Below are 127,270 nucleotides of genomic sequence, written 5' to 3' on the forward strand. Positions count from 1 at the left end.
GGCAGAGGCAGCTCCTCTGCTCCTGGCGGCGCTGGCTCCCTCCGCTGTGGCGGCTGGGCTGGTGCGCGCCGTGCTGCCTTCAGCAGCATGAATAGAGGCTGCTGGGGGACACCAGCCTCCTGCCCCTCTCCCCCCCAAAAATTTCCAGGGGGTTGGGCCTGTAACTCCTCCCCTTCCGGCCCTTGGGGCTGAACCAGCAGGCATTTTCCCTCTGCTGGTGGCTTGGGTCCCAGGGCTGTGGAAGCCCCGACTTGCCTCCCTTTGGGCTGTGGACGCACCGACTCCTCCCTTTTGGGCTGTGGACGCACCGACTCCTCCCTTTTGGGCTGTGGACGCACCGACTCCCCCCTCTTGGGCTGTGGACGTTCGGGCTCCCCCCACTCAGGCGTAGGACGTTCGGGCTCCTCCCACTCAGGCGTAGGACGTTCGGGCTCCTCCCACTCAGGCGTAGGACGTTCGGGCTCCTCCCACTCAGGCGTAGGACGTTCGGGCTCCTCCCACTCAGGCGTAGGACGTTCAGGCTCCTCCCATTTGGGCTGTGGACGCTCAGGCTCCTCCCGCTTGGTCTGTGGACGCTCAGGCTCCTCCCCATAGCTGCGGAAGGGACAGTGGGCGAACAGGTGATCCTGGTCGCAGAGGAGGCACCCCGGCGATGGCTTGTTACATCGCCGTGGATGCCTGGCCCTTAGGCGGCACTCCTCCTCCCTGTCCTTCACCTCTTTATCCGGTTCCTCCTCCTCCTCACCTTGGAAGGGGCAGATCGCCACCGTGTGTCCGTAGACTCCACAGGCCATGCACCAGCCTTGGTCCTCGAGGCCCCCGAGGAGGTCCTCCAGGTCCCGGCAGCCGTCTCTCCAGCCTTCCATTTTCACTTTTTTTTTTTTTGAAACCAGTCCTGTGGTTTTTTTTTTTTTTATTTTTTTTTTTTTTTTTAAACACAAAACCCCCTCTCCTGGTCTGACGCTTGGAGGCGCTGTTACCCCACGATGACACCACGTGTCACAAAGACGGCCAGAGTGGGTTGCGTCAGACCAGAAAGGATTTCAAACACAGACACGGTGGTTGTGATGAGCTGAGTGCAATGGCTGCACTCAGCGTTTAATAACAAAATAAAAGGTTTAAACAACAGAATACAAAACAGGACACGGCACTTGACGCCAAAATAAACAGACAGACAAAACGGACTAACACTTAACAAACGGTGCACGGAGACACAAACAAACACGGTGAGTACAAACACTTTACGTTTACGATTTTACACTATTTAGTTCTCCTCTCTCTCTCACCCGTTCTCCTCTTCCGAACACCCAACCACCACTGAGTGAAAATGTGCATCTATATATACTGTTGTGCTGGGATTCAATTACTAATTAATTATTCACTTGAATCCCAGCACGTGAATTAATTCTGTGCAACCCCGTGCTCACATATTACATTTAACCAGCACGTGAAGTGATTTGTGCTCTCCTCGTGCCTAAATACAAATCTACACTTTAAATATACGTGAAACACAGACCCGTTTATATCCCGTGTACCAATCTATACACCAACATTAACACACACACGCACGCAACATACAACACAGATCACACAAATGCACACAGGGGCGGGGCACTTTGCCACACACACGTATCATGGAGGTCCTGTAACACAAGTATGGAGGTCCTGTAACACACACTTATCATGGAGGTCCTGTAACACACACTTATCATGGAGGTCCTGTAACACAAGTATCATGGAGGTCCTGTAACACACACGTATCATGGAGGTCCTGTAACACACGTATCATGGAGGTCCTGTAACACAAGTATGGAGGTCCTGTAACACACACTTATCATGGAGGTCTTGTAACACAAGTATCATGGAGGTTCTGTAACACACACGTATCATAGAGGTCCTGTAACACACAAGTATCATGGAGGTCCTGTAACACACAAGTATCATGGAGGTCCTATAACACAGTTACACGTATCATGGAGGTCCTGTAACACACACGTATCATGGAGGTTCTGTAACACAAAAGTATCATGGAGGTCCTGTAACACACACGTATCATGGAGGTCCTGTAACACACAGTATCATGGAGGTCCTGTAACACACACGTATCATGGAGGTCCTGTAACACACACGTATCATGGAGGTCCTGTAACACACACGTATCATGGAGGTCCTGTAACACACAAGTATCATGGAGGTCCTATAACACAGTTACACGTATCATGGAGATCCTGTAACACACACGTATCATGGAGGTCCTGTAACACACACATATCATGGAGGTCCTATAACACACAAGTATCATGGAGGTCCTATAACACACACGTATCATGGAGGTCCTGTAACACACATGTATCATGGAGGTCCTATAACACACAAGTATCATGGAGGTCCTGTAACACACGTATCATGGAGGTCCTGTAACACACACGTATCATGGAGGTCCTGTAACACACATGTATCATGGAGGTCCTATAACACACAAGTATCATGAAGGTCCTGTAACACACAAGTATCATGGAGGTCCTGTGACACACATGTATCATGGAGGTCCTGTGACACACAAGTATCATGGAGGTCCTGTAACACACACGTATCATGGAGGTCCTGTAACACACACGTATCATGGAGGTCCTATAACACAGTTACAAGTATCATGGAGATCCTGTAACACACACGTATCATGGAGGTCCTGTAACACACACATATCATGGAGGTCCTATAACACACAAGTATCATGGAGGTCCTATAACACACACGTATCATGGAGGTCCTGTAACACACATGTATCATGGAGGTCCTATAACACACAAGTATCATGGAGGTCCTGTAACACACGTATCATGGAGGTCCTGTAACACACACGTATCATGGAGGTCCTGTAACACACACGTATCATGGAGGTCCTGTAACACACAAGTATCATGGAGGTCCTATAACACAAGTATCATGGAGGTCCTGTAACACACACGTATCATGGAGGTCCTGTAACACACACGTATCATGGAGGTCCTATAACACACATGTATCATGGAGGTCCTGTAACACACAAGTATCATGGAGGTCCTATAACAGTTACACGTATCATGGAGATCCTGTAACACGCGTATCATGGAGGTCCTGTAACACACATGTATCATGGAGGTCCTATAACACACAAGTATCATGGAGGTCCTGTAACACACACTTATCATGGAGGTCCTATAACACACAAGTATCATGGAGGTCCTTTAACACACACGTATCATGGAGGTCCTATAACACAGTTACATGTATCATGGAGGTCCTGTAACACACACGTATCATGGAGGTCCTGTAACACACATGTATCATGGAGGTCCTGTAACACACAAGTATCATGGAGGTCCTGTAACACACATGTATCATGGAGGTCCTGTAACACACAGTATCATGGAGGTCCTATAACACACACGTATCATGGAGGTCCTGTAACACACAAGTATCATGGAGGTCCTATAACACACAAGTATCATGGAGGTCTGTGTCAGGGCAGAAGAGCCCTGCGTATGATTAGTAGGGTAGGGCAACGCCCTGCTGAGAAATATTGTGGGATGTATTGTGTGGGGTTGAAAACACGGGTGATTTGTATTGTAAAATAAATGTATGGTGGTTTATTGACGTATTGTTGTAGTTGCAAAGCCTGCACCGCACAGGGCTACAAAGGCTGCATCGCCCGTGGAGGCCAGTTCACCATCGCCTGAGGTTCGCCGGCGCCGCCACTGCCCGGGGATGCCTGCACATCACCGCCCGGGGATTTGTGGTGTCCACCAGCAGCAGTTTCGCTGCCAGAAATTCTGTGGCTGGAGCTCAAGAAGAGGGAGTGGCCGGCTACAGGAGACCACCTCCACCACAGCCCCGACCAACACCTCTGTGCCACAGCCTGGCGCCTGGGCATGTCTGGACCTATGGTCACTGGGCCTGACTCCCAGGTAGCCCCGACTGGTCGCCTGCCTATGCTCCCAATGCCTCATCCACTGCACCCGGTTCCGTCGCTGGGTCTCGGTACCACCATAAAGGCACTGGAATGTGGACAAACCCTCCCTCAAGGATAGGAGGACAATAAGGGACTTGAGGGTGGGTGGTTGTGATTTAGAGGTGGCCGTTTGGGCCATGTGTGCTGTGCACCAGGGGGGGATATGTAGAAGGGCAGAAGAGCCCTGTGTGTGATTAGTAGGGTAGGGCAAAGCGCTGCTGAGAAATATTGTGGGATGTATTGTGTGGGGTTGAAAACACGGGTAATTTGTATTGTAAAATAAATGTATGGTGGTTTATTGACACATTGTTGTAGTGGTATGATTTGAAAAGAAATGTGTTGTTTTGTTATTGTTTAGCAGCGTGGATGGGGTCAAAGCCCCAACCCTGTAAACGTGTGCAGAATGTGGCTGTCTCCGGATTGATTCATTTAGTGCTAATTCGGAGATTGTCACGTGTATATAAGCGTATATTTTTCTGTGTTCAGGGTGGGTGTTTGAGAGGAGGTACGAGAGCAAGGTAAAACGAAAGTAAAAAGAAAACTAAAACAATTGCTACACGTGTAGAAGCATGGCGCTTGTTTTTGTATGCACTTTTATTTTGATCTATGAGCGTTGTTTTGTTAAATTATTTTATTTTAAATAAAAACGCACCGCAGCGCATCAACCTGCATGTCTGTCAGCTTCTTGGTCTGGGTACGTCACTACAAAGCTGTCCTGTCACAAGATACACCAAGGTCACGATACAATATGTATCACAATACACACGGCACGATACGATTCATATTGCGATACACAAGCCACGATACAATTCGTATCACGATACACAAGTCACGATACGATACGTATCACGATACACAAGCCACGATACGATATGTATCACGATACACAAGCCACAATACGATATGTATCACGATACACAAGCCACGATAAGATATGTATCATGATACACAAGCCACGATACGATATGTATCACGATACACAAGCCACAATACGATATGTATCACGATACACAAGCCATGATACGATACGTATCACGATACACAAGCCATGATACGATACGTATCACGATACACAAGCCACAATACGATATGTATCACGATACACAAGCCATGATACGATTCGTATCATGATACACAAGCCATGATACGATTCGTATCACGATACACAAGCCATGATACGATATGTATCATGATACACAAGCCACAATACGATATGTATCACGATACACAAGCCATGATACGATTCGTATCACGATACACAAGCCATGATACGATTCGTATCACGATACACAAGCCACGATACGATATGTATCATGATACACAAGCCATGATACGATATGTATCACGATACACAAGCCGTGATATGATTCGTATCACGATACACAAGCCACGATACGATATGTATCACGATACACAAGTCACGATACGATTCGTATCACAATACATAAGCCATGATACGATATGTATCACGATACACAAGCCATGATACGATATGTATCACGATACACAAGCCATGATACGATATGTATCACGATACACAAGCCACAATACGATATGTATCATGATACACAAGCCATGATACGATATGTATCATGATACAAGCCACGATACGATATGTATCATGATACACAAGCCATGATACGATATGTATCACGACACACAAGCCATGATATGATTCGTATCACAATACTTATGAAAAACTCATCTCTGCTTGATGAACTTGAAACTATTTCAGATCTATATACAGATTCAGTTGAAAAACAACATGTATTTAACACTAATTAGTATAACACTTGCTTGAGTTTAGAGACAAAGCACTATGTCAGCTAGAGTTCCTGGGATATCAGATTTAACTTAATTAACCAAATCTCCTTACCACATTTCTGAGAAAGGAAAAAAGTACTAAGCAATGTGTTTGATAACTATTAAAGTACAAACTTTGTTCATGAGTTTCTTTAGAAAAATCTAAATCAATAGATTATTATTATTATTATTATTATTATTATTATTATTATTATTATTATTATTATTATTATACCATACATTTTATCAGTATTTGTATTTTTCAAGTTAATGTTGAGTATATCATTTTATTTTGTATTATATTCTATACTGTGTTGTTTTTAAATGTGGTTAGAAATAATTTAAAATTATTAGATTTAAATGAATGATAAAATGTGTTTTATATAAGTAATTTTCATCAGGATTAAAACATTTCTTTAAAGAAAGTAACATATTCAACCAAATCAATGTTTAAGGATCATTCAACCAAATAAAAACATTATTAGGTCGCACTGAAAGGTGAACAAATATAAAACTTGTAAGAAATGTAAAAATGCGATGTTTTGTCATCTATATTAAATAGCTTTACAGGAAAAACACGTTCCTTCTGCAAAAGAAAAAGTTGAGTCAGATACACTTCAAAATTCTTATAGCCTATCCTCCCTCACAAATGAGACTGCTCGTATATAAAAATATATATAAAAGAATCATTAACACCAGATTATAAGGAAACATTAAAAGGAGAGCAATACATTAAAACTGGCAAAAACGAAAAAGAAAAAAACATACATCTATTTACATGAAATAAATATATAGCATTTGAATAGAAAAACTAGTAACATTAGTAACATTAGGCTTGCTAGCAATGGAATACAGAAAAAAAAACACATTGTTTCCTCTACTCCCGCTTCAATTCCAGAAGCGTCTGGCCGGCACATTGAACAATGGGGTATGTCTAGGATCAAGTGGAGTTTACGTTCAAACAACCAAGACCTTTTCTTTCATGATTTACAGTTTAATAAATGTGGCATATTAGCTAGTATTGTAGTATCGCGATGCATCGATACACAATGAATCGTCCCAGCCCTACCGTTAAAAGTATCGCGGAGGTCCTATAACATAGTTAAAAACAAAGCAGTGATGTGTGACAGTGGTTTTTGACTTGTGGTGTAAAGGCTGCAAACATGTTTTTTATTTTTAAAAATGTAAATAATAAAAATGGAATAACATTTTTTCACAGGGAAGTACCCACAGCAATATTCTAGAAATTCAATTGAATTTATTTTAATATATTTTATTTATTACAGGAGTGTATATCATTGCTCAAACACTCATGGGACACTAATATCAGGTGCCTCCTTCATATACTACAACACTTATCATTATAAAATCAGAGCTAGAGCTACATGGTAACAATGTGGGAAACACAAGCAAAGTGCAGGAAGTTACAAGGGGAAGCAACAGAGAAACACACCCACACAACACATAGCAGTCTTTCATAGTCAAAGGCATTTATATTATCATAAACGACACTTCAACATGCAAGGGAAAAACTGCAGACAGGACTCTTCCAAAGGGCAATGAAGAATAACGGTGGGTGCTGCTGCCCTTACGCTGTGATCCTGCTGACCAGGAAAAGCAGAGCTGCTGAAGCCCCCAGAAGCAGCACATTGAGCCTGGCAGTGGTGGAGCCGTTCACGTTGCACAGATCCATACTGCAGCACGTCACTTTACTTCCTCCGAGCGCCCCGACACTAACATTAGCGGCTACAGCAGCGTTGCAGGCACTGTTTGTGGCACACTCTTTTGTGATGGTATTAATTCCAACTGCAAACAGAGAGAGATACAAAAAAACAGGCTGTAGCGCAGGAGTGCATAAATACAAACAAGTTAACTTTTAGTTGGTTTATTGATTCGGAACACGCAGGGATGTGACGTACACATCCCTGCGTGTTCCGAATAGAACTCTAAATACAGACACATACAAGGAAATAACTAGTTTGATTTTCTTAATGGCAGATTCGCCACACAACAAGTAACTAAAACAAGTACCGTACTTACAGGTAACGTTAGCTCACAATACTGTATAATAATATTATTATATAGTATTGACACCCAGATTGACAGGTGAAGGCTGTCTGGGAGCAAGAAAGAGGGGCAGTACAATTCTCTTTGGCTCCAGTCTTTCTTGTATTGTCTCCCAAACGTATACTATTGCTGCAACCATTTTGATGCCCACTTAGTATACTTTTCAGTAGTCAGTATTAGCATTACAGAAATGGGGATTTTTAACGGGATTATTATTCCAAATGATACTGCTATGTGGAGAAAAGTTATGTTTGAAAGCAATCTTCCATGAGTTGAGAGCTTGTTTATGGAAATTACCACATTCTTTAAAAATGTGATTAGGAATCCAGAACCAAGGAGATTTATTCATAGATACATATTTTTAATCCAGTTAACCTTAAAGATAGTATCAATTGTCTGGAAGTCCAGTGCATTCAAACCACCCTCTGAAAAACATCTGCTTCTAGTATTTTGTTTCATATCCGTTTTATTTTTCCAGATGAATTTAAACAAGAAAGAGTCAATGGATTTACATGTTTTTGTGTCAATGTACAGAGAAAGAGCAGAGTAAACTAACCTAGAAATACCTTCAGCTTTGGAAAGTAGAACCCTACCATAAAGGGTTAAGTCTCTTATTGACGTGATTGAACTAGCTATTGGAGGGGGCCGGGCTGAGGGTACTTTAGGGGGACGTGACGCCGTAATCGGTTCCTTTGTTGTGGTTGATGGGAGGGAACGAGGACTGTTTGGAGCGAGAGTTAAGTGTTTCTGTTTGTTTTGCACTGCTGCTGTACCCTTGATCAAGGTACTTTACCTGGATTGCTCCAATAAAAAAATAAATAAAACTGTATAAATGGGTAATTGTATGTACAAATAATGTGGTATCTTGTAAGTCGCCCTGGATAAGGGTGTCTGCTAAGAAATAAATAATAATAATAACTACCGACTATAATAAGTGTTTTGTGTTTTAAGCAAAGTATGGGTGGAAAACCCAGAACACGTTATATTTTACCAGACAAGTTAAGTAAGTAAACAACTATTAATTCAACCATTTTCCCCACTAAAGCATCATGCAAAAAAAAAAATATTAATTGTAAATAATCCTAAAATGCATCAATTTGAAGGATAAAAGTAAGATCTAAATTAGCTGTCGATGTATGTAGTTGCCAATTTACAAAATGATAATAATAATATGAATGAAATAATGTAAGAGTTTACTTTTAGTTTCGCTCTAGAAACCTTAAACTTTTCTCATATAAGCTTTTTATTAATAAAAATGTTCCCTTCCTTAATTTTATCAATAAGAAAATAAGAAAATTTACAAATGAGAGGAGGCCATTCGGCCCATCTTGCTCGTTTGGTTGTTAGTAGCTTATTTAAATCAAGGGAAGTAATGTTAAAACTTTACAATGCATTAGTAAGACCTCACCTAGAATATTGTGTTCAGTTCTGGTCACCTCGTTACAAAAAGGATATTGCTGCTCTAGAAAGAGTGCAAAGAAGAGCAACCAGAATTATCCCGGGTTTAAAAGGCATGTCGTATGCAGACAGGCCAAAAGAATCTATTCAGTCTTGAACAAAGAAGACTACGTGGTGAGGCATAGACAATGTCGACCCAGGGGGCTTTTTTGACCTAAAAAAAGAAACAAGGACCAGGGGTCACAAATGGAGATTAGATAAAGGGGCATTCAGAACAGAAAATAGGAGGCACTTTTTTATACAGAGAATTGTGAGGGTCTGGAACCAACTCCCCATTAATGTTGTTGAAGCTGACACCCTGGGATCCTTCAAGAAGCTGCTTGATGAGATTCTGGGATCAATAAGCTACTAACAACCTTTCTTATGTTCTTATTAATGATCAACAAAATGAGAATATGTTTAAAAAAAAAAAAAAAGAGTAAACCTGGTACATTCGTATCTCAGAGAAACAGATAACGACATAGAACGTCTGTACAGCACTGAACCACTACGTTACAAAAACGAACTGTACTGCTGAACCTTGTCGTCTTTAATTTTAGCATCACAAGGGTATCCATGTATTATAAAAAATAATAGATGGGCCTCTTCAGTGAGTTACAGGAAAACAATTCCATCTCGGGTTTCTGTGACCGTTTATAAATTATCTTGTAACGAAAAACATCACTCTTAAAATATAATTAGCTCCAATGACTCAGATTTTGAGCTGTGATAGCAACATCCATGACAATTTACAATGGAAACTATATGGCCTGGGGTAAACTGGCATACTGTACAACAGAAACAGAATTATAGGGGATAGGCAAAAAAAATAAAAATACAGTGCTAACCTTTGTTATTTGTTTTAAAAGAGTGTTGTGACTTGGGGGGGGGGGCCCACATGTCAAAAGACAGAGAGGTAAGCGCATGCTTGCTGTTGTCTTTACTCACGCACGGTGATGACGGTGGTCATGCAGGTGTCTTCAGTAGTGCAGTTCTGGGTATTCGTGTTGCAGGCATCATTGGAGAGAGAAGCCGTACATTTGTAACACGACAGCGCTTCGGCTGCAAATGAAAAACAATCCATTTGAAAAACATCATTTTTTAAGAGTTTGCTTTTACTCAAGATTAAGGTCACCAGAGTTGTCCTGGGAAAAGTGGGATTGTCCCAGTTTTCCGCCTTAATTTTGTTTTGTTAAATCATCCCAGTTTTGCTATTTTGTATTCTTCACATCTTTTATAAGTACAAACCTGTAGCAGTGTGCTCAGCAAGTTGACAGCACAGTCATTTATTGTACAACAATAAAATAAAGAAACTTATGGATTACATATCGGAAGTGCCACCAGCCAAGTTAGCCTTTTAAGTTTGACCCTGTTGTGCTTTGATCAACACTGCCACACAATTTTTGACATTTACATACAGAACCCTTAGACTGGTAAAACTTATATCAAGTAGACAAATTACATGACCAATAAGAAAACAGCCTAGCAGGGTAAATCATGGGTAAGTATTCTCTCAGTGAGTGCTGTATATTTTCACTGAAACGACAGCTGCATTGTAAATGTACACAAGAAAGTTTTGTATTTAAAACAGGCCGGTTTCTGGTAATAAATGCATGTACATTTTAAATGCAGTTAAATGTGGATTATGTCAGTGTAATGTTTAAATATATTTGACATATCTTTTAATGGTATTGCATAATGTTTAATACAGGGGTTTCAAACTGTTGAACAGTATTCCCTTCTTCCTGGATGCCATACTGTTCTCTCCTCCCATTGGACAATCAGTGATCAAACAATCAGTTATTAAAACATCACTTTAGAGCCCTTTAATTCCATCACTAGTGTCTGGCTGAAATCAAGGCTGAAATAAAATGAAGTAAGCACAGGTAAGCAGGTGAAGCATGGTAAAGAGGAAATGTGCATAATAATAAAGCTGAAACAGTATACAAACATAATGTAGTGCTGTAGAAATGATCTTATTAAATTAAACCTACCTGCACGGCTACTAATGAAAGCAAGAAGTAACAACGCCAGAGAGGTCTTCATGATGGGTCTGTAGGAGTGTCCGTCAGTCTTGGTTTGTCTTGCCAAGGAAGGGCTTCCTCTTAAATACTATTAGGGGTCCTTGTTTTCTGATGCCAAATAATTGATGTCAGAAATTCAAAGGACCTTATTTGTAATTAATAGTGTTCTTTTTTTTAGTTCTTCTGTTTGCTTGGCTGTTATCTTGGCCACACCTCAAATGGTGACTTGGTTCCCTCTTGATGTGATTCAAACACACAAGAGAAAAGACCATTGTTGACATTCTGGAAGCAAATTAACAATACAAAAAAACTTCCATTTGGTTTCCATCACGTGGTGAAAAGTGATGTTGAAGTAAAAGGAATCAACACATTAGCTGCTGTGGTTGTACAACAGTGCTCTAACAAGAGAGCAAGAATATAAATAGAACTGGCCCTTTCAGTTGCTAACTGCATAGTCATCTGCATCATTATATTTACTGTGTTTACACATAAAACATATCGTATGACCTTTTTACCTAATAGTTATATAACAGAGGTCATGGCCAAACCAACAAGTCCTATTTTTATTCAGGCTTTTGCATGTTATAGTTCAGTTACCATTAATTAAGCAAGAATGAGAGAAGAAAGTTGAGTGGAAAAGGAGTTTTGAAAGTCCTTGAAACCTCTTAGTCTGCATTTTCTTTTAGGTCCGATTGCCTGTTAGTTTTAAGATTTCTGAACTTTCTATACTCGGTTATTCGGTTATACGATTATTCGGTTGCAAAACCCAACATTTTTTTAATATATTTCTGTTTTGTCTATTCTTATTGAGATATTTCAAATATATATAATTTTTGGATGACCATATTAATAATAATAATAATAATAATAATAATAATAATAATAATAATAATAATAATAATAATAATAATAATAAAGAACAATAAAGAATATTTCTGAAATAACAATACATCCGATTTCTAAGCCTGACAAAACTTTGTACAGTGACCAAGACAGGAAAACATGAAATAAAATAAGAAATCTTCAATTTTCTTTATAAAGATTACTATAAATACCCCCCCCCCCCTTTTTTTTTCCAGTTTCCAATATTTAAGAACATCCCCCTTACTAATAACTTAATATTTACAGAGCTTAGATCTAGACCTAGTAAAATGCACTCTATTGGTAACTGTACAGTATATTGAATACGTCTTAAAATTAATTAATTTCCATTCATTCTGAGGCATTACCAGGAACATATGTGCTGCATTTTAATTTAAATTGAATATCTTACTGACCAAAATAAAATGTGACTATAATCCACATTTTTTGGTTTCTGATTCGGCCCGAATACCTACTTTTTGAGCAGGGTTCGGATTCGGCTGAATACTTAGGATTTGGTGAACCGAATCCGAATCCTATATCCGCACATCCACTTTAATACATCCCTCCAATGTGTCTGGTTCTTTAAATAAAAGACACGAATCCGGTATCGAACGTAACGTTTGTATTTAATAACAAGAACCCGTTTGAAGAACTCTGTCGCAGCTCTCGACTCCGTAAATTGCTGGTGGCGCACGCGCCAAGACGTTGTTGAACAATATGCTTTAGTAAATTTAATTTTACATTATTGTAATGTGCCAATACAAGTTGAACCATTTGGGAACTGCTGTGTTTCATTAAAATCATTTTTAAACTATTTCGTAGCCTATTTGATAGGTGTTACACACACAGTGCATTTAAATCAACGTGGGTTTTATTTTGCAGGGAGATTCAGGTCACTCATCATGGTCATTTTTCCTCATAGCTCTCAGATCAGGTGACACAGGTTGAAACGTCATTAAAGAAAATCACAACACGTTTATTTGAGAGTATTGTACGTACTAGTAGTAGTGTTAGATGTTTACATTCATGTATTCTACATCATATACAAAGTAGTAGTACGTGCAGAAAAAAATATTAAAGACAACCGCAGGACAAATAATACATAAAAAAAACCCTACTATACATGTTTTGTTATAGTTTTGCATTTAAATGGTTTAAAACACAAACACATTAAAGGCATTCAGAGGAGTCTAGAAGGAAGTCTGCACGCCCAGAGGTTCCGAGGCTCCGCCCCGGCACAAATTAAGCACTGTCATTCGGTAATAAAACAATACTGTGAACTAAAAGGCTCAAAACTATAGATTGTGCGCGCCTATTATTAGTAGCTGCCAGTCTGTTTTTCATTCAACAGTTTCCTTCAGTTTTCTTGACAGTTTTTGTAGGATTTGGTATGCGGATGAATCTTTTGAGATGGATTCGGTATTTGGTGCATCCCTAATTTTATGTTCAGTGGGGTCTGTAAGGGATATAATTGTGAATATATGTAAATAAAAATTAGAAAGGCTGTCACAAATCTTACATAAAACTTCCTTGGTGATAAAGCTTGTTTATATACAGCACAAAGTTCTGAAAAATGTAAAATACCGACACATTTTCAACTAAAATCCGCTCTCAATGTCTGTGTTTATTTGTATAGCTTATTTGCACTATTCCATGGTTAAAAGTTCTGTGTGTTGTGCTATTCATTACCTTTATACCTTTTCTTTGCTCAGGCATGGTTGTTAAGAACTATGTTATGTCAATAAAGGAGTGTTTCCATAGGTGTGTTTGGGGTAAGTAATAGTTCAACTATAAAACAGAGTTTAAAAGTGACATCTACGGATTTGTGGATTTAACTTTCCCAGCCATCAGAAGTAGTCAGTACCTGGACGTCCTATAACATAGTTACAAGTATCATAGAGGTCCTGTAACACACACGTATCATGGAGATCCTGTAACACACACGTATCATGGAGGTCCTGTAACACACAAGTATCACAGAGGTCCTATAACACAGTTACAAGTATCACGGAGGTCCTGTAACACACAAATATCACGGAGGTCCTGTAACACACACGTATCATAGAGGTCCTGTAACACACACGTATCATGGAGGTCTGTGAAAGGATGGCTCGAGCGGTGACGTCACGGGCCAGGAAGGGACACACAGACAAGCTGCTGCGGTGTAAACCGAGACGCGACTGCGCTCGGTTCTTTATTAAATCATAATAAAATAAACAGTTTAAACAAAACACACAAACAAAAAGGCACAAGGGCCAAACAAACCAGACAGACAAACAAGTAAGTGTCGTGCTGGCTAATCCAGCATGTTTTTAGCAATTGTTATTTTTAGCGTCTGTCTCCTCTCTATCTCCTCGTACCTCCTCTCCATCTCCCCGTACCTTCTCTCCGTACACCCAACCCAGAGTGAGTGAAAACTGCTCCTTTTATGCAGTTGTACCAAGATTCAATTTGGAATCTCGGTACAACTGCATGTGAACTAATCTGTGCATTCTACCCGTGATCACATATTACCTGCACGTGAAGTGATGTGCAATCCTCGTGCCTAAATAGAAATCTATATTACTAACACTCGTGAAACACAGACCCGTTTATATCCTGTGTACCAATGTCTATATACCAACAAAACACCAGAAAAACTGTGGAAATGGTTCATCTATTCACATTGACTTTACCCTTTTCATATTTAAAAAAATAAAACCTACTACAAAAATAATAATAAATACATTTCCCAGTGCTGCTGGGCAATGTCCCGCCTTCCTGACTTGTATCTATCATTGATTTGTTCTGAATACTTTAAACCCGCCCCCAACTACTGAGTGACAGCACATTCCGCTTGCGAGATTTAAAACGAGATTACAATCAGGATGGAGGCTTGTTAGCGGGATTTAAAACTGTATTACAGTTAAGATACATGGGATTTAAAACAGAATTGTGGCGAAATGTACAAAAATGCGTAGACACAAAAACCCCAGAAGAATGTGCCTGTGACCATAGGGATTTCGTTGTGGAAGACAGCAAAGGAAAGAAGGTACAACTTAAGTGTGCAAGTACTGTCGAGTTATTATACATATTTTGACACACACCAAAAAAAAAAAAACGTTCAAGCATTTTGGAAAGTAACCAAAAACACATTTCATACAGTATATCAAAAATGAAAGCCCCGAAAAAAAACGAAGGGGAGCCAGAAGGGGAGGAGCCCCTGCCGCCTTCGCAGCCAGAAGGGGAGGAGCCCCTGCCGCCTTCGCCGCCAGAAGGGGAGGAGCCCCTGCCGCCTTCACAGCCAGAAGGGGAGGAGGCACTGCCGCCTTCACAGCCAGAAGGGGAGGAGCCCCTGCCGCCTTTGCAGCCAGAAGGGGAGGAGCCCCTGCCACCTTTGCAGCCAGAAGGGGAGGAGCCCCTCTGCCTCCATCATTCCCACCTCTCCTTTCACCACTGGAGGGGCCAGGTCAGGATGCTGGCGGTCCTCAGCAGCTCCTGCATATGCTGCTGAGCGGAGCATGGGGGAAAACCGCCCGGCCGCAGCGGCCTTTTTTATAGCTTCCTGTAACAGAGATCGAATGATTCTTGGTGTTAGATCTCCCTGTCGACCTGTGAGGGCACGGTGTAAGAGGAACAGAGTACCCTTAATTAAATGGCACGACAATTTATTCCATAGGGTAGGTGGAAGTCGGTCATTTAGAAGAGGGACGGAGCTACGGTATCCAAACTCAATGACCCAGACGGTAAACGGCATGGCATCCGAGGATTGGAGGAGCGGATGCGCTCCTTAACTTAGGGGTCATGAGTGAGGATATAAATAGGGACATAGCGTACGTGATCTGTTCCTTGGTAAATGGTTAGAGACAACCTACAAGGAGCCAGTGTTACCGTCCTGTAAACCGTGAGTTTGTTTTGTCTGTTTGAAACTAGACTGCCTATAACACTATCCGGAGCTGTAGCAGAAGCCAGCATAAACCTGGACATCACTTTCACCCCTGCATTTCACAGAGAACTGTAATACACCACTTGCATTTATTCACTATCACTAGGAACTGTGTTTGTGTTTTGTGTTTAGTGTTGGTGTGTAAAACTGGACTGAGTTACTCATAACTACACAATATATCCTGTAGGTTAAATATACACCAGTACATATATATTTTCTTGCCCATGCTTGATATAATACATGTGCAAACCATGTCTTTGAACTTATCGTTCGTACACTCAGTCATTTCCACTGGACATCTTTACATAGTTCACTGAGCAGAAAATTCAAACTAATTATTCTCCACTCAGAGCAGTATAAAACTCTCTCACTCCAGTTACTGGTCCACTTGGTATACTTGATCATCCCATTCCTCTACACAAATCACGGTGCCATAGTTTTGCTTGAGTGGTCTATACCACTCCGCAGTGGTCCGGATCACTGTGACGCCACACCACTGAGGGGTCTAGACCGCAGCCCACAGAGTGCTGAAAGGGGTAGTTCTGTGCTTTTTCGGTTTTAAGACATTTCTCCGTATTGTCTGTGCAGTTGTGTCTTGGTCTGGTACCATATTAATTGATAAGAAAATATGAAAAATCATATGGCTATGGAAAAGGAGTAATTGTGTGGTGTACGTTTTAAGACTTTTCTTAATGTTTTAATGCCCTGTCCGGGTAGTTTTGTCTGTTCAGGTTTTTAACCTATACAGCAGCATTTACTAATGACTAAAAAGAAAAAAAAAAGATTTTTAGGTGAAAGCCTCTTCTGCACCTGTATTTTTATATTTAATTATGTACGTATTTATTTTGTGTATTGTACTGATTCCATAAATAGTCTTTTGTAAGCTACATTTCAATTTGGCCAGAAATAAAACTTGACAGTTTCCCTGGAATGCTACGCATTGTACCGGAGTAACTGTAACTAAGCACAAATAGTATGGCTATGACGACAAGGGCCTTTGTACCTATGCTGTTTGTTTTCAAACACATGCTTCTCTTGGAGACAGCCATACTGAAACATTGGACAGCTGTCTCTTTTCAGCAAAAATATTATTATTATTAGTATTATTAGACAGCCTAAGTTTATGAGATTGATTTTAGGGAGACAGTCTCAGGGACCCAACAATACCAAGCCTAAGATTAATTTTCTTTCCAGTGACGATGAAATACATCTGAATATTTTCTCCGCATTTGCTGAATTACAGCTAGGCATACAAAGCCTACACTGACTTGATCTTTCTCTTCATCAAAGTACCTTGCAAGGGTAGCACACTCTTTTTCACACAGTGTCATTACTATCATCTATCATTAGACTACATGGCCTTTTCTCTGACAGAATATGCTGAAACAGGTTTCGGGAATACTGGTTCAAGTGCATTAGTTACAATGGCAGATGTTTTTGTGTAAAGACACGCATAATGCTTTGCTGTCTCACTGTCTGGAAACATCTTGTTAAACAAACTACCTGCATGTTGAGCCACTTAAAATGGCAGGTTGTGATCAACTAAAAATCCTAAAAAGAAACTACTATTGTACCTTTGTTTTGTTATTGCAAAATATTTTTGGTTTTTAATGCTCATAACTGTCTAGCTAACCGTGGCAGATCAAACTCAGTGGTTCTTGCATGCCCTTACAGGTAAAAGCAGTGGTGTGCAGCATTTGTAAATTTTAGAGCCTTGCTAGCAATAGAAATAATGACACAATGGACTACAATCCGAGGGACACAGTCGCGCGAGTTAGAACTGATCTGGAAAACCATCTCTGATCAGTTTTTGAAGTTGTGAAAGTGTTGATCGCACACGTGTGCCTAAAACAAAATGAATGGTCGCATCGTAGAGCCCAGGCAGATATCTATGCTTTGGGGTAAGAAGTGTCCCACAGTCATTCTGCATTGGTAGTACACTGGTAATATTTGGAATAACAGTGCACCTGTGGGACGGATTCACGCCTCTTGAATGTGGAGAGGATTATTATTATTATTATTATTATTTATTTCTTAGCAGACGCCCTTATCCAGGACGAATTACAATCGTAAGCAAATACATTTCAAGTGTTACAATACAAGTAATACAATAAGAGCAAGAAATACAATAACTTTTGTTCAAGCAAAGTACAAGTGTGACAAACCACAATTCAATAATACAGCAGATAATAGTGATAGTTACATCAGGATATGATTAAATAGTGATAGTTACACCAGGATGTGATTAAATACAAAGTACTACAGGTTAAACACTTGGCAGATTACAGTATTCTGAAGTACAGGATTAAATGCAGTAAAATAGGGGGCAGATAAGAGCAAAATAAAGCACATTTACATGAAGGGTGATAGTGTCCCAGGATACAAACAGAGGAGTTCTACAGGTGCTGTTTGAAGAGGTGAGTCTTAAGGAGGCGCTGGAATGTGGTCAGGGACTGGGCAGTCCTGACATCTGTAGGAAGGTCATTCCACCACTGCGGAGCAACGGTGGAGAAGGAGCGGGCTCTGGAGGCAGGGGAGTGTAGCGGAGGTAGAGCTAGTCTTCCAGTGCAGGCGGAGCGGAGAGGTCGAGTGGGGGTGTAGGGAGAGATGAGGGTCTGGAGGTAGCTGGGTGCAGTCTGGTCAAGGCATCTGTAGGCTAGTACAAGAGTCTTGAACTGGATGCGAGCGGTGATCGGGAGCCAGTGGAGTGAGCGGAGTAGTGGAGTAGCATGGGCGAAGCGAGGCAGAGAGAACACCAAGCGGGCAGCAGAGTTCTGGATGAGCTGGAGCGGACGAGTGGCGGATGCAGGGAGGCCAGCCAGGAGGGAGTTGCAGTAGTCTAGGCGGGAGAGTACCAGGGCCTGGACCAGGAGCTGGGTAGCATAGTTGGTGAGGAAGGGTCGGATTCTTCGGATGTTGCTCAGGAAGAATCGGCAAGTGCGTGCCAGAGTGGAGATGTGCTGGGAATAAGAGAGGCAGGGGTCCAGGGTGACTCCAAGGTTCTTAGCTGAGGAAGAGGGAGAGAGTGTGGTAGATTCCAGAGGAACAGAGATAGAGAGATCAGAGGAGGGGGAGGAGGAGGGAAAGAAAAGGAGGTCAGATTTAGAGAGGTTGAGTTTGAGGTGATGCGAGTGCATCCAGGAGGAAATAGCAGACAGACAGGTAGAGATACGGGAGGAGATGGTGGAGTCAGAGGTGGGGAAGGAGAGGAAAATCTGAGCATCATCAGCATAGAAATGGTATGAGAAATCATAGGATGCGATGAGGGGGCCCAGGGAGCGGGTGTAGAGAGAGAACAGGAGAGGACCCAAGACTGACCCTTGGGGGACTCCAGTTAAGAGAGGGTGAGGTGTGGAGGTTGTTCCATGCCAGGTTACCTGGTAAGTGCGGTTGGAGAGGTAGGAGGAGAACCAGGCCAGAGCAGTGCCAGAGATCCCCAGGTCAGCAAGAGATGATAGTAGAATAGAGTGATCAACAGTGTCAAAGGCAGTAGAGAGGTCGAGGAGAATTAGGACAGAGGAGAGAGAGGCAGCTCGGGCACACTTAAGTGAGTTGGTGACAGACAGGAGGGCGGTTTCAGAGGAGTGGGCAGAGCGGAAGCCAGATTGGAGAGGGTCAAGCAGAGAGTGGTTGGACAGGAAAGCAGAGAGCTGGCGGTGTACAGTCCGCTCGAGGGTTTTGGAGAGGAAGGGTAGGAGGGAGACAGGACGGCAGCTCTGGAGGGAGGTGGGGTCGAGGGTAGGTTTTTTGAGGAGGGGAGTGATAGAGGCTTTTTTGAAGGCAGAGGGAAAGATACCAGAAAGTAGAGAGGTGTTGAGGAGGGAGGAGATGAAGGGGAGTAGAGCAGGAGCAGCAGCTTGAAAGAGGTGAGTGGGGAGGGGGTCCAAGGCACACGTGGTGGGTTTGTGACCCTGGAGCAGGGAGGAGAGGTCAGAGTCTGAGAGGGGCAAGAAGGTGGAGAAGGAGGGCGAGTTAGTAGGGGATGTAGTGGGTGTAGGGGTTGGAGCGGGAGGGGGTGCGGGGGAGGGAGAGGTGTTAAAGAGTTTGCGGATATCTGAGATTTTAGAAGAGAAGAAGGAGGCAAAGTCATCAGGGGAGATAGAGGAGGGAGGAGGAGGGGGGAGGTATTAGGAGGGAGGAGAAGGTAGAGAATAGTTTACGTGGGTTGTTAGTGGAGGCTTGGATTACAGATTGGAAATAAGCACATTTAGCAGAGGAGAGAGTAGAGGAGAAGGAGGAGAGGAGAGTGCGGTTAAGGTCTAGGGCAGCAGGGAGTTTGGTTCTCTTCCATTTCTTTTCAGCAGATCGCAGTGTGATTCTTGCCGAGCAGAGAGCAGAGGAGAGCCAGGGATGGGGAGGAGAGGGGCGAGCAGGTCGGGAGGTGAGGGGACAGAGGGAGTCGATGGAGGAGGTGAGTGAGGAGAAGAGGGTGGAGGTAGCAAAGTCTACGGAGAGTTGTGAAAAGGAGTCGATAGGAGGGAGGTGAGAGAGAGCAGTGGAGGCAAGGACAGAGGGGGAGAGAGAGCCGAGGTTATGGCGAGAGGTGATAGTGGGGGTAGGAGGAGCAGGGAGAGGGGGGAGAGACAGAGAAAAAGAGATGAAATAGTGATCAGAGAGGTCCAGGGGGGTGACAGAGAGGGTGGAGGGGCAGCAGGCCCTGGAGAAGGTGAGGTCCAATTGACGGCCAGCTTTGTGGGTAGGAGGGGACGGAGAGAGACAGAAGTCGAAGGAGTGAAGGAGAGGGAGGAATCCAGCAGAGTGGCTGGGGTTGGAGAGATGGATGTTGAAGTCACCCAACAGGACAGTCGGGGTAGACAGAGAGGGGAGGGAGGAGAGTAGATAGTCGAGTTCATCTAGAAAGTGAGTGAGAGGCCCAGGGGGGCGGTACAGAACAATGAGCAGGAGTTGACAGGGAGAGGTTAGTTGGACTGCATGAAATTCAAAGGTATTGACAGAGAGTGAGGTGAGATTGGAGGGGACAGAAAAGAGTAAGGAGGGAGAGAGGAGAAGACCCGTCCCATTATGGATATAGATGTTTTGTGGGAAAGGGGCCGGAATAGACCCTTGCATACAGCGCGTGTTTTTAAATTCTTCTATTGTTAAACATCCTTCCAAAAAAGATTCTGGCACACGACTTGAAGAGGAGGAGGAGGAGGGTGATGAAGATGACGGAGAGGGAAGTGATTAGGCTTCGATGGGATGGGATTATGAAACGTGTGGCGTAACAGTGTATATCGTTTTCTTGGTAGTAGACTCCGGGCTTCTCACAGAATCTGATGACCACAGAAGCAAACTCATTTATTTATGTTATGAAGCAGGCCACCAACATTCTTTTGAGGGCTTTAAAACCGTTTATTGTTTCCAAGGAAAGTGTGTTTGTTTGGGGTTTATTTCTGTATTTGTCTGCTAAGAGTCTGATGTTTCCTTCTGTTGCATAGCAGTTCACCTGTTCCAGGTTTTAATACAATTTTGATATGCCACACTGTATTGGTATGAAGCTCAGATATGTCTTATTAGTCTTGTAGTAAAACTGGGAATGGATGAAACTCTTTTGTGTGGTTGCTGACTTTGAGCATCTCTGGACAGTAGCGACACCTGCTGGTGGAGATTAGAATATGTAGGTTCTCTAGACTGCTGGATTACAAGGGGCTGCAGTGCAGGTTGTCTTAAACATCTGAGGGGTACCGCTAGCTTTAGTAGTATACATCCACATTGATTCATACAGCTGTCAAGTTATGTAAGCATAGTTAACTTAACCTCTTTCGATTACAGTATTAGTTTAGCATGGTTTTCATTTGAGATTGACAAGCAGGTAGGAAGGCATGCAAGCACATAAGTTATTTCCGCAGGTGTCTACTAGTGATGTTTTTCAGAGCACACTGTATTGCTGCAGTCATTTTACCAGTAACTTGTCAATTCTGCAGAGTGTGCAAAGACCCCTCCAGGCCAGCTAACTGCTTCTCCAGTAGACCTGCAAAACAGGTTCTGTCCAGTATGGAGTCCTTTGTCACACTGATCCGGTCCCTTAAGCTTGGGTGGGAGGACATGTTTAGTTTTAAAACAATATTGGTGTGTCACAAAACACAGTATTCCATGAGTGAGTCTTCAACAACAACAACAACTTTTGAAATGTGGTCTCTTGTTAAAACTTCCACTTTACAACTTTAAAACCAGCTGCACATGAGAGTCAGAACAACAGATGCGTTAAGTAAGTGAGCGACTCAGAGCGACAATGAAATCTGCTCTGCAGCACTCCGAGCTGCACAGAGGGAGCGGAACTGAGAATGCAGTTAGGAGGGTTCTTCCACTGCGCTGCTCACTTACTTTACACACCCAACATGTGAAGTGAATTAGCTGCTGGACAGATGTGGTTATTAATATTATATATTTACGCCGAGAAGTTTTGGGCACAAGCAAATCTGATGAGTTCAGACTTGACAGATCTGCATGACTATACCCTTTGAGAATGCACAGTGGTGTGTTAAAGGCTGTGGCAAAGTGGTTAATAGTGTGCAGGTGCAGATGATCACTGAACAGACAGACAATTATAATAATCCAGGTGCAAAGTTTGTTTAATGATATTTTTGTGTCCAGTGCCTGACTCAAAACAAACAGTAAATAATAAATGATGTTAAGTAACACAGCACCGTGTATTACTTAATTTGTAATCCCCCGGGTTCGTCCCGAAATAATAGTCCAATTTTTATTATACACCCACACAAAACACATACACCATTCCGTTAGTGCATGAATTAGTGCTAGTGGTGCAAATACAATTACTGGTGATACAAGCGCAGTGCTGTTCCGGGTTTGTGCTGGACTCTGCAGCGACAGCTCTGGAACGTGTTAGCTGTCTAGTGATAAGAACATAAGAACATAAGAAAGTTTACAAACGAGAGGAGGCCATTCAGACCATCTTGCTCGTTTGGTTGTTAGTAGCTTATTGATCCCAGAATCTCATCAAGCAGCTTCTTGAAGGATCCCAGGGTTTCAGCTTCAACAACATTACTGGGGAGTTGGTTCCAGACCCTCACAATTCTCTGTGTAAAAAAGTGCCTCCTATTTTCTGTTCTGAATGCCCCTTTATCTAATCTCCGTTTGTGACCCCTGGTCCTTGTTTCTTTTTTCAGGTCAAAAATGTCCCCTGGGTCGACATTGTCTATACCTTTTAGGATTTTGAATGTTTGAATCAGATCGCCGTGTAGTCGTCTTTGTTCAAGACTGAATAGATTTAATTCTTTTAGCCTGTCTGCATACGACATGCCTTTTAAACCCGGGATAATTCTGGTTGCTCTTCTTTGCACTCTTTCTTTCACTAGCAAACAACAAAGAGACAGAACAAAGAAACACTCACAATATGGATACACGAAACACAGGTCCTTCCAGGTCACTTTTCATAAACCAAAATGAAGGAACTGATAACATTGCTTCGACCCCTATTTATACCGTCACACATGACCCCTTGGTAAGCGATTGCAGCCACTTCTTCCCCTCCGGGTCAATGAGTTAGTGTACCAAAGCTCCGCCCCCTTTCTAAATGACCGACTTCCTTTTAACCCTTTGAGTAGTACAAACGTACCGGTACATTCTCTACTCTCTGGTCCCCAGGGAGTACGAACGTACCGGTAACGTTCTGCAACTTTAAACTTGAATTACTGAGCCTACAAAATCCCTGATCACATAACAGTCCAACACTAGGTTTTTGTAACACCTTTTATTGGTCTCTTGCGCCCTCTGCCAGATATTGACTGAATTACATATAATAAACCCATTCACAAAATGTCAACAGTATTTGTAACCCGGCGAAAATCGCTCAGTGAGAAAGAAGTATTAGTAATAATACTGAATTCAGATTCCGATTTAAATTCAAATACATACAATTCTTCCTCTGAATCTGATGTCAGCGAGTGTGTCTGTGAAGACATGAGCAAAGAATATTTACCATGAACATGCAGTGACAGCGCCAAGCTCTGTGCGTTGCTCCATGCGATACTCCATGAGTATCATATGCTGAAGCATTAGACACTCTCACTCCCTCCGCCCCCACAACCTGTTTACCCGGATATGATTTATTCATGTAGCTCTCTCTCTCTCTCTCTCTCTTTTTTTTTGTTAGGACGTGTTGTTATGGTTGCCATCGCATTGTTTATTGTTTATTGTGTACATGTTATTTTTTAGTCAAAACCTTTCCCTATAACTAAATAAAAAATATGTTTGTTTTATTTACTGTAAAAATGATTTGTCTGCATTTCATCAGTATTCATTACATATATACAAACAAACATACAGCTTTCAGCTTGTTTGTATGCTGTACTCCGGTGCATCCAAAAAAAAAAAAACAACTCACTCCCGTAGGCCCAGCAGTGCATTTTAGAATCACTACTCAAAGGGTTAACCCTGGGAATGAAGTGTCAGGCCAAACAGTCCAGGGTACTCTGTTCCCATTACTTAGCGCCCTCACTGGTCGAGAGGGAGATTTACCACCAAGAAGCATTGTCTTTCTGTCACAAAGACACATTAATATTTTTTCCCCCCTGACTGTTGTATGCAAGCTCTCTCCTAACCGTTCATTTTGCACTGTGTGTGCCAGCCTTTTGTAATAGAGTTCCACTTCTCTCCTGCTTGTAACCAAGCTGGCATGTTTCCAATTGCTCGACCCACACAGGGATCTTACCAGACTCTGATTTCTAATGTGTTTCAAAGATTCTGGACTGCTAATGGTGTTTGCAGTCTCCATGATATCCAGGTTCTGCACGAATGCCGTAAACATAATCTTTTGTTACCGCGCTATAGGACCTGTTCCCCTCTGCCATGCTGCCGAGACCTTCCTAAGATCCACGCGGTTCTGTAGCACCATGAGTCGGAACTTATCCAAGTCCTCTGGTCCAGCCACATTTTACCAGCAGACAGGCAAGGATAAAGGGAGCCAGAAACGCTGGGAGCAATTTGACAATCCTGCAGCAGGGAACGGATTATCAACAGGGAAGCTGTGGAGCAGCTCCACAAGCCCCACCCCCCAGCCTCTGTGTCGAGAGTGTGCAGGCATTCAGAAAGACAAAATGCCCAAACCAGGAACAGGACAGAGCAAATGCACTGAATACTCTCTGCGTGTTTCATGGTGAGTTGAAAGAAACGGCAGATTGCCGAGTTTAAAGAAAAACATAAGTTATTTTTTTTCAAAACTTTCTTTTTTGTGTGATATTATATTAAAGGGGTTACATTATATATTTATGAAAAATGTAATTGTCAGTTTGTGTTCATTTTGTGATGTGCGCTCTTGTTTTTTCTTTCGGAGCAGGGGAGGCGTAGTTTCTGATTGTGGGGCTCTCAGTGTTTTTTATTAGATAGCTGTCTCAGGTCCTTTCTGGCAGCCGCACATTGGTTAACAAACCAAATTTCCTTTTGTTTTGTTTTTTTGTTTGTACCTTTTATATTGAAAGTTTTTATTTCAGATTTTTTTACTGTAATTTCAAATATTTCATTTAGTTTTTTGATTACTACATTTAATCCAATTTTATTAGGTTCATATACTCTAGACTGAAAATTGTTTAACGTGTTTTCAGTCTCTGGGCTGCTCGTTTGTTGTTTAAATTGCTCTATACAGCTATTTTTTAATGCATTTAAAGTAAATGCCTCAACAATATGGAATGCAGCTCCAAATTAAATTGTGCTACAAAGCAATGTGTGTTTGGGGCTCTTTGCTCATTCAGCAGCATATCACTCTGTGATGATCACACATATTGTGAAATACACTCCGAAAGCACTGCCAAAGGGCATTTGTTTTTATTGCATCACTGTGTTCTTCGTGGCTGTTCCGTGCAAGTTTAAAAATAAATAAATAAATTAAAAAAACAACTATGGAAGCTAGATAAGCCACAGCCCAGTACCACAGAGCAGGGGGGGACCTGCAGGAATGAGCACAGAAACAAAATGAACAAGCAAGCTGAGTGTACAGTGGAATATTAGTTCAGGAAAGAATAGCTTGCCCTCAATGTTCTGTGTATTCAATATTTCTAATAAAGACGCTATAAAATGTAATGCTTGCACCGTACCTGTGCAGTGTGTGTGATGCCAGCTTGATGTGCACTCCTTACAGATTGATAAGATTGATGATACTATTCATATATATATATATATATATATATATATAGTTCCAGACCCTCACAATTCTCTGTGTAAAAAAGTGCCTCCTATTTTCTGTTCTGAATGTCCCTTTATCTAATCTCTATTTGTGACCCCTGGTCCTTGTTTCTTTTTTCAGGTAAAAAAAAATCCCCTCGGTTGACATTTTGTATACCTTTTAGGATTTTGAATGTTTGAATCAGATCGCCGCGTAGTCTTCTTTGTTCAAGACTGAATAGATTCAATCCTTTTAGCCTGTCTGCATACGACATGCATATATATATATATATATATATATATATATATATATATATATATATATATATATACACATATACACACATACACACAGACACAGACACAGACAGTGCCTTGCAAAAGTATTCAGACCCCTGACCAAATCTCTCATATTGCTGAATTACAAATGGTACATTGAAACTTCGTTCTGTTTGATATTTTATTTTAAAACACTGAAACTCAAAATCAATTATTGTAGGTGACATTGGTTTTATGTTGGGAAATATTTTTAAGAAAAATAAAAAACTGAAATATCTTGCTTGCATAAGTATTCAACCCCTGTGCTGTGGAAGCTCCCAGTTTACACCGATGAAAGAAATTGACCTAACGAGGAAACAATTACCTTACCAATGGCCTCCACCTGTGAAGCATTAAAGTTGCTGTCACATTTTCTGGATAAAAACCCCACTGTTGAAGGATCATTGGTCAGGCTGTGAATCTGAAGGGAAATGAAGACCAAAGAGCATTCTACAGAAGTTAAATCTAAAGTAATACAAATGCATAGATTAGGGAAAGGGTACAAAATAATATCCAAGTGTTTGGATATCCCAGTGAGCACAGTTGGATCAATAATCAGGAAGTGGAAGCTGCATCACACCACCCAGGCACTGCCAAGAAAAGGCCATCCCTCAAAACTCAGCGCTCAAACAAGAAGGAGACTTGTGAGAGAAGCCACAGAGAGGCCAACAGTCACTTTGAAGGAGCTACAGAGTTCAGTGGCTGGGAGTAGAGTAATGGTGCACCAGTCAACCATATCAAGAGCTCTGCATAACACTGGCCTGTATGGGAGGGTGGCAAGAAAGAAGCCATTACTCAAAAAGTACCATCTGAAAGCACGTCTGGAGTTTGCCAGAAAGCGTGAGAGTGACCCAGCTGCGATGTGGGAAAAGGTTTTGTGGTCAGATGAGACCAAGATAGAGCTTTTTGGCCAAAACTCAAAGCGCTATGTGTGGCGCAAACCTAACACTGCCCATGCCTCAAGACACACCATCCCTACAGTGAAGTATGGTGGTGGCAGCATCATGCTGTGGGGATGCTTCTCATCAGCAGGGACTGGGCATCTTGTTAAAATTGAAGGAAGAATGGATGGAGCAAAATACAGGGAAATACTGCAAGAGAATCTGCTTCAGTCTGCTAAAAAACTGAAGCTTGGGAGGAAATTCACCTTTCAGCAGGACAATGATCCCAAGCACAAGGCCAAAGCAACATTGGAGTGGCTCAAGAACAAAAAGGTGAATGTCCTGCAGTGGCCCAGTCAAAGTCCTGATCTCAATCCCATTGAGAATCAGTGGCACTATTTGAAAATTGCGGTCCACAAGCGTCGTCCAACCAGCCTGAACAACCTGGAGCAAATCTGCCAAGAATGTGTGCAAAGCTGGTACATACTTACCCCAAAAGACTTAAAACTGTTATTGCAGCGAAAGGTGACTCTACCAAATATTAATGTGTGGGGGTTGAATACTTATGCACGCAAGATATTTCAGTTTTTTATTTTTCTTAAAAATATTTCCCAACATAAAACCAATGTCACCTTATAATAATTGATTTTGAGTTTCAGTGTCTTAAAATATCAAACAGAACGAAATTTCAATGTACCATTTGTAATTCAGTAATATGAGATATATATATATATATATATATATATATATATATATATATATATATATATATATATATATATATATACACAGTGCCTTGCGAAAGTATTCGGCCCCCTTGAACTTTGCGACCTTTTGCCACATTTCAGGCTTCAAACATAAAGATATGAAACTGTAATTTTTTGTGAAGAATCAACAACAAGTGGGACACAATCATGAAGTGGAACGAAATTTATTGGATATTTCAAACTTTTTTAACAAATAAAAAACTGAAAAATTGGGCGTGCAAAATTATTCAGCCCCCTTAAGTTAATACTTTGTAGCGCCACCTTTTGCTGCGATTACAGCTGTAAGTCGCTTGGGGTATGTCTCTATCAGTTTTGCACATCGAGAGACTGACATTTTTGCCCATTCCTCCTTGCAAAACAGCTCGAGCTCAGTGAGGTTGGATGGAGAGCATTTGTGAACAGCCGTTTTCAGTTCTTTCCACAGATTCTCGATTGGATTCAGGTCTGGACTTTGACTTGGCCATTCTAACACCTGGATATGTTTATTTGTGAACCATTCCATTGTAGATTTTGCTTTATGTTTTGGATCATTGTCTTGTTGGAAGACAAATCTCCGTCCCAGTCTCAGGTCTTTTGCAGACTCCAGCCATTTGGCTCCATCCATCTTCCCATCAATTTTAACCATCTTCCCTGTCCCTGCTGAAGAAAAGCAGGCCCAAACCATGATGCTGCCACCACCATGTTTGACAGTGGGGATGGTGTGTTCAGGGTGATGAGCTGTGTTGCTTTTACGCCAAACATAACGTTTTGCATTGTTGCCAAAAAGTTCGATTTTGGTTTCATCTGACCAGAGCACCTTCTTCCACATGTTTGGTGTGTCTCCCAGGTGGCTTGTGGCAAACTGTAAACAACACTTTTTATGGATATCTTTAAGAAATGGCTTTCTTCTTGCCACTCTTCCATAAAGGCCAGCTTTGTGCAGTATACGACTGATTGTTGTCCTATGGACAGAGTCTCCCACCTCAGCTGTAGATCTCTGCAGTTCATCCAGAGTGATCATGGGCCTCTTGGCTGCATCTCTGATCAGTCTTCTCCTTGTATGAGCTGAAAGTTTAGAGGGACGGCCAGGTCTTGGTAGATTTGCAGTGGTCTGATACTCCTTCCATTTCAATATTATCGCTTGCACAGTGCTCCTTGGGATGTTTAAAGCTTGGGAAATCTTTTTGTATCCAAATCCGGCTTTAAACTTCTCCACAACAGTATCTCGGACCTGCCTGGTGTGTTCCTTGTTCTTCATAATGCTCTCTGCGCTTTAAACGGACCTCTGAGACACAGTGCAGGTGCATTTATACGGAGACTTGATTACACACAGGTGGATTCTATTTATCATCATTAGTCATTTAGGTCAACATTGGATCATTCAGAGATCCTCACTGAACTTCTGGAGAGAGTTTGCTGCACTGAAAGTAAAGGGGCTGAATAATTTTGCCCGCCCAATTTTTCAGTTTTTTATTTGTTAAAAAAGTTTGAAATCTCCAATAAATTTCGTTCCACTTCATGATTGTGTCCCACTTGTTGTTGATTCTTCACAAAAAATTACAGTTTCATATCTTTATGTTTGAAGCCTGAAATGTGGCAAAAGGTCGCAAAGTTCAAGGGGGCCGAATACTTTCGCAAGGCACTGTATACACACACACACACACACACTACCGGTCAAAAGTTTTAGAACACCCCCATTTTTCAAGTTTTTATTGAAATTTAAGAAGTCCAGTGAATAACCTGAAATGGTACAAAGGTAAGCGGTAAACTGCCAGAGGTTAAAAAAAAAAAAAGTTTAGGTTACCAAAAACTGAAAAATAATGTACATTTCAGAGTTATACAAAAAGGCCTTTTTCAGGGAACAAGTAATGGGTTAACAACTCACAGCTGTTCTGCAGCAATGGAAGTAAATTAAGCCTTGAAAGTTGATGCTAACAATTCCTACAGGTGTCCCAACTTTTGTTGATTACTTACAAACCCTCTGTCTGTATAAAAGCAGTGTTGGAACAGACTGTGTTACTACACCCTCTTAAGCATTATTTGGACAGTATTGTACTGCAGGAAGTAGTATATTGCTCTCATAATGGTGAGAAAAAGGCAATTAACAAAGGAAGAAACCATTATAACCCTTAAAAGTGTAGGTCTTTCCTTTAGAGAAATTGCAAAGAAAGCCAAGGTGTCAGTGAGTACAGTTTCCTACACCATCAAAAGGCACTTGGAAACTGGAGGAAACTCTGACAGGAAGAGGTCTGGCAGACCCAAAGCCACAACAGAATCAGAAGACAAGTTTCTGAGAGTCAACAGCTTGTGTGATAGGCGGCTCACAGGACAACAGCTTCAAGCACAGCTTTACACTGGTTGAAGCAAGTCTCAGTTTCAACTGTGAAGAGAAGACTTCGAGCTGCAGGTTTGACAGGTCGAGTGGCAGTAAGAAAGCCATTGCTAAGATGGCAAAATAAGAAAAAGAGGCTTGCCTGGGCCATGAAGCACTGCCAGTGGACTACTGAAGACTGGAAGAAGGTCTTATGGACCGATGAATCAAAATTTGAAATCTTCGGTTCATCACGCAGTCGAGTAGGCGAAAGGATGGTTCCTCGGTGTGTGACACCAACTGTCAAACATGGAGGAGGAAGCGTGATGGTCTGGGGCTCTTTTGCTGGATCCAGAGTCGGCGACTTGCACAGAGTGAGTGGCACCCTGAACCAAAACTGCTACCACAGCATTTTGCAGCGCCATGCAATACCCTCTGGTATACGCCTAGTTGGTCAGGGGTTCATCCTACGACAATATAATGACCCAAAACCTACCTCCAGGCTATGTCAGAACTACCTTAGAAGAAAAGAACAAGACGGTAGGCTTCAAATCATGGAATGGCCAGCAGTCTCCAGACTTAAACCCCATCGAGCTGGTTTGGGATGAACTGGACAGAAGGGTGAAAGCAAAGCAACCTACAAGTGCAACACATTTGTGGGAACTTCTGCAACAGTGTTGGGAAGAACTTTCCGAACAATATTTGATTTCCATTGTAGAAAGAATGCCACGAGTGTGTTCGGCTGTTATATCTGCAAAAGGTGGCTACTTTGATGAGTCAAAAATTTAGATTAAATTTTGTTAAACAAAACGATTCCATGATATCTTTTTTATCTCCAATTGTTTATTTGTTCTATGCTTTAATTTCAGAGTACATTGAGACATTAAACTGCGTAAATTTCAATAAAAACTTGAAAAATTTAGGTGTTCTAAAACTTTTGACCGGTAGTGTGTGTGTGTATATATATATATATATATATATATATATATATATATATATATATAAACACAATCAATCAATCATTATAAGCTTCACACATGCTAATAATCTGTGTTCAGTGGGTGCCAAAGAGAGAGAGGAAAAAAAAAAAGCCAGGTCAAAACCAAATGGAGTTGAAATTGAACTGCTGTGAATACCTTATTTAGCTATACAAGTCTCTATTTGTGACCCAGGTATTTAGTCAATAATGTGTACTGTAGATGCCTTGAGATATTTGACAACTTTTCAACATTTAGATTCTTTCTAGATTGTGAATTTAGTTGCTGTCTGGGGCTTAACTGGGGGAAAAAAATAAATAAATATAAAAATGAGACTAACATGAAAAGTTTATTTTAATTTTATTAAGAATGTAATATACAGGTCAGGCGGAAAAAGTGAACTATATTAAAACTCATAAAGTGATACATATTCACATCATGTTCTACCAGGGCTTACAGCATGTTGGAGTTGTTTTTTTAATTGTATTTAACAAAAGGAAAGTAAATCTATGCTCAGTCACATACACTATTTACAACAATGAGCTCAGCAGTGAAAATTAAGAAAAGAAAAGGAACATAAAAACTTCACCGCAACGGGAATGTTCGCTATTCATTTTGGCATGTGGTAAATAAAATATGGACAACAAAATATATATCAATGGAAGCAAAATCAATGATGTGCAGGTCAACTTTCAGAGAAGTGTGCAGTATGCCTTAATAGAACCAACGGTCACTCTGCTTATATCATGCATCTTTTAACCCATCCAGATCTCATACTCTGTGTTCATCACTGCTAATGCAACTCCTCAGTCCACCGTGCCATTGGCTTCAGAGTTTTTACATCTCAAGACACAATGAACCTCAAAACGGATACAACTCTGTAGTGCAGTAGACTACAACCAACATCGCTTCTACCTCACTTTTTTGAAAAAGGCTCCATGCACAGGATCTTGTGAATGTCAACCCTCACATAACAAAATAAAATAAAAAAATCCTTCTTTTTAAATATATTGGATATGGGGTACAGAAGAGTGCACAAAACTAAATCAGCAAATAAAACTAAATACAAAGAAAATCAATGCAGCATATATCAGGCTCATGAGGTACTTTTGTATATATTTTACAAAATTCTCCAAGTTCATTATTATTTTTGTATTTACTTTATTTAGCACACATCTTGTTTTATTTTTTTTATTTGCCCAGCTGATTAGGCAATTAACTGCTTAGAAAGTGCAAAACACAAATACTGATCATTTATGCAGCATATTCAAGGATGCATGATAATTTACCGAGAGAGAGAGACTTTTTGCAACAGCAGCAAGCAAAAGGTCCACACACTCATTACAGCTAAAACGACAGAAAAAAGCTTGTACAAAAAGGCACAAATAAAACGTAAGGGATGTTTTCAGCCAAGACTATGTGATGAACATAAACTACATTTTCTATTCAGTGTCCTCACAAAAAAGAAATACAAGAAATCATTCCCCTACAAACAGGCTTTTTGTACCTCCAATTTCAATATGGTTATGCTTTTAAAATGCAATTTTATTATATTATCAATATACTATTAGTACACTGTGTGTATTAAAAAATGTAATATATAGATTCCCTTTTACAAAAATCAGTACGCAAAACACTACACAGACATTACTCTGACATATAACCCTAAGCACAGGTCTATGGTGGAGGGGCCCAATTTGAACTAGTGTTAGTCTACCAATACCCACACCCCAATTTACCATATACTACATTTTCAAAGAGAAACAACTTCTTTCTTAGCAATAGATGAAACAAACCCCTCAATGTATTCCCAGTGAAAATATTGGTCCCCTGAACTCTCATGAGGCGCATACGTTTAAGAAAACATCCCTTAAGAGAGACCATCATTTAAAATGTACAGACAGAAAGAAATATAAAAGCACTACATCCTTTCACTCTGTGTACGGGCTGCTTGTTTGGTCACCATTTCATTTTTAATTGTTATGTATTTATTTCTTAAATTACGGATTATAATTTTTAGCACCCAACATTTAATTCTGAGGTAGATCCAGTTTGTAGGACAAAGAAAAACAAATTATATATAGATCTAGATATATATATATATATATATATATATATATATATATATAGAATTGTTTTTGGGGAGCAAGCAGATCTCTGGTTACTGAGGATGAAGTATAGTAATATACACAGAATATCTACCATCTGCCAGGGGTAACTGGATTCTACAGGAAATGTAGAATCAGTAGAACTTATGAAGCTTTATAAAATAACCCGTTCAGAGTGCAGATTGAGTAGCACTGTTAATCATCAATGCAGGGGGGTGCTGCTGGAAGCTACAAAAACCAAGTGACCACCAACCACATTTATAAAACACAGTAAAAGACATTTCAGACTGTTGAAAATGACCCCTTAGATTTTTCTCCTCCCACTTGAAAGGAACTCGATATTTACCCAAAAACAGTTTAACATTAGCATGCAGTCTTGATTATTATTATTTTGTATCTATGCCTGCTATGCAACTAAACCTCTTCTGTTCCACAGAAAGTTCAGATATTGCTAATATTGAAAAAGAAAGACTTCAGTGGAGATGAAACGGATTAAAAACGGGACCCCAAATCAGACCCCAACGAGGCAGTGCATACTACAAGAATAAACACTTCAAATATATATTGTTTTGTTACCTTACAATAAAGTACAGTATACTTGGTTCACAAAAACACAAATCACAAAAGACCTAAGCAACTGGGTAAACTTTTCCACCACTTATCAGACAGGAGAAGTGAACTGTTGCCTGTTCTCTGCACAGCATGCCTATGACTCTCAGTGGATGCATTACTGTCGTCAGTTCCAGAAGAGAAAAACAGTTTATACAACTCTGCAGAGGACACATAAATATATGTATGTTTAGAACATGTATTTTAAAGTTAAATATAGCTTAAATACAGATTAGGTAGACGAGAGGAATACATGACATACAAGAATGTTTCACACATTCACCTTGTGGTACATATGCCTGTCGTGGGTTTGTTTGTATTTTATTATTATTTTTTATTTTGCTTATTTATTATTAATTATTATTATTATTTTTTTTAAAGGCTGGTAAGTTACAAAATCTTTTTATCCATGGGATAAAGGCATTAACCGCTTGGAGACTTCTGGACATGTCCAGTGACATTGAGAAAAGAAAAACATACACAGTTGCTTTTAAAATGTTAATCTCTTATGTGAAAAACATAAACAATACACTATGTAGGTAACAAAAGTTTCTTATGCCATCATTTAAAAAAAAAAAAAAAAAAAAGGGTTTTTTGACCCACTGAAGTAAACAAACACATAAAAAATAGCATGCATACACACACATACATACATTACAAAATGACATGAAAGTTATTTATTTGTGCCATTTTGGTGCCAGTGTATTTTGTGATTATTTGTGGACTTGTCAGTTATATACATTAAAAACATATTAAAATGCTGGCTTTGCAAAGTACATTCTTTCTGCTTGTTGCATTTGTTCAGTTTAACATCTCTGATTTAAGGGGGATTAGAACAGAACTGTGTATTTCAAACATATTATTTTAACAGTACTGCATCAACTGCATCATAGACCTTCCATGTGTTACGAATGTCTGCTGATTATTTTATTATTCAAAAGCTGCAATAAATTAAAATGAGCTGGACACGTCCATACCAAACTATGCAGCCTCATGGGGCAGCAGTAGTGTCAGGAGGGGTATGTTTTAGTAGCCCTCGGAACCAAAGGGAATCACCATGAACGGAGTGCCAGCCCTTCCCTGCCAGTCAAAATTTGGATCCAATCAGCCCCCGCCCCTTAAACCAGAGTCGTTGTGGATAATACGGATATTACAGAAAGCTTCATTTTGTGATGCAGTATTAAAAAGCAAAACAGCAAGAACTGCACAATTCATTTGCAGTTTCAGTTCAGGTTTTTATCCAAAAGCACCTTTTGTTTGTTTCAGGTCTGTAGCAATTTTTTTCTGATTTGTCATGCAACCCCATTTACAGTTATAAAAAAAAAATTAAAAAATGAAATATACAATCCCACCCTCCATCCCCAGACACACACACACACTATTATTATTATTATTATTATTATTATTATTAAATCACAATGGCAGTCGGTATTTAAGCTCAGGATGCTGGAACAACTCTGCAACGCTACTTGGATACAAATATAAAAACAATGGAATGTTGGTTCACAAGTTGATTTCCAAGAAATCAAATTCTCTAGGAAGAAAAAGGCTACAAAATGTGCCATCATTCGGCTCTTGAATAGCCGAACGACCTTGGTTAGTTTATACTGTTGTGTTAGCATCGCTCTATGATATGCCTGAAGTCAGACTGTATAAATAAAGAGTGCACAGATATTCAGGACCGAGAACTGACAATTCTGAAGTGTCAGTATTAACTTATGATGGCTATATTGGACTTCACGTTACACCCCTTGCCCCATAAAATAGGCAATCTGCAGCTACCTAGCAAGATCAAGAAGAGAAGAGCAAGTCATAGGTAGAATCTACCAAGTTATAATCTGATCTTTATAAACAAACATACTGCATAGACTGAGAAGATATATGTATGTATTTACATTATACACCTTGAGGTTTTAACTTGATTTATATATTTTTGAAATATATAAAAAAAAAATAGGTCACCGGGAATTTGGGGGTAAAAGTAAAAACTTAAAAAAATAAATAAATAAAAAAAAAACACACACAACTCTGCATGACTTCCTAAAAAGGCTCTCTCCCCCCATATGTTTTACATTGCTGCTTTGGCTCAGAGATTGATCTTGGTGTCAAAATTAAATAAATAAATGAAAACAAACTACATGTCTGAAATAGCCCCTTTGTAAATGGGCAGGCCATGCTGTCTCAATACGCACAAAAACAGATGACCACATCAAAAAGCATACCTTATTTAAATATAATTTTTATTTTAAAAAAATAAATAAATTGCCTCAACTGAAAAATTAGCACACAGTCAAACATTTGAAATGTTTCGTTTTTTTTTTTTTTTTTTTTTTTTTTTTTAAGAAGCCAAATAAATGTATAAATGTATCTTTAGGCATATCATAGGCTTAAAAAAAAAAACAAAGGTTAATAAAGTTGTTCCACCTGCTGAGTCTTATTTATAGGGGGGGGGGGGGGGTCCCCACTTTGAAATCTGCAGTAAAAGAGAAAGCCTCCCAAACCCAGGGTCATGCTGTAGAAACCAGTTATTAAAATACAAGAACATTTACAGATACACAAGTGCCCGTCTTGCCATCTGGCACACTCTTCAAAAAAGGACCTCTAGTCTCTTCCTTAGGCAGGCCTTGTACCAGCTGTGCATATTCATGAAATCTTGGCTTACTGACCTCCTTTCTGCAATGACAATCCTATGAAGAGACTCCGCCAAACCAGCCTCTTGATGTCTAGGGCGTTTGCCTGTTGTTACAGCTCCCTACTATACAAGCCTAGGATTGCTTAATACCCATCCAAAAACACCACCGAAAAAAACAAGTAAGGAAGGAGTTCACTTTCATGATATGAAAAATTAACAGCCATTTAAATAAACACAAACCGCTTTCGCCATCATTGCCCAAACCCCATTACTTCAACCCTTTCCTGTTTAGGAAAGGGTTGAAGTAAACAAAAACTTAACAGGATTTCCTACAACATAAATGTTGACTTCTGGCTGCTTTTGACCTGAAAACAGGAAAAGGGTTAGAATCCCCCCCCCCCACCAGACAGATAGCAGGACAAAGAAGAAGAAAAAAAAAGCATTCAATTACAGTACACACATCCTTTCGCTTTTCAGTAAAATAATTCTCTCAAGTGCAAGTAAACATGTAATTTTCTTGCAAACTGTTGGCAATACATCTACACTGAACAGAGCTGGGCAGCTCAGAGACATGGAGCAGCTGACTTGGTCCAGAGCCTATGTCCTTACGGCTGGCAGGCATTGTTTGAGTTGAAATATACTTTACAACATGTTTACTGTTAAGAACCCCTATGGTATGTTAATATGAAGGAAAGTGGCCAAATTTATACTGCACATCAAGTCTAATGACTCATTTTCCCAGTTGTAATCCCACCCCCTCCTCTTTTGTGAAACAAACACTAAGCAAGACACAGCCGAGAGGAGTTCTCTCCATCAACATGCACACTGGCTCGCAGGCATGACCCTTACAGGATATCTGAAATTCCAGTCTGACTGCTTCAGTGAATATGGAGGCGCTGGGTAACAGAAATGTTGAATTCAGTGTTTGGATGATCTGACTGCTAACAGAAATGGACTTGAATTGTGCAAAATATGCAGTTTTTTTGTTTTATTTAAGAATACCAATTAAAAGCAATGTATGCAAACATATTGTTGTCTTACATCGAACTGGCTATCTAAGGATTTAACAGGAATTCCCCTGAAATAAACCAAGGCAAAGCAGTAGATACTCAAGACCAGGGGTCTCCAACCCTGGTCCTGGAGAGCTACTGTGGCTGCTGGTTTTCGTTTTACTTAATTCAATCAATTATTGGCTTAATTAGTCAAGATTAACAGGTGTTCCAGATCTTTAGTCACTGATGATGTAGACACCTAGAAAACCTGCTGGATAGGGGCTCTCCAGGACCAGGGTTGGAGACCCCTGCTCAAGACTATCAACAGTCATCATTTTAGTAGTATTTTAATTACTACGATTACAGCTTTGTTTATTTTTAAGATTCATAAACAACGCGTCTTTTGATAGAACTGAGTTTTAACATTGGGCTGAGACATGATCATTATTCCATTCCAATTAGCTGCAGTAGGACATTGTCAATAATGTTGGGAGCGTTCACAGATTCTGTTCTGTAATTCAGCATGTTCTGTTTACCACATAAATGCAGGATAGGATTGGGACCTGTGTTATCTGAAAGCTTCAAAATGAAATCTATAAATGAAATGTGGTGAGGATGGGGACTGACCAGATCACTGCACCTTACTACATCGCATCTACTTCATATTCAGGCAGTTACACTTGCCTACAGGGTCAGAACAGGACAGCCTGCCAGGGCGTATGCAAGTGATAACATGCGACTGCATTCTGTTATGGAGAGATACAGTCTGACTAAACAAGCAGTTGCATGATTGTGCAAAAGTATCTACAGTAGCTAGCAGCGGTCCAGATAAGCTGCATATCCGCTGTTTTCCATGTTAAAAATCTGAAATACGCACCAAATTAAAATTTAATGCCTAAAAATATGCATAGCAATTTTGCTGCACAGCTTGTCTGCCTCCCCTAAAACTTCCACTAACAACTACATCTCCCAGAATACAAGGTCTTCAGTTACTAGGATACTGTACACAAGAAAAAAACAACCTAACAAACATTATCCAATCTTTGGCTAGCCTGTTGTCTTTGCAGTCAAATTACAGTAAAAATAATAAAAATCCATAGCTACACAGTTTGAAGCATAAACACTCCAGTCCAGCTACAAATCCAACTGGAACCATCGTCAGAGGCAACCGCTTATTAAAAAAAAAAAAAAAAAGTGTCCATAATATTAAACAAACTATTTTAAAACTTAATGCATTTCCCTATTTCATTTATCTGTATGGCTTTATATTGAACAAGGTTGGCTATGTTTAAGATTTTTAATTTAAAAAAAAAATAAAGTTACTTAATTTAAAATCAGATATTTTCTTTTTTTTATTTAAATCGATTTTTTTTTAAACTAGGGAATTTTTTTTGCAGTACTGTAGTTGTAGCTCTACAGTACCTCCAAACTGTAAATATAAGGATGTTGGAAATGGTGGTTTGTGAATAAACAAAATTACCCAATCTTAAATGAATACATAAATAAAGAACATTATGTATCATTGTGGCATCCTCTAAATGTGAACTACAAGAATTTAGCGATGGAGTACACCAGAGAAAAACCCCCCTCACTCATCCCAGTCATTCTTTTCTTTTACTTTTCTTTCTTTGATTTCCTCTTTCTGTGTCAGTCCAAACACACGCAGTTGTTACTTAGGACTGCTTTGCTTTTTATAGTGTGTTCAATTGTTAAAGTTCCTGATTGCACCACTAAATAAACCTGGTTTCAGTGGGTCTTAACACAGAGCTCAATTGTCTATTTGGGACCTCATTGCACTGTCATCAGAATCGCTTCAGCGAATATGTTAATGATGGGGCAGGTGCTCTATAACGGGGCAAGACACGTCTTCAGAATACCATTTCAGTGCAGTATTTTTAATCGGGGGCAAGCGCCGTTCACACTTGCACTCACATTTGCGCTGTGATCAGAATACAGACCTAAGAGTTTTAGTTTATAGACAGCAAGAGTTTAAGATGTTTGTGTTAATAAAAGGTTTTTAAAACATACTTTTCATGTCTTTTCCTTGAGAAACTATATAAAATAGGTAGTAAATGAAAGAATGATTTAAATCAATGATTTGTTTTTAAAAAAAATCAAGTGATTTAAATCGACTTGATTTAAATCAGCCAACCCTGTTTAAGAATTTAATGTTAAAATATAAGTAATGTAATTTGCAGAGTCAATGTGATACCTCGAAAAAAATGTGCAGAGCCGACAAAGAACCTTGTAGAACATATGCATGGCTGTACAGTAGTTCAAAGTAACATTGTAGTTCAAATGGAAGGCTCTTTAATGCCTACCCCATTACCATTAAAGATTGTACAGTATTTAATCAAGATTATTTCTTCCGTCTGTCTTTTAAGCATTATTTTATAGCACTTTGGTCAAGCAAAAACACAATCACAATTATTAAATAGAAGAGCCGCTACTCCTTTGAACTTTATGATGCCAAGAACGCATTACAAAGATGGCAAATGTAAAAGTAACCCTGTTTACCTCACAATTAACCACCTAAAATGACCTAAGCACATCTATTATCAATTCCAACTTCCATTCTTTAATGCTAGATTAAACGTAACACTATCAAGCATTGCACACATTTACCCTACATGCTTCTGTAAGCTTTGCAATTCATAGTGTGCACTATATAAAACAACATGTAGCTTGTAGGGTATCTCCATTTGTATATTAAATAGAAATAAGTCATTTTTATAATAAAATAAAAGCAGAATTAGATTGCAGTAAAAAAAAAACAAAAAAAACCCAACAATGATTAAAAAAAGGCATGCACAGCCTTAGTTATTAGGAATTCCCTATTTAAAATACTTCTATTTTGGGTAAGCATTGTGGGTTTTGATACAAAAAAGAGACTTTGTGATCAAAATAGACGAAGCACAAGAGATACAGCAAGTCAAATCCACGGTTGTTAATGAATACAAACAATGCACAAATAACTAAAACAGTATAAAAACAACGAAGTGATTCTATAATCAACATCTCAAACTCAAAATATGGAACAGTGAAAAGATACGGATTACTTGTGTAATAAGCACACTGTTTTCTGAATTTCATTACATCCATTTTACAGTACCAACGCCAAAAATCATAAGAAAATACTCAAGCAACTCCCTCGTATGACGACACATATTTATGCGCATGTGTCTGTGTGATTAATATATATATATAGCTGCGTCAATTTAAAAGATGTTAGTTAGCACTTAAGCCCAGAAGTCTTGCGTCTAGTATTTATACTAAATGTGAAACACTTGCATCATGCATATGGTAAAAGCACTACAGTTAGAGAAGGTTTAATTGGAAAAAAAACACATTGGCTGACCTGACATTTTTCTATTAGTATAAAGCTATGGCCAAAAGTGTTGCATCACCATAGAATTTGAGATAACTTAAAAAAAAAAAAAAATAATAATAATAATAAATAATAATAATAATAATAATTTTACATTAACAATTTAGATATGATTTATCATGTAAATAAAAAGAAACTACAAAATTATATTGCAAAAAAGTCTACCAGAAGCCATAATAGTATTACTTAGTATTTGCAGTGCATTCCGTGTTTTAACACAGCCTTAATCCTCTCAAGCATGGACTCAATGAGGCGCTGAAGGGTCGAGTTGTCCTTTAGATTCCTCATTGCAGTCTTTACAATTGATTCCAGTTCGTTTTGGCTTCTTGGTTGACTTTTTCCTGATTTTCTGTCCTATCAGACCCAAAACATTCTCAATAGGATTGAGAACCGGTGAATTTACAGGTTGAAATTGGCGTGATACTGTCATCTTCTACCCATTTCTTCACTTGTTTGGCTTGATGGCAAGGGACTCCGTCATCTTAGAAGTAGAAATCACTGTTGCGAAAATGGTTCTGAGCCGTAGGGAGGAGGTGGTCTTGGAGTGTTTTCAGGTTTCATCCCCAGATACAGATACAGTTTCCGGATGCGCCATCATTGGGATGGTACACTCTGGCTTGTATCTTTCTCCTTCAAACTCTTAATCCACCTTGGTTTTCAAAACAGCTGAAGGGGGACTTGGAGAAAAGTACTTTGGCCCAGTCATCTATGGTCCAGTCTTTGTATGTGCAACAAAAGTTCTCCAAGAGATGCTTTCATTCCAACTTCTTTCCATTGCTGCAGTAAGTGGACACTAACATCCGTCCTATCTCTCAGACTTGAACGACACAGGTGGTGATCCTGGCAAGCAGTGCTGACTTTTGCGCATCCAGATCTGGGGGCAGCTTTACAGCCTCCAGTCTTCTTGTATTTCTGGATGATCCTAGATAATGTGCTTTGGCTGGCATAACCTCTGCTGGCCGACAACTGCTAAAACATTCCTTATGAAGTTCAAATGATGGCTGACCATGTTTCCAAGGAGGTATGGCTCTTCCCCTTGGCTTGCTCTGAAGTTACAAAATCTATATGCAAAAATCATGCTTATGGTTAAATCTACTCGTTACCACTTCTAATTGTCACATTTGATGTCTTTTCGGAAATCATGTGTTTTCATGTTAGATTTTTCAATTTGTCAGTTTTTTTGTTAAGTATATGGGAATCAGCAGATTTCATTCGACTATGAAGCAAAATTAGATCATTCTAGGGTGATGCAAAACATTTGGCTGCAGCTGTACTTTAAAATATGCACCAACTATGGACTTAATGTTCAAATTAACTTAAAATACAAGAAGTCTAAAAATGCACTATTATACATCCGTTTACATGGAAAACAAAATAAACAAAAAAAAAAAAGTGTATAAATCTTGATTTAAAACAAATACAAAAAAAAACCCAACCTGTGCTTAAAGGGGGAGGGCAGTATATCCTTGTAAAAGTATCTTTAACCACCAACAAAACATGAATGCAATGACCGGTGCTGAGAGACTGGCGCTATGCTAGGAACGTTTTTCTGCCACAAACCACTTTTTAGATTGAAAATGCTTTATACGAAAAGCCAACTAAACTGGTCTGTACTGTCTGCTTTCCTTGTTTCTTCAGGGCAGTCACTTATAAATATAACAACTATATATGTCAACTCTTCTCATTGCTGCTGTGAGCATACCAGCAAGCCCCAATGTGAGAAGGGACTCTTCAGATAATGGCCATTAAGATCCAACTCTCTTTGCAGACATTTCGTCTGTGAGGTGGCCCAAGCTGCACAGTACCATTGTGAAATCCTTTGTACATAGAGTTTAAAAAAGAAACTGTATCAAAGGCATCCAAAGCAGTATAACAAACAAAGAAAAAAAAAAAAAAAAAAACACACACACACACCACAACATATACTTTATGAAGACGCTCAACACCAGGCTGCAGAACAATACTACATAAAATTAATGTAGCATTGCATATCTCAATTCTAAACAGCAGAGGATGGAGGGCTTTCTATTGGGTCTTCCATGAAAATAGCTTTTTGTTTGTTTGTTATTTTTATTTCTCCTAGCTTCAGTCAAAAGCATTCTGTCCTCTAGAGATATTAAAATAAAATGTTCCCACTAGTTCACACTGGTTTGTTAAACATAAGTACATATATACATTTATATAAGCGCTGTCTATCTCATCGAGAGAGAAATGCCCCTCATATACAGTGCTCATGCGATTGCCATGTATTTATTGTTATAAGAATGGGGTGGGGGTTCCCCAAGTGCAGATGGTCTGATCTGAGCCCAGCTCTGTTCAGAAATGCCACTGTTCCACCCAGACCTAGCCTGTCCCTCCCGCTCCCCCTGGTCAAGCAAAGTACATGGTGCACAGAGTGTCCTGGTGAATCTGCACTGCCTTGGCCAGGGCCTGCTGGTCCCGCCCGTTGCTCTGTCCTGAGGTATGGCTTCCTTCAGCACTGAAGAGAAGAAAGGCAACATTCAATTCAATTAAACAGCAACACATTATACATAAATGTACATGTTCTGTACAAGTTTCTCAAAATAAAAGTAACAGAACTCTGAACCTCAACTCAAGCAAACTTTTCAGCCTTTGGGATGGCTTCCCTCTGCTGCCCTTTTTTCTCTCTACTTAAACATCAACCAACCACTGGCATGCAGTTAGGACAACTAAGCAGAGTGCTGAAAATACACCAGCATGAAAAATAAAAACGTTGTGAACGTAAAAATCACTGTGCTCATGCTGAGGTATCCGATTGTTTTCCAGCAAGTACGATACTCAGATATGAAATACCTGTCATGCTCCTTGTCCACTAGGTGATAGCGCGCTCGGAATGCGACCAGGTGGGCATAGTAAGCAGGGGCCGGGATGGAGACGGAGCGTGTGCAGCGCACGTAGGTGTGGCACAGCTGGTAGGTGAGGACCTGCAGCTCATCGGAAGTAAAATGGTTGTCATCCCACAACACGTGGTAGTGAGACGGTCGGCTCGTTCCCTAGCAAGGCAAAAAAAAGTTAGTGCTTACTGATCTTGTTGCTCATTTTTGTTTCTGCTTTAAGTGTAGACAATTATGCGATTTAACAAAAGTATAAAAAGGTATCATAATGTTGAGGTACACAACAAGAAATAGTCAGTCATATTTTGGTTAATTTTTTATTTTTTTTTGTTGCTTGTTGAGGTTGGCAAATGAACAACATTTGAAACCTATTACTCCCCTTCCATGACGGAAGCCAGCATCTGTAATTCTCTGGCTTGGGGTACATACCTGAATGCCAGCATGACTGCACAGGTAGAAATCAAACTCGGATGGGTGGGTGATTTTGGTGTCTACAGTGGTTCCTGCAGGGATGTTTCCACTCTTGCCAACCTGACAGAAAAACAAACCACACAAACGTGAATCTCGTATCATTCTTATGTAGCAATTACCATGCATCCCCACCTACTTACAGGTACATTTACATATACCCTATATCACATAAATAAGGTATAACCTTACATATTTCACTTCTAGGCTTAATTTAATGTAAATGTAGTGTAAAAACTAAAAAAAAAAAAATTTGATATAAAATTACTGTACAGTGGAAAAATGTAACTTTGTAGCAAACAGTATTACCCTCTCATTCCTGTCTGTACAGAACAGCCGTGTGTGGTGGCGTTTCTGGACCACGACGAAGGTGATCCCAGGCTGGTAATCCTTTTCTAGTTTAATACAGGCTTCACGAATCGCTAGCAGCTCATGGTGAAGCACCTGGGAAGAGAAGAGAGCATCATTAGCTAAGGTATTGCAAGTTCAGCATATGTAGAACAAGCGTGAGGCAGTGAAATATAGGGGCTATGCACTAAGTAAAATCATGCAGTGTTAAAATAAAATTAGCAATGCCATTTAAAAATAAATAAAATGAATCTGGAAGGAATGGTGTTGCATCCTAACATGAAACCCAGCTCCAGTTTACCTGATTGAACTGTCCCTCGGAGATGCCGTCGCGGTAGAAGATGATGCGAGTGGGCTTGAAGCGGGTCGATTTGTAGAACTGGATTAAGAGCTCTCTCACCATAGCAGCCAAATCCTGGATAATCTCCTGACGATGCTGCTGAACCCGCACCGTGGCACAGTAACGGCTGGGGTGAGCATCCATGCTGCCAACAACCTGAGTAGGAGGGCGGACAATGTTAATACCCTGGAGATATAGTGTGGGGTTCAAAGCTGGGATGTGCAACGACTGGACTTACTGCGGCAATAGAGGGCTTCTTCCCATCTCCGGCTGGGGGGTGTGTCACGTCTGCCCCAAGGAATATAACTGGCTGCTGAAACACTAAAGGTCTGGAAAAATGTAATATTTTTTCATTATTAAACTCAGGGATGGAAATAAGACCCCTTGCATGGCAGTTTGATCCATTCTTGGGTTTTACTATGAGCTTGGTACCTGTATACATTGTGGCTAATCAAGCTTGTAATAAAACCTGGAATGGGTGAAACTGCTATGCAATATGAGTTTTATTTTCATGCCTGTAACAGATTAGTTTATTTAACTGAATATTGACAGTAGGAACTTTTATTTTATATTGCTACACAGTACAAGCAATACCTACATATGCCCACATAAGCATTAACACAAATCACAATAGCAATGGAAAGCATTCAAATGGAGAACACCCATATAAACAAATCTGAAGTACTTGCCTGCCCTGGGGTAATAATATGTTGTTGACTCCTCCAAGCTTGACATTTATCTTGAGGCAGAGATTTGAGAGGGTCTGCGGAGTAGTTTTCTGCACATTCTTCACCTGAACACACTGTGTTGCCATTCCCAAGACTGTGTCCCCAACACGCTTCACCTCAGCTGCCATTATTCGAAGAGGGGGAGAGTTAATAACAGAAGAACAGCTTCCTTTTGTTTTATTGCTGAAGTACTTCAACTAAAGACAAACACATGGAGCAGAACTTTCAAATTTAAATGCAGAGGAATTTGCTTTATTATTTAATGTATTTACTAGTATTTATTTAAATTACATACAGCACACATACACACACACACACACTATACTACACACTCAACAACAGGTTCTCAACACTATACTACACACTGACAACAGGTTCTCAAGACGAAGTACAGCGGGGTGAAAGCTTGAGTAACAACTCGGTCAAAGTGGAAGGGGCACTCACCAACCTGCCTGGCCGGCGTGATGAGTTATGGCCAACCCCCCCCCCCCCCCCAATGATGAAAGCACAGACAAAAACATAGCCCTCATTCCACAGAGGCTGGATTGCCGCCGACCAAGGCAGCGGCCGGTTAGGCATGAAGGCAGAGGGTGCCAAGAATCACTGTGTTACGATTTTAGGCTGCCACAGAACACTGACCCTGGCCACGTACAACTGCAGATCTCTTTCAGGTGAAGCAAGACTTCTTGAGTTGGAAGAACCAAGTGGGACATCGTAGGACTAAGCAAAGTACGGCAAAAAAAGACAAAGGACTACTAGAACTCAAGAGTGGACATCATCTCTTCTACCGAGGCACTACAGATGAACAAACAGGACACGTTGGATTCATTGTCCACAAGAGAATCAAGAATAACGTAGTAGAGATTGACAGCACGTCAGAGGTCTGCAAGACTGATAGTGAAAGTTTCAAGGAAGTATGAACCTCAGGTCATCCAAGTATATGCACGAACAACAAGCTATTCGGATGAAGAAGTAGAAGATTTTTATGAAGTACAAGAACTACACGAAAATAGGAAAAGCCACTATAAGTTCATCATCAGTGACTTCAATGCCAAAATAGGAGCTCAGCAAGAAGACGAGAATTCAGTCGGCAAATTTGGACATGGCAACAGGAACGAGGGGCGACAGACTAGTCGAATTTGCAGAAAACAATAACTTATTCATCATGAACACCTTCTTCCAGAAGAAACCCTTCAGGAAATGGACATGGAGAGAACCCAACGGAGTGAAGAATGAAACTGACTACATACTCGCCAACAATTAGCACACCGTACAAGATGTCTCAGTACTAAACAATTTGAACACAGGAAGTGACCACAGACTTGTAAGATGCAAAATACACCTAAACACAGCACAGGAGAGAGCGAAACTCGTGATGACGAAATCCAACACAATCAACGTAGAAATGCTCCAGAAGCAAAGCCTGGTGTTTCAACTGGAACTGAAGAATAGATTAATTGCTCTTCAAGATCTGCAAAAAGATGAAGCAATTGAGGTAAACAAAATCTATGAGGAAGTGACGCTAAGCAGCGAAAGGGGAAGGGGAAGGCTTTGGACGAGCTGGCCTGACAGTTCTTTCCCTGGGCCGGTAAGTCGGTCAGTCTAGAAGGCGGTGAGAGACTGTTGCAGGAACGTATTGACCCGGAAGGTAAACGACGTAGCAGCTGCAGACAGTAGAGACAGCTGTACTCGTTTACCAAGGAGTCATGCGTGATAGTATAAAGAGGACGAAGGACCGTAAATCTTTTCCTTCGCTTGGTTCAGAGCAGCACGGAACTGGAAGGACCGGGAGAGTTCCCACTTGAATTGTATTTGTGAAAAGTGTTTGTGAGTGTTTTGTTTGTTTTTGTCGCTGTTAGGAATTGTCTTTTGTCTGTAAATTCACTAGACGGCTAACATGTCTCCGGAGCTGTTGCCTTGGGCCAGCACTACCCGGAACAACACTGCACCAGTCACTGTTAAATTGTTATCACCCACCACCAACACGGATAACAACGTGTACTATTATTTGGTCTGCAAAACTTTATCGTTTCCTTCCGAGCTTTACACGTTGTGTATTGCCGGAGGAGTATTGTTTGGTCGCCAGACCGGGACTTTTATAAATAAAAAGAAGCCCCTTTTCTATACCGGATTACAGTTGTGTGATTATTTCTGCACTGCATCACCTCTGTACCTGTTTCTAATCAGCAGCCACTTTGCCACACGCCCCAATAATTACTTCCATTGCCATGGTAAAAGCCAATGGAGAAATGGTGCATCCTGCCATTATTCCAATCTAGACATTGCCATGTAGTGCTGAATTCTGAAGTTGAAAAACAAAATTGCAACTCTCCGAAGCAGGTTTGTTATTTTTCTTGGTACACTGAAAAAATCAAATGCTGCCCAAAGAAGTTCATGTGGTATTGAACCGTATGCGTTGGCTAAATCCAGGAATGTCACATGGAGATCCTTCCTCTCCTTTTTAGCCGTTTGAATTTGCTGCCAGATCACACTGATGTGCTCTAAGCATCCTGGGAAACCTGTAATACCAGCTTTCTGTACTGAAGTGTCAATGAAACAGTTCTTCAATAGGTAAGCTGACAATCTCTGAGCAACAATGCTGAAGAAAATCTTGCCTTCCACATTTAAAAGGGAAATAGGGCAAAACTGACCGATACTCATAGAATCTTTCTTTGGGTATAAAGACCCCACCCGCTCGGCCCCATACTCTTAGTATAATTATATAGACATTAGATTATATATATATATATATATATATATATATATATATATATATATATACACACACATACATATACATACACACACACACACACATTATATATATATATAGTGTGTGTATATATATATATATATATATATATATATACACACACACACACACACACACATACCGTGCCTATAGTAAGTATTCACCCTCCTTGGACGTTTTCAGTTTGTTGTGTTGCAACCTGAAATCTTGATGTATTGAAATGGGATTTTTTTTCCTTTGATGTACACAACCTACTCAACACTTTGAAGAGGCAAGAGAATTTTTATTGTGAAACAACAGTGAATGAAAAATAAAAAACTGAGTCAATACTTGGTAGAACCACCTTTGGCAGCAATTACAGCTGTGAGTCTTTTGGGGTAAGTCTCTAGGGTTTGCACATCTGGATCGTGCAATATCTGCCCATTCTTGGCAAAATTGTTCAAGCTCTGTCAAGTTGGATGGGGATCGTTGGTGGACAGCAATTTTCAAGTCTTGCCACAGATTCTCAATCGGATTCAAGACCGGGCTTTGACAGGGCCACTCTAGGACATTCACTTTCTTGTTTTTATGCCACTCCAGTGTTGCTTTGGCTGTGTGCTTGGGGTCATTGTCCTGCTGAAAGGTGAATCTCCGTCCCAGTCTTAGGTCTTTTGCAGACTGAAGCAGGTTTTCCTCAAGGATTTGCCTGTATTTAGCTCCATCCATTTTGCCCTCTACCCTGACAAGCTTCCCAGTCCCTGCCGATGAAAAGCATCCCCATAGCATGACGCTGCCACCACCATGCTTCACAGTAGAGATGGTGTTACCTGGGTGCTGTGCTGTGTTGGGTTTGCACCAGACATAACGCTTTGCATTTAGGCCAAATAGTTCAATTTTTGTTTCATCGGACCACAGAATCTTTTGCCACATCTTTTTAGAGTCTCCCACATGCCTTTTTGCAAATTCCAAGCGGGATTTTACATGGGCTTTTTTCAGAAATGGCTTCCTTCTTGCCACTCTTCCATACAGGCCAGATCTGTGGAGTACCTGAGCTATTTGAAACAGACAGTTTCTTCCATCTCAGCCATGGAACGCTGAGAGATTTCAGAGTTGTCATTGGCATCTTGCTGGCTTCTCTGACCAATGCCCTTCTTACCCGGCTGCTCAGTTTGGGAGGACGGTCTGCTCTAAGCAGATTCTGGGTGGTGCCCTATACCTTCCATTTCTTAATGATCAACTTGACTGTGCTCCAAGGAATATTCAATGCCTTTGAAATCTTTTTACACTCCTCCCGATCTATGCCTTTCCACAACTTTATCCCGGAGTTGTTTTTAAAGCTCCTTGGTCTTCATGGTAGTATATTTGCTTTGAATGCACTACCCAACTGTGGGACCTTACAGAGACAGGTGTATTTAATCTGAAATCATGTGAACCACTTTTATTGCACATAGATGGACTCCATTTAACTTATTGTGTGAATTCTGAAGGCAATTGATTGCACCTGAGCTTATTTAGGAGTGTCATAGCAAAGGGGGTGAATACTTTTCAGGTTTTTATTTTTAATTGATTTGTTTTTTCACCTCCCCCCCCCCCCCCCCCACCCACCACCCACCACCCACCACCCATCCACCATTTTTTCACACATTGAAAGTGTTGAGTAGGTTGTATAAATCCCATTTAAATGCCTCAAGATTTCAAACTGTGAAAACGTCCAAGGGGGGTGAATACTTACTATAGGCACTATATGTGTGTGTTTGATATATAAGCCAAGTAATATGAGAGATTTGGGCAGGGGTCTGAATACTTTTGCAAGGCACTGTGTATATATATATATATATATATATATATATATATATATATATATATATATATATATATATATATATATATATATATATATATATATATATATATATATATATATATATATATATATATATATATATATATATAGACACACACACACACACACACACACACACAGATGCACAAAACAAACGCAACTCGGGTGTAATGGATTTAATCAAATATTTTAAACTTAGAATATCAAACAAAATGTCACAGAAAATGTGAACAAAAATACAGATCAAAGAATCATATGTTTTCAGTATGAAACATGACACACTGTCAAAATTAAAACATTACAAAGTTAGTATCGGGTATGCCCTCCCTGAGCATTAACACAATCCTGGCAGCGTTGACGCATAGACCTGATCAGCCTCTGGATAGACTGCTGTGAGATGTTCCGTCACTCTTCCTGTGCAGCTGCAGCCAGCTGGCGAAGGTTGGCTGGTCAAGGTTGACTCCTGTGGATGGCACTGGCGATTTGGTCCCACAGATGTTCTATTGGACTCGGGTCAGGAGAAAAAGCTGGCGACGGCAAGACCTCGACATTGTTTTCTTTAAGTCATGCAATTGTAATCCTAGCACTGTAACTTCTGGATTGGCTTGCAGGAATGGAAAAACTGTTGCCTGAAGGACTTCGTCAATGCATCGCTGAGCAGTAAGGTTGCCCTCAATCGGCACCAAAGGCGTTCTTGTGTTAAAGGAGATTCCTCCCCACCTCATCACACTTCCACCGCCCTACTGGTTGGCTTGAATAATGCAACAGTCAGCATAATGGTCTGCCGATCGTTGATTGTTGAACATCTCATTCTCTGGGCAACTTTTCTCATAGACAGGCCGCCTTCAATCATGCCGATAGCAACCAGGCGATCAACATTACTCAAGCGGGGCATGGTAGTATCTTATGCTGTCCTTTAAAATCATGTTTTTAGAATGGCTATTTATACAGATTCTTAATCAACGCATTTTGGCAATTTTAATTCAACTCAAACACTTAGCACCTGGCGTTTTGAGGTCAAATAATAGATGGGCTTCAGTGAGTTACAGGAAAACAATTCCATCTAGGGTTTATGTGATGTCATAAAACTACGAGACTGTTAAGTGAATTTAATGAATATAAATTAAGTCAATATTAAAGAATCTTAAATGTAAATTTTCTTTTTGATAATTCAGGAACGGTGAATTAAACTGGGTAGATAATGAACTGCAAAAAATAACTTATTTTCCAAGTTACTGTTTTGGTAATAGTAAACCCACAAAATTGGACAGGTGTTTCAGTATAAAATATATAGTATTTACTAACTGAGCATTTATTAAGTACAAACACAAAGTAGCACCAAATGGCAAAACCAGCTCCAGTGGCATATCTGCACAATTTTGTTGAGTACCTATAATTCCAACATGCAGGTTATTAAAGGGAAGTGCGAAACAAACAAACAAACAAACAAACAAACATGTACAAAATGTTATAACATGGCTTATTTATTGATAGATATATTGACGTATGTATGTCAACAGTTAAAATATTCCTTGCTCAGCTTTGTTTTAAATGTAGTGCTTGATTCTACAGTTTTTCACGGTTTTGCCATCAGACATTACTGAGCTCAATTATCACAGTGAAAACAGCTGCTACAAGACTTTTGGAAAGTAAAACGCTCCCTATAGTAAACGATCCCTATGTGGTGCTGATAGGTTGAATCCACCCTCACATGGCAATGCTTAGTGCGAATTGGTTGAAACACTAAATGCCAGCCCTCACACAGCAAAGCTAATTGGTTGAAACAGCGAATTCATGACATTACAGGCAGTGCAGATCAACCAATACACTGTTCATACGTTAACAAGAGTACAGTTGTGTGTTCTGCTGCACCAACAGCACTCCCGCATCCTTAGGCACCGAAATAAATAAAGAAAGAAAGAAATAAGTGAAAAAAATTAATGCGCCAAGTATGTAAAAATTTTCCTGCCCCAGACCTAAGAGATTTCAGTGTATCATCATGAGCTACATTGGTAAATACTGAGTCATCCTTTTTATCAATCCGCATTTATTTCTTTCATACTTTATTTATTTATTTATTTTTTTACAGTAATTCAGGTACATAATATACCTACATGTATATTAAACAAATGTGAGCTTAAAATTCTTAGTAAGTACACACGTTTTTTTATATGAAAGCTGAACATGAATCCCTTTTCAATATAACCAAGTTGCGTTCATTGAATCCCTGGCCTGATTTAAAAGAGAGATTGTCAGATCTGGTCTTGTGTCCAAAACCATTTGACAATACCTACTTTTACTTAACTACCTAAATCAGAATCCCTACCTCAGATTCTTCTCCTTCGTGCTGAGGCACCTGCTCTTCTTCCCTGCTACTGACTTGGGCTGCTTTTTAGGTACTTCAGCAGACTCATTTAGACAGAAATGAGTAACACTGGATTGCCTGCTACGCTGGTCTGCAAGCATTATAACTATCTGAAATGTGCTATTGTTATGTCTTTAAGCAGCAGACCTCCACTGATGCTAAGCCTTTTTTTCAGCCAATGTAAATAGCAGCAAACAAATAGCTTAAATATATACAGTACACAACATGAAAGTAGCATGACTCACGATAGCTCACTCCATGCTGCTTTTTGCACACTTTAAGAATGTGATTAATATTAACAAACATAGACAGCAGCGTTTTACCAGGCAAACTAAAACTCTGGTGCTTTCAGTTTGGTCTATTGCCAAGGCTGCTGTAGCCACTGACTGTGTACAAGGTTTCTTTGACAGCAGTAGAGAAGCTGGAAGCTTTAATCAGTTCATACGTCAGGAAATGGTTGGGAGTTCCACGCTGCCTCAGTAGAGTGGGACTTTATGGTAAAGGAATACTGCAGCTACCAGCATCCGCTCTAACCAAGGATTTTAAGTGCGACAAGGTCAGACTGGAGATGACATTAATAGTCACGCGACAAATGCGTAAGGAAGGCAGCACCTGTGTTAAACTGGACGAAAGTGGGCGGCAAAGAAAGCTGTGGAGGATGCAAAGGCTGCCCTTCGAATTGGTGATATCATGGGGCAAGTTCAGCATGGAAGAGGGGGTCTTGGTCTCAGTTCAGCTCCTCCTACATGGCACAAGGCTCAACAGAGGAAGCTGGTAGTCAACGAGGTGCAAAAGCAGGAGGAGAGGAAGAGGTGCATAAAGGCCATTTCCCAGGCCAAGCAGGGAGAATGGATGAGATTGGAGAGTGTGGAACAACGCAAGATTGGCTGGCAAGACCTATGGTGAATGGAACAGAGCAGGATCAGTTTCCACATCAGATCAACATATGATGTTCTCCCATCACCACAGAACCTAAACCTCTGGGTAGGAGAGGATCCCTCATGTCCTTTGTGTTCATCACTTGCAACATTAAGGCACATTGACAGGATGTAAGGTGGCTCTTGGCCAAGGACGGTTTACTTGGCGCCATGACCAGGTGCTGCGATGTTTGGCCTTAGCATTGGACGACAAGCGCAAAAGGACCAATAAATTGCCACCAGTTCCATCAAAACATTACACACAAAAGACAACATTCCTCCGCCAAGGTGAGCAACCACCAAGAAAAGGTGTTAAAACCAAGCCTCGCCCAGGACAACTGGAAGCTGCTAGAGACTGGAAAATGCAGGCAGATGTTGGTCAACAGCTTATTTTTCCACCCGAGCTTGCCACCTCTAACCTTCGACCAGATATTGTCTTGTGGTCTGGATCAGCACGCCTTGTTCACCTGGTAGTTAACAGTGCCATGGGAGGATGCTGTAGATGAGGCATATGAGAGGAAGAAACTGCGGTATGCTCAACTAGCTGCTGAAGCGGAACAGCAAGGATGGAGAGTCCGGGTTTACCCAGTGGAGGTGGGTTGTCAAGGATTTGTAGCACACTCTACAACCGGGTTTCTCAGAGATGTCGGATTCAGTGGCCAAGAGTTGTGTCGCACAGTGAAGAACTTATCTGAAACAGCAGAGAGGAGCAGCAACTGGCTGTGGTTGAGACGGAAAGATTCTGGTTGGGAATCTCAAGCACAATAGAAAGGAAGCAACGCTGATGTACGGGTAAGTAAGCTGGCCTGAGTTGAGTGGGGGACGGAGGGGGGTGATGATGGGACGCCAGAATCACCGTCGAGCCCTCTTGAGGTGTCGTTGGCTAGTCGACGAAACACCAAGGATGGAAGGTGCCCACTTGAAGACCCCAGAGATGTACCCTACTTAGCTCAATCCAGACGGTTGTCATGCTGATGCGCTGGGGAGACCGTACTGTGGTTGATCCCCGCAGCCAGCATCACAGCCGTTATGTGTGCTGATGCGCTAGGGAGGCAAAATAAGCTGATCCCTGGAGCCAGCATTACACTTCAGCCATCAACACCAGACAGAAGGATATCTACATCATCATATGGAGAAGGATATCTACATCATCATACGGAAGGAAACGCAAATGGATGGAGACACAGATGGATCACATTAGTTTACTGTAATGCTACGTCTTAGTTGATGTTTATCTTGGCGAGAGCCAAGTTCAAATCAGCGTGAAGTTTTAACATCTACTCTCGTGTAATGGAAATCATGGTGGTAGAGTGGTGAACAGAGTATTTTAGTCTCCATATGAAAAGGGCTATTCTCCAAGGTTAAGCACGGAGTTGGATTTACATGGTGTAATTTTGAGGATGAACCACTAGAGGTCATCAAGATAGTACAAAGTGAATATAGGCACTACTGGTTGGAGGGTAATACATTAATAAACTGCTAATTAATAATTAAACAGTACCAGTCAAACGACAGATGTAACACTGTTCAGGCTTGGGGAAGTGAAGGAGTTCATGGCGTTGTGTACGTGCATCAGAGTGAACAACTGGAAGTACTGGAAGAAAAATATTGAGTGTTTCTGTTCCGGTAAACAGCTGAGCTGTCCCATCTTAGTCAGGGCATTTTTGTGTTTAGTTAGTCCTCATCATCGAGGTAGGTTTTGTTTTGAAAGTTTTGTTAAGTAATCGGTTTAATACATGAAAGTGCACAGAAAGTACTAAACTATAAACAGTACCAGTCAAAAGTTTGAGTACACTTGCTGGAAACTAGGTTTTTTTCATAATTGACAATGTTTTACGTCGTATACGTTTCTGTAAATACTTGAAAACACATGTTACAATATACAAAACAAAACATAAGGAGTATCAAAGCAATGTTCAAGAAAATTGAAAATTGTCTCTAAATCTTGGATTCCTCAAAATAGCCGCCCTTTGCCTTAATAACAGCCTCACAAACACGAGGCATTCAGTTAACAAGTTTCAGCAGGAAATCACCCGACATGTCTTCCCAGCTCTTCTGCAGCAATTCCCAGAGATGTAGGGCTCTTGTGGGTAGCTTTGCTTTGACTCTTCTGTCCAGTTCGTCCCATACAAGTTCTATGGGATTGAGGTCTGGAGACTGGGCAGGCCAGGTCATTAGATTGAGTTGTCCTTCACTTTCCTTCTTCGCCAGATAGTTCTTGCACAACTTTGAGGTGTGTTTCGGGTCATTATCTTGCTGAAGAATGAAGGACTGCCCAACTAGCCGTAATCCTGATGGAATGGCATGCCTCTGAAGTATGCTATGATAGCCATGCTGGTTGAGCTTGCCATGGACTTGGTAAAGATCACCAACTCTGTCACCAGCAAAGCAACCCCAGACCACGACACTGCCTCCTCCATGCTTGACAGTGGGAACCACACATGCGGAAGTCATGCGCTCACCCTCTCTGCGTCTTACAAATACTCGGCTGTTGGACCCAAAAATATTTCAGATTCTGACTCATTGGTCCATAAGACCGACTTCCACTCCTCAAACATCCAGTTTCTGTGTTTTTTAGCCCAGGTAAGTCTCTTCCTCTTATTCTGCACTCTTAACAATGGTTTCTTTGCAGCAATTCTTCCAGTTAGGCCAGCTTCACGCAATCTCCTCTGAACAGTTGATGTTGAAACATCTGTACTTCCAGTAGCATTTAGCTGAGCTTGTATTTCAGGAGCAGTTAAATCGCCGGTTTCGCAGACTTGTGACTCGAATGAACTTGTTCTCTGATTCTGAGGTCACCCTTGGCCTGCCTGACCTTGTTCGGTCCTCATGAGTGCCAGTTTCTTCAAATCGTTTGATGGTCTTGGCCACAGCAGTTACAGACATTTGCAAAGTTCTTGCAATTTGTCTTATTATTATTATTATTTGTTTATTTAGCAGACGCCTTTATCCAAGGCGACTTAGAGACTAAAGACAATCTTAAAGATTGATCTTCATTTCTTATAGTAATTACAGGCTTTTTTCTTTGCTTAGCTGAGTGTATTTTGCCATTTTCTACTCCCTTACATTCAGGAATGACAAACTTGTGCCTATGCTACCTATATTTATATTAATCATGGACCCTCACCTGTTAACAATAATTGGTGACAAAAGGTTAATTAGGTAACATGCTAGTTAACTCGGAGAACATCTAACAAAGATACCTTTATACTTAGGCCAGTGTTCTAACACCGTGTTATACACATTTCAGATTTTTAACTGACTTGGGCTTCAGACTGAAATCCCCTTGCTTGGGGTGACCATTTCATTGAAATTGACAAGATTTACATTTTCATTTAAAAATAAAAATTTTGAATGCAATTCACTTATGATTATCAGCTTATATAAGTACATGTATCATATAATGAAATATTAAGTGTTTATAGACACACACACACACTTTTAAAACACGTGACTAAAAAGAACAGAAGACAGCTGGCTAGAATATGTTAAATAATAAACATAAAATCAGTATGGTGAAGATTGCTCTGTGTATCACCTACATCACTGAACAGTTCACAAAGGGGCCAAGTAGCAGAAGGACACAAAGACTGTTTATAAAAACTAAAAAAAAACACAACACAACAGTTCTACAGCAAGGTTCATCAGATCAGTGATAGCTCCTTTCTTGTAAAAGACGACAAAACAAAAACATATGCCTTACAGTAAATTCAACATGAATTTTCTACAAATGAATACTAACCATAGACAGGTGTTTTCCCAGGCAGGATCACCACCACCAACTGCAAGCCCTGGTAGGTGTATTTCAGATGCTTGAACATGGGCTCCACACTGTCCGCTCCTTGTGCGTATTTACAGAAACATGGCTGGCCCTGGATCGGCATGCCTGCGTCCCGCGAGATCTTGCGCAATTGGTCCGTAAATGCCCTGACGAAAACCAGAATTTACTGTTAATGCTTCAGGAGCTCAGTTTAAAAGCACATGAATAAAATATAATAATTACAGGGGGCTAGCTCAGCTTACTTGAGTAGGAGTTCAGTGCACTGCCGCTGGGGAGCAAAGCAGGCAATGGCCCAAACCTTGATTTCAATTCCAGTGTGAAACTGCTTGTTCCTCATATCCCAGACTCCCTGGATTGGAGTGGCGATCGCCTTATTCTGTAAGCAAACATGAAGCATTAGCAAAAACGGTCAAGACATCTAATGAAAAAGTATACAACAGCTGCTTTCAGAAAGTAAAACACGACAAACAACTTGGTGTTTTAAGATACAGGATGTTAGCATCACTCAAGGTCAGATTTAGCAGAAATCAGCTGCTCAGATGGCAGTGCAGCGAGACCTTAAATCCAGACAGGACTTTGTGAAAGATATTGCACACCACTGCTATGCTGCTGCCAGGTAATCAAGGACGTACGGTGCCACACTGAAGCCCAGAAGCCAGTAAGAGACCAAAGATTCTTCATTTAGAACAAAACCATCATCATCTTACCCGGCCCCCGTAAAGGATGGAAGGTGCTTGAAGGACACGCCCATTTACTTCTGTCATGTCGTCTCTGACCCTTACTCCAAATTCACGTACGTAAGGATCATTGTTAAAGTTGGCACTTCTCATCTACAGAAGTTATAAAAAAAATAAATAAATAAATAAATAAATAAATAAATAAAATAAAAATATTACAGTTGCTTATGGTCGTACCAGCTTTGTGGGCAAAATTGGAATTATGCTCTCTCAAGTTATGTAATCAACACAAATCAGCTATGCATGGTCTGAACCACTAATAGTTTGTGACTGGCATTTTTAGCTATAGGAGATCAGTACTTCTGTAAAGCAATACAATAGCAAAAAAATAAATAAAAGTAAATTAAATTAACAAATACAAATAAAACATTGTTGCACCTTAAATATGACCAGGGGGATTGTAGCATTGCTTTTATTTATGTATGTATTTTGCACTGTACAGCACTTGCTTGAATGCAGCGAGACATGCCACAATGAAACACTTACCAGCTTGCTGATCTCATCCTGTCTGTCCGGTGCTGAGCGGGCCGTGGCTCGAATCATAGTGGAAGTCTGATTGTCTGTTAGCTTCTTTATACACCTCTGTCCTGCCACTATGTTGCAAACCTGAGCAAGAACCAAAACACGTCTGATTAGTATACTGCAAAAATCAAAGGAAAGCAGATTATGTGCAGACATGTACTGTCAATTATTGTGCAAAAATGATTATTACTATTAACTGAGTAATTGTCAGAAAACTGGAATCATCATGCCCTAGCAGCCCACTACGCTGAACCAGGTGAAGCAGACAGGAAGATACAGAACAATACTGCAACGATTACAGGGAGACCCAAATTTACACGAACAAAGCAAAAAGCAATCCGCTGCATTATTATTTATTTGGCAGATGACTTTATCCAAGGTGACTTGCAGGTGTTACAGGGCAGTAACGGGTTACAATGCTACATTAATATTTAAATACAACACAGGTTGACAGTAAGGGCAAATGATACTACCAAAATACAATATGAACTAGGATTACAACAAGTTATATCTACAATGACATAGTAGTGCAATAGTGATATCAATGACTCACCTCAAGAGGCAGGTAGGTGTGCTTCTGCTCCTGTCCGACCTGTAAACATGGAAGATGAGGGTAGCGGAGCACAAGCTTGTACTTGTCCTTGAAGTACTGTGCTACAGTGCATTCGATCGTCTGTCCATTCTCCTGCTGAAGAGGGAATCTGCAGAAGAAACCACACATTACAGGACCCATTCTACAAAACTGTTATAACACCCTTCGTCAAGACATCCTTGAAACCCAACTCCCAGACCCCTACATTATAACAAAGGGAGAGTGTATAAAACCAGAGCAGCAGGCACAGTCTGTATTCTCATCACTAACATTTCCAGGAGGATCAACAGTGGACTGTCTCTATCAGATACTTTAATGTAAAGTATGTCACGTGTAGATTTTTCTCCCATTTCTTACGTTTGGTGGCTCGCTGGCCTCCTAGTTACATTGCATACTCTGTATTTTCTCTTCATTTGCCCACAGTGCGTTATCTCAACCTTCAGTCCTGCAAACAGGAAACAGAAAACAGCAGCCTTTAGAACCACAAGAACATTTAAAAACAGGAATACAGTTAAGTTTTTTCTTGAAAACACAGGGCCAAATTTAATAACAGTATGCTTATACAGTAGGACCATCGACCACCTTTGGTTTTTCTCTTTCTTTTTTTAACACTATTTGCAGGGGCTCAAACCCCGAGTCAAATTGTGACCTGTTCACGCTGCATAACCAAGATGCACCCCCTTGTTTACAGTGAGGTTTTACAACAGGGTCCCGTCAAGGCTCAGGGAGCGCGGGTGACTTGCTGACCCACAGTAACACAGCAAGTCAGTGTTTGAGTGGAGATCTGAACCCAGAATTATCTTGACTTCCAATGCTCTGCTCAAACCACTAAGAGGCACTACTGCACTCTACATTATCAGCACAACACAAAGCCTTGATTATTGCATTCTATTAAGAACTGATATACTGAATTGTGGATGAATCACATTTATGAATTTTCTTTTACATCCAGCCCTTCAACACTTTTACAGTCAGTTGATTTATTACTCAAATACAATGTTTGCCAGTTTGTACTGAAAAATGGGCATAATTGATAGAACATTATTTTTCCTGTTCTGCTGTACCATAGTAACATTACATAATTTAGAACTGTCCTAAGTTTGTACAGACAAAAGAACAGATACAGGAAGACAAGGACTGATAGGGCAAATGTTTATATTTTATAAGAATTTCCTGTCAGCAGGCAACAGCAATTTATCTTACAAAAGGACATCAATAGAAGAACAAAAACACAATACAAAAAGAATCATACTGAAAAAAAGGTACATACATTGTGAGAATTAAATCGTAAGAGCTTGCTTAAACTGACCAAAATCACTTTGTTTCCTCGGGTCTGCAGACAGACTATTCCAAGAAGAAGCAACTGAATAGGAAAATGAAGATTTACCTTTTTCAGAAAACATCTTTGGAAACTTGAAAGCCCTATTAATTTACACCTTGAAGACTGTGAATATTAAAATTTAGAGATGGAAACGTGAAAGCCCTATTAATTTACACCTTGAAGACTGTGAATAATAAATGTAGAGATCTGGAAAATGAGGGGCAGAATGAGCCTCTACAACTTTACAAATTCTTAGGCCAGTAACCAAAAATAAATAATTTCTGTAGCATAACACACTGTGCACTGAGCACACTACATCCATATTCAGAGTATTGTGTATGTATATATGCAGTACACTATATAAACATGTATACATACAAATACATTTATTAACATACATAAGATAATTCCCATGCCGCCACACATTAACACAATCGATAAAGATAGCAGTTCTTAAAAATTAACATCTTATTCAACATTAATTGTACTAACCTATTAAGGCCCATTAGTCCCATTTAAGAGTCACAAAAGCACTGTCCTGTTTTAATGGGACAATGGACTCCCTACATTACCCTGCACATTTATACAGGAAGTTATAGCATATTCAGGTTAATTTACTACACAAGAATTACAATGATAGACCCATAAAACCCATAAAAGACTTTTAGAAAACAGATAAACTAACCTGACCAAAAACTACACAGTACTTATAACACACATTGAAATGAATCATCCCATTCACAGAAGAGACATAATTGATAAGTAGTAGTACAATTACAATCACAGAATTAAAATAAAGTATTTACCTTTAATTTCCTTGGTAAACTTAACTCTCTGGGAGTCAGTGAGGGGCTTCTGCTGTTCCTCGATGCTTTTGAAATCCAGAACCTCACACATGAACTCGATCACTGGCTGGGCTTTATAAAATGCTGTGGCCGACACTGCAGACACAGTACAATATCCTCAAGTTACAACTGGTGCCCACTTCCTTATTACAAGGACTTTGTAACAAGCAAATTAAGTAAATACCATTTACAAAGTTTCAGGCTTCTGGGCTAGAAAATGATCACACAAAAACAGAAGAGAGATTAAACGTAATTTACCATCAATATTCAGCATCATTTTCCACAGGGAAGGCCTGACAGATTGGTGGAAACCAAACCAGACCTCCCTCCCGCCACCCAGGGGATTGGAACAGCCCTCTGAGGGGGTGAAGAACGAGCGCCCTACAGGGGTGTACCTGTCAAACGAGCACAAACAGCTGTATTAACAGCCTGAACAGATCTAAAAGGGCCACTCTCCATAGCAGCATGCCAATGCTAGCAGAGGATCACAAAGCTGCAGCCCCTATTAAGGTGTGAAGGACCCACCTCATAGATGGCAAGTGCCTCATCACAACATCCAGGGCCTGTATGGTTTCGAAGGGTATGTTGGGCAGCCGTCCAGCGAGCGCGTCATGGAGGGCTTGCAGGCTCACACAGGAAACCCACTTTATAGCCACCTTGAAGCTCCGGTCCTTCCCCTCCCCAGGGATTGTCACCTCAAGCTCCACCTGAAGAAAAAAAAATGTGCAGACAGGTTTGTAGATTTCACAAAATTAGAATTAGGTTAAAAATACATGAATACATTTGTGACTAATCAAAACTAAAAGTAACATTTATGGGATGTACTAGGAAATGCATAAATAATTAACATCCGAAAATGAAGCAGGTAATTGGAAAAGTAATTTTTTGGACCAGTCTGGAGACCTTATTCATGTTGGGGGAGAGTATGTTTTATATATATCAAAAAGAAAAAGGTAATGTAGGTACATAAATATGAATTGAAAAGAGGTTCCAAAAGTGCCTAATTTGAAAATTCATTTTATTTTTGCTTCCTGGCTGCATTGGTCCCATAGCAGTGATTGATACCACAAATTGTAAATGTCTTCTGCAGTGTGGTCGTTTGTGTTAATGTCTGGCAACAGGAGATGTAGAGGAGTTAATTCTTATACAGTGCCATGAAAAAGTATTTGCCCCCTGTCTGATTTTCAGCATTTTTGCATATTTTTAATACTGAATGTTACCAGATCTTCAACCAAAACCTAATTAGATAAAAGGGACCCTGAGTGAACAAATAACACAAAAATTTGATACATATTTCATTTATTTATTAAAGAAAGTTATGCAACACCCAATGCCCCCGTGTGAAAAAGTAAATCGCCCCCTTAGACTCAATAACTGGTTACACCACCTTTAGCAGCAATAACTGCAACCGAACGCTTCCTGTAGTTATTGATTAGGCCCACTCCTCCATGCAGAACTGCTTCAACTCCGTGACATTTGTGGGTTTTCGAGCACGAACTGCTTGTTTCAGGTCCTGCCACAACATCTCAATGGGGTTTAGGTCTGGACTTTGACTAGGCCATTCCAAAACTTTAAATTTCTTGTTCTTCAACCATTCTGATGTAGACTTGCTTATGTGTTTCAGGTCATTGTCTTGCTGCATGACCCAGCTGCGCTTCAGCTTCAGCTCACGGACGGATGGCCTGACATTCTCCTGTAGAATTCTCTGTTACAGAGCAGAATTCATGGTTCCGTCAATGATGGCAAGGCATCCAGGTCCTGATGCAGCAAAGCATCCCCAAACCATGACACTACCACCACCATGCTTGACCGTTGGTATGAGGTTCTTACTGTGGAATGCAGTGTTTGATTTTCGCCACACATAACGGGGCCCATGTCAGCCAAAATGTTCCACTTTTGACTCATCTGTCCATAGAACATTGTTCCAGAACTCTTGATGATCATCTAGCTGCTTTTTGGCAAATTTGATGAGCATTCATGTTCTTCTTATTTATTTCTTAGCAGACGCCCTTATCCAGGGCGACTTACAATTGTTACAAGATACCACATTAGTTTTACATACAATTACCCATTATACAGTTGGGTTTTTACTGGAACAATCTAGGTAAAAGTACCTTGCTCAAGGGTACAGCAGCAGTGTCCCCTACCAGGGATTGAACCCACGACCCTCCGGTCAAGAGTCTAGAGCCCTAATCACTACTCCACACTTCTTAGTGAGCAATGGTTTCCAGACTTGCTACTCTGCCATGAATCCCATTTTTGCCCAGTGTCTTTCTGATGGTGGAGTCATGAACATTGACCTTAGCCGAGGCGAGAGAGGCCTGCAGATCCCTGGATGTTGTTCTAGGGTTCTTTGTGACTTCCTGGACGATTTTACTCCTTGCTCTTGGAGAGATTTTGGCAGGACGGCCACTCCTGGGAAGATTCACTACTGTCCCAAACTTTCTCCATTTGGACAATATGGCTCTGACTGTGGTTCGGTGGAGCCCCAGATCCTTAGAAATGGCTTTGTAACCCTTTCCAGACTGATAGGCATCAACAACTTTTTTCTGGAGGTCTTCAGGAATTTCTTTTGTTCGTGGCATGATGTCCCTCTAGAACCTGTGTGCTGACAACTTCACCCAAATCAGGCCTGGTTGTTAACCAAAGTACTCAAACAGCTGACTCTAATTATCCCTTTAATTGGGTTGAGTTAACTGGGGGGAGGGGCAATAACTTTTTCACACCTGAAGATTGCATGTTTGATTACCTTGCACACCAAACAAATGAAAGAAGCACCAAATCAGACAGGGGGCAAATACTTTTCATGGCACTGTATATATATATATATATATATATATATATATACACACACACACACACACACACACACACACACTACCGGTCAAAAGTTTTAGAACACCCCCATTTTTCAAGTTTTTATTGAAATTTAAGCAGTTCAAGTCCAGTGAATAACCTGAAATGGTATAAAGGTAAGCGGTAAACCGCCAAAGGTTAAAAAAAAAAAAAAGTTTAGGTTACCAAAAACTGAAAAATAATGTACATTTCAAGGAACAAGTAATGGGTTAACAACTTACAGCTGTTCTGCAGCAATGGAAGTAAATTAAGCCTTGAAAGTTGATGCTAACAATTCCTACAGGTGTCCCAACTTTTGTTGATTACTTACAAACCCTCTGTCTGTATAAAAGCAGTGTTGGAACAGACTGTGTTACTACACCCTCTTAAGCATTATTTGGACAGCATTGTACTGCAGGAAGTAGTATATTGCTCTCATAATGGCGAGAAAAAGGCAATTAACAAAGGAAGACAGACAGACCATTATAACCCTTAAAAAGTGTAGGTCTTTCCTTTAGAGAAATTGCAAAGAAAGCCAAGGTGTCAGCGAGTACAGTTTCCTACACCATCAAAAGGAACTTGGAAACTGGAGGAAACTCTGACAGGAAGAGGTCTGGCAGACCCAAAGCCACAACAGAATCAGAAGACAAGTTTCTGAGAGTCAACAGCTTGCGTGATAGGCGGCTCACAGGACAACAGCTTCAAGCACAGCTTAACACTGGTCGAAGTAAGCAAGTCTCAGTTTCAACTGTGAAGAGAAGACTTCAAGCTGCAAGTTTGACAGGTCAAGTGGCAGTAAGAAAGCCATTGCTAAGATGGCAAAATAAGAAAAAGAGGCTTGCCTGGGCCATGAAGCACCGCCAGTGGACTACTGAAGACTGGAAGAAGGTCTTATGGACCGATGAATCAAAATTTGAAATCTTCGGTTCATCACGTAGGGTTTTTGTACGCCGTCAAGTAGGCGAAAGGATGGTTCCTCGGTGTGTGACACCAACTGTCAAACATGGAGGAGGAAGCGTGATGGTCTGGGGCTCTTTTGCTGGATCCAGAGTTGGCAACTTGCACAGAGTGAGTGGCACCCTGAACCAAAACTGCTACCACAGCATTTTGCAGCGCCATGCAATACCCTCTGGTATACGCCTAGTTGGTCAGGGGTTCATCCTACAGCAAGATAAATGACCCAAAACATACCTCCAGGCTATGTCAGAACTACCTTAGAAGAAAAGAAGAAAGAAGACTTAAACCCCATCGAGCTGGTTTGGGATGAACTGGACAGAAGGGTGAAGGCAAAGCAACCTACAAGTGCAACACATTTGTGGGAACTTCTGCAACAGTGTTGGGAAGACCTTTCCGAACAATATTTGATTTCCATTGTAGAAAGAATGCCACGAGTGTGTTCGGCTGTTATATCTGCAAAAGGTGGCTACTTTGATGAGTCAAAAATTTAGATTAAATTTTGTTAAACAAAATGATTCCATGATTTCTTTTTTATCTCTAATTGTTTATTTGTTCTATGCTTTAATTTCAGAGTACATTGAGACATTAAACTGCGTAAATTTCAATAAAAACTAGAAAAATGGAGGTGTTCTAAAACTTTTGACCGGTAGTGTGTGTATGTATGTGTATATATATATATATATATATATATATATATATATATATATATATATATATTATATATATATATATATATATATATATATATATATATATATATACACACATATATACACACACACACACACACACACACACACACACACAGTGCCTTGTAAAAGTATTCAGACCCCTAACCAATTCTCTCATATTACTGAATTACAAATGGTACATTGAAATTTCGTTCGGTTTGATATTTTATTTTAAAACACTGAAACTCAAAATCAATTATTGTAAGGTGACATTGGTTTTATGTTGGGAAATATTTAAGAAAAATAAAAAAATGAAATATCTTGCTTGCATAAGTATTCAACCCCTGTGCTGTGGAAGCTCCCAGTTTACACCGATGAAAGAAATTGCCCTAAAGAGGACACAATTACCTTACCATTGGCCTCCACCTGTGAACCATTAAAGTCGCCGTCACATTTTCTGGATAAAAACCCCACTGTTCAAGGATCATTGGTCAGGCTGTGAATCTGAAGGGAAATGAAGACCAAAGAGCATTCTACAGAAGTTTGAGATAAAGTAATACAAATGCATAGATTAGGGAAAGGGTACAAAATAATATCCAAGTGTTTGGATATCCCAGTGAGCACAGTTGGATCAATAATCAGGAAGTGGAAGCTGCATCACACCACCCAGGCACTGCCAAGAAAAGGCTGTCCCTCAAAACTCAGTGCTCAAACAAGGAGGAGACTTGTGAGAGAAGCCACAGAGAGGCCAACAGTCACTTTGAAGGAGCTACAGAGTTCAGTGGCTGGGAGTGGAGTAATGGTGCACCAGTCAACCATATCAAGAGCTCTGCATAACACTGGCCTGTATGGGAGGGTGGCAAGAAAGAAGCCGTTACTCAAAAAGTACCATCTGAAAGCACGTCTGGAGTTTGCCAGAAAGCGTGAGAGTGACCCAGCTGCGATGTGGGAAAAGGTTTTGTGGTCAGATGAGACCAAGATAGAGTTTTTTGGCCAAAACTCAAAGCGCTATGTGTGGCGCAAACCTAACACTGCCCATGCCTCAAGACACACCATTCCTACAGTGAAGTATGGTGGTGGCAGCATCATGCTGTGGGGATGCTTCTCATCAGCAGGGACTGGGCATCTTGTTAAAATTGAAGGAAGAATGGATGGAGCAAAATACAGGGAAATACTGCAAGAGAATCTGCTTCAGTCCGCTAAAAAACTGAAGCTTGGGAGGAAATTCACCTTTCAGCAAGACAATGATCCCAAGCACAAAGCCAAAGCAACATTGGAGTGGCTCAAGAACAAAAAGGTGAATGTCCTACAGTGGCCCAGTCAAAGTCTGGATCTCAATCCCATTGAGAATCAGTGGCACTATTTGAAAATTGCGGTCCACAAGCGTCGTCCAACCAACCTGAACAACCTGGAGCAAATCTGCCAAGAAGAATGGGCCAAAATCACTCCGACACTGTGTGCAAAGCTGGTACATACTTACCCCAAAAGACTTAAAGCTGTTATTGCAGCGAAAGGTGGCTCTACCAAATAATGTGTGGGGGTTGAATACTTATGCAAGCAAGATATTTCAATATTTTTCTTAAATATTTCCCAACATAAAACCAATGTCACCTTACAATAATTGATTGAGTTTCAGTGTTTTAAAATAAAATATCAAACAGAACGAAATTTCAATGTACCATTTGTAATTCAGTAATATGAGAGAACTGGTCAGGGGTCTGAATACTTTTGCAAGGCACTGTGTGTGTGTGTGTGTGTGTGTGTGTGTGTGTATGTATATATATATATATATATATATATATATATATATATATCTTTTTAATCTCTTTAAAATATCACACAAATATGTTTTTATTTTTTTACGTGAACGATTTTGAAAGCATTTAAAGGTGTTTTGTTTTTACCTCTGAGGATAATAATGGATACATTTGGCAGACAGGATCAATGAGGGCTGTGCTACAGATCAATCATGAAAATGCCGGATTTTAATTGGCTGATCTGTGTGCCAACAACACTGGCTTCTCCTGAGGCTGGTCCTTACTTTTAATCTACAGTAGGGCCTCAAAGGTAACTTTACTGTCCAATAAAGTTGCAGGTTTCCCTAGGAGGGTTTACACAGTCATGTAATATTCATGACACTGAACTTTACAGTTGAAAATAATGCTCAACAAGTTTCTTACGAATCCATTGTTTGTCATAACAGCTCCAGTTTTCAACACCCCTCAAGGCAACCAATCAGCAAGAAATAAGTCCTAATTTGTCCTCAGACTTTGGGATTCCTTTATAAAACCTGTGTGATAGTGTTGCACCAACTTCCTGGAACTCAGCATGTTTAAGACTTACAGAAACATTCCCAACATATGTGATCAGCTCCCCAGTGATCCATCAATAAAGAAGAAGAATGCAATACTGTTCCTTTTGTTAGTAATCCCCCCCCACGGCTTCTCAGCAGCTCTTGTGCTGCGTATCATTTTAATTATTAGGATGTGTAATTGTTCTGTAGGTGTTCATATTTTCAGAGTTATCGGTCCAACGACGACTTCTCTTTAAAAAAAATAAAAATAAAACTTTAATAATTTAATACCACTTTTTTGGTATTAAATTATTAAAGTTTTTTTTTAATTTTTTTTAAGCAGGGTCACATTTAAAAACATTGTTACACAAACATTTTTTTTGTTGTTGCCGATTTTGCTTTAGCGGATCCAGTACACTGTTTGTATACTTTTTTTTTTTTTTTTTTAAATATAAATTGCGTGACCAGTTTTTTTTTTTTTTTTTTTTCTCCTCAATTTGGAACATCCTCAGCAGCGGGTCCCCACACAGCACAGACAATCTCACAAGCCAAAAGCCAGAATCGCTTTTACGCTGAGCAATCCAGAGCAGGAGGTGGGCGGGCTACCAATACCAGAGAACAGAGATTAGCCCTGCTTTTATCCACTCTGAAAGTGCTTGGCATCTGGCCAGTAGGGTTCGCTGTTGCACGATGAGGAGAATGAGTCCCTGGCGGTTTCCTATCTCCCACCACGGGAGTGTCAGAGCCAATGTGACACCCCCTTCGGAGTCCCCAGCAAAGTTCGGCCTCTTTGCACAGCCCGGACGCGAACCGGCGCCGTCCAAGCTGCGTAACTCATCCTGCACTCCCAGAGGCAGTGCTTGAACTGGATGAGCCACTCGGGGACCCCCAACTGTATACATCTTTAATTCTTGTTTAGGGAGGTATCACGTGACATTGAACTAGGTGAAAAAGGATCTACAGTCATCGGTCAGCATAACCAATATTTAGGTTTGCAAAATAGGATTTGTAAATACTGTAAACCATACACCATGTAATAGTCAATAACCTAACCCACCCAGCTGCTTATCCCGTGATTTCCATGCGAGTCCAAATTTGTCACTCCCGTGAGAATAGCGTGTAGGCGCTTATATGTGCATCTGCAAAGTTTAACATGCTCTTTTTAATGTGCTCCAATGAAAGAATAGGAAAAATGTATTGTAAAAGTGTATGCAGGTTTGTTTTTTTTACTGTCATGGCAGCAGTCTGCAAGAAAGGTGCTTGACAGACCGGGTCATCTGTATATACACAGCGGAGAGTGAAAAAGGTTGTAAGGAAGCCTTGACAGGTTTGGTACTGGTCAAAACGACCTATTTATTTATTGTACCTACACTTCACAGATCATTCATATAACAGCGCTATACACACGTGCCAGAAACTGGGGAAAACACTGTCTATGACACGACTGAAAATGTTTCTGATATATGTGCTAGATAAAGACGTCAGCATTGATGCTTTGAAATCTATCACACAAAAAATAATTTCTAAAAAGTGATAGGGCAAAGGGGGCTCCCAAGTGGCGCATCCGGTAAAGGCACTCCGCGCTATAGTCTGGATGTCGCCGGTTCGAGCCCAGGCTATTCCACTGCCGACCGTGGACGGGAGCTCCCAGGCGCGCAGCCTGGGTGGGGGTAGGGCTTAGGTTGGCCAGGGTGTCCTTGGCTCACCTATATTGAAATACTGTATTTCCGTTTATCAATCACAATAAAAAAAAAGTGTGTATTTAAAATATATATAGTAAAAATAGATTTTGAAAACTGTTCGAATTGCTTATTTGCAGGCTAAAAATGAAAAATCTGCCCCCCCCCCCCCAAAAAAAAGAGCATTTAACATGGAAATTGCCAGAATAAATGGGCAGCTGGGTGGTTAAGTAAGAAATAATGGAGTATATTAAATCTCTTATATACCATAAGCTACTATAAACCATGCATGGAAGCAAATCTTTCTCCAACTTACTCTATCTCGGCCAATAGGGAGAGGCATTGCTGTGTAGAGATTCTTCCTCCCATCATATACTGGTTTACGATCCCCAAAGATTTGCGTTTTAAAGTGCTGGACCATGTGCTCAACTATCTCTCTGAAATACAAGTCAGTACATGGAGATGGGTGAAGCAGGGTTGTAACATACATATTGCCAGCAGCAGATATGGTGGCTTCTAATGGCAAGGACACTGGAAGTGGAAGGCATTTCTGTTGTGGCTCTGTCTAATATACTTGGTAATGTAACAATAGGCACTAACATTTTGTTATGAAAAGTTTTAAATGTTTGGTATGTTATACACACACAAAAAACATAAGTGTATCGAAGAATCTTAAAAAAAACATCTGCACGTCATGAAAAAACCCTGGTATTTGTGACATAGGTAGGTACAGTCATCATGTACCTTGAATTAAGAAACTCCTTTGTTATATATGTTTTCAATGTGTTATTGTACTGAAAAGGAATACAATGTTTTTAAAAAATGCTGTTGGTGTTGTGTTTTTTTCTTGCATGTTGGAGCTGCAGATTATCAAAATTCAAGTTTTGCACATTACATATGGAGTCAATAGTTACACTACAAAAAATTCCCAATTTGCTAAATGTAAATATCTGTACACTCAGAATGCAGTGCTTCTTTAAATTATATTATAGAATTGCATACAATATATTTATATCCAAAATAAGTACATTTCTATTAACTACTGTTCCCCGTGAGTTGTATAAATCCAGCACTATAGATATCATCTAAAGCAAAATAAACAATCAGAAATCAAAAATCAATAAATGGGTTGCAGGGATAACCAAAACACAAAAGCAGCGCACGTCTGTTGCGCTGGGTGGTAAAATTGCATTTTGCTTCTATTTACTATTAAAAGGTTGCCTTGGATAAAAGGCATATTTAAGTTAAGTGAAAGAAAATATGTTGCAATTGTTTATTTACAGGTACCACTGAATTTAACTGATAATAAGTTAGCAAGAATGCTAATAAAAAGAAAAGCAATGAAACATTGGACATGCAAGATATATGGAAGGAAATAAGACTCCCACTGCATAGCAGTTTGATCCATTCCTAGTTTACTAGGAGTTCCATAAAACACACCTGAGCTTGTTACCAAATTATGAAATGCCCAATTATTTTTAGGCTCAGCCCGCAGGCGCCCGGCCACACTACAGGTGTCGCTGGTGCGCGGTGAGCCGAGGACACCCTGGCCGACCTAACCCTCCCTCCCCCGGGCGACGCTCAGCCAATTGAGTGCCGCCCCCTGGAAGCTCCCGTCCACGGTCGGCTGTGGAATAGCCTGGATTCGAACTCGCGACATCCAGGCTATAGAGCGCATCCTGCACTCTAGCGAGTGCTTTTACTGGATGCGCCACTCAGGAGCCCCCCCTCTGAGAACTTTTCAGTTCCTGTGTCACTGCCTAATGGGTATAAATGTCTCCCAAAACACCACATTATTTCACTACAAATGTACCCGGGATAAATTACCTGTTTACTCTTCTGGGGCACTTTTCAGGCTTGATATCAATGTCGTAATGGTACACCTCAATTTTCGGGATCTCCATCTCAAAGAAATTGGCCTGGAGTTTGATCGTCCTGCCCATTGTGCCAAAGTCCGGCCGCGATGGAGGTTTGAAGACAAATTCTGGTACTGGCGGAGATGGGGGTGCTGTAAAATAATATTCCAACATCATTCTGGAAAACATGCTACTTTTATTACTAGGTATCTTTGGCATTTTTGATGTACAGTTATTGCACTGTTAAAGCAACAGCCAACTGTTCTTTAGCGTACAGGTCTAACAAGGTGAAAAAGGCTACATTTCTTCTTCCCTTAAAACCTAGCTAAAACCAAGATGAAAGACTCGCTGCAGCCTACCTCAGTGCACTAAAGATTTAATAACATGTCTGTGTTAAGACAGCTGCACAGATTAAACATTACATGACCTTCGAACACGAAGAAGGATGGAGGAGTAAAACAAGACTCAACAAATTAAATAAAATTATATTTTTCAATAGAAAAACATTACAGGATGTCTTGAAAAATGTAGGGTGGCAAAATTTGCTATGACAGAGGGAATTCTTTAGGAGTAATAAGGTGCTGGGTTTAACAAAGTACTCATTTTAAAAATAAAACCTGGACATAATTTGCTACTGCTAACAACAACAACAACTTGCTTGTTTTTAACCATTTTGAACGTTTCATTTCCAGCACACATTTTTCTTGGCGTGTTTTTGAAGGCGCTCGTTTTTTGGCATGCATTTAAAAAGATGCGTGCCTGTATAATGGAGCGCATAGCTGATACTGTACTGCCAGTCTGTCTGCTTTATTATTAATATTATAATGAATTGCATATGAGGCGAAGAGACAGGAAAGTTTCCTTATCTTACATTACTCCAATTGCATCATGAAATGGAGCTTAGGAAAGTGATCATTAGTATTGTCTTGGTCCGGAAGCAATCACAAGTTTTGTCTTGGTAGGGCTACTGATTTTCCACGATCGTGGAATCACGGATGGAATCGCGGAATTAGGCATTGGGAATGGAATTGGCATTTTGGGAATGGAATTCTGCTTTGCAACTCCACCTTTACTAAAAAAAACTTTAAAAAACTGTGCAAAACAGCCTTTTACCGCTGTTATTCTCCTATAAAAATAATGGATTGCTTTGAAAACTACACTACCCAGAAGCTCAGCAATGACACTTGTATAAAACATTTTTGTATGTTTATTTGGATCATTGGATAACGATAAAACAGGTGGTTTTGTGGACCTGATGGACTGTCTGTCTCTGTTGTGGCGCTGTCTGTGTGCGTCAAATTGTTTAAAAAAGCAACTAGCTGTTTTGTGAGAGCTCTATTCTGTGAAATAATTTTAAGTTGTATATACCAAAAAGTGAAAAGTACCTAAAACAAAAAAAAAGAAACAAAAAAAAGATTGTCAGCCACTCAACACAAGGAAACGACACGGTGGTTGAAGTGAAACCTTTAGTTTTATGACTTATTATTTCTAAATTTATCATTAACTCCTTAATAATACTACGTACTCAGAGTGATTTTTAGTTTTTTTTACTTGTGTTGCTATAACATCGCTCCTTCTACTCTAGCTAGTAAGAACAGGAAATGGTGAAAATTGCAGATTCAGCAGTGAGTAGACCAATATATATTTATTTTACCAACTGTACCGAACGCAAAGCCAATGTGTTTATTGTGCAATGATGACTGTGTCCGTAGTTAAGGAATACAATATGAAAAGGCATTTTGAAACCAAACAAGGAGCTTTTGGAAATACGTATCCAGAGGGCACAGTAGCTAGAAGCTCAAAAGTAGACGCGCTAATCTCTTCTTAACAGTTATACTATTAATATGTCACATACATTTTAAAATGTTTGTAATGATAATCTGTTAAATGTTCACACTGTTCTATTATTAAATTACTATTCATACGGTAAAATGTGTAAGTCTTGTTCAATATATGAACATCAAGTTATACAAAATTTATTATTGCTTAAAAATGTGAAGAGTAATATACTCTGGCCAGCCTACTCCTAACTTTTTCCCCCAATCTGGCCACATTAAATTTAAAAAACTAGTTGAAGAGCCCTGCTCTAACTAGGGCTGTCCAGGGTATACGAGAAACACATGCAAGCAGTTTTATAGCAAGTACAGCATAAACCAGTCTGCGTTGTTGCAGATGAAACTACAGATGGGAGAGATAAGTGTCCTGAACATTGTGGTTAGTTTGTAATTATGAATATTGTATATTTTTGCAATAATGCCCCTCATTTTCAACTAGTCTGTATATTGTAATGCCAGCAATAAGCTGTTTTTTCAACATTATTTACTGCATGTGGAGGACCAAGCTTAAGCAGGATAAAGTTAAACCTGGGTGAAATTGGGTAAAAAAAACAGTAAAAAACAGGAAACTAAGAACCCTATAGATACAGTACTGTCAGAGAAATATCAGACAGACATTCTCTCCCCCTACCCCCAGAAAAACAGCTGAATATCAAACAGTGGATGATAAACCAACTCGTTCAAATATATGATGGGCAGTAGTAATGAAGAATGTGCTACTGTAACGCTACAAGCACAGAATGTTTACCTGAACCGATCGACCCTGTAGATCGAGGTCCCTCACACATCTCAGCAGCTAGGGGGAAAGAAAACAAAGTTACAATTTGAAAACATGACCTGCAACCAGCAGACCAAAATAAGGAATCTTACAGACACTACAAAGGAGTGTACAAGGACAGTTTAATGTGACTCAATTATAGTTCATTATAATTTGTCTTCAATGAATATGCAACATATTTAGTTACCCTGAATATTCAACACCATTACTGGATATCTTTAACTGTCTCATTAGCTGTGAAGTACAAGATATGCAAAAAGTCCCAGACTCCCAGCTTGAACTAGAAAAGGCAATTGAGTGGTCTTATCACTGGTGCCTTAGCCTTTACAGCACATGCAGAAATCATCCAGCCACACCTCCAATACTGTCACACATCCAGCAGATAAGCACATTTATTAATTTGGAGAGGGGAGGGGAGGGGAGGGGGGGGGGGGTCTACCTTACTTCTCAGATAAACAAGCTGGAATAACAGTGTAGACATTGACAGTGTTTCTCAACTTTTTTCGTAACACCCCCTAAGTATCACCTGAGCTTAGTCATCGCTCCCTTGCCACAGAAAATAAAATTAAGAATTATTGCCAATTAACAATGCCGTTTAATTGACATCAATTATTAATTATTTAATTCCACTAGTTCAGAGAATTAGAGAATTTATAAAAAAAATTAAACCCCAGTCACTGGTATGTAGATACATACATAGAATGCTTACTATTATGGAATATTGCCAACATATCTTCTTTGCTTGCGCCATGCTGTGGATAGCAATAGAGATATGCAAACCGGTTCCTTTGAAATCAGGTATGAACTGGATACAAATATCAGGGATCCGGTCGCAGTGAGTTCTATTATGTTTTTAGTAAAACTGATTATTAAAACATGAATTTCTAACAAAAATACATTTGATAACTAGAACTGACACATTCACACTTAGAAAAAAAATATCTGCAAAATACTTATTACAGCAATAACATGGATTTTTATTTATTTATTTATTTATTTATTTTTTAATTATATGTATTTCCCTGGAGAATAATTCAGTCTCATTTTTAAATGAAGTGATAAACACTTTGGGTAACGTGAATCTTCTGCACCTCGATGGGATAATTCGCAAGACAACCCTAAGCCGAACACGACACGATTTCAGCTATCTAAAAAAGTAATTTAACCCCAAGCCAATGGGATCCTAACACCCACTAACTTGTTTGCACATACCATGTGGTTAAAGATTTTTTTTAATTGTAAGCTTTGTGAAATTTGCAATTAACAAGGTTCATATACAAGCACACAATGGCTTTCACTGCTGTAATAAAACTGTTACTGTGCAAATTGGAGATTATTGATTAGTTTGTTAACTTTAATTATATATTTCATAGATTGCACAATATTGTCGGAACTTCTGCTCACAAACTGACATTTTCTAAATAGTTCTGGAACCAGAATCGAAATACTGGTTCGGAACCGATTCCAAAGATCTCCTCAAATGCACATCACTAGATAACAATAAGAATAAACTGTGAAATTCAGACATGCAACGTAACATGGCAACAGGCATAATTGGAACGGCTGCTTCGTTCTGATTGGCCCATATTACATTTGCATGACAAACCGGACAGCACAAATGACACTGCTGCACACAAGTCAGGGAGTACATCACTGGCACATTGTGTGTAAGTAGTTAAACAGCATTTTGAAATAAGTTTCCTTAATTTTAAATAAGAAAACACATCAATTGTGTACAGCTGTAATATGGGAAGGAAACAGCATGCTGCAGCTCCCATGCTCAGTGAAGTCCTGATCTGACAGCATGCAACACAGACAGCACTTATGATTACATGTTACAGTTTATTTTTCAGTAAAAACAAGTTTAAATTGCAGTGTGTTCATTCTGTTATTAAATACACCACAGCAAGCACATTGCCATATATTTTTTATATTCATTTGCACAATCAGAGCTAAATTTAGTGATTTTTTTTTTTTTACTGCAGTACATTTATTTTCCCTAGATTTCCTAAATATTTATTTTTTTCTCATCAGTACACTTCCCAATTACAGACCCAAGTATTGCTATGCGTTCTGTTTTCACCTTTCTGGTCAGTTTGAATAATAAACTTTGTTTTTCCTGCAACAGCTGACCCTGCTTTAATACAAAACTCACACTACATTACTGTTTTTCATTATGGTAACGTCTTACGGTGACCGTGCTTGCTTCTTTGGCTGAAGAAATATCAGCTCATCATCTAACTGGGGAATCTGCTGTGCAATTAAATCACCCTTAAATTCCTGACGGTAAACAATGCTGCGGCTGCTAAAGAAGATGCAACACACTAAAAAAATCTGCTCGTGGGACTCTACTTTATTTAGGCACCCTACAATATGACTGGCAAAAGAGAACATTAGTTTATTGGATTTCACAAAGAATTTTTTTCAGCTTGGTATGGTAACCTTTTCACTTCCTTTCTTGTTTAATTCTTGATCTTTTTGCTGCATTACAGCCCTTCGTTAGCCTAATTATTTTCTTAAGTTTTCTCGGCATCTTGTTAACGATACATTGTAACACACAAACCTGAAGAGTATTTACATTTTTCGCTGTTCTTCCAAATTTGTTGAATGCAACTGTTCATTTTTAGGATTTTTTTTTTCTTTTTTTTTTATAAACAAAAGTACTCACACCATCACAACAATTGCATGCAACTGGGTTTACTATATTCTGCTGGTGTTAATACAGCACCTCTCTGCACTGAAGGATTGTATATAAGCTGACAAGGGCTCATCTGATATCCCATCATGCCCTTCTTAAAGGCTACAGCCTCTATACATGAACCCTCAACATCTCTGACAAGCACCTGGGTACATATGTTTACGATATCACAACAAAGGGAATATGCTTTTTTTTTGGTGCAAATGTATAGCTATTATGTACTATATATATATATAACGTTACAGTATGATAATACAACAAAAAATTGACAATAACACCTGAAAATAATCGTGATATATTTTAAGAAAAAGTAGCCGCCGCTAATATAATAAGAACATAAGAAAGTTTACAAACGAGAGGAGGCCATTTCAGCCCATCTTGCTCGTTTGGTTGTTAGTAGCTTATTGATCCCAGAATCTCATCAAGCAGCTTCTTTAAGGATCCCAGGGTGTCAGCTTCAACAACATTACTGGGGAGTTGGTTCCAGACCCTCACAATTCTCTGTGTAAAAAAAGTGCCTCCTATTTTCTGTTCTGACTGCCCCTTTATCTAACCCTTTGCGGTCCTATGTCAGACCTGGTCCAACATTGCAATTTTCCCTTTCCTGTCCGACATCATCAAAAAGACGTAAAGAACAGGTCTCTAGTCGTTTTTTCTCCGGAAAAAGCTGAGAAAACCATTCAATGGCCGAGTGAGACCGATAGGAGCCGAGAGAAATCGAGAGACAGAGAGAAAAAAATAAATAAATAAATAAAGGGGGGGTGGCGTATCTCATGAATACACATAGCCCCGACACCACTTAGATAACATGGACATAAACAAACAAGATAGCTGCTTCTGCATCCAGCGCTCAAAGAATATCACAGACATTTGCAGAGCTTTTTTTAGATGTTATAGTAATAAAATAATGACTTTGATCGCATTATTGAGGAGTTTGGTGATAAAACGAGTGATCAGGAGATGATTTATTGGTATGTACTAGGTATGTAAAAAATATAGCAAACAAGGGGTGGGGCGGTGCTGGAGATGCAGTACTGAGTGTCCTGTTGATATGCAGTGCCTTTTAAACCTGTTTTACTGTGAATAAAAACACTTTTAAACAGCGCGTCTAAAATAAACTGCACGTGTGAAAATAAATAGGACCTGATGCGCCTGAGACGTGCTGAATAAATGGACCGCAAAGGGTTAATCTCCATTTGTGACCCCTGGTCCTTGTTTCTTTTTTCAGGTCAAAAATGTCCCCTGGGTTGACATTGTCTATACCTTTTAGGATTTTGAATGTTTGAATCAGATCACCGTGTAGTCGTCTTTATTCAAGACTGAATAGATTCAATTCTTTTAGCCTGTCTGCATACGACATGCCTTTTAAACCCGGCATAATTCTGGTCGCTCTTCTTTGCACTCTTTCTAGAGCAGCAATATCCTTTTTGCAACGAGGTGACCAGAACTGAACACAATATTCTAGGTGAGGTCTTACAATGCATTGTAAAGTTTTAACATTACTTCCCTTGATTTCAATTCAACACTTCTCACAATATATCCGAGCATCTTGTTGGCCTTTTTTATAGCTTCCCCACATTGTCTCTATGAAGACATTTCTGAGTCAACATGCTTCGGTTGTTCAGATGTTTATGTAATGTACTCAATTAAAAAAATAAACTGAATTACATCTGACTGTTTCTCCTTTCGTTACACTATTTAGTGTTTTGAATACAGCCGTCAGAAAGACTGCTGCTGGGCTTCTAGGTATGAGTATATCTCTGGTGCTTCTAGTGTTAAAAAAAAAAAAAAAAAAATCACTGTTTGTGACAAACCAATGACATGTGAATTTTAAAGATAATTAGAACAATTCGAATATGAACACATGTGACGTTAGACAATATATTGTTTTGTGTACTTTTCTTTTTCCAGTATACAAACATTTGTAACAGTAACCTTTGTTTTAAACCATTCTTTTAAATTTTGTTGACAAAAGCCATACTGTAACTTTAAAACTACCGAATGGATTTTCACAATCTATACCAAAAGAAATTCTCTGCGATACGGACACCAAGTGTGCCAAACGGCGTCCCGATCGGTTTTGAAACTTCCAAGAAAACATACCCCTCAAAATCGGGTTTAAACAAGAAACTGTCAGTCACTCTTACTATAATATATACAGTCTATACAAAAATCACTACATAACATTTTCAGGAAGTTGGGATTTTTCGTTCGATTCCATTCCTCATTATATACATCGATATAAATACTGGATAATCGATTCAATAACTACATTTTTGAACATGCATAGTTAATAACATTATTTAATTTTATTAATAAAATGCACCTAACGCCTTGCTATTTACAGTATTTCTGCCAGACAAGCAGTGGGCGTGCTCTTCTTTTCCTGCTCATGTTAACTAGCATCTGATTTGCTGGTCCCATCCTACCAGCGAATCAGTTTTGAAAATGCTTTGTAAGTACGCCCCTCTGTGTATTCGATGTAAACAAAACAAAAAAGTGCAGAGCAGGACGACAGGCTTGTATTCCTGGCAAACAGCCTGTAAATAAATTGTGCACATTGAAGAAAACTGACTGTATATAGTTTGTGCTTCTTCTGAATTTCAAAATGAACGGTTATGAATATTTAACAATATTCAGTAACATTAAAACAATAAACAATCAGTGATGTTAACTTATACAATGGGTCTGCATGTTGGTGGTAAGTAGTAAATCAATTTATTATCATTATTATTATTATTATTATTATTATTATTATTATTGGCAGGCATTTCCGCATTGTGTGTTTCACAGATAGTGAAGTGTACTCAAAATAATAAGGCTCTCTAAATGCTCTGTATACATAAAATGCGTCTCGCTGCGGCAATTTTGTTAAAAAGTCAAGCGTTTGGCCAGTATTTCAATTTTTTTGTCAGCTTTCTGGGTCAGTTGGAAATGCAGTCCGCCGCCCTATTGGAACCTTTCTGGCGCCGCTGTTCCGTCATGTCGTTCACAGACATCCACACCAGTGAACGCCGGCTGGGTGAAGTATGTCAGAATGCAAAGCGTTGAGGTGCAAAAATAACAAAAGGAAAAACAGTAACAAAAATTATTTGTGTGTGCCAAGCCTTTAAACCAACAAAGGGCTGCCATAACAAAACAATGGCTACATAATATAGAAACGGGACATCTGCTCAATAGAATACTATGTGTGACTATAGAGAGAGAACGACAGGACGTCACACAAAGCAAGACGGAAGAGAGCCCCAATACATTCAATGTTTATTTGTTTTAATGGTTTTTATACAATACACTGCTCAAGGAGAAGCTGAAAATGTGTCAAAAGCTTTAGTTAACATGTTTTTTTTTTTTTTATTGAAATGGTTATATATTAATTTGCATTACAGTTCCCCTTTAAGTTTTTCCCAGTCCGACACAGTAAAAGTGTTTTATAAAACTGTATCAGCGTGCTCAGCAAGTTAATAGTAGAGTAATGTATTAAGTGTGTTAGCGCTACTCAAATAAAAAACAATTTTATGGATTATTATTCTTATTAAGTGCATACCATGTGTTTAAATGGTAATACTCTTTTTTAAAATCAGGCTTTTAGAATATTTAACATGTTTTGTCTAAACAATATAAATACAATAATGAGTTGTTATGATCAGTAACAAATTCAACCGAAGTTTAATTTTTAAACTATTATTGTGTTATTTTATATACTGTTATGTTTGTTAATGGCTTCAGCAAATTGCATTAAATTACAAAAAACATCCCCGATTTTCATTGTAGAAATCTGGTAAGCCTAAACTATATGGACAGTGCGAGAAACGGAACCAAAATCCCACCCGAACTGGACAAAAATCACAAAAACAGTCAAATATGTAATTTGAGAAAAATGTGTTCTCAGATTATCAGATTACCTTGTTTTAAATGGTGACATTAGGAGAACCATGCAGAATTGGGTAAACTGCATTCTCCTACTGTAGGCATTCAAGAAATGGATTCATTAAAATGATCTCCACCAGTGCTTTCTTCCAGCAATATGTAATAAACGTGCTATATTAAAAATGGAGCAATACATCAATATGCCCGAGTGCACTTGCAAACTCAAGTAGGCTGTGTGGTCCAGTGGTTAAAGAAAAGGGCTTGTAACCAGGAGGTCCCCGGTTCAAATCCCTCCTCAGCCACTGACTCATTGTGTGACCCTGAGCAAGTTACTTAACCTCCTTGTGCTCCGTCTTTCGGGCGAGACGTAATTGTAAGTGACTCTGCAGCTGATGCATAGTTCACACACCCTAGTCTCTGTAAGTCGCCTTGGATAAAGGCATCTGCTAAATAAACAAATAATAATAATAATAATTGCGAACACAAAACTGACTCGGTCCTGAAAAAAATTGGGAAAAAAAGAACTTCATCTCGCATCCAAACGAACTCAGTCCCTTTGCTCGCAGACAAGTGTGAACAGCAAGCACATTGATACATTCTTACACGTTTTGTTTTTCTGTTTCAGTCGCCAGCTAAGAAATTACATACAAGTACACTTAGGGCCCAAGTAAAACTCCAACTTCAAATAAGTAAAACCCCAAAAGACAAATGCGTGAATCAACCACAGGTGCAATTCTCAGATTCCCAGCACATTTAAGTAAATTGCATTGTATAAAAAGACAGGCGTTACATTCTTGGTTTTAGATTCACAAATTACTATAAAGAAAATAAAAAGGTTTTCATAAACTAGTGCTGACACTTTTCTAAATACTGTAGTTTCTCAGGCCATTCAGTCAAGTACTTCAATTCATTATATCTAGGCTTGCTACTTTGATATTAAATCGATAAAGCTTGTTAATGTCGAATTCCCAAAAAATATTAGTTTGATTGAAATAAATTTATATACGATAAACGTCTGTAAAACCACTCGCTATTTTTTATTTTCTTACCAAAAATAATCATTTACAAATCATGTCTAGATTTTATATTTGCGGTCTGTCTCGTCTCCGTTCCGCTCTGAAGGGCAGGGGGTCGCTGTCAGTCATCTCAGTGGTCTGTTAGTACTGTAGTTTCACCCTGTTCTGACAGATCTCGTTGACTGAAGCAGTGCTAGAATGCTCTCATTAGCCAGCTACAGTGCCTGTCATTCAAAAAGCCTACTTTTAAATTAGCGGGTTAAGGTGGATATAAGCTTTTGCTTTAGGTATACGGTGACAGTTACTAGTTTGATTTGAAAATGGGGCACAAGAGAAAAACACTTAATGAATATTGTGCACAATACCCTTGCCGACGGCTGAAGTCTCCGTGGCAGGACGAAGCGGACCGGTCTGCCTTAGGGGGAGCTCAGACTCCGAATAATAACTTAGTTCTGTTCAACTATCCAATGTTTTGTTCTGTGCATATATTTTTACTCATAAATTTATGCTATAAACATTTGTGTAAAACACTTTTATATGCTGCGTTTTTTACGGTTTATTTGAGACAATTTTATTATTATTATTATTATTATTATTAATTTCTTAGCAGACGCCCTTATCCAGGGCGACTTACAATTGTTACAAGATATCACATTATTTTTACATACAATTACCCATTTATACAGTTGGGTTTTTACTGGAGCAATGTAGGTAAAGTACCTTGCAAGGGTACAGCAGCAGTGTCCCCACCCACAACCCTCTGGTCAAGAGTCCAAAGCCCTAACCACTACTCCACACTGCTGCCCTATAGCTAAGCTATACATTTTTAAATGTATAGCTCAGCTATGACCAAATGTTATTTCAATTAGAATGTTGGTAACCATGGTTTTGTTGCATGTAGAATATGATAAAGGGGTTTCGCTAAATGAGCCGTTTTTCAGTGGCATAAAAGCCTGTTTTTTTTTTTTTGTTTGTTTTTAAAGCATCGAAGTCGATTTCACCCATTCTCTGCTGGAATTGACAAATAAAGATTGAAAAAAAGCGGTAAATACTTTCTAAAATAAACGTCTATTAATCGTCGTTTTGGCAAAAAAATAAAAATCGAATAGTAGAAAGCCTAGTTATAATGTTTCAAACTAGTTAAGTGCGTACATTCTCAGGCAACCAACCCGATATCTTGTTTCTGGTCTGCTGATAGTAGTGACTTATTTCAATCAAGAAAATAAACTGCTACAGTCCCCATGAAAATAACCGTTCATAATTATGAATTTAAGCCCCGGTATAAGGAATAGCAAGTATCCTTTTCGAGTTGTACCAGCTCAAAAAGAGAATACCATCTAGTGGTGGAGCGAGTTTAATTTTTCGTTCCACTCTTCGACTCAGTAACTTCTGAATTAATTACCATGGCACTGGCTATTATGAGGGCCGACGCCAGGTTTTTGTGGGCCCCGGGCAATGGACCTCCAGTGGCCCCCACCTTCACCACCAAATAAAATATTTTTATATCAAAAAGGTTTTCATTATAATTAGTCCCTCGCTAAACCGGACATATGAATTAATACCTGTAGCACACTTTACTTTAGCCTGTCGGTAACACACAATAAATCATGCTGCTGAATTTTACACATTACTGTACACTGTGAAAATAGTAGTGTATTTAGTATATTAACAGTTTATTTAGTGGTGCAATCAGGAACTTCAACAATTGAACAAACTATAAAAAGCAAAGCAGTCCTAAGTAACAACTGTGTGCGTTTGGACTGACACAGAAAGAGGAAATCAAAGAAAGAAAAGTAAAAGAAAAGAATGACTGGGATGAGTGAGGGGGATTTTTCTCTGGCGTACTCCATCGCTAAATTCTTGTAGTTCACATTTAGAGGATGCCACAATGAAAAATAATTTGCTTTATTTATGTATTCATTTAAGTAATTTAGTGTGTAATTATTCACAAACCACCATTTCCAACATCCTTAAATTCATAATTTAAAAACAAAAGAAAAAAAAAAATGATTTTTTTTTTTTTTTTTTAAATCAAAAATCGCTAACCCCGGAATGCAGCCTAAAACACTAAAGTGATACTAAAACAACATTTAAGGTCGCAGTCTGGAGCCCTGTCAGTTTCATCAACAAAGCTGGTCTTTTCGGTCCTGGTCTTTGTTCCAACCCTGTTCTAAATTGTTTAATTGAACCAATTAAATCTCCATCCAGACCATGAAGAAGTTCAGTATCTCATTTTGCCTGTTAAACCTGGGGAGGGGGTGGAATTCTGCACTTAGTTCAAGATTGCGTACCCGTTTATTTAAAATGTACTGACACCTCATTTACTGAGAAGCAAACTAATTAGCAAGAAAGACTTGAATAATCCAGTCTAGTCAAACTTTCAATCATCAAAAACACCGCACACAGTGACTCACACTGTGGTGCATCTTTCAGTAAACTCATCTCCCCACCAGCGCTTTAAACAAATGTACAGTATACATAAAATAAACACCTCAGAAAGACACAGGTGTGATATTTTATTGCAACCAAGAAAAAGAACCCGTGGAGAGAAAACAGAAAGATTATTTGTTTGTTTTAGACACCCCAGAATCCACCAATCAGGTGCCAGCAAGTAATGTGAAAAGGTTGACACCATGTAGGTGGAATGAGGTTAGGAATCTTTGTGACAGACAATATCATAGTATTTACAAAAAGTGATACAATAGCACAATGCAATCCAGCACACTATTTCAATACCGACTACAGACTGCTCATGACTTAAAACAAGCATGCCAGTGACATACATCTCTCTCCACGGCTGTAAATTCAAAATTATCAGTATGACCGGCCAGGCAGACCCCCTTCATACCCCGAAACTGATACTCAATAACTTAAACTACTTATTATTAATAACAGGTTTCATGACAACTGGGCAAGCGGTTTTCCATATATATGGAGAAATCTGTGCGCCGAGTTGAACAAAAATACAATCGACTGTCTACATTCCAGTATATCCTCTTTGCAGGAGATTTCATCAGCAGCGGGGAGAACTGGAGGTGCACAAATTCTCCAGCCCTGTCACACTCATGCTTCAGCAAGAGTTCCACATTGCACCAGGGGGAATGCCAATCAATGCAATCACACTTGCTCTCTGTCCACATTAATATACAATTTCCACTGTCTCTCATTAGATAGCAGTTGATTTTATTAAGATCTTAAATTAGCCACAGCATAGGAAACAGGGTTAAGTATCTAAAAAAAGCTCATGGTAAAACCTGAAATGGATCAAACCATTTTGCAGTCTCTTTGGCCTTTCGGGAGTGAGCTCTATACAGAAGATTTCAAAGATACTAGAAAGTAGTCTGGTACTGTTATAAATTGAGAATTATTGTAACTGTCTCTTTTGTTAATGTTTTAGAAAAAAGTATACCTTATATACGTCTCCAGTATCTTCCATGACAGCAGGTATTTTCTTTGATTTTGGTGGCGCAGTGATACGTGGTTAGCACAGGTGCAGTGATTTGCCTTTGTTTCTAAGTAGTTCCTAATCGTGACATTGTGCTGGATATTGTAACGGCTTGGAACACTGATGGATCAAATAGCATGCAGCATTTTAACAATCTGTGTATAGTACTAAAAAGAAAAGACATACTTTATGTCTGCAGTATTTGATGGAGCCTACTGTAAATATTGCATGCATTTTGGTAGAAAAACACACGTTCTTTATAAATCTGGGGTTCAGCAGTTACAAAACTAAGAACGTCAAGAAAATCAGGATTACACAAAGCAGCAGTAAGAGTTGGCAATTAATTTGTGTCTGTGATGCAACAAACTAAAACACCTCTACATCAGGAGTTGAATTCAGCTTACGAAGAAAGAGTGGAAAAAACAGGCAGAAGCTATTTTTATTATTGTTATTATTATTAGTTTATTTAGCAAATGCCTTTATCCAAGGCGACTTGCAGAGACTAGGGTGTGTGAACTATACATCAGCTGCAGAGTCACTTACAACTACGTCTCACCCAAAAGACGGAGCACAAGGAGGTTAAGTGTCTTGCTCAGGGACACAATGAGTCAGTAGCTGAGGTGGGATTTGAACCGGGGACCTTCTGGTTACAAGCCCTTTTCTTTAACTACTGGACCACACAGCCTCCTCTATATATTGCTTATTATAGTTGTACTCTTAGTATGTTACTTGAAATTTCCTAGCAAATGTGTTCCAAACTGCACTGAAAGGAACATTTCCTTAAAGTATGTTATACATTTGTTGAGGTGAGGTGGGGTCACAGGGAACCTTTTGTGTATCGAAGAATTTAGTGAACCAGTCCAGCTACAAGGCTAGACCACACCTGTTAATCACTAATTGATTGATTGTGTTCACTGTTAAATTAAACCAAAATCCTAAGAGTTATATTCTACTTTTTTTGTGTGTGCGTTTTGTGCGACGGGGAGTAATTAAGAAGGACAAGTAGATTGTTAAGAAGGACAAGTATATTTTTCTAGGATTTTGTCCCTTGGACAAAAAGTTTTTTTAGAAATTGGCCACCCCTGCAATGTAGCCAAGTACAGTCTCCCTTAGTCTGGCCTTCCCTGTACTTTAAGAAAGCACTGACCAATTTACAATTTATTTTCAAATCTCCCCTCCTCCATGTACAGTAGTTTTCAGTAAGTTTTATTCTCCTTTAAGCATTTTCATTGACACATTTAATACCACAGTATCTCTCTGATCAATTGTATTTGTTACCGAGTGTCCCTTGGGAAAGCTTCTATGTGTTTGGTTGAGGAGGAGTCTTAATGTACGCTGTAATTTGACTTGACTACATGCCAGTGAATTTTACCGAATATGGTCAATTGCAGATCACATTTATGATCCTGCATTTACGGCATTAATTTTGGATTAAAAAAAAAAACTAAACTAAAAACAACGCCTTTAATTGCTAGACAACTTAGTCAGGAATTTATTATTATTATTATTATTATTTATTTATTAGCAGACGCCCTTATCCAGGGCGACTTACAATTGTTACAAGATATCGCATTATTTTTACATACAATTACATTATTTTTTATACAATTGCCCATTTATACAGTTGGGTTTTTACTGGAGCAATCTAGGTAAAGTACCTTGCTCAAGGGTACAGCAGCAGTGTCCCCAACCGGGGATTGAACCCACGACCCTATGGTCAAGAGTCCAGAGCCCTAACCACTACTCCACACTGCTGCCCTAATTTAGAACAAAAGAAAAGTACCAAAGCAGCTTTATCACATGTGGACTTTCAGTCTGTCACCAACATTACCTGCAAAAGCAGAATTCCACTGCACTTTAGTACACAATAGCATGTTCACCACTGTGTTTTTCAAATTCAGTCACTAGCATTTCTCATCTTAGGACAGTGCAAAATGAGATTTTTTTTTTCAGAACATCATTTGGACATCTAGATCATGATCCCTCCAGCAACACTGCTGACACGCTGGTTAACATGAATGGCTACTGCGCAGAAAAACTTCAAAACTATGTTAAATATGTATTACCAGGATACGGAAAAGGCAATGTAATGTGTTTATTGTAAACTCTACAGAGTTAACTACATCGATTTAAGATAATGAACACCTGCAACAATTCTCACTGTTAAGAAACTCAATTGTGAATAAACCAGTATTGAAGTACATGCAGAGTTTATTAAAATACAGTGGCCACAGAATGTTCTTCATTTGACTGTTCTGTTGGTCATTGTGGGAAAGCACTCTGTGTGCATTTAATATAAAGTAATCTTATAGTCAAAAGGTAAAGGGGGATTTATGCGCAGAGCAAAGACACTGTAAAGTAAAAACAGTAAAACATGTTATACTTTACTAACTTTTACATCCCATGCAGTTAAAGCAAGAACGAATGTTTTGCATCCCTGTCACTCTTGCTTTGAAGCATATTTAGGCATGTATATTACAAACACAGTACTGTTAACTCAGACGATCACTGTGTTATACTCCACTGTGTTGTACAATGGTCACTGGTAACGTAAAAAATATAAAAGCTTGAAATTACTACATTTATTTTGTACCTATCCCCTTCTCACTGTTGTTGTGAATAAACCAGTTTCCTTAATTAAAACTGTATTTATACAGAAGCGAAGGTAAACACCTAGTGATTAGTGCCTCCACTGCCAAAACATTCCACGTCCTGCTGCCACGATAATACGCCGCCTGCAGGATTTGATTTAAGCTTTACTACAGCTCGGGGCTTCACGCTCAGGCCTAACAAAACAACACCATTAACACCACCAAGAATAACATTTAAAAATAAATAACCATTAACACTTAAACAATGACTAAAACGCACAAGCATAAATACAAAAAAACACCTTTACTTCTAAATAAAATATTCCCAAGACAAAAAACCCCCGCCTACTCACACACTTTCAGGCCTTTTTGTTGTATTCTTATTTAATGGACTCACTTAAACGTTTGTCGCTTAAAAATTACATACTCTACATTTCTGAATTTGTGAACGGAATTCGAATCAAACTGGCACTAACGTCCCAAACAGAATTGTCGGACCATTAGCACACCTTTAAGTAAACACCAACATAAATAAACCGTTACCCTTTTAAATTCGCTTAACATAATTTAAAAGACTACAAAAAAAACTATAAGAAGTAACTTACCACCAGCTGCTCCTCCGGGGTACATTTCGTAGATTGGTTCGTTACCTTCGCTTCCACGTTCAAACACAAATAATTTTCCGTAGTCACTTACGAGAGGGAGGGGGGTATTATATCAGTTTTACTTTAGTTGAGGTGAACGTTCAAAGAAACTCGCACATAGAGAAACAGAAACACAACACTGACTGCATTTGAGGCTTAGATGCTCTTTCTTTCTCTCCTCCTCCCCCAACAACAGGGAAACACACGGCGGTGAGGGGAAGGCGCTTCGGTGACGTCACTGGCTCCGGCTCCGACTTTGTGAGTGAATGAATTGGTAAAAGTCCAGTTTAGTTTCCCTCTCTGAATCTCTTACCGGCGGGAGTAGTGTCACAATCCAAACACGCGGTTTCAGAGTCGGCAGCGAGTGCCCAACAAAGCTAATCTACTCAAATTAAGCGCATAACACCAGGGAACGTTTGGCCAATTTATATGACGCGAATTTAGGTCTTGGTAGTGTTGCCATTTTAAGGCAACTTTGGCTAGTTTCTCTTCTAAAAGTTAACCACGGTAAATTTGAACGGTGCTTTTGCAGTTTGCATATCATGCTTTACCATAGCTCTCTATTACAATGATTACTTTTGCTTTACAATGCTTTCACTATGCGTTATAGCACCTTGCTATGTTTTCACTTTCTAGAAACCTTTTAAAACTTGTAAGCCAAAGCCACAATAGCTAAACAATCTTGATTTGAGCAACTTATTATTATTATTATTATTATTATTATTCATTTCTTAGCAGACGCCCTTATCCAGGGCGACTTACAATTGTTACACGATATCACATTATACATTATTTCACATTATACAGTTATCACATTATTTTTACATACAATTGCCCATTTATACAGTTGGGTTTTTACTGGAGCAATCTAGGTAAAGTACCTTGCTCAAGGGTACAACAGCAGTGTCCTCCACTGGGGATTGAACCCACAACCCACAACCCTCCGGTCAAGAGTCCAGTGCCCTAACCACTACTCCAACACTGCTGCCTCAGCAAAATGGCTTGAAAATGATCCATCTGTGGTGTTACATGGTATTATTATTATTATTATTATTTATTTCTTAGCAGACACCCTTATCCAGGGCGACTTACAGTCGTAAACAAAAATACATTTCAAGAATCACATTACAAGTAATAATACAATTAAGAGCAAGATAAATACAATGACTTTGGTTCTAGCAAGTACAAGTATGACAAAATACGATTCAATAACGGAGCAGATAACAGTGTCAGTGATAGTTACATCAGGATATAATTAAATACAAAATACTACAGATTAAATAACACTTGACAGATTACAGTACTCTAAAGTACAGGATTAAATGCAGTAAAACAGGGGGCAGATAAGAGCAAGTAAAGCGCATTTAAGGAAGAGTGTCCATATGGGAAAAAAAAGAGGAGTTCTACAGGTGCTGTCGGAAGAGGTGAGTCTTGAGGAGGTGCCGGAAGGTGGTCAGGGACTGGGCAGTCCTGACATCTGTAGGAAGGTCATTCCACAACTGCGGGGCGAGGGTGGAGAAGGAGTGGGCTCTGGAGGCAGGGGAGCGTAAAGGAGGTAGAGCCAGTCTTCTAGTGCAGGAGGAGCGGAGAGGTCGAGTGGGGGTGTAGGGAGAGATGAGGGTCTGGAGGTAGCTGGGTGCAGTCTGGTCAAGGCATCTGTAGGCTAGTACAAGAGTCTTGAACTGGATGCGAGCGGTGATCGGGAGCCAGTGGAGTGAGCAGAGCAGTGGAGTTGCGTGGGAGAAGCGAGGCAGAGAGAACACCAGGCGAGCAGCGGAGTTCTGGATGAGCTGAAGCGGACGGGTGGCGGACGCAGGGAGGCCAGCCAGGAGGGAGTTGCAGTAGTCTAGGCAGGAGAGTACCAGGGCCTGGACCAGGAGCTGGGTGGCGTAGTTGGTGAGGAAGGGTCGGATTCTTTGTATGTTGCTCAGGAAGAATCGGCAAGTGCGTACCAGAGTGGAGATGTGCTGGGAATAAGAGAGGCAGGGGTCCAGGGTGACTCAGAGGTTCTTAGCTGAGGAGGAGGGAGAGAGTGTGGTAGATTCCAGAGTATTGGAGCAAAAGTGAAATGTAGCTAAGAAATATAGTAATGCATGGTATAGAATTATATACCTCTGTTTAGTAACTAGTGGTCTTCATAATGCAAATATAACAAACAATATCCACAAACTTGGATATTGAAAAGTACAGTAAAATTAATGATCATAACATGTCAGAAACAAAATAAACAAATTGTATTCGTGCAGAACTAAGCTTTCACAAAACCACTGAAATTGAAGTAGATGAAATATCTGTGCATGACAAATGTATTGGCACCGTTTCATTTAAAATCTGTTTAAGTTAAGGTTTGCCTTAACTGAGCCAGTTTAAAACACTGTTCATCAATAGAAACCAGTACTTATCAATTTAGCGTGAGTCAACTGAAGAAAAACAGTGTGTGCACTTACTGTAGCACATCATGGTCAAACCAAAGGACATAGAGTGAATACCAAAATTCACTATCAGAGCAATAATCAAGAAGTATCAGAAGACTAATTCAAATGAAACGATGGAAAGAAGTGGACATCCCAGGAAAATTACAACTGTAGCACGTTGGAGAATTGCTTGAGAAGCTTGCACAAATAGTTAGGTTACTTCCGTAACCCTGGTTCCCTTTCAATTCGAAGACGACCACCAATGACATTACATATGGGATATGCCTGCCCATTGGGTAGGTATCGCTGAGCTCTCTATACCAGAGCTGCCGATAGGCCCCTTCCTGGGATAAAGCACTCGGTCCTGCCAACCGAGGGGAAAAACTGTCATACAGAAGAAGCCATTTCTCTTTTTCCTTCTCAAGACGGTATGAGCTGAGGGTGTTGATAGTCAATTGTATTTCCCTTGCATTCGTGCTGAAAGCTGGCTCACCGCTTTCCCAGAAGCTTGGCCTAGCGGACTTTAGTCCGCATCAAGTGGACTAAAAAGCGGTCTAGCAAATCCTGCAGCTCTGTACTTAGTTAGTCTTGATTGCAGTGTACCAAACAGTAAGTGGTTTAGCTAGCCTGAACAAGAGGAACAAGTTAGCCAGACAATGAGGACTAACCCATAATAAGCCTCTACAAGTGCGGATGGAAATTCAGAATTTAAGGTGTAAAGACAAACTCAGACATCTTGTACATCGTCATTACGAACATTTGATTAAAAACATTTGAAATATGAAAAAAGCAAATACAGTATTGATAAAAAAGTGTTTTTATTAGACTACATTAGGCGTGATTCGGGCAGACACATTTAAAATATATAGTCATAATCTATATCGATAGGCCTAATTGTACTTGGTTTTTGTGCACATTCCACACTAGCGGATCATACTTGCATTTTAACTCGCCGGTACCCTGTTGCTGCATGGACACTGAACGTTAAGTTCTAAATGTGTTGTTTATATAATACTAATTATACATGTGACGTTTCAGTCGGTTAAATTGAATACATCAAATGTGCATTTTTGTTATTACTATTATTTAAATATAGGAGTATCTTATTGTGTGGCACTTTATTACAGTTTTTGCAACATTTGTATGAATAAAACAAAACCAGTTTCTTCAGAATATTTTGTTCCTCAACCATAATAAATGAGAAAAAAAGAAAAAGGTGCTGCATATTTAAATTATAGGCTACATTCTCAGTCTACCTAGAAAATGTGTAATTGCTTAATATTGTGTATCAATGTGTGACTGAGTGGAAGCCGATGCAGGAGTGATGCAGTATGTGAATGAAACAGACAGAGATGATTGTAATCCAGTTTGAAAAGGATTTTATTAATGGTTTCCAGGTCTGGCGACCAAACAACAATCCCCCAGCAATATTATTATTATTATTGGTTTATTTAGCTGATGCCTTTATCCAAGGCAACTTACAGAGACTAGGGTGTGTGAACTATGCATCAGCTGCAGAGTCACTTACAATTACGTCTCACCCGAAAGACGGAGCACAAGGAGGTTAAGTGACTTGCTCAGGGTCACACAGTGAGTCAGTGGCTGAGGTGGGATTTAAACTGGGGACCTCCAGGTTACAAGCCTTTTTCAATGTGTACTGCACAGGGTAAATAACAATAGGATTGCAGTCCCAAATAATAAACAATAATATCCGCCCCACAGTAACACAAACACGGTCACCAGTCCTGGGTGCGTGCTGTAGTGCTCGTGGTGGGTGATACAGTTTATTTCGTGACAGTGGTGAAGTGTTGCCTTTCACTTGAGACACTGGGTTATGTGGGTCTACAGTACCTTGCACTGAGCAGGAAGCACTTCATGTGACTCAGCAATCGGCGACTGAACCTTACTGAACAAAAGTCTTCACTTTTCATTTTAATTTTCAGACGTCATTTCAGAGAATGATGGAGCTGTTTTAAAATGTGCTGTATAAACGTAGGACAAGCTAGCGTACTAAGTTAGTCTTATACTTCATAGTACTAAGTTAGTCCTCCTCTTTAGTCCAAGCAAGTGGGCTAAACCTGCTTAATCCACTAGTTAGACGCATCAAGTGGACTAACTTTGGTATGCTGTAATGCCCCCCCCCCCCCCGCCCCCTGAGTTTACTGTTGTATGCCTTGGTAAAGGACAATGAAAGCACAGTGACAGGAATGGGTAGCTATAGTAAACATGGTAAAAACACAGTAATAAACTGCAAGGTATACTTTTAGTAAGGGTTACACTGTAAAAGATAATTGGTTGAAATGTATTTTACTGTTTTAGTACTTGTTTATGTTAATACAGTATATATAGTAGACCTTAATACTGATGTAATTTCTTTGTATGGGTTTGTGGAAATGATGTCACTATAACGTTTATTTTTGTATTATTTACTACAATATATAGATTGTATAATACATAGTATATGCTGCAGTAAGATACCGGCTGAGTTTTACCCCCAGAAAGCCCACTCGGGGTAGATAACAGCATGTATGGTACACAACGTTATGCAATATTCTATTTATGACAGCCCAAATGTCAAGCATCCCAAGAGCACCAACCTTGCTTAGTTTGCAAGAACAGTCAAGAACAGATTGTGGTCCAGTGAACTGACACATCCCTGAATGAAGGAATAACTTACCTGCAGTACTCACTGTCACCAGCAGATGTCTCTAACCAATCCCTATGACCTCAGTCAGACTTTTCCAAATAGCCTTTTCTTGCTTGCCTGATTCAAATCTAAAATGTAGTAATACAGTAACTAAACACAATACTGTTAATGCACATTAATCACACAGTTGTAGTTCTGTGACTTACTCCTACACTTCAAAGTCTTTCCAAATACTATTTCTCTCATCTTGGTAACAGCAACATGGGACATTGACATTGGCTTCGTTTACATGCAAAATAAAATAAGTCTCAGCTTTTTGGCATGCTATGTTGTAGTATCTTTTTGATTTGGGTTTACATGTAGTTTTGTATTAGGGACAAAAATTATCCTTCAAAATTCAAGTCACTTAATTACTATTAAAATATGGCAGGGTTTATTTAAATGTTTTTGTTAGTGTTCCAATGTGGCATTGTGTGACTACTGATATTGTGCAGCTTTCTTAAACAGGGTTTACAAGAAATGCTTATGTTGTGTTGAAGAACAGCAAGTACAGCCTGCCTCATTTAGCCACCAAAAAATAAATAAGTGAGGGAAACAAAACAAACACACAGACATAGTGTTACACAAAAACACAGACAACGTTACACAAAAACACAGACAGCGTTACACAAAAAACACAGACATAGCGTTACACAAACACACAGACATAGCATTACACAAACATAGCGTTACACAAACACACAGACATAGCGTTACACAAAAACACAGACAACGTTACACAAAAACACAGACACAGCGTTACACAAAAAACACAGACATAGCGTTACACAAACACACAGACATAGCGTTACACAAAAACACAGACACAGCGTTACACAAACATACAGCGTTACACAAATACAGATATCTGATTTGGGGTTTGAATTTAAATTACTCAGCTCTGTTTTTAGAGAATTGGCAAATTCCAGTTCTTGCTGAGAACCCAAAATCAAAACTTCTGTCTTATCTGAGCTTAACTGCAATTTTTTTTTGAGACATCCAGATTTTGACATCATTCCGACACTCAATTAAATCAGAGACTGCAGAGATTTCCCCAGGCCTCACACAAATATAAAGCAATGTGTTCGATCATTTACCGGAAGCAAACTAAACCAGCTGCCAGGTTCATACATTCAGTGTAACTGGTAGTGTGTCAATAAAGCAAACATTTGCTGTATTTATTTTTTAGGGATACAAATATGAATATTCTTTTCAGAAAAGGGACTTTTCACATGGAATTACATATTACACAGCAATGGGTACATTTCACAGAAATCGAGAAATCTGTGATAACCATGAAGAATATACAGCTTCAGTCATGGTTGGTTGATTGTAGATATGCTTTCAGCCGTCAAAGGCACTCAAAGTGTGCTAGGTCTGTGTTTTATTATAATTATGAATGTAACATTTGTTCCCTGACAGGGTGTCACCCCTACAGTCAAATGGCTAATTCCACAAACAGACAGTCTTACTACTCTGAAACAAAATTGGCAACAACTTGAAAAAAAAACCTGGGACTTTAGTAGGGTGTTGAGGTGGTGTGGGGGAGAGGGGTGGCAAACGCAGGGCAAATACCCCCCCCCCCACCCCCCACCGCTAAATTACACCACTGGTGCTGCGTGAGTGGTGTTGTAATGGGCCGCCTCTGTCTTGTGTGGGATTGGGTGAGAGAACAGCGAGAGGGATAAGGACAGGGGCACGTGACAGTTTCTGCTAAAATATATTCTCTTTTGATGTAGATACAAAATTCGCTCGCATCCAGTGTAGATCCATCTTTACAAGGCTACATTAAATTTTTCCCATACCTCTACTGCAGAGTTTGTACATTGGTTTTGTTCTGTTTTCCTGGGTTATAACTTGATGTGGCAGAGCGATAGCTCTGCCCAGGTATAATTATTGGTGGTTGGCGGGGATGTCAAAAACATGCGAGTGTGGCTGGAGCCTTACTAATTATTGATTAATTAGGCTCCAGCCACATCCCATAAAGAGAGCCCAGGGCTCCATTTAGAGAGGAGTTTGGTGAGTGAACCTGTGTTGGGTTTTTGTGTCTCTGTATTGTCTTTTAAAAGTTCAGTGAAGGCTCTGCCCAGCATGAACAGTTTTTGTATGTTTGTTTAAACCTTTATTTTTCCCTTGTGCTTTTTTTTGTTTCGTGTTTTTGTTTTATTTCTCTTTTAATAAATACGTGCTTCGGCACTTCACTCTGCAGTTTTGGTCTCCTGAGGTCTGTCTGCTTGCGCTATCCCTCACACTTGGTTTAACAGGTTTTAGAATTCTAATTGGTGCTAATAGTGAAAAAAGCTTTGGGGAATGTGACAGGGATGGACAAGTGGTGACGTCAGGCCAGAGTCAGGAAGGAAAACACAAAGGCATTACTGCAGTCAAAAAGAAGACGCTGCGCACCGTTTATTTCAATACAAAAATAAATAAAATATTTAAACAAAAACACTGTGCTCACAGAGCAAAATAAAACAGTTAAACAAAAACAAACACAAAATGAAATGATACCGGTCAGGCTCGGCAGTAGTCTTCACTGATCCTGTATGTCTTAAATAAATCTCTCCTCTTGCTCCTCTGTATAACCCACCCAGAGCGCAGAGAGCTGCAGGCTTTTATGCAGGTGACCATCTCCCGATTAGCAACAAATTAATCACTTAATTAATTCAGGAGATGGCCACCTTCTGCACAAGGTTTTTAATTACCGCTACTAAACAATGCAATACAATAATATTTGGCTACGCCGTCAAAACAATAAACAAAACAACGCGGCTACGCCGTCAAATATAAATACATTCCGCCTTGCTACTCTGCCATGAATCCCATTTTTGCCCAGTGTCTTTCTGATGGTGGAGTCATGAACACTGACCTTAGCCGAGGCGAGAGAGGCCTGCAGATCCCTGGATGTTGTTTTAGGGTTCTTTGTGACTTCCTGGACGATTTTACTCCTTGCTTTTGGAGAGATTTTGACAGGATGGCCACTCATGGGAAGATTCACTACTGTCCAAAACTTTCTCCATTTGGACAATATGGCTCTGACTGTGGTTTGGTGGAGCCCCAGAGCCTTAGAAATGGCTTTGTAACCCTTTCCAGACTGATAGGCATCAACAACTTTTTTCCGGAGGTCTTCAGGAATTTCTTTTGTTCGTGGCATGATGTGCCTCTAGAACCTGTGTGCTGACAACTTCACTCTGATGGTAAGGGCCAAAGTTAGTCAGATTTATATTGGGCAGGGCTGGCCCAAATCAGGCTTGGTTGTTAACCAAAGTACTCAAACAGCTGACTCTAATTATCAATAACTTTTTCACACCTGAAGATTGCATGTTTGATTACCTTGCACACCAAACAAATGAAAGAAGCACCAAACTTTGGTGTAATTTACTACTACATACTACTACAACCCACAAAAAAATCTGACCAAATACAATGTGAAAAATGCAGAAAATCAGACAGGGGGTAAATACTTTTTCACGGCACTGTGTGTATGTGTGTGTGTGTGTATATATATATATATAATTTGTTTTGTTTTTCAGCAATGTCATTGAGCGAGATGCAAATGCTACATACAGGAAGCAAATGTGTTTCATGCTGCTGCAGTAACACTGCACCCAGTCCATCCCTTAATGCTCAGTGGTTTACTTGCATCACAGAATTTTAAAACCGGTTCTCTTGTGAGAAAGGTTTTCAGTTCTTTCCACTCTTTTGCATGTTCGAGGTTCCATTGCCATTCTGTTTTCGGTTCTATGAGGCACCTCGCTCACAGATTCGAAACAAATCTTCCTTGAACCCAAGGCATCGCTGTAAGTCAGGTTTGTTGCTTGGGTCTGGGAGTTCGTTAATTGCTTTCATTTTTTCAGGGTCTGGCTTTATGCCCTCAGTAGACCGCTTGTCTCCCAGGTAACTTAGCTCTTGGCCCGTGAACAGGCATTTCTCACTGTTCAATTTCAAGCCCGACTTCAGTGCTTGTTCCAGCGCTGCGCAGTCGTTTGTCATGCTGCTTTAGTGTTTCCCCATATGATAACACCGTCCAGGAAAACTCCCACGCCGTCAATTCGCTCGAATAACTGCTGTGCAGTTCTGTGGAAGTGTTTTGGTTGGCAAGCGGTAGTTCCACACGTAATCTTTCTTTCATTGGTACCGACACTTGTCTTGCCAGATGAATCACCGGTTCTACTTTGAATGCTTCGAGGAAGTTCACAAATCGTATCCAGTTTAGCTTTTTATATACAACAATTTGGTTTTACTTCTAGTAGCGAGTTTTGTTATGACTGTACACCACGCTGGTTAACATTTCAAGCCCTTTAGTAACAGAAACACGCTCTTATATATCACAATGTAACACTGCCCTCTAGTGGTTGTTTACTACAAACTCCGACGTAAACCTATTTATTATCAGTACAGCTGTCTTCGTATTTCCTTAATTTTGCAGGGTTAATAATGGCTTGATGTTTTTTACTCACACCACCACCTCCTCGCTGTTCTTCAGACCTTACGGTTGAACTTGTTGAAGGAAGTTCTGTATCATCATTCTGTGGGTTTTTTTTTTGGTTTGTTTTGATGCTGCTGTTCAAATTAAAAATGTATCCATATCTTTTATTTATTGTGTGTGTTTGACATGACAACGGGCTTAATCACGATTTTGGGAATGCATTATTTTATTTTATTTTTTGCTTTTTGATATTCCCTCACGAGGGATTGTATTTTAGAGCTGCACCGCTCTGCAGTACGCTTTACCTCGTCATCATCACTAATTTTGTTGAAATTATTTTGTCACATTTTGGTATTCTTTGGTGTAGCCATGATAAATGTAAAGCTGTTTAAAGTATTGAAACTGTACGAAACCTGCTCTATTTTGAGTTTCGTTCCGATACAGTTATATCGGTACGACACCGATACGAACTCCAGTCTGGACAGATGTTTCGGTACGGCTCCGCAACGATACCGGTATAAAATGGTAGTGTGAACAAGGCATAACAGTCGGGCTGTTTTGTTTCTGTTACGCTGTATAAACCCGTGGAGCACGGGCAGTGAGCGAGACGACACGTCTGCCTTTTCCCCTGATCTGTGCTGAGCGTGTGCTCTGCCTGGGTGCTGACATGTGCAACGCAATCCTTCCCCGCTGTTGAGGGCGAGGTCGGGTGTTGCCAACTGTATCTTCATCCTGGACTCCCCTTGGACGTGGATGTCGGCCAACTGCGGTTTCCTTAACCTAATGTACACTGCCTTTTTAAGCTAATTTGCATGATTATTATATAGTCGCATTGTTAACTCATAACTTCAAGCTTGGAATGTAGCTGCTTTATAGTAATATACACTCATGCATTGTTTGTAAGGTGATCGTGTAATATCTGACTTCACTGACCGTGTTTAAGTAAGCCAGGCTGTTTCTGCTGGGGGCGTGTTACTCCACCTGCATCGTCCTGTTCTCCCAGGCGCATTCTGGATCCAGTCAAACACACGTGTTTGTTTTAAAGTTATGTTTGCATGTGTTGGTTTTTTTCTTATTTATTTATTTATTTATATTTAATAATATATGCATTGTGAAACTGAGTGCTAACTAAGTGCTGTATGCAACTGGAACCCTCTCCCTCCTTCCTCCCGGGACGCCTTTGAGCTGTTATTAGCTCACATGGCCTTTACAGCCAATACACTTTAAATAAAGTACGTTTTAATCGATATTTTTCAACGCTATATACACCGCACTGATAGAGAACCTGTTGAGAACCATTAAAGAGGATAAGCTTATTTCCTGTACTTCCATTATTATTAGTAAAGCATTTATTAGTTTTGTGTATTTAGTATTAAGTATGAATTACTTTGTTAGTAAGTGATCTTACCTATAAATACGGTAATACGTTTTATTTTTAGACCTACTGTATTCAGAACCCATCAAATATAGTTTTGTTGTATAACACAGGAGACCAAAATATACATGTTTGTTAACAGGTTAATTTATTTTAAGCTTTCTACAAAAGTAAAAATGATTCATGGTCTTTTTATGTAACACAACATTGTGCAATGCTTGTTAAGTTTCGGATAACCTGTGGGTGTTTCTAGGTGTTTGACAGCAGCATGTATGAATAGCTTGACTAAACAAAACAAGGCGTCACCAGTTGGATGCTCTGTTAATAGGACATGTTGCACTGCTTCTGGGATACCAATTTAGGAAAAGCGAGATCACAGAGCCACTTCGCTTCATCCATTGGGGTTACAGGTCTTTTGCTGACTGCTAGTTTTACTAAATAACTGTCTGTAAAAGGATATATTTTATACTTTAGTAGTAGGCTACTTGCTGCCAGCAACATATTGTAGCGCTCTCGGTTCCCGCAGGCAGGCGCATCACACAGGGCAAGGCAATCCACACCCGGCACCTCTCGCACTGAAGCATAGCGCCGATACCGCTGTACAAAAGAGCCGGCTCCTTTGCAAGGAGCGGATATTGGGCTGTGGCAAAGTGGTAATTAGTAGCAGGTGTATAGCAGGTGCAGTGCGGAGGCAGTAATTCCAAATAACAAACAGACAACAAAGTACAGGTGAAATGTCTAATTTCATAATTCACCTTTCCTATAGCCCGAATCACTTCACATGGCCCCTGCCATTTAGCACACAACTTGGATTCTGATGAGGGAAGCAGCAGCATTACCTTGTCTCCTGGTCGAAAGGTTCGAATTAGTGCATTTTTGTTGTAATGCTGCTGTTGTCGGTGCTGAGCCGATCTGTGGGGCCAAACAACCGACCAAATCTAGGTGATCTCTTAGTAGGAGCACATGCTTTACTACATTTTTGGATGAGCCTTTGTGCTCTTCCCACCACTCTCTCAACAGATCGAGAATGCAGCGAGGCTGTTGGCCGTACAAGAGCTCAAAGGGGGAGAACCCTGTTGAACTCTGCGGCACCTCTCTCCCTGCAAAAAGGAGGTAGGGAAGCAGCGATGCTCAATGTTTTTGCTCTTGCATTACAAACCGTCTCAGCATCGACTTCAAGGTCTGATTAAAACGTTCCACCAAACCGTCCGTCTGTGGATGATAAACAGACGTCCTGATGGGATGTACTTTTAATATTTTATATACCTGCTGTAACGTTTTAGACAGAAAGTTGTTTCCATGATCAGTCAAGATCTCCTTAGGGATGCCTACTCTAGCCATAATCTGTACTAACTCGGGTTTTAATGATTAGAAATCCAATTGTCTGATAACCAGCCAGAAAACAATAATGAGCTGACAATACACAGCAATGTGTATTACACAGTAATGAAAAAGGGTTGCAGTCCCGCAAACAATAAACACGGTACAAAACACACACAATTAGACACAAACCATCACAGGTCCAAAGTACGTGCTATTGGTGAAAACAAGTGCTGTGGTGATCCGGCTTTGTGCTGGCCCCTGGCGACAGCTCCAGATTTGTGTTTAGCCATCTAGTGCTATTTAACAAAACAAACACAGACAGTTACTAAACAGAAAATACCAACAAAACACTCACAAACTCTTTATTTTATTGTGGGGATATCTCCCGGTCCTTCCAGTCTCCTCGTATCTGTGAAACCCAAGCGAAGGACAAGATTTACAATTCTCCGGCCCCTTAAATGAGATTATGCATGACCCCTTGGTAAACAATTACAGCTGACTCTATTGCCTGCAGCTGCTACCTCGTTTACCTTCCAGGTCAATACGTTCCCGCACCAGAGTCTCGTCTTTTTCCAGGCTGACTGACCTCCCGACCCAGGGAATGAACTGTCAGGACAACCTGACCAAAGCCTTTCCCTTTCGCTAATTAGTGCCCTCACAGATCGAGAGGGAGATTTACAACCAGAACTCATTATATTTCTGTCACACGGGCTCATGTCTTTGTGTGTGATTACGTCACCTACCAGCCCTGCTGCTGCCTTCCACTGTGCACGCTACAGTATTGTATGCTTCTTTGCTAAGCTGATCGCTCATTTCATACACCTGCATATAGATGACAGAAAAACAAACCAGTGTTTTTATTTAGTAGATTATATGGGTGATTTCCATTACATGGGAGTAGATGTTAAAACTTCATGCTGATTTGAACTCGGCTCTCGCCAAGATAAGCACCAACTAAGATGTAGCTTTACTGTAAACTAATGTGATCCATCTGCATCTCCATCCATTTGTGTTTCATTCCATCTGATGATGTAGATATCCTGCCTGGTGTTGATGGCTGAAGTGAAATGCTGGCTCCAGGGATCAGCTTATTTTGCGACCAAGACCCCTTCTTTCATGCTGAACTTGCCCCATGATATCACCAATTTAAAGGGCAGCCTTTGCATCTTCCATAGCTTTCTTTGCCGCCCACTTCCAGTTTTCAACACAGGTGCAGCCTCCCTTACGCATTTGTCACGTGACTCTATTAATGTGATTTCCAGTCGGACCTTGGCGCACTTAAACTCCTCGGTTAGAGCGAATGCTGGTAGCTGCAGTATTCCTTTACCATTAAGTCCCATTTTGCAGAGGCAGCGTGGAACTCCCAACCATTTCCTGACGTATGAACTGATTAAAGCTTCCAGCTTCTCTACTGTTGTCAAAGAAACCTTGTACACAGTCAGTGGCTACAGCAGCCTTGGCAGTAGACCAAACTGAAAGCACCAGAGTTTTAGTTTACCTGGTAGAGCGCAGCTGTCTATGCTCTTCAACCCTTCCACTGCTTGTTATCTATCTTCTCCCACACAATCTGCATCCTTTAGATCCCCGTCGTACCATCTCCCAAGACTTTTCAGTGGCTTCTCAGACACTGTTGGTATTGCCTCACTATTAATGTAGAACCTTTTATCTACTACTTTACCTTTAATAATAAAGATGCTCCTTGTTTTAGTGGGCTTGAATTGCATTCATGCCCATTCAATGTTATTGGTTAATTTGCCGAATAACCGATTAGTGCAGGCTACTGTTGTAGTCTTGGTTGTCATGTCATCTATGTATGCTTGAATTGGTGGTAGTCGCATTCCAGAAGCCAAGCGCTCTCCTCCCACTACCCATTTTGATGCCCTAATGATTACTTCCATTGCCATGGTAAAAGCCAGTGGAGAAATGGTGCATCCTGCCATTATTCCAACCTCTAGGCATTGCCATGTAGTGCTGAATTCTGAATTTGAAAAACTAAATTGCAAATCTCCAAAGTAGGCTTTCACTAAATTTGTTATTGTCATCGGTACACTGAAAAAATCAAATGCTGCCCAAGAGAAGGTCATGTGGCACTGAACCATATGCACTAGCCAAATCCAGGAATGTCACGTGGAGCTCCTTCCTCTCATTTTAAGCTGATTTAATTTGTTGCCAGATCACATTGATGTGTTCTAAGCATCCTGGGAAACCTGGAATGCCCACTTTTTGTACTAAAGTGTCAATGAAGCAGTTCTTTAATAGGTAAGTTGATAATCTCTGAGCAATAATGTGGAAGAAAATCTTGCCTTCTACGTTTAATAGGGAAATAGGGTGAAACTGACTGATGCCTGTATAATCTTTTTCTTTTGGTTTAAATACTTCATCTGCTCGGTGTCATGCTCTTGGTACAACCTATTTTTCCCATGCCACTTTCATCAATTTCCACAGAATTCGTAGAACTCCTGAAGCACTCTTGTACACTCTGTACGGAACTCCATTAGGCCCTGGAGATGATGAAGCCCTTGCTTTTTTCACAGCTTGCTCTATTTCTTTCCACTTAGGTGCACAGTCCTCCATTTGGTATTCCAGTGGATTGATAGGTGGGATGTCTGAAGGAATTTATATAGGCTCCTATTACATGGATCAAGTTTTGGTATGCATACCACATTCTGATGATGTACCACTGTAGCAGGGCGGTAGAAAGCCCTGCTGTTTAAATGTATTATTTGTTTATTTTTAGAACAGGGTTTCCCCCTCCGCCCCTGTGTTATTGTGTATTTGCGGTTTTTGATTTATTATTGTATTTATATGACAGTGACAGCCATTGCCCAGCCTGACCTGTGTTGTTTTGTTTTGTTTTATGTTCGAGACTTGTTTTGTTTAAACTTTTATTTTGCTCTGTGAGCACAGTGTTTTCAGTTTAAATATTTTATTTTTGTAGTTAAATAAAACGGCGCAAGCGCCTTTAACTGCAGTACTGGTGTCAGTGTTTTTCGGTTCCTGCTTCTGGCGTCACCACTCGTCCACCCTGTCACAACCACTTTCTAACACTGCACCGGTTCTAAAGCCCAGATCACGGCTTCTATCAAAGTGAAAAACAACATCCACAAATTTGAACTTGAAGCTTATCTATAAACTTCAGGTACATTCATACAGTATTCCAATTCCGATTCCAAAAGAAAAGAAGATAGTGACAGACAAGAGTAAAAAGGAATGCAAATAGAATAATCTAGCTAGAAAAAATAAATCGAAATAATTTTTTTTGTATTTTTATTTTATAGTATTTGTGCATTTTTCCTGAGGGATATCGGACAACGTCCATTAGGTAAACTGTTCCCCCACTACTGCCACAAGCTGAATGAAAATTGATTTGAATTTGTTTCAAGGACTCAGACTCGGACTTGGACTCGAGGTTTGAGGACTCGACTACAAGCCTGACCACAGATCCTGAGTAAAGGCATTGTGTGTGATCCTGAGTAAAGGCACTGTGTGTGATCCTGAGTAAAGGCACTGTGTGAACCTTGTTGAAGTCTGTACACTTGTAACCGGTGTGTGTGTGAGTGTGTTACAAGAGGTTTTAACTGGTAAATGGCTTAGCTGTCCAGTTTTAGTTAGCACTGGAAGAAAAGTCTACTTTAGTATTCCATGTGGGAGTTAGTTTAGTGTTTTGTAGAGGATCACTGTCGCGGATGTGACGAGTGCACCGCTCGCCGAGGCGTAGAGGATCACTGTCGCGGGTGTGACGAGTGCAACGCTCGCCGAGACGTAGAGGATCACTGTCGCGGGTGTGACGAGTGCAACGCTCACCGAGACGTAGAGGATCACTGTCGCTGGCGTGACGAGTGCACCGCTCGCCGGGGCGTAGAGGATCACTGTCGCTGGCGTGACGAGTGCAACGCTCGCCGAGACGTAGAGGATCACTGTCGCGGGTGTGACGAGTGCAACGCTCGCCGAGACGTAGAGGATCACTGTCGCTGGCGTGACGAGTGCACCGCTCGCCGGGGCGTAGAGGATCACTGTCGCTGGCGTGACGAGTGCAACGCTCGCCGAGGCGTAGAGGATCACTGTCGCGGGTGTGACGAGTGCAACGCTCGCCGAGACGTAGAGGATCACTGTCGCTGGGGTGACGAGTGCAACGCTCGCCGAGGTGTAGAGGATCACTGTCGCGGGTGTGATGAGTGCAACGCTCGCCGAGGTGTAGAGGATCACTGTCGCGGGTGTGATGAGTGCAACGCTCGCCGAGGTGTAGAGGATCACTGTCGCGGGTGTGACGAGTGCACCGCTCGCCGAGGTGTAGAGGATCACTGTTGCGGGTGTGACGAGTGCACCGCCCGCCAAGGCGTAGGGGATCACGGTCGCGGGTGTGACGAGTGTATGGCTTCTCCTTTACTACATGCATTTCTAAGGTCATTGTATAACAGATTATTTTTCTCGGCATCTGAATTTTGCAGTCTATAGCGCGCTCCTATTATTATGGCCTTTGACTTTTTGTCCATTATTCTGACCCATATTGATTCTGCGTTGTTTTCTTCGTCCAGATTTAACACCTGGGCTTCAAGACTATTTCTTATGTATAGCACTACCCCTCCGCCTCTTCTGTCCTGCCTGTCTTTCCTATACAGTGTGTACCCACTAATATTATATTCATCTCCATCAATCTCAGACAACCAAGTTTCTGTAACAGCTATCACATTGTAGTTACTTGTTAGTGCGGTAGCTTCAAGTTCTAACATTTTGTTTCTGAGACTTGTTGTTTTGCAGGGATCTTGGCCTGACTCTTCCAATATTGTTTGTACCGATGTGGACGACTACTACCGGGTCGTCTCCTGTTCGTTCTAGGAGCCTGTCCACATTCTCAGTGATGTGCTTGACTGAGGCTCCTGGAAGGCAGCACACTGCTGTAGTAAGGGGGTCCAGACTGCGAACAGAACTTGCTGTGTTTTTCAATATGGAGTCCCCAACAATCATGACCTCCCTTCTTTTTGCTGCCTGACCAGCACTGTTTTTACGGTCCTGGATGTAGTTCCTTTCATTCTCTTGATGTTGGTTTTGATCATCTACATTTTGAAGTGGCTCAAATTTGTTGGATGTTTGGATTTCTGGTGGTTGTGTTTGACGAAGTTTCTTTTTTTCCCTGCTTCTGCCTATCTGAACTCTGTTTTGACCCTCTTCTATCTCCCTGGGGTAGCTTTCAGTCTGCTAGGGGTGCTAACTTCCATGAATTGCATGAATTGTGGGTGTGCCAGCTCCTCAAGATCCTGTTGCTGTCTCATTTCCTGCAGCTCCATTTCTAGCATACTTACTAGTTTAAGTAAGTCCTGGATCTTGCAGCACTTTACACACACTTGGTTTAGCTCTGCTGGGTTTTCTCGGATTTCCCACATCATGCAGGTGTCACACTGGCTTGAAGACCATGTTATTTTTTTTTTCTTGGAAGTTTAGTTTAGCTTCTGCAGTTGTCAACCTGCTTTCAAACTGCTTCTAACTGCGCTGTACTTTTCCATGACTGTACTTCTCCCATGCTGTCGCTTCCACACACTCGCTGGGAAGACTGCCTGGCTTTTGTTTGTATCTGGTGTGCTGTTTGTATCTGGTGTATTATCGATGTCGCTATGGTTACAGCTAGACTACTCCCTTTTTCATCTTTTATTACAATTTAGCAGAATCTGTACAATTATACATTTTAAAACAAGTTTAAAACACAAGGAACAAAAGACTACACTCCTTACCTTTCTGGTTGTCATAGAGACTAGGCCAGCTGCCTCCAGATCTATATGCTGAATCCTATTAATCTGCTATGTTCCTACATATAGAAAACAATGCAGTACCTTTTTAATGTTTTGTCATTTTGTCAGTGCCTGCTTAGCCTATGTTTCAATGGCATGGGCCAGATGCATGGTATACTTTTGCTTCCGTCACAGTGTGCATTAAATACTTCGCTATGAAAAATGTATACTACTGTAATAATAAAAAATCAGTTTCTTGCTTCAGTTTACATTAAACGATTATCTACACAAAACTGAAACTACTATAAGGATAAAAGAAAACCCTGATTTCTGTGGTTACGTTGCTTCTTCCTGCTAGTTTGATCTATAAAACATACAGTTTGGTTTTTCGATTTGTACGAGCAAAAAAAGCTTTATAAATGTACCCAATATGCTGAATCTGTGAGTACTATTGTAGGCAGTTAATATATTCTTAAAAGCAATAAATTAAATGACCTCCAAAAACTGTAGGGGATAAAGAGATACCTTCGATAGTCAAGATCTCGGTGGGACCTCTACAATAAACAGTGTCCTATTATAATGTACAAACCCGTTTTTAATATCGCTCTCTGAAAACGATGGCGGATTTACACATTACAACAAGCCAAAAATAGACCACATTCCAGACTGTTCAAAGTTCATAAATCGTGTTTGTTCAACATGAGCGAATGACTCAATACTGGGAATCTCTTCTTAGAAAGATGGTATTTATTAACCATGCAACCAAAATAAGTTTGAAAATCACACAAAACAGTTACACAATTAAAGTCACATTAAAAGCATTACAATGAGAACTAAGGTTTAAAACAACAATTTACCAAAGAAATACCAACACATACTGACACAACAAGGGGTCACACAATACCTGAATAGATATTTAAGAGTATTGTTACCTAGCCTGAAAAGCAGTCACTTTCAGCATTCTGTTACCTTGTGTTTCTCCGAGTGTCAGGGCCCCCAACCTTGATGGATAAATACTGAGAGCTGAGGGCTCCAGGTGCAGTCTTGTAGTTTCTTAGAATCTGAGCGAGCAGGGGATAGCGCAGAGGGATAGCGTAGGTCTGGGGCTAGAGCAGGGGCGTAGAGCTAGGGGCTAACGCAGAAGCTAGCGTAGGTCTGAGACAAGCGTAGGGGGGTAGAGCTAGGGACAAAGAGCTGGGGCTAAAGCAGGGGGTTTTATACTTTTCAATCAAAGAGATTATTTGAATTTCCCACTGCATGTTCCGATTGGCTATTTTGTAGCGAATGGGCTTGCATTGCATCATGGGGCAAGTTCAGCATGAAAGAAGGGGTCTTGGTCTCAGTTCAGCTCCTCCTATATGGCACAAGGCAGCCCCAGCTCAATGGAGGAAGCTGGTAGTCAATGAGGTGCAAAAGCAGGAGGAGGGGATGAGGTGCGTAAAGGCCGTTTCCCAGGCCAAGCAGGGAGAATGGATGAGATGGGAGAGTGTGGAATAATGCAAGATTGGCTGGCATGACCTATGGTCAATGGAACAGAGCAGGATCAGTTTCCTCATCAGATCAACATTTGATGTTCTCCCATCACCACAGAACCTAAACCTCTGGTTGGGTGAAGATCCCTCATGTCCTTTGTGTTCATCACCTGCAACATTAAGGCACATTTTGACAGGATGTAAGGTGGGTCTTAGCCAAGGATGGCTAACTTGGCACCATGACCAGGTGCTGCGATGTTTGGCCTTAGCATTGGAAGACAAGCGCAACAGGACCAATAAGTTGCCACCAGTTCCATCAAAGCATTACACACAAAAGACAATATTCTTCCGTCCAGGAGAGCAACCACCAAGAAAAGGTGTTAAAACCAAGCCTCACCCAGTACAACTGGAAGCTGCTAGAGACTGGAAAATGCTGGCAGATGTTGGTCAACGGCTTATTTATCCACCTGAGATTGCCACCACTAGCCTTCGACGAGACATTGTCTTGTGGTCTGGATCAGCACGCCTTGTTCATGTGTTAGAGTTAACACTGCCATTAGAGGATGCTGTGGATGAGGCGTATGAGAGGAAGAAACTTCGGTATGCTCAACTAGCTGCTGAAGTGGAACAGCGAGGATGGAGAATCTGGGTTTACCCAGTGGAGGTGGGTTGTTGAGGATTTGTGGCACACTCTACAACCCCGTTTCTCAGATGTCGGGTTCAGTGGTCAAGAGTTGCGTCACACAGTGAAGAACTTATCTGAAGCAGCAGAAAGGAGCAGCACTGGCTGTGGTTGAGATGGAAAGATTTGGCTGGGGATCTCAAGCACAATAGAAAGAAAGCAAAGCTGATGTACGGGTAAGTAAACTGGGCTGAGTTGAGTGGGGGACGGAGGGGGGTGATGCTGGGATGCCAGAATCACTGTCGTGCCCTCTTGAGGTGTCGTGGGCGAGTCGACGAAACACAGAGGACGGAAGGTGCCCACTTGAAGACCCCAGAGATGTACCCTATTTAGCTCAATCCAGACGGTTGTCATGCTGATGCGCTGGGGAGACTGCACTGTGGTTGATCCCCGGAGCCAGCATCGCAGCCGTTGTGTGTGCTGATGCGCTGGGGAGGCAAAATAAGCTGATCCCTGGAGCCAGCATTACACTTCAGCCATCAACACCAGGCAGAAGGATATCTACATCATCAGATGGAATGAAACACAAATGGATGGAGATGCAGATGGATCACATTAGTTTACAGTAAAGCTACATCTTAGTTGGTGCTTATCTTGGCGAGAGCCGAGTTCAAATCAGCATGAAGTTTTAACATCTACTCCCATGTAATGGAAATCACCCATATAATCTACTAAATAAAAACACTGGTTTGTTTTTCTGTCATCTATATGCAGGTGTATGAAATGAGCGATCAGCTTAGCAAAGAAGCATACAATACTGTAGCGTGCACAGTGGAAGGCAGCAGCAGGGCTGGTAGGTGACGTAATCACACACAAAGACATGAGCCCGTGTGACAGAAATATAATGAGTTCTGGTTGTAAATCTCCCTCTCGATCTGTGAGGGCACTAATTAGCGAAAGGGAAAGGCTTTGGTCAGGTTGTCCTGACAGTTCATTCCCTGGGTCGGGAGGTCAGTCAGCCTGGAAAAAGACGAGACTCTGGTGCGGGAACGTATTGACCTGGAAGGTAAACGAGGTAGCAGCTGCAGGCAATAGAGTCAGCTGTAATTGTTTACCAAGGGGTCATGCATAATCTCATTTAAGGGGCCGGAGAATTGTAAATCTTGTCCTTCGCTTGGGTTTCACAGATACGAGGAGACTGGAAGGACCGGGAGATATCCCCACAATAAAATAAAGAGTTTGTGAGTGTTTTGTTGGTATTTTCTGTTTAGTAACTGTCTGTGTTTGTTTTGTTAAATAGCACTAGATGGCTAAACACAAATCTGGAGCTGTCGCCAGGGGCCAGCACAAAGCCGGATCACCACAGCACTTGTTTTCACCAATAGCACGTACTTTGGACCTGTGATGGTTTGTGTCTAATTGTGTGTGTTTTGTACCGTGTTTATTGTTTGCGGGACTGCAACCCTTTTTCATTACTGTGTAATACACATTGCTGTGTATTGTCAGCTCATTATTGTTTTCTGGCTGGTTATCAGACAATTGGATTTCTAATCATTAAAACCCGAGTTAGTACAGATTATGGCTAGAGTAGGCATCCCTAAGGAGATCTTGACTGATCATGGAAACAACTTTCTGTCTAAAACGTTACAGCAGGTATATAAAATATTAAAAGTACATCCCATCAGGACGTCTGTTTATCATCCACAGACGGACGGTTTGGTGGAACGTTTTAATCAGACCTTGAAGTCGATGCTGAGACGGTTTGTAATGCAAGAGCAAAAACATTGAGCATCGCTGCTTCCCTACCTCCTTTTTGCAGGGAGAGAGGTGCCGCAGAGTTCAACAGGGTTCTCCCCCTTTGAGCTCTTGTACGGCCAACAGCCTCGCTGCATTCTCGATCTGTTGAGAGAGTGGTGGGAAGAGCACAAAGGCTCATCCAAAAATGTAGTAAAGCATGTGCTCCTACTAAGAGATCACCTAGATTTGGTCGGTTGTTTGGCCCCACAGATCGGCTCAGCACCGACAACAGCAGCATTACAACAAAAATGCACTAATTCGAACCTTTCGACCAGGAGACAAGGTAATGCTGCTGCTTCCCTCATCAGAATCCAAGTTGTGTGCTAAATGGCAGGGGCCATGTGAAGTGATTCGGGCTATAGGAAAGGTGAATTATGAAATTAGACATTTCACCTGTACTTTGTTGTCTGTTTGTTATTTGGAATTACTGCCTCCGCACTGCACCTGCTATACACCTGCTACTAATTACCACTTTGCCACAGCCCAATATCCGCTCCTTGCAAAGGAGCCGGCTCTTTTGTACAGCGGTATCGGCGCTATGCTTCAGTGCGAGAGGTGCCGGGTGTGGATTGCCTTGCCCTGTGTGATGCGCCTGCCTGCGGGAACCGAGAGCGCTACAATATGTTGCTGGCAGCAAGTAGCCTACTACTAAAGTATAAAATATATCCTTTTACAGACAGTTATTTAGTAAAACTAGCAGTCAGCAAAAGACCTGTAACCCCAATGGATGAAGCGAAGTGGCTCTGTGATCTCGCTTTTCCTAAATTGGTATCCCAGAAGCAGTGCAACATGTCCTATTAACAGAGCATCCAACTGGTGACGCCTTGTTTTGTTTAGTCAAGCTATTCATACATGCTGCTGTCAAACACCTAGAAACACCCACAGGTTATCCGAAACTTAACAAGCATTGCACAATGTTGTGTTACATAAAAAGACCATGAATCATTTTTACTTTTGTAGAAAGCTTAAAATAAATTAACCTGTTAACAAACATGTATATTTCTGTTAACAAACATGTATATTTTGGTCTCCTGTGTTATACAAAAAATAAAAATAAAACGTATTACCGTATTTATAGGTAAGATCACTTACTAACAAAGTAATTCATACTTAATACTAAATACACAAAACTAATAAATGCTTTACTAATAATAATGGAAGTACAGGAAATAAGCTTATCCTCTTTAATGGTTCTCAACAGGTTCTCTATCAGTGCGGTGTATATAGCGTTGAAAATATCAATTAAAACGTACTTTATTTAAAGTGTATTGGCTGTAAAGGCCATGTGAGCTAATAACAGCTCAAAGGCGTCCCGGGAGGAAGGAGGGAGAGGGTTCCAGTTGCATACAGCACTTAGTTAGCACTCAGTTTCACAATGCATATATTATTAAATATAAATAAATAAATAAATAAGAAAAAAAAACAACACATGCAAACATAACTTTAAAACAAACACGTGTGTTTGACTGGATCCAGAATGCGCCTGGGAGAACAGGGCGATGCAGGTGGAGTAACACGCCTCCAGCAGAAACAGCCTGGCTTACTTAAACACGGTCAGTGAAGTCAGATATTACACGCTCACCTTACAAACAATGCATGAGTGTATATTACTATAAAGCAGCTACATTCCAAGCTTGAAGTTATGAGTTAACAATGCGACTATATAATAATCATGCAAATTAGCTTAAAAAGGCAGTGTACATTAGGTTAAGGAAACCGCAGTTGGCTGACATCCACGTCCAAGGGGAGTCCAGGATGAAGATACAGTTGGCAACACCCGACCTCGCCCTCACAACAGCGGGGAAGGATTGCGTTGCACATGTCAGCACCCAGGCAGAGCACACGCTCAGCACAGATCAGGGGAAAAGGCAGACGTGTCGTCTCGCTCACTGCCCGTGCTCCACGGGTTTATACAGCGTAACAGAAACAAAACAGCCCGACTGTTATGCCTTGTTCACACTACCATTTTATACCGGTATCGTTGCGGAGCCGTACCGAAACATCTGTCCAGACTGGAGTTCGTATCGGTGTCGTACCGATATAACTGTATCGGAACGAAACTCAAAATAGAGCAGGTTTCGTACAGTTTCAATACTTTAAACAGCTTTACATTTCACAGTGGGCTACATTACATTTATCATGGCTACACCAAAGAATACCAAAATGTGACAAAATAATTTCAACAAAATTAGTGATGATGACGAGGTAAAGCGTACTGCAGAGCGGTGCCGCTCTAAAATAAAATCCCTCGTGAGGGAATATCAAAAAGCAAAAAATAAAATAAAATAATGCATTCCCAAAATCGTGATTAAGCCCGTTGTCAAACACACACAATAAATAACAGATATGGATACATTTTTAATTTGAACAGCAGCATCAAAACAAACAAAAAAAAAAACCACAGAATGATGATACAGAACTTCCTTCAACAAGTTCAACCGTAAGGTCTGAAGAACAGCGAGGAGGTGGTGTTGTGAGTAAAAAACATCAAGCCATTATTAACCCTGCAAAATTAAGGAAATACAAAGACAGCTGTACTGATAATAGGTTTACGTCGGAGTTTGTAGTAAACAACCACTAGAGGGCAGTGTTACATTGTGATATATAAGAGCGTGTTTCTGTTACTAAAGGGCTTGAAATGTTAACCAGCGTGCTGTACAGTCATAACAAAACTCGGTACTAGAAGTAAAACCAAATTGTTATATATAAAAAGCAAAACTGGATACGATTCACATTTTCTCCCCCCTTCCTCTGTCTGATTAGTTCATTATCATAATCTGGAAAGGGGAAACTTTTAAAATGTGCATAACTTTTGCTAAATAATTCAGATTTTATTCTGAATTCCCGTTATTTTTACCCTAAGAAATTACATTTCTTTAGACACCAAGCATGTCGGGTTGCGACTTTGGTTAGACATTGCAAACAGTTTAATTTTCTTAGGGATTTATTATCTGGGTTATGCTATACTTGTTAGGCAATTTAAGAATAAAAACGCTTGCATCTTGTACTCATGGTGGTATTAAATCAATAGGATGTGAAATTTGTCTTAAATCTCTAAATCTTTAAGCTATTTTTTTCTCTCTTTCAGACTCCTCTGCTAAACCACCTCTCTCTCTCTCACTAGACGGGTTAATTCAATCACGGAGACGGGTTTGTTTTTTTTTGTTTCCTGAGTGCCTGGTGCATTCAAGGTGTTAGGTTGATCGTATCCTCAAATAACTAAGCAATCGAGAAGATTCTCAGAACAATGAAAGGGGTGCAGTTATGGATTTCATCGCAAGTTAGCACTCCTTAATGAGCAAGTTAGCACAGTATGAGCTCTTATGCAGTAATTATCTATTGTTACAGCTTCGATCATACTTCGTCATGCATGGCAGCTGCGGAGTGGGTGTGTGAGTGTTTGCTATAGTAACACGCAACCTAATAATGATGCAATAACAAAGAATCACACAGGACTGGTATAGTAGGGAAGTAAATACAATAATAGCTATCCACAGAATGAGGTCAAATACCATACAAGTTATATGCTATTAAAATGCCATTTGTTTGTATCAGATTCCAGTATTGTTATTCAGTCCCCCAGTGGCAGTATTGAAATATTCTCTGTATAACAAATGCTATTAAAAGTGTGGATGTACCAGACAAAATTGACATTGTACGAAGTAGTACCCCTTATAAAAGTCCATTTTCAAGCCTCTTGCTTTTTCCATGGTTATACAATGCATTTACCATAGTGGCCCATGGTTTGCCATGTTCTATTTATTATTATTATTTTTTAATATGGTAAACTTTTATAAGGTACTGGGTACATCCCTGACAGAGTTGTTGACGACAGTTTGGTACCACATTTGAAGCCATTAGAGGGAGTCATCACGTTCTCAAAATGACAAAGGCAAGTGAACTGAAAGCTGCCATTAACACACAGCAGTACCACGTTTCTCATTACATCTGTTTCTTTCAAAAGGAACCATGCATGACTTACATAGTGGATGGCAAGTCTGGGGACGTATAATAATTATTGGAGTTTTATTAACAAATAGAAACATTAGTATAAGTCCGTATAAATTAGGGATGTGACTCATTTCAGCATCATCATGTTATGTGATTCTCCAACAGTGTAATGTAATACTAAGGTGTTACCCTTATTTCAAACAAGCTAGTCAACTTGAAGGTGTAATAGGCTTCCGTCATGTGTCCACATGTGGTAATAAAGGCATCCCAGATGATATTTAAAGACAGGCACATTCACAATTGACATTATTGGATCACAAGCTCAACAGCTGCCGGCAACAATGAAGACTGTTCTAGCATCGCTGCTCTTTGTCTGCTTTACTGCCTGTTCAGGTAAACGTTTATTCTTTAAATTTGAAATTCTGCGAGGATCAGAAAGGAAAGGGGACAGCAAAACTGTATTACAAAAAAAAAAAAAAGAATAGTAGTTTTCTGGTTTTCTGAGCAAAGCAGTAGAGTGTTGCATAGTAAAGATTGGCAATATTATGGACACTCATTTTGTACTGGATAATTTAAAGAGGAAGAGGGCAGCAGTGTGGAGTAGTGGTTAGGGTGCTGGACTCTCAACTGGAGGGTTGTGGGTTCAATCCCCAGTGGGGGACACTGCTGCTGTACCCTTGAGCAAGGTACTTTACCTAGATTGCTCCACCAAAAACCCAACTGTATAAATGGGTAATTGTATGTAAAAAAATAATGTAATTGTATGTAAAAATAATGTGATATCTTGTAACAATTGTAAGTCGCCCTGGATAAGGGCGTCTGCTAAAAAATAAATAATAATAATAAAAAGAAGCAGGGTTCAGAAAAATATTGCGTTACACGTCCCCAATACAATAATGAACCTGTCATTGTTAACATCCCGATCAACTTTTTACACAAATAACTTTTAAAGTCTGTTTCAAAGCTCTTTTCAAAATGGCAGCTCTAGTGCACTGATGTTGTAAGGATTACTAACCACATTGTCAAACCGGTAGCACAGCAATAACGATCCATGATGTGGTACGGAACAGAAAAGCCAGAGCACATGTAGTCATGTTTTTTTTTTTTTTTTTTAATCACTCTTCCTGCAGTGATTTAGAGGACAGAACTCAAATTTAGAGCAGCTATTTTGAAAAGACCTTTGAAACAGACTTTATAGTTCTAAGTGTAAAAAGTTGTCCGGATGTTAACAATGAAAAGGAAAATGACAGGTATGTTATTTAAACAGTTGTAGCAACACATGGGGATGTATAACGGTATATTTTCTAACTACTTATTCATTACCTCTATTCTAGTAGGGACTCCTTCAATTAATACAGTCTGTGCAAACGTGTAATCAATTCACTAGCAACTATCTCATTTCTGACGGAAAAGAGGTTAGTAACTTATTTAGGGGGCTGCAGACACATGCCCTTGACTATGAAAAGTGGCTTTTAAAATGAATATATAAAAAATAAAATGAAATACTGTAACTACATATATACAGTACAATCGGTATAAATATGTTAGTCGATGACAGGCTTTAGATATGTAGAAATATTTTTGTATTCAACTCTTTGTTTATGATTCGAAATGTTTGCCCGCTTCTTCTCTATAGAACAATACACGTTATACACGTTGTTTGCGTATAAAATATAAAACTTGGATATGTGCAACTGACCTATTCATGCATACTCTGCAGCTGGTGCATAGTTCACACACCCTAGACTCTGTAAGTCGCCTTGGATAAAGGCGTCTGCTAAATAAACAAATAATAATAATAATAAAATTGTATTCCAGTAAAATGAAGGAGGATTTTCATTAAGTGTGGGATCGATCTGAACAAGTGTGACAACATTTTTTTCTTCTAGTTTGGCATGGGTGTAATTAGCGTGATATTACAGATCTGCCAACCATGGTGGGGCTGTGCAGCATAGTTTATTATTTTAATTATACAGTAGCTGTGTCTGCTGCGTCCTGTTAGTGGTTCTGTTGCATTGTGAGAATCTCCCTGATGCACCTGTAGATTGTAATTTGTGTTGAACAGCTTGGATAAAGGCATGTTCTTGCACACCCAACAATGTACAGTACTGTTGCCTAAATAAGCAGCCTTCAAAGCTGCCAATGTTCTTTCACTTTTTGAAAAAAAGCCTAAAAGTTTAATACACAAAGGGCCTTATTCACAAAACGGTAAGGACTGTTTTAAGGATTCTCTTCAGCTAAAGAGTGTTTTGCAAATGGAGAATAGCCTTCCAACCACTCTGAAACAGCTAAAAAAAAAAGGTTAATGGACTGGAAACTCTTTCTTAATGAATGAAAAGGGGCTTTAACAAAACCGCTTCCAACAACCAAAACAGTTAATGTTGCTGGGCCACAGTGCAGATTGTAAAAAATGAATTAGAATAATAATAACAAATGATCTTTTTTCCTCCTGCTCAGTGAAAGCACTGCAATGCTATCAATGTGCTGCTGCTTTTAACAACAGTGACTGTAACAAGGTGTCCGTAGCCTGCCCCATTGGAGACTTATGCATGACAGCACTCAGCGCCACAAGTAAGTAAATACCAGCAAAAGAAATGTACTGTGTATGTAGTATAAACACTTACCACTTAAACACTGTGGTTAAGAGTTTGCAAATCCACTGCCGCACCTACAGCGCTACTGCAATTATCACACAAGCCATTCCATCTGCTAACGTCAGATTTTAGTGTCACCCTTCACGTTGACATAAATGACCCCTATATTTGGGCTTATGACTTTTTGGTTTCCAGCAGATAAAGACCTAATGCTTCAAGATACTGCCTTTCACACTCTGTGTACAGCTGTATTCTGTGACTCTCGGTCAAGTTCGATCATGGGTATTTTATAAAGCAACACCAAGGCTTTGTATTTTGGAAACAATCTGAGCTGCAAAGATTGCAACAGGACTTCGATCAATCAAAGCACAATTGCAAGAGACTTGAGAGTTGATGTAAAACTGCCCCTTGGTCATTTGTCAAACTACATTTTTGAGAAAGCATGAAATACCAATCAAAATAGTTAAGATATAAAGCTTAAAGAAGCATGACAGCTTTAATGGATTTTTTTCACAGAATGCATAGAGTGACCAGTTTGTTCCTCATCTCCTAAAGTAACTGAATGCATTGGAATGTGAGTAAAACATGTAAAAAAAAAAAAAAAAAAAAAAAAGAAAACCTGTCCAAAACTGTCCCAGTGAATCTGGAGCCATACGGTCATCTTCACCCTCTAAATGAGTTCAGAAACTGAGTTTACCAGGTAATGATGGGGTGAGGTACAAGCTTTGCCCAAATTGCTATGATAACATACTGACAGTCTGACTACTTTGTTTGCAGGGGGGAATCCGATCATCATGAAAATGTGTAACACCAAAGCTGTGTGTTCTGCTGCTGCTAACAGTGGCAGTTTCTCTATAGAGGGTTCTGTGATCAGCGCCAAAGTGACGTGCTGCAATACTGATCTGTGCAACGTGAATGCAGACTATAATGGCTCCACCACTGCCAGGCTCAATGTGCTGCTTCTGGGGGCTTCAGCAGCTCTGCTTTTCCTGCTCAGCAGGATCACAGCGTAAGGGCAGCAGCACCCATCGCTATTCTTCATTGCCCTTTGGAAGTTTTTTACATTTTGCATTTTTGACAATGCTTTACCATACTTTGATGTACCATACTTGTCTGGGCTTCCACTATGCATGACTACAATTTGCTATACTTTTAAGATGGTATACAACCACCCTCAGTTATTGATTTTTAATTGTACTGTACAATATATATATATTTTTACACTGCATGCTATTTTGGGCCAACTGTCCATCTTTGGATGTCTATATCTGTATTCGAATTTCTCAATAAATAATTTGTAACTTGAAATTTTGTTTTCAAAATGGCACGGTGCTGTGAAGACACATACTCACCCATGCTCAATTTGTAGTTTCTCTACTCTAATGCACATTGTCTGCCTGACCAGCACCCTGATAAGCAGACCAGGAGCTGAGCTGCTGTGTTATGTCCGTTTCTCCCCAGAAGAGCAAGCTGCACAAAAGTATGTATTTCATGGGCAGCAGTGTGGTGTAGTGGTTAGGGCTCTGGACTTTTGACCAGAGAGTCATGGGTTCAATCCCAGGTAGGGGACACTGCTGCTGTACCATTGAGCAAGGTATTTTACCTAGATTGCTCCAGTAAAAACCCAACTGTATAAATGGGTAATTGTATGTAAAAAAATAAAAGTGATATCTTGTAACAATTGTAAGTCACCCTGGATAAGGGCGTCTGCTAAGAAATAAATAATAATAATAATAAATAACAGCAAAGATTTGTTTTATATATATGAAAACAACAAACTTTGTTTCTGTTGTTGTGGTTACTTTAGTAAATTGTTTTGAACAGTTTATAGTTTCAATCACTGTGTTAGGAAGGATATTGTTAAGATTTGGAATTGCAGGATGAAAATTTGGGGAAGGTAAACTTTATTTACTAGTAAAGGTAACTAACAAAATAAAAGCATGAAAATACATTCTGCTAAGCAATATATTATGCCAGAATCAATTGTAGTTTGTCCTTTCTTAATTACTTTGATCAGGATGACATGCTTTAAGTGAAAAGTCATTCAGTGTAGCAGCATGGAACTTGAGCATGCATTAGTTCAGGTCCAGATGATTAAAGCCCCCCCTGGTGGCCACACAGCATGCTAAGTGTGAGTTAGCTAAATGTTAAATCTTGTAACTAGATTTATAAATTATATCTGAATGTACACATTTAAAAAAATGTATTTATATTCACAACATTTATAAATTTTGGGAAAAAAATAGCTTCTATACAGAGTCGACCAAACCTTAGAAACGCCTGCCATGGCACTTTCAATAGGATTTAGGGCAGCCAGGACAGTGCGGGTGACACGTGACGTGATGAATACGTTTAATACGTTGAGTGGGGCTGCAGCGAAGTCTGTGTTCTGTGTGAAACAGTAATCTGTGTGCAATCTCTGTTCTGTGTGCAATCTCTGTTCTGTGTGCAATCTCTGTTCTGATGTCTTACCCATCACGAATGAAGCTGATTTGCTACAGGGGGGCTTCATATAGAGCAGGCGGGGTGTCCAGTCACGGTTTAACAGGTAAAATGAGATCATTAGCTATTTCAGGGTCTGAATGGAGGTTTAATTGGGTGAATTAAACCCAATGTGTGCAATATATCGCAGGTGTTTCCCCCTCCCTCCCCATTCGCTGTACATGTACAGAATAGGGACCGCCGGCACTGCATGTATTCCATCACCTGATTGCCCCTCCGCATTAATTCTGATAAGTAACGCGAGGCCCCCGCATTGCAGGGAGGTATACAGAATGTTCTGATTTGAACGAGTGGAACCCAAGTAACCGTTTGGCTTATACATGTGGGGAAATACTACAAAAACACACTAAGCAGTCAGAAAAAAAAAATCAATTCATGTTAAAAACATTTAAAGGGTCTAAATGGTCAGAGTTAAAGCTATAGACAGTCTAACAGCATGCCAATTGCTTAGCGATTGTCAAGTTCGCAGACGGTTCCAAAACGTGTTATCTGTTGATGCGACTGGCTTGCACCGAGACTCTCCCTAGAATGCAATGTATCACTTGTGTTGCTTTGTTACCTGCAAACTAACATAAAAACAAAGGGTGAAAATTGGGTGTTGAACGTTTTGTGCGTGACAAGGTAGTTACAGATGTTTTCTATGAAACAATTAGCAACAAACAAAGGCATTTAGGGCGAGACCGTCAGAAGAGTGCTGGTTTTATAAGCAGGACAGGTTAGTGGAAGTTAAAACTGCGGGGGACAGGAAAATAATGACGGCTCAGATAACCATGTTGCTTCTTGCCTGTTTTGGATTATGCGAAGGTATTTGCATTACTTTTTTATTTTGTATAAACGGTGTTCGTTAATCTCATGGTATGTGTTAGTACATTTATTGTGGTCAATGCTGCAAGCTATGGCTTCGATATACCAAGTGGGCAATATACATATATCTATCGATAAATATGACTCAAACACAGGAGCCAACATTAAATGGAACCTGTTCTAAGTGTTAATGTGTGTTATACAACGGCGTTGGTTATGGCAGGGCCTCCACCTTGGTTTCTCGTGAAATCACTCGCCCCAGATAATCAGGCAAGGCGCTGTGGATGAGACTGCCTGTAGGCGTGACTCCTAGTAGTTTTATGAATGGTAAGCGGACATATCAAAACTAATTATATTAAATGGCTTCCTCAAATTTCTTTAAGTGGTGGCGCTGACGTGCTATCAATGTACCACTGCTTTTAGCAACACGGACTGCAATAGTAAAATTCAGACCTGCTACTCGGAATCCAAGTGCAAGACCACCGTCACCACCGTGAGTGAGTATTGGAGCAAAACTGATTTTGTAATGTATTTCTTAAATTTAAGTGAGTGTAGTCATTTGCACCGTGTCAACTAGTTCTAGTTTTGAAAGCCTGCAGCAGACCTCTGTTGCATACATGATTGCCTATAACTAGTTTTGTTTTTTGCAGTGGGTATAACTGCGTACAATAAAGGCTGTGCTGAGGAGCGCGAGTGTTCGGAGAGCGGGCACATGGTTCACATTGGAGTCGTCGGCAGCAGAGTGCAGTGCTGCTCTGCCAGTCTGTGCAACGTCAGCGGCGCCGCACGTGCGCGGCTCAGTCCGCAGCTGCTTGGGGTTTCCGCAGCGCTACTGTACCTGGTTGGCATGGCTGGAGTATAACGGCCCCTTGCACTACTCCTGGGCGGTACTCTCGTCTTGTAACGGTTGTTTACTTCAGTGCATGAAATCTTGAGTTCCCCGTTATCGGTTCCTTCTGAAAAGTATGTATTTAATTGTTTTTTTTTTTTTTAATAAGTGTAACATGAAAATAAAGTTGTTTGTCCAAACTGATAATCTCTTGGTGCGTAATATAATTGTTGTACCTGAAGAACTGTCGGTGTTTTACCGGGGATTGAACCCACGACCCTCCTCCACTGCTGCCCCGAATTCTGACTGCTTTGACAGAGTTTTAAGTCTCCAAAGAGCAAAATATCTTTGTTCGAGTTTGGCACCAAAACGGTAACACCTACGCATAGTTGAACATATTTATTTGTATTTATTGCATTTATATAGCGCTTTGTATACAAAAGTATCGCAAAGCACTGTACAGTACGTATCGGAAAAAAAGGACAAACCACAATACATTTGTGTAGCATGTCACCCATAACATATCACCTCTTCCCCTATGAACAGAACATATAATTCAGCCTTAAAATAACATTTCAGACATAACTTACCAAGCGTGTTTATTAAATACCAAATCTACAACAATCATGCTCGGCACAGAAATAGCGTGAATCATCTTCTACATTCAGAAACAAAGACGATGACTTTTTTGTTGTTTTGGTTGTTAAATTTAAGCGAAACTCCACGAGATGAGTTCTGTCGAGCGCGGACGGTTTTAAAGTTTATATTGAAAAATGCATCTTACAGCAGTTTTATGTCGTCAGAAAGTACTTTAAATGAAATTCTGACGGTCGAATACTCACCCAGCTAGGTAGATTTTAAAATGTAAAATGGTGTATCATAGTAGTAAATGCCTGTGTTGATCTGGCTTGAAAGAGATGCTTTCGAGAAGGATGTTACTTCTTCACGATTATCAAGTCAAATTATTTTATTTGATCAAATCAGAACACAGACTCGATTGATGTAATTTGATACTGTAACTTTTTGTCAGGTTTTATGAAGCATGACTCACGGAGACAGTGTGGCGTTCTCGATTTCAGGATTTATTGGTACTAAACAGAACTCATATACCCCCTTCTAGACCCTCTCCTCATTTCCCGCCACGGCTCAACCAATCAAGCCCATGCTCTGCAGGTTCCTTTTTTCTCACAGCTAACAGAGAAAAAGCCTGGGATTAGCCAGTGCAACCCCGGACAGCAGCAGCATTCACACACTCATTCACTCCCCCTCCCCATGATAACTAACGGGCAGAGCATCCCCGGACAGCAGCAGCATTCACACGCTCATTCACTCCCCCTCCCCATGATAACTAACGGGCAGAGCATCCCCGGACAGCAGCAGCATTCACACACTCATTCACTCCCCCTTCCCATGATAACTAACGGGCAGAGCATCCCCGGACAGCAGCAGCATTCACACACTCATTCACTCCCCCTCCCCATGATAACTAACGGGCAGAGCATCCCCGGACAGCAGCAGCATTCACACACTCATTCACTCCCCCTCCCCATGATAACTAACGGGCAGAGCATCCCCGGACAGCAGCAGCATTCACACACTCATTCACTCCCCCTCCCCATGATAACTAACGGGCAGAGCATCCCCGGACAGCAGCAGCATTCACACGCTCATTCACTCCCCCTCCCCATGATAACTAACGGGCAGAGCATCCCCGGACAGCAGCAGCATTCACACACTCATTCACTCCCCCTCCCCATGATAACTAACGGGCAGAGCATCCCCGGACAGCAGCAGCATTCTCACGCTCATTCACTCCCCCTCCCCATGATAACTAACGGGCAGAGCATCCCCGGACAGCAGCAGCATTCACACACTCATTCACTCCCCCTCCCCATGATAACTAACGGGCAGAGCATCCCCGGACAGCAGCAGCATTCTCATTCACTCCCCCTCCCCATGATAACTAACGGGTAGAGCATCCCCGGACAGCAGCAGCATTCACACACTCATTCACTCCCCCTCCCCATGATAACTAACGGGCAGAGCATCCCCGGACAGCAGCAGCATTCTCATTCACTCCCCCTCCCCATGATAACTAACGGGCAGAGCATCCCCAGACAGCAGCAGCATTCGCACACTCATTCACTCCCCCTTCCCATGATAACTAACGGGCAGAGCATCCCCGGACAGCAGCAGCATTCACACGCTCATTCACTCCCCCTCCCCATGATAACTAACGGGCAGAGCATCCCCGGACAGCAGCAGCATTCACACACTCATTCACTCCCCCTCCCCATGATAACTAACGGGCAGAGCATCCCCGGACAGCAGCAGCATTCACACGCTCATTCACTCCCTCTTCCCATGATAACTAACGGGCAGAGCATCCCCGGACAGCAGCAGCATTCACACACTCATTCACTCCCCCTCCCCATGATAACTAACGGGCAGAGCATCCCCGGACAGCAGCAGCATTCACACACTCATTCACTCCCCCTTCCCATGATAACTAACGGGCAGAGCATCCCCGGACAGCAGCAGCATTCACACACTCATTCACTCCCCCTCCCCATGATAACTAACGGGCAGAGCATCCCCGGACAGCAGCAGCATTCACACACTCATTCACTCCCCCTTCCCATGATAACTAACGGGCAGAGCATCCCCGGACAGCAGCAGCATTCACACACTCATTCACTCCCCCTTCCCATGATAACTAACGGGCAGAGCATCCCCGGACAGCAGCAGCATTCACACACTCATTCACTCCCCCTTCCCATGATAACTAATGGGCAGAGCATCCCCGGACAGCAGCAGCATTCACACACTCATTCACTCCCCCTTCCCATGATAACTAACGGGCAGAGCATCCCCGGACAGCAGCAGCATTCTCATTCACTCCCCCTCCCCATGTTAACTAACGGGCAGAGCATCCCCGGACAGCAGCAGCATTCACACGCTCATTCACTCCCCCTTCCCATGATAACTAACGGGCAGAGCATCCCCGGACAGCAGCAGCATTCACACACTCATTCACTCCCCCTTCCCATGATAACTAATGGGCAGAGCATCCCCGGACAGCAGCAGCATTCACACACTCATTCACTCCCCCTCCCCATGATAACTAACGGGCAGAGCATCCCCGGACAGCAGCAGCATTCACACGCTCATTCACTCCCCCTTCCCATGATAACTAACGGGCAGAGCATCCCCGGACAGCAGCAGCATTCACACACTCATTCACTCCCCCTTCCCATGATAACTAACGGGCAGAGCATCCCCGGACAGCAGCAGCATTCACACACTCATTCACTCCCCCTTCCCATGATAACTAACGGGCAGAGCATCCCCGGACAGCAGCAGCATTCTCATTCACTCCCCCTCCCCATGATAACTAATGGTGTGACCCGTTCCCCTTACAATATATGTAACATAAAATGTGCAAGACAAACAAACAGGACAGACAGCGAGTCCTGCAACAATGCAATTGTCCAGCTCATCACACTACATTACATTTAGACATAACTTTTGCAGTTAACAAATCAGAGTAAGTTATCATAACATAGTTGAAAGAACGAACAGGAAGATGCAGTCAAAATAGCTCCAATAATCACAAAGTCCCCTGTCCACAAATGAGGACAATGGCGCTGGGGTCATTTGCTCTTTAGTTTCAAAGTGAATGTGAGTGTCCCTTAATTAGGGATTGTTTTATTCCATAGTAAGACTTGCATTTCATGATTTGGTATTCTAACTTCTAATAGTTTCATGTTAATATGTTTTCTTTGTATTAAAACATTGACTTCAAGTGTTCCTACTATGTATGGTGTTTCTTGTGGTCAAGTCTCATGGAACCCCTTAATTAATACTTGAACTTGATTTTTTTTTTTTTTAATGTTATCCGGTTTTTTCATTTATGTGTAATTTCTTGTTACCGTTCAATCCTGAGGTGCATGCAGACCTGAGAAAGGTGACGTCATAGAATAAGGTTCGAACTGCACTGTAAACGTGTCTCGTCGTTCCACCCTATCAGTATTATTTGAGCCCAGCTCCTCCCTCCCTCAGCCTGGTGCGTGAGTGACGTCTCGGTTCCTATAAAAGGTTTGAGCCCGCCTCTCTGCTTCCTCTTTGTTAAACGCGTACTGGGTGTTTAAGTGTTTGGTTCTTCATCTGAAGCTAAGGCCTTTGAATCCGGCGACTGGCACTCTCGATTTTAGGCATCCAGCTACTAAAAAAACGAAACCTCGTAGAAAAATGGCCTCTGTATCTGAACTCGCCTGTATTTACTCCGCTCTCATCCTCCACGACGATGAAGTCACCGTCACCGTAAGTCTCTTCTGAGAGAAACATTGGGGATGGCGCTTAACATGGCGGATACCAAAGTCGAAGGTTTTCGTTCAGTCGGAGAACCTAAAATGTTCGTGTATAGAAACAACGGTCGTATTAAATGTATTATAATATGTTTAGGGAAGTGATGCTAATATTTGCGCTGTACTTGTGATGTGTATCTGTAGTTTTAACAAAGACGGGATGAAGTTACTTTAAGTGTACAGAAATATAGAAATCCTCTGAACTTGAACTTTTTTTTTTTTTAATGCTGTCCGGATTTATTTATGTGTAATCTCTTGATACCTTTCAATCCTGAGGTGCATGCAGCCCAAATCCTCTGAACGATTATTTTCTGTGCCTAATTAATGTGTGCCGGGTGAGAGGAGTGATACACGGCTGTCGGATGGAGATTTTTACAAACCTCGTATTTCCTGTGCTATACAAGTGTGCATAAGTAGTGAATAACACTAGTGCGCGACAGCACTGGGAAGGTTATCTAAAGCAGGAGCTCCAGGCACCAGACTGCCTCCTAGGAGATTTCAGAGGCCTGTCTGTTTGCCACCTGCTCTGGTCAAAGATACAGGTCCCGTGTTAGCTTGATGATGATGATGATGAACACGATACCGGCAGCGACTATTGGCCCTGCTTTAATAAACCACGTTAAAACCATGGCGCACTTGAATGCTCATTTTGTACATGAACTCAGGATTTCAGGTTACAGAATTTGCCACGTGACCGCATTAGCAGCGGACATTATGTGCAGGATCCAGACCCAGTATTGTGTGACAATGTTAACGTTTCTCTTTCCCTTCCGCAGGAGGACAAGATCAATGCTCTCATCAAGGCCGCTGGGGTGTCTGTGGAGCCCTTCTGGCCCGGTCTGTTTGCCAAGGTGAGCCCCTAAGGATAGGGAGGTTGTTTTTAACCAGCATGTTTCAGCTTTAGCTCCCTTCTTGAAGCATGATTAATTGAGGAAATACAATCCGGTTTTTGTAGTTGTCTGTTTAAATAAATGTATGTCCTGTGGTCCGTTTGATTTCCAGTATATTTAGGCAGTTTCCCGGACAGCGTCAGTGCTGAAATACAGGAGTGAGGCTTCATCCGCACTAGTGTTCACATGCCTCAGAAATATGGTTTATTTTATACAAGAGAATTGCCTAATTTAAGTCCCCATGAACACATGTGAGCAAGAGAGGGAAAACAAAAAAAACAATGTCAATAGATTGTAGAATTGGTTTCTTTTGACCTAAAGTTAAATTTGCCTTTTGTCTACAGCCCTGATAATGCATTCATGTCCATGGTGGGAAGGAGAGTAACTGATCTGCCTTAAGCATGTGACAGATACAGTACAGTATTCTAACCCTATTCACACTACCTGTGTAATGCATGGCCCTGCTGCAGTACAGTATTCACACTACCTGTGTAATGCATGGCCCTGCTGCAGTACAGTATTCACACTACCTGTGTAATGCATGGCCCTGCTGCAGTACAGTATTCACACTACCTGTGTAATGCATGGCCCTGTTGCAGTACAGTATGGGGGATCCTGTGGTTTTCAACGCATGTTGATAGTGAATTATTTATGTGCTTAGTATGGAGAGGATACTAGTTAGATGCGTCTCCTTAAGGTTAGTCCAGTAGTTTTTCTACCTGGCCAATGCATCTGACTATTTACA

The 127,270-nt window shown here is 40.4% G+C and overlaps 5 protein-coding genes across 7 annotated transcripts in view; 3 read left to right on the forward strand and 2 right to left on the reverse strand.

Annotated features, from left to right (window-relative positions):
• Positions 1 to 7,055: 7,055 nt before the first annotated feature.
• Positions 7,056 to 11,450, reverse strand: LOC117435262 (prostate stem cell antigen-like). Its single transcript, XM_034058300.3, has 3 exons — positions 11,293 to 11,450; positions 10,247 to 10,360; positions 7,056 to 7,600 (listed from the first exon to the last, which is right to left on the reverse strand). Exons 1-3 carry the CDS (start codon positions 11,342 to 11,344, stop codon positions 7,383 to 7,385), a joined length of 384 nt encoding a protein of 127 aa, XP_033914191.1. The 5' UTR covers positions 11,345 to 11,450; the 3' UTR covers positions 7,056 to 7,382.
• A 20,356-nt stretch (positions 11,451 to 31,806) lies between these two features.
• On the reverse strand, positions 31,807 to 89,130 carry LOC117435258 (protein argonaute-2). Of its 3 annotated transcripts, none has more exons than XM_034058287.3 (21): positions 88,712 to 89,130; positions 74,460 to 74,507; positions 71,848 to 72,028; positions 70,337 to 70,457; positions 62,111 to 62,292; positions 61,844 to 61,980; positions 61,547 to 61,681; positions 60,729 to 60,782; positions 59,777 to 59,864; positions 59,381 to 59,528; positions 58,792 to 58,911; positions 58,276 to 58,398; positions 57,811 to 57,944; positions 57,530 to 57,714; positions 45,893 to 46,052; positions 45,442 to 45,532; positions 45,165 to 45,359; positions 44,825 to 44,959; positions 44,477 to 44,578; positions 44,007 to 44,206; positions 31,807 to 43,671 (listed from the first exon to the last, which is right to left on the reverse strand). In XM_034058287.3, exons 1-21 carry the CDS (start codon positions 88,734 to 88,736, stop codon positions 43,563 to 43,565), a joined length of 2,673 nt encoding a protein of 890 aa, XP_033914178.1. In that variant the 5' UTR covers positions 88,737 to 89,130; the 3' UTR covers positions 31,807 to 43,562. The 3 variants fall into 3 exon arrangements, with proteins under 3 accessions (XP_033914178.1, XP_033914179.1, XP_033914180.1); XM_034058288.3 differs by lacking the exon at positions 88,712 to 89,130 and adding an exon at positions 74,677 to 74,751; XM_034058289.3 differs by lacking the exon at positions 60,729 to 60,782 and having other exon boundaries at positions 88,712 to 89,129.
• A 25,685-nt stretch (positions 89,131 to 114,815) lies between these two features.
• LOC117435261 (lymphocyte antigen 6A-2/6E-1-like) lies at positions 114,816 to 118,903 on the forward strand. Its single transcript, XM_034920319.2, has 3 exons — positions 114,816 to 114,932; positions 116,997 to 117,110; positions 117,911 to 118,903. Exons 1-3 carry the CDS (start codon positions 114,881 to 114,883, stop codon positions 118,144 to 118,146), a joined length of 402 nt encoding a protein of 133 aa, XP_034776210.1. The 5' UTR covers positions 114,816 to 114,880; the 3' UTR covers positions 118,147 to 118,903.
• Positions 118,904 to 120,257: 1,354 nt separating this feature from the next.
• Positions 120,258 to 121,682, forward strand: LOC131708126 (prostate stem cell antigen-like). Its single transcript, XM_059010322.1, has 3 exons — positions 120,258 to 120,439; positions 120,823 to 120,936; positions 121,090 to 121,682. Exons 1-3 carry the CDS (start codon positions 120,388 to 120,390, stop codon positions 121,299 to 121,301), a joined length of 378 nt encoding a protein of 125 aa, XP_058866305.1. The 5' UTR covers positions 120,258 to 120,387; the 3' UTR covers positions 121,302 to 121,682.
• A 3,695-nt stretch (positions 121,683 to 125,377) lies between these two features.
• LOC117972065 (large ribosomal subunit protein P1-like) overlaps positions 125,378 to 127,270 on the forward strand; it is a 3,016-nt gene continuing 1,123 nt past the window's right edge. Inside the window, exons 1-2 of the mRNA XM_034920318.2 lie at positions 125,378 to 125,591; positions 126,412 to 126,486. Coding sequence (XP_034776209.2) covers positions 125,520 to 125,591; positions 126,412 to 126,486 — 147 coding nt within the window. The 5' untranslated portion in view covers positions 125,378 to 125,519. The remainder of the gene's footprint in view (positions 125,592 to 126,411; positions 126,487 to 127,270) is intronic.

This window comes from Acipenser ruthenus, chromosome 3 (genome assembly GCF_902713425.1).
Source record: "Acipenser ruthenus chromosome 3, fAciRut3.2 maternal haplotype, whole genome shotgun sequence".
In the NCBI taxonomy this organism is placed as follows: Eukaryota; Metazoa; Chordata; class Actinopteri; order Acipenseriformes; family Acipenseridae; genus Acipenser; species Acipenser ruthenus.

What these genes read in the sequence shown, in the direction of transcription:
- LOC117435262 (XM_034058300.3), bottom strand. Translation starts at nt 11,344, where the DNA reads ATGAAGACCTCTCTGGCGTTGTTACTTCTTGCTTTCATTAGTAGCCGT. An exon ending in TTTCATTAGTAGCCGTGCAG is followed by an intron (nt 10,361 to 11,292) that starts GTAGGTTTAATT and finishes TTTCATTTGCAG; the next exon opens with CCGAAGCGCTGTCGTGTTAC. An exon ending in GACCACCGTCATCACCGTGC is followed by an intron (nt 7,601 to 10,246) that starts GTGAGTAAAGAC and finishes CTCTGTTTGCAG; the next exon opens with TTGGAATTAATACCATCACA.
- LOC117435258 (XM_034058287.3), bottom strand. Translation starts at nt 88,736, where the DNA reads ATGTACCCCGGAGGAGCAGCTGGTG. An exon ending in GTTTACCAAGGAAATTAAAG is followed by an intron (nt 60,783 to 61,546) that starts GTAAATACTTTA and finishes TTTCCTATTCAG; the next exon opens with TTGCTTCTTCTTGGAATAGT. An exon ending in GCAGTCATGCTGGCATTCAG is followed by an intron (nt 44,207 to 44,476) that starts GTATGTACCCCA and finishes TTGCCTTGCTAG; the next exon opens with GGAACGAGCCGACCGTCTCA.
- LOC117435261 (XM_034920319.2), top strand. Translation starts at nt 114,881, where the DNA reads ATGAAGACTGTTCTAGCATCGCTGCTCTTTGTCTGCTTTACTGCCTGT. An exon ending in CTGCTTTACTGCCTGTTCAG is followed by an intron (nt 114,933 to 116,996) that starts GTAAACGTTTAT and finishes CCTCCTGCTCAG; the next exon opens with TGAAAGCACTGCAATGCTAT. An exon ending in GACAGCACTCAGCGCCACAA is followed by an intron (nt 117,111 to 117,910) that starts GTAAGTAAATAC and finishes CTTTGTTTGCAG; the next exon opens with GGGGGAATCCGATCATCATG.
- LOC131708126 (XM_059010322.1), top strand. Translation starts at nt 120,388, where the DNA reads ATGACGGCTCAGATAACCATGTTGCTTCTTGCCTGTTTTGGATTATGC. An exon ending in CTGTTTTGGATTATGCGAAG is followed by an intron (nt 120,440 to 120,822) that starts GTATTTGCATTA and finishes AATTTCTTTAAG; the next exon opens with TGGTGGCGCTGACGTGCTAT. An exon ending in GACCACCGTCACCACCGTGA is followed by an intron (nt 120,937 to 121,089) that starts GTGAGTATTGGA and finishes TGTTTTTTGCAG; the next exon opens with TGGGTATAACTGCGTACAAT.